This window comes from Sebastes fasciatus, chromosome 12, assembly GCF_043250625.1.
Source record: "Sebastes fasciatus isolate fSebFas1 chromosome 12, fSebFas1.pri, whole genome shotgun sequence".
In the NCBI taxonomy this organism is placed as follows: Eukaryota; Metazoa; Chordata; class Actinopteri; order Perciformes; family Sebastidae; genus Sebastes; species Sebastes fasciatus.
The window spans coordinates 14,300,704-14,433,755 of NC_133806.1; the positions used below are offsets into that span (position 1 = coordinate 14,300,704).

The 133,052-nt window shown below is 39.6% G+C and overlaps 9 protein-coding genes across 14 annotated transcripts; 6 read left to right on the forward strand and 3 right to left on the reverse strand.

Moving 5' to 3' along the window:
* Nucleotides 1–1,679: 1,679 nt before the first annotated feature.
* chd4b (chromodomain helicase DNA binding protein 4b) lies at nucleotides 1,680–29,692 on the forward strand. Of its 4 annotated transcripts, XM_074653298.1 has the most exons (41): nucleotides 1,680–1,937; nucleotides 2,212–2,447; nucleotides 4,330–4,457; nucleotides 6,316–6,570; nucleotides 6,675–6,790; nucleotides 6,902–7,001; nucleotides 7,110–7,326; nucleotides 7,452–7,573; nucleotides 8,047–8,170; nucleotides 8,929–9,101; nucleotides 9,637–9,882; nucleotides 10,092–10,295; nucleotides 10,936–11,147; nucleotides 11,869–12,000; nucleotides 12,680–12,779; nucleotides 13,021–13,212; nucleotides 14,417–14,617; nucleotides 14,950–15,087; nucleotides 15,274–15,395; nucleotides 15,491–15,664; nucleotides 16,566–16,707; nucleotides 16,812–17,061; nucleotides 17,164–17,288; nucleotides 17,384–17,476; nucleotides 17,579–17,720; nucleotides 19,695–19,864; nucleotides 20,065–20,251; nucleotides 20,826–20,912; nucleotides 22,671–22,762; nucleotides 22,882–23,015; nucleotides 23,490–23,634; nucleotides 23,743–23,899; nucleotides 24,659–24,744; nucleotides 24,859–25,025; nucleotides 25,056–25,150; nucleotides 25,230–25,286; nucleotides 25,511–25,681; nucleotides 25,850–25,958; nucleotides 26,855–26,987; nucleotides 27,098–27,293; nucleotides 28,454–29,692. In XM_074653298.1, the coding sequence occupies exons 2-41, from the start codon at nucleotides 2,384–2,386 to the stop codon at nucleotides 28,654–28,656; spliced, it is 5,961 nt and encodes a 1,986-aa protein (XP_074509399.1). In that variant the 5' UTR covers nucleotides 1,680–1,937; nucleotides 2,212–2,383; the 3' UTR covers nucleotides 28,657–29,692. The 4 variants fall into 4 exon arrangements, with proteins under 4 accessions (XP_074509399.1, XP_074509396.1, XP_074509397.1 ...); XM_074653295.1 differs by having other exon boundaries at nucleotides 24,859–25,150; XM_074653296.1 differs by having other exon boundaries at nucleotides 24,662–24,744; nucleotides 24,859–25,150.
* Nucleotides 29,693–34,849: 5,157 nt separating this feature from the next.
* ptpn6 (protein tyrosine phosphatase non-receptor type 6) lies at nucleotides 34,850–54,145 on the forward strand. Of its 3 annotated transcripts, none has more exons than XM_074653325.1 (16): nucleotides 34,850–35,362; nucleotides 35,737–35,762; nucleotides 37,423–37,545; nucleotides 39,320–39,514; nucleotides 44,107–44,290; nucleotides 45,316–45,432; nucleotides 45,658–45,798; nucleotides 47,552–47,648; nucleotides 47,763–47,842; nucleotides 47,981–48,127; nucleotides 48,459–48,590; nucleotides 48,717–48,871; nucleotides 51,230–51,297; nucleotides 51,422–51,573; nucleotides 51,912–51,984; nucleotides 53,860–54,145. In XM_074653325.1, the coding sequence occupies exons 2-15, from the start codon at nucleotides 35,755–35,757 to the stop codon at nucleotides 51,978–51,980; spliced, it is 1,668 nt and encodes a 555-aa protein (XP_074509426.1). In that variant the 5' UTR covers nucleotides 34,850–35,362; nucleotides 35,737–35,754; the 3' UTR covers nucleotides 51,981–51,984; nucleotides 53,860–54,145. The 3 variants fall into 3 exon arrangements, with proteins under 3 accessions (XP_074509426.1, XP_074509424.1, XP_074509425.1); XM_074653323.1 differs by having other exon boundaries at nucleotides 51,912–51,976; nucleotides 53,853–54,145; XM_074653324.1 differs by having other exon boundaries at nucleotides 34,909–35,362; nucleotides 35,740–35,762; nucleotides 51,912–51,976; nucleotides 53,853–54,145.
* Nucleotides 54,146–56,782: 2,637 nt separating this feature from the next.
* On the forward strand, nucleotides 56,783–61,059 carry rbp5 (retinol binding protein 1a, cellular). Its single transcript, XM_074653364.1, has 4 exons — nucleotides 56,783–57,225; nucleotides 57,808–57,992; nucleotides 58,441–58,542; nucleotides 60,708–61,059. The coding sequence occupies exons 1-4, from the start codon at nucleotides 57,150–57,152 to the stop codon at nucleotides 60,759–60,761; spliced, it is 417 nt and encodes a 138-aa protein (XP_074509465.1). The 5' UTR covers nucleotides 56,783–57,149; the 3' UTR covers nucleotides 60,762–61,059.
* A 547-nt stretch (nucleotides 61,060–61,606) lies between these two features.
* LOC141778854 (tumor necrosis factor receptor superfamily member 5) lies at nucleotides 61,607–75,207 on the reverse strand. Its single transcript, XM_074653360.1, has 9 exons — nucleotides 74,619–75,207; nucleotides 74,314–74,439; nucleotides 72,512–72,658; nucleotides 72,302–72,395; nucleotides 71,474–71,550; nucleotides 67,423–67,533; nucleotides 65,413–65,463; nucleotides 64,305–64,448; nucleotides 61,607–62,654 (listed from the first exon to the last, which is right to left on the reverse strand). The coding sequence occupies exons 1-9, from the start codon at nucleotides 74,716–74,718 to the stop codon at nucleotides 62,473–62,475; spliced, it is 1,032 nt and encodes a 343-aa protein (XP_074509461.1). The 5' UTR covers nucleotides 74,719–75,207; the 3' UTR covers nucleotides 61,607–62,472.
* Nucleotides 75,208–75,353: 146 nt separating this feature from the next.
* On the forward strand, nucleotides 75,354–103,741 carry LOC141779841 (uncharacterized). The gene is made up of 32 exons (XM_074654871.1): nucleotides 75,354–75,510; nucleotides 75,807–76,005; nucleotides 76,112–76,292; nucleotides 77,114–77,239; nucleotides 77,487–77,680; nucleotides 79,404–79,554; nucleotides 79,666–79,781; nucleotides 79,875–79,956; nucleotides 80,057–80,191; nucleotides 80,304–80,378; nucleotides 80,461–81,269; nucleotides 83,240–83,373; nucleotides 83,734–83,947; nucleotides 85,847–86,030; nucleotides 86,109–86,249; nucleotides 87,873–88,078; nucleotides 88,198–88,345; nucleotides 88,524–88,642; nucleotides 88,747–88,825; nucleotides 88,961–89,095; nucleotides 90,213–90,287; nucleotides 90,402–90,607; nucleotides 90,698–90,912; nucleotides 91,638–92,001; nucleotides 98,595–98,722; nucleotides 99,035–99,245; nucleotides 100,746–100,923; nucleotides 102,181–102,315; nucleotides 102,423–102,494; nucleotides 102,588–102,793; nucleotides 102,885–103,090; nucleotides 103,330–103,741. The coding sequence occupies exons 1-32, from the start codon at nucleotides 75,431–75,433 to the stop codon at nucleotides 103,640–103,642; spliced, it is 5,817 nt and encodes a 1,938-aa protein (XP_074510972.1). The 5' UTR covers nucleotides 75,354–75,430; the 3' UTR covers nucleotides 103,643–103,741.
* c1s.2 (complement component 1, s subcomponent .2) lies at nucleotides 92,001–98,255 on the forward strand. The gene is made up of 8 exons (XM_074653346.1): nucleotides 92,001–92,634; nucleotides 92,916–93,126; nucleotides 94,466–94,643; nucleotides 95,957–96,091; nucleotides 96,199–96,270; nucleotides 96,364–96,569; nucleotides 96,659–96,873; nucleotides 97,716–98,255. The coding sequence occupies exons 1-8, from the start codon at nucleotides 92,609–92,611 to the stop codon at nucleotides 98,080–98,082; spliced, it is 1,410 nt and encodes a 469-aa protein (XP_074509447.1). The 5' UTR covers nucleotides 92,001–92,608; the 3' UTR covers nucleotides 98,083–98,255.
* Nucleotides 103,742–105,263: 1,522 nt separating the features above from the next.
* On the forward strand, nucleotides 105,264–111,491 carry tapbpl (TAP binding protein like). The gene is made up of 8 exons (XM_074653353.1): nucleotides 105,264–105,631; nucleotides 107,043–107,255; nucleotides 107,343–107,612; nucleotides 107,720–107,920; nucleotides 109,159–109,326; nucleotides 109,404–109,504; nucleotides 110,048–110,273; nucleotides 111,272–111,491. Exons 1-8 carry the CDS (start codon nucleotides 105,580–105,582, stop codon nucleotides 111,337–111,339), a joined length of 1,299 nt encoding a protein of 432 aa, XP_074509454.1. The 5' UTR covers nucleotides 105,264–105,579; the 3' UTR covers nucleotides 111,340–111,491.
* A 1,162-nt stretch (nucleotides 111,492–112,653) lies between these two features.
* On the reverse strand, nucleotides 112,654–118,139 carry vamp1b (vesicle associated membrane protein 1b). Its single transcript, XM_074653365.1, has 5 exons — nucleotides 117,378–118,139; nucleotides 116,131–116,269; nucleotides 115,664–115,822; nucleotides 115,168–115,219; nucleotides 112,654–113,950 (listed from the first exon to the last, which is right to left on the reverse strand). Coding segments are annotated over exons 1-5 (369 nt in total). The 5' UTR covers nucleotides 117,380–118,139; the 3' UTR covers nucleotides 112,654–113,933.
* A 4,020-nt stretch (nucleotides 118,140–122,159) lies between these two features.
* Nucleotides 122,160–124,954, reverse strand: mrpl51 (mitochondrial ribosomal protein L51). The gene is made up of 4 exons (XM_074653299.1): nucleotides 124,777–124,954; nucleotides 124,499–124,594; nucleotides 122,901–123,008; nucleotides 122,160–122,601 (listed from the first exon to the last, which is right to left on the reverse strand). The coding sequence occupies exons 2-4, from the start codon at nucleotides 124,587–124,589 to the stop codon at nucleotides 122,405–122,407; spliced, it is 396 nt and encodes a 131-aa protein (XP_074509400.1). The 5' UTR covers nucleotides 124,590–124,594; nucleotides 124,777–124,954; the 3' UTR covers nucleotides 122,160–122,404.
* Nucleotides 124,955–133,052: the final 8,098 nt, after the last annotated feature.

Sequence of the window (133,052 nt, forward strand, 5' to 3'; positions counted from 1 at the left end):
TGTGTGTTTTATGAATGAATTTCCTCACCTTTGACCTGCATCCCACCACAGCACACCAAGATACAGGTATGGTGGGTGCTTTTACTTTGAAATAGTCATGTGAACAAAACAGACCCAGCTGAGCCAAAAATTACCATTTAGCGGGCAGTTTTATTTATTGTTTTTAAAATATTTTACAAAGTAAGCAGCATAAAACTACAATGTGCTGACACTTTTTTCTTTTGTGCAGCATAATTGCCATCTGTAGTTGATGTGATGTGCCTTGAAAGTCACATTTTGGCAATTCTAGTACCATTACAAAAAAAAAACTTTCACAGTCATATACATTATAGCTACTGATTTGATGTGAAATCTTTTTTACTGCATTAAATACTGAACTTGAAGGCAACATTTGTGTGTTTTATGAATGAATCTCCTCACCTTTGACCTGCATCTCCCACCATGTGCAGGAAATAGCATCTCTAATGCTACAGGAATCGGTGCTACTATGAACCAGAAATGATCAAAATGAATGCAGTTTATGTATAAAATGTTGAGTTTTCACGCTCCATGAATGCATTTCTGGCCTTCAGAGAGCAAAACACAAACCTACAAGTCAAAAGGTATTAGCTAACAAGTTACTGATCACATCCCTGTTCAATTTTGAAGAAATGATATCTGATATGAAAGCTCTTATTCTTTTTTAAAAACTAAGAAACCTATTTAAAATGTAGGAAACCTGATTAAAATACAAATACACAGTATAGCTACTGATTTGATGTGAACTCAAATCGTATTTACTGCATTGCAAACTGAACTTGACGGCAACATTTTGTGTGTTTTATGAATGAATTTCCTCACCTTTGACCTGCATCCCACCACAGCACACCAGGTATGGTGGGTGCTTTTACTTTTACACTTGCCTCTTACTCTTATGGACTTGCACACCTGTTGGCCTATGTTGCACTGTAGAAGGACTTGATCATACATAGACAGTCAGATCACAGTCGTCCTGGTCAACGAGACGGCTGTGATGCAGTCTAGCTGTAATAACAACAACAACACTATATGACAGGAGGCCTCTCAGCCTGCAGTAGCATCATCAAAGTATCTGACACACATCCAGCTCTGTTACACCACCAGGCTCAGCAGCAGTAGGCCTGTTTGACCTGCACACAGCGACTGTATGCATTACTGTATACCTGTGTTTGCATCACAGGGAACTAAAAGTGACTTCTTGGCGTGCGCTGCTCACTCCCCAGGTGGATGCTCAGTGAGTATTATTATGGTCTGTCACCAGTGGACTTGAGCTCCCCTTGGAGACCATGTGACTGTGTTTTTTTTTTTTCCTCTTGTCTTTTTTAGGAGTTGTATATTATGGGATGTATGCTGCTGCTGACTGCTGACTGCTGCTGCTGGGAGTATTATGGTCTGTCGAGGAGTGTAAGGGAGGGGGGGTGTCGCCATGACAACGGGGTTGCTAAGGGGGCTGGGACTACTAGTGGAAAGAGGAAGGAGAAGTGTGCGTGCAATGAGAGCGTGCATGTCTAGCTGTGTATGTGTGTGTGTGCGTGCGTGCATGGTGGTGGTGGTGGTGGAGGAGGGGGTGGGGGCAGCAGGCTGGAGAGTATTATGGTCTGTCCGTTTCCGAGGTAACTATGCAGAGTCCTGTGTGAGTGTGGGAGGGGGGGGGGATTATTATGGGATGTCTGCCCCCTTTGTGTGTTTGTGTGAGGATGTTAGCTAAGCTGAGCCTGTAAGAGGTTGGAGAGAGAGAGAAGCAACGTGTTCTGGGTCATTGGAGGATCTTCTTTCTTTTCTTTTATTATTATGACCATTTGATTTAATGAATGAGCTCTAAATGACAACAACAACAACATCAACAACAGGCTGACTTGTATTTGTTCTTGCACAGAGAAAGAGAGAGAGAGCACACCTCGACCCGGGACTATACTACAGTAAGTTTGTGCACATAGGGTTGCAATGCATGAACTTTTCTTTAATATATTGTTTTAACTCGACAGTGCATGCTTTAAATAATAATGCATGCAACTTCACGTGTGTGTGTATATATATACCTGCAAAATGCAACAATGTCAAAGCTATTATTCAACTTCTGTGCATCAATTTAGATCACATGTAATTAATAGAGGAAATGAGGAAAGGATATAGCTACATCAGCCAATGCCAATGCATATTTATATATTTATTTATTTATATATTTCTTTGCAGCCCCCTCCCTCCCTGTCTTCCTGTGGACACCCCCGGTCGGTCCATTCTCTCCCACAGTCCCACGTCATTCTGCCTCCTCCCTGGCCGACCAGAGGAGCACACAACACCAAGGTTTAGGAGGATTAATCCGACCAGCAACCAGCAAAGACAGTAAATTATAAACGCTGCAGTAATGTCGGGCAGCGAGGATGAGAGGGAAGACTTCGGAGCTCCAGACGAGCCCTCACTTCTTCACGGTGAGCTCTTCTTTATATTATTCTTATTATGATTCCTCTTGAAGGAGGTCCATCTCTCTGAGCTAACGCTAGCCTAGCCAGTCCGTCTCTCGACATGATATATACGACTAGTTAGATAACTAAGTCAAGGAAGTGTTTGTTGTTTCATGTTTTATGTTATTAACCTCCGTTAGTTCGCTGTCTGTCTTCAAGAGTGTGAACTGTCAAAGTTTGTTGTGCAGCAGCGAGAGAAACAGACAAGTTTCAACCTGTTCTGTTGTGGCATTCACTGTGTGTGTGCGTGCACGGTTTGCAAAGTCGTGCCAGTGCGCGCGTCCGTCTGCCCTCCTATTAATATCAATTCAATTTGCTTTATTGATCATGACTGTCAGGTGACTGTCAGGTGACTGTCAGGTGAACAATAATGCATAGCGTCAATTCAATAATAAATTAAAAAAATAACAAAATAAAAACAAAAACATATATATACATATATATACAATTAATTAAGCAAATATATATATATATATATATATATATATATATATATATATATCTCCCATGTGCAATTGCATATCAATTCAATTCAATTGACTTTATTGATCATGACTGTCAGGTGACTGTCAGGTGAACAATAATGCCAAATATTACAATATTACAAAATTAAATTTAAAAAAAATAAATAAATAAAACAAAAACATATATGTACATATATATACAATTCATTAAGCAAATTACAATATATAGATATTTATTCAAGAATACAGGTTTTAATCAGGCATTTAAAAAGGCAACTTCTTTTCCCATGTGCAATTGCATATCAATTCAATTCAATTTGCGTCAGGTGACTGTCATCAGGTGAACAATAATGCCACAGCGTCAATTCTATAATAAATAAAAACAAATTAAAAAAAGAACAAATTAAAAACAAAAACATATATATACATATATACAATTCATTAAGCAAATTACAATATATAGATATTTATTTATTTATTTTAAATCAAGAATACAGGTTTTAATCAGGCATTTAAAAAGCCAACTTCTTTTCCCATGTGCAATTGCATATCAATTCAATTCAATTTGCTTTATTGATCATGACTGTCATCAGGTGAACAATATTGCCAAAGCGTCAATCTAATAATAAATAAAAAAATAACAAAAGAACAAAATAAAACTAAAACATATATATATATACATATATACGATTCTTTAAGCAAATTACAATATATATATATATTTATTTATTTTTAAATCAAGAATACAGGTTTTAATCAGGCATTTAAAAAGGCAACTTATTTTCTGATATGCAATTGCATTGCAAATTTGCATTGGCATACATGTATTTTTTTTTTTTTACCTTTTATTTTAAACACAAACAAACATACAAACCACAATACAATCATACAATACCGTTACAAGACTGGTCCATACAAGAGAAAGAATAATAATAATAAATACATTTTAAAAAAAAGTTAAAGCATAAATAAAATTGAGGCACTGCACTTATATAGAAGAAAGTATGATGAAATGAAATGATGAATGAAGTCAAGAATTGTGTATGTGGATCGGATTCACGCCCACTGTCCCCTATTCAAATATTTGTTATTATACAGTTATTATCAATTGAAGTCCAGATTATATTGAACTCCCAGAGACATCTATTATGTGTTGTTGTGGTTGTCTCATAGGCTGTGACATGCACTGACAAATCCTGCAGCTTATATGGCGATGACACTATTTTCTCCAAGTAGATGTTGTATTTTATTTTGGTCAGAGAGGGAATCAAAATCTTGGAGTTTCTCTCTCTCTATCTTTCTCTGTCTCTCTGTGGCCTGCAGCATGAGCTCCTGTCCGCTTGTCTCCTCTCTCTCACTAATGACAGCATGTGTCACCCCTGCAGGTGAGGACGAGCCGGAGGATGCTGTTGTGTCCGACTTGGAGGAGGTACCCAAGGCGAAGAAGAAGAAGAAAGCCAAGAAGAGCAGCCGAGAGAGCAGGAGCAGCAAGAGGCAGAGACCCGTCAGAGAGGTTAGTTAGTCTGACAAACTTTGGTAAAAAGACCTGGTAAACAATTCTGTCAAACCACCACGTGGGGTCACATCTGGGGGTGCACACTCAACAAGGGACCCCTGTGAGGCTCTAGACCCTCAGACACTGGCACGGTTTGTGTTGGTTCAGGGGGCTCACTGAACCCCCCTAGAAATGCATCTATATTTTTTATAATAACGCAGAGCTAATCATTTATTGTAATGATAAATAATATTGACCTTGTTGTGTCTTATTATTGACAGAATAAGAAACCAACAGGACAAGAAGATAGATCTTTATTTATAGCCTGATAAAGTCGAACACTCTGTCCACACACTTTCTGTAACGCCATGTAAACAAACCATGTACCTATCAGCTGTGCGGTCAAGATTAGAGACTAGAGACGTAACCAGGATTGGAAATTAGCACCAGCCACCAGCCAAATGCTGGTAAAATATGCAAGTGGCTGCTAGAGTTGCTTCACTCACCAGCCTAAACAAACCAATGGTAATCTATTGAGTGGCAGGTGGACAAAAAAAAGTTAAATTCCAACACTGGACGTAACCACTTAAAAGATGGGTGAGTAGAACTTGCTATCTTCTGACGTCTGTGTTTTTTAAACAGAAACAGTTTTTGACTGTGATATTTACTCAAAATGACAATACAGCCAACAGTAACCTAAGTAAACATTCAGGCGATCTCCCTCCAGCCTGCTGCCACCTTATTAAGGTGTTTGTAGTGAAATGAGGAAGTATCGTATCAGATAATGACAGGAATAGCGACAGGAATTAATAGAAACGGGGCGTCAGACAAAAGTTCAGCTCAAAATGTTGCGCTATGCAGCGCGTCGTCGCTCGTGGCCAGTTAGGACATTCAAGTAGAAAACAATGCAATCAAACTGATTTTGTCACTATGCTGGCGTCACATTCAGTTTGGAGGGTGTAATGTGTAGGCTACACACATCCCACATTAGACCTCTCTGCGTTGTACACATTACATTCCTTCTAGATTCAAACTTCGCCTATGCTCTCAGATCTACTTGGACATGAACAAAAACACCCCAAAGTGATGGAGTTTTTGCAGGCAAATAGTAAATAATACAAGTCTGTCATGTGCTCCAGAGTTTTGTTTACAGCAGAGAGTGAAGCGAATCAGCTGTGAAAAAGATGCATTAATCATCATTTCTGTGGATAGATGTTGTAAATAGGGCTGTCGACGTTAACGCTATGAGTGATGAACCATGTTCTGGGGATGCAAAAACAAACCGTTCAATGACTGTACAAACCGAACCGTGCGCTTGTTGAACCGTTGCACCATTATTAAATACAAGCCTGTTCATTATTTGATGGCATAGAAGAGGCAATTATCTGAACATAAGCCTACTTGACCATTAAGTAGCCTTATTTCATGTATAAAATCAGTGTTCATATAATATAGAAATACGATTCATTTCTATAATGTAGAAATAACACACTTGTCATTCATTACTATCTATCAGTCAATCAATCAATCTATTTATATATTTTTGAGTTCTAACACATTGGTAATGTTTATGTTTTTCCCTAATGTGTAAAACAAACCGAAACTGTGACCCAAAAACCGTAATACAAACCGAACCGTGGGCTTGTTGAACATGTAATGACCGTGTAGCTCCATGGATGATGGCAGAGCTGTGTGACTTTCCATGCAGACTTCCACTTCCAAACAGAGCCGTAATTATCACAAGAAATCAAATAAAAATTATGACACTTTAATTTCTAGTTTATAAAATGTAGGAAGATATATAAAACATATATAAGCAGTAAGCACCAGTGTCTTTGTGTAATTTTAAAGTTAAAAGCATCTCTACATTTTGCAGGAGTTGCCAGTCAACTCCCCAGAGCGCCTGATAGGAGTAGAAGCAGCAGAGAGAGATGCAGAAGAGGGAGGCGTGCGGTCAGCGAGTGAAGGGAGTGATTATGCCCCTGGGAAGAAGAAGAAGAAACGCTCCAGCACTGCCAAAGATAAGAAGAAAGGAGGTGCGGCAGCAGAGAAAGGAGGCTCATCCAGCTCAAAGAGCAAACGTAAAGACCCAGAACCAGAAGACGATGAGGATGACGACGATGATTGCCAGGTAAAGATTCACTCAGACTGCAGAGTGGATAGTTAATTCCTTCAGGGCTAACACGACCTAACCTCCCCTGGCTGTTCTTTTCAACCCCTCTCCTCCCGCCTCAGCCTAAAAGCTCCACCCAGCTGCTGGAGGCCTGGGGCATGAAGGACATCGACCACGTCTTTACTCAAGAAGACTACAGCTCCCTCACCAACTACAAGGCCTTCAGCCAGTTTGTCAGGTGAGGAGTAGATATTATTGTTTGCTTCTACCTCATGATTGAAGGACCTATGTGTGTATAAATAAATATAATAAATAATCACTATATTTATTGAATATTTTCTGTCCTTAGGCCTTTAATTGCAGCAAAGAACCCCAAAATTGCAGTGTCCAAGATGATGACTTTAATGATGGCTAAGTGGAGAGAATTCAGCACCAACAACCCTCTTAAGGTATTGTAATCCTCAACAAGGTTGTAATGAATCATATGTTGCTGTCCGCTGGTGTGTTTGACATTAGAGAGCAGAGTTCCTCACTCTGTGCCGTGTCCTCTCCTGTAGGGTTGCGCCACTGCCAATGCAGCCCTTGCAGCTGCCAATGTGGCTGCAGCTGTGGAGAACATGGTGGTGGCGGGGACAGACGGAGGGCCAGAGACCGGCGCCGCCGCTTCACCTGCAACCCCTCCTGCTCCTGCTCCTGCCCCCGCTCCGGCACCTGCTGCACCCCCAGCAGTCCCGGCACCTCCGCTCCGCAAGGCCAAGACCAAAGAGGGCAAAGGTAAAGTGGGATACATATGGAGCATGATAGTTAAGCTTAAAATGATAAAGGTGGTTTGTTATTTATGAACTCTGTAAATAAAAGAACTACCTCCTGATTAAACTTTAATCTCTGTGTCCTCCCAGGTCCCAACGCTCGCAAGAAGTCCAAGCCCACGCCTAAGCCTCAGCCCAAGCCCAAGCCTAAGAAGGTGGCTCCACTCAAGATCAAACTAGGGGGCCTCAACAGCAAGAGGAAACGCTCCTCTGTAAGACCCCTTCTTTGACACCTAATTTTTCTGTTTTACAGTACAGTCTAGGGCTGCGAATAATGATTGTTTTCATTGTTGATTATTTTCTTGATTAATCGATTAGTTGTTTGGTTTGTAAAATGTCAGAAAATGGTGAAAAATATTGAACAGCTTTTCCCAAAGATGACGTCCTCAAATGTTTTTTGTCCACAACTCAAAGATATTCAGTTTACTGTCATAGAGGCGTAAAGAAACCAGAAAATATTCACATTTAAGAAGCTGGAATCAGAGAATTGACTTTTTTTCTTAGAAAATTACTCAAACCGATGAGTAGTTGACAACTAATTGATTGATTAATCGTTGCAGATCTAGTACAGTCTTTACGTTTGAGAATTAGATGATCATTAAGTCAGAATTTTGACAAAGTACTATAATGTAACCAGTTATTTCTCTCATTCCCAATGTCCTCTCTCTCACTGTTTCTCTATCAGAGTGATGAAGAGGAACCCGAGGTTGACAGTGACTTTGACGATGGCAGTTTCTCTGTGTCGGACGGCTCCAACCGCAGCAATCGTCCTAAGAAGAAACCCAAGAGTGCGAAGAAAAAGAAGAAAGGTTGGCATGGAAATATTATTTAAATAAGAAGTCGGTCCTGCTATCTGCATCAGTGCTGGACAGAGATTTAAGAACGTACAGCAGCTTAAGAGGCCGTTCACATGTTGCGTCTAAAAACACGTGGAAAACGCCAGCCGTTTTATTTTACAAGTTGCTTGGGAGGTAGTGCTCCTCTCGCGCCTGCCGTTACTAAGCAACCAAAACCTGCGTGCTGCGATGACGACGATGATGTTGCGGTATTTTAGCAGCAAAAGCGTCACTGACTAAACTAAACAAAGTCAAAACAAAGTTAAATGTATTTCCAGCACCGTAAATCCCTCACAGTAGCTTCACTGCTCAATTTCTCTGTGTCAGTTTGGCTCACCTTTTAACCGGATATTATGACGTCCTCGGACGGAAAGGGTGAAGCAAGTAAAATAGACAGATCATACAGCTTAAAAAAAAAAATATATATATTAATTTGTCCCCTATATACAGTATGTACCGTAGACTGATATTTACGTGCGTTCCTGCACTCCAAAAGTTTAACTATTTTTATCTCGGGGAAAAATAGGTGCTTTGGAATGCTGCCGTGTCACGACGGCGTTGCTACCACGTTTGTCTGCATTGACAACAATGGATTTGAGGGCGCAAAAAACGTTGCATGTGAACGGCCACTATGAGGTTTTGCTCAAATTCAAGGCCAAAATGTACTCCTTATGTATCCTTGTCACTGTATCAGTTGTTTCCCACTAATTTCTGTGGGTGTCCTCTCTCAGTAGAGACGGAGGAAGGCGATGGCTACGAGACAGACCACCAGGACTACTGCGAGGTGTGCCAGCAGGGAGGAGAGATCATTTTGTGTGACACCTGTCCCAGAGCGTATCACATGGTCTGTCTGGACCCCGACATGGAGAAGGCCCCTGAGGGCAAGTGGAGCTGCCCGCACTGTGTGAGTACCTCTCAGTGCTGTGCAGAGGAGACCATTAGGTCCCAGGTTAGAGAAGATTACTGGAGTATGAACCAGCAGAGCCAGAATTACACCTGTCTGTAAAGTATTGTTGTGTGGAAGTGTATAGCTGGAAAGTTGCCCTGACAGGAGGGTTGGTTGTTGGGAAATGGACTTTGTTAATGGTGATTTAAAAATCTTTTTGTGTTCTCCATTTCTCTTTGTCCTCTGCTGCCCCCCCCAACCCTTTTGCTCATGTTCCCATCTATCTTCTCCTATTCCCCCCCCCCCCTCCCACCATCCCCCATTTCCTCTTCTTGTCCCTCCCCTCCCTCCCTCCAATATGGCTCCACACGCAAACGTGCACACGCACATGCACGCAATGCACACACACCCCACCCCCGGCGCTCTTGAAAAATCACCCCACACCCCTCCCTTTTTTCCTTTCACTCCGTTCCGCATACCTTCCCTGCCTGTCTGCCACCCTCCTCCCCCTCACACTCACACCACCTCCCTCCGTCTGTAACTCTGCCACCAGGAGAAGGAGGGGATCCAGTGGGAGGCCAGGGATGAGCTCTCTGAGGCCGAAGTGGAGGATGAAGAAGACAGGAGGGACGAAGGGGTGGAGGAGGAAGACGACCACCACATTGAGTTCTGCCGGGTGTGCAAGGACGGCGGGGAGCTGCTTTGCTGTGACACCTGCCCCTCCTCCTACCACATCCACTGCCTCAACCCTCCTCTCCCTGAAATCCCCAATGGAGAGTGGATCTGCCCCCGCTGCAAGGTGAGCGCCGTGCGCTGGCGCTTGTGAGTCTGCGCGTGCGTGTGCTCACGTGGGCATGCATGCAGATGCAGATTCCATCTTGTGCACGCCTACAGTATTTCAGATAAAGCTTTTATTTTGCTGATTTCTAAGTCCTAAAAATACACCATTTCTATTATTGTTCATACCCAATCCTGAATTATTTCCTTCCATTTCCTACTTTCTAACAGTGTCCACATATGAAGGGCAAAGTCCAGAGGGTTATAACATGGCGATGGGGGGAGCCGCCAGCCCCCACGCCTGTCCCTCGACCTGCTGACCTCCCTGCTGATGCTACTGATCCCCCGCCATTGGCTGGCCGCAGGGAGAGGGAGTTCTTTGTCAAATGGTGCAACATGTCCTACTGGCACTGCTCCTGGGTGCTGGAGCTGCAGGTAGCACACACTCTCTGAAACTGAAACTGTATCCACATGGAGTTGTTGAGAGTTTGTATTTACTACTGTCAAAGTTAACGTGATAATAACGAGTTAACGCAAATTGGTTTTAACGCCACTAATTTCTTTAACGCATTAACGCAACATGTGATTTTTAGGTTGTAGCGGGCTCTAAAGCTAGAGAGAAGATACTGGTATCATATGAAACTAAGGAATCCATTGGTACCAGCCATGTCATACTAGCTTGAAGGGAAGGAGGCAAAATAAAGCTCAAAACTTGCACCAACTTTTGGCAAGGAAAAACTGTCTTTTCCATTTTTAAAGGGGTCCCTTGACCTCTGACCTCAGGATATGTGAATGAAAATGTATATATGGATATGGATATATTCATACATTTGCATAAAGCAGCATAGTAACCCTCTCCCATGTTGATAAGAGTAATAAATACTTCATAAATCTCCCTTTAAGGTACATTTTGAACAGATAAAAAATGTGCGATTCATTTGTGATTAATCATGGACAATCATGCGATTAATCGTGATTAACTATTTTAATCGATTGACAGCTCTAGTATTTACGAGCGCACAAGACACACAAACCCAATGGTCCCTTTCTCTGCCTCCCTGTCGCTCTTCCCCAGCTGGAGCTGAACTGCCAGGTGATGTTCCGTAACTACCAGAGGAAAACTGACATGGATGAACCGCCGCCGGTGGATTTTGGAGGCGAGGGTGACGAAAACAAAAGCACCAAGAGGAAGAACAAGGATCCTCTCTTTGTCCACATGGAGGAGGAGTTTTACCGCTATGGAGTCAAGATGGAGTGGCTGATGATCCACCGCGTCGTCAACCACAGGTAGGACACATATGATCTCATATGAAATACACAGTTCACCTATAAAAAGAAGCACTCAGTAAATTTAGTTTGAAGGTGTGGAGCCATCAGACTGAATTGGTATTTATCATAAAATTGGTATTTATCATAAAATTGCTGTTTTAACAGATGGTTATTTTATGTCCATTATTGTAGTTACTGATTTTATGTTTTATTCCTAATAAGAAACTGAAATAGTATAAAATGCAAAAAGCATAGAATTGCAATATATTTTAACTCCCCATAAGAACGATTATTAAGAATATCGTGTTGACAAAAGCAATTCATTGTATGAAGACAAAAAGTAATTCTGTATTTATTGATTTTTAGGGATACAAAATTAACAGAAAGTACATGAACAAAATTGACAACACATGAACACCGAGACCTTTCAAGCATGAAAATGACAATAAAAGTAATAATAAAAGTAATAATAAAAAAAAAAAAAAAAAAAAAAAAATTAACAGTAATAATAATATGAAGAGGGAGAAAAATAATCTTCTAATGCCTATTTACACAAAATCAGGTCTAAAGTTTGAGACATACACTTTTCATTTTGTCCTTCTGGGTTCTCAAGTTAAAAGTAATTCTACTTATTCTACTTATATCTATACTACACAGTCGTACACACCTGGAGAGTAAACACAGTAATAGTGCTCAACCGTAACTCCATCTTTCTTTGTGTTGTTTTTTTTCATGTTAGTGTTGATAAAAAGAACAACGTGCATTACCTGATCAAATGGAGAGATCTGCCCTATGACCAGTCAACCTGGGAGAGCGAAGACATGGACATCCCGGAGTTTGACACCTACAAACAGACATACTGGAATCACAGGTATGCAGAGATTTACAAAATGTTGGATAATTCAATAAACAGAAATGCATTTCAATTTGAATCATGTTAACACCACTTTGTTTTGCCCTGATATTCCGGATGCTTTGTAATCAGATGTTGCTTTAGCTTGCCTGGCTTCATAGCTTTTTTTCTCTAGTACCTGACGACACATGACGCATTTTGGTCCCCCGTCGCTGTTCTCAATAAAACCAAACACAATATAACTGTAGTCATATTTTCTCAATTTAGCTAGTTTGGCCTTAGCGTCACTTGACGACGTGGACTGACTCAAATATTTCTCCATTTCTCCACCACTGAGCTAAGCTGAGCAGCAGCAGGAACGCTGCGTCGCGTCCTGAGTGAAGTGACTGATTCATGACAGATTGACATTATGTGTCGCAATCATATTTCTATTGGCCCCAAGCTAATGTGGGTGGGAGTAATGGACGCAATATATTTGTTTTTATTTGTTTATTGGCACAAACGGTCCCCATCTGTAGATCTGTACTTTTTAATGATACAGCACAATTTTATAACTTATTGCCAATTATTTTGTGGACTCCCTGGTAGAGCACCACGGACCCATTGGGTGTCCCCGGACCCCACTTTGAGAATCTCTGATCTACATGAATGCAGTTGAAAATATGTTTTTATCTCACAAAGTGTCATTTTCTTTTAGAGAGCTGGTGATGGGTGACGAGGGCAGGCCCGTTAAGAAGCTGAAGAAGACGGTCAAAATCAAGAAGGCAGAGCGTCCACCTGCTAATCCAGTTGTTGATGTAAGTATTATGAAACTCTGGAGCAAAGAAAACAAACTTAACACAGCCTTGGTTATGATGAAACTGATCCTGCAATATGTAGTTTTTTCAATGGAGTAATGAATTATTAATTAAAAAATGAAGCATCGCTGTCGAGTGTATCCGCTGGCAGAAGGGGTATCTTTAAAAGTATCTATCTCTAAAAGTATCTTGAATCAGGACAGATGTGGAATTGATATTCTTCTTGGTTTCTTCTTTCCAGCCCACCATCAAGTTTGATCGGCAGCCCGACTACCTGGACAGCACAGGAGGCACTCTGCATCCCTACCAGCTGGAGGGGCTGAACTGGCTGAGGTTTTCTTGGGCTCAGGCCACAGACACAATCCTGGCTGATGAGATGGGGTTAGGAAAGACTGTACAGACTGCTGTCTTCCTCTACTCATTGTACAAGGAGGTAAGAACAGCATATGCATTTTAAGCGTTTTTATGTTATCCTGTCCTGATGCTAGGGATGTCACGATACCAGAAATTTAGTATTTGATTCCACGATTCTCGATATCCAATTCGATATCACAACAAAAAACAACACCTTTTTTTATTTGTGTTCAGTTTTTGATTGTGGGTTGTGTATGTTTATATTAAATATAATTTATAAAATAAAGAAAATCCCATGTACTTCAACGCACACTCCTTTATTGCCGTTTGCATACCGTATGCAGCATACTGATTTTTGCAGATTTATTATTAATCTCTGATGATAAGCCTAATACGAAGCCCCGCTAGACCCCTAGGAGAAATTTTTTATTAACTCGTTCCCTCGAGTTTGTAACTCGTTCCCCGGATTTCCAATCATTCCTGACAGTCCACGCATTGCTAATGTACGGAGCCCCCTTAGATGATGTACTTCGGTAAAGCTGGAAAGATATGGACAGATTCGAACTTCCTGGATCGATAACTCATAACCGAAACGTTGTTCCCTGATCCCTGATATTATTTTGTCCAGTCTGCCCTCCCCTGTCAGTCAATGTTGGTGGGTAGGGTTTCAGACATGTGACAAACAGTAAATCTGTCCAATAAAGGGGATGAGTTCAAAGTAAGGAACTCCATCCTAAAGGCAGGGCAAGACAAATACCATTGTTTACATATCTTGTTGTTTATCAGATAAACTGCGGCTGTGGCCAGCACCTTGTGTGAGTGTGTGAATGAGAAGCGAATTGTAAAATGCTTTGGATAGAAGTGCTTTATTAATGCAGCCATGTAATAAGTAAGGGATAATATACAGCAAGCCGGTCATTGTTGTGAAAGAAACCCCGACAGGGCGATGCTGCACCCCGATGCGAAGCGGAGGCGTCTCTCATCGCCCTGAAGGGGATTCTTTCACAACAATGACCCGCTAGCTGTACATTATCCCGCTTATTACACGGCAACTTACTTAAGAAACCAATAATTTGACACAAAAACGGTCCTCCAGAGTCTGTCATCAGAGCTGCGCCCATAGCAACGATCTGCTATACATAGCAACGGTCTGTTATAGAGAAATTACAGACCGTAGAACGCCGTGATTAACCAATCAGAATTGAGTATTCAACACAGCCGTGTAATAATAAATCTATAACTTCTCTTTACATGTTAATGTTGATTTTGTCTTCCGGGTACAGGGTCACTCCAAAGGTCCCTTCCTGGTTAGTGCTCCGCTGTCCACCATCATTAACTGGGAGAGAGAGTTTGAGCTGTGGGCCCCTGACATGTACGTGGTGACCTATATAGGGGACAAAGACAGCAGGGCTGTCACCAGAGAGAACGAGTTCTCCTTTGAGGGAAACGCCATCCGAGGCGGGAAAAAAGCATCCAAGATGAAGGTAAAGAAGAAGTAGAAAAAAGAGCAACAGTGATGATATCAAATAAAAATGTTAAAGATCTTCGATATGAATATTGATGAAGGAGTGGAGTCAGTTTGAATTGGTGCCCTGCATACTAGCACTTGCTGTCCTGTATAGTATTAAAAGTCACACTGGTAGGAATTTACATTACAAAAATATGAATGCTGCCAAATTATACAAAAGTTCAACCACCAGTTTTAGTTTGTGGCACCGTACTACCAGTGGAAACAATTGCATGCAGCCCTAAAAATTGTGTTTAAACTAATGTCCCCCCCTCTCTCTCTCTCTCGCTCTCTCTCTGTGCTTTACAGAAAGACTCAACAGTCAAGTTCCACGTCCTGCTGACGTCCTATGAGTTGATCACCATTGACCAGGCCGTACTGGGCTCCATTGAATGGGCCTGTCTGGTTGTGGACGAGGCTCACAGGCTCAAAAACAACCAGTCCAAGGTAATAACATAGAGCATTTTGTAGAAGTGTTTGTTTTTCCTGTGTTTAAGATGTAATTCTGATTATCAGAAAAAATTACAGTACCTGCAACACTGCTGTGCTGCACATGATAATGCTAACTACTGTATGTTTTTAAGTTCACTGTCCAAAATATAATGTTTTTTGTTTCTCCCTGCCTGTTGTCAGTTCTTCCGTATATTGAACAACTATCCGCTGCAACACAAGCTGCTGCTAACAGGCACTCCTCTCCAGAACAACCTGGAGGAGCTCTTCCACCTGCTGAACTTCCTGACGCCAATGAGATTCAAGTCAGTAGCCCCACATGTGGCCACATTGTAAGTACAATGAGGACACCCACCCACAATATATTTATGTTTTTTTTTTCTGCCTTATTTCCCTGCAGCAACCTGGAAGGCTTCCTGGAGGAGTTTGCAGATATTGCCAAAGAGGACCAGATCAAGAAGCTCCACGACATGCTGGGACCACACATGCTCAGGAGGCTGAAGGCTGATGTTTTCAAACACATGCCTTCAAAGACTGAGCTCATTGTTAGAGTGGAGCTGAGCCCCATGCAGAAGTACGTTAAGAGAAGATGTGTAGCAATATATTTGAACAGTTAAAGTATACACTAGGGATGTCACGAGAACCTATACTTCGGTATACTTCGGTACACTTCTGATACTTCGATGCCAGAATTCTGAAAACGTGAAGGTACTCGTTTTTCTACAGTACCGCAGCTCCCATCAGTGGCTTGAGATTAACGGTGTCCCGTCGTCCTGGGGACGATAGAAAATGTGTTTGGGACCAAGTAAACTCACTGGGTCGACTCGCCCAGGGGACACACCCTATTCTTTCCCTGATATTGCTACATTGCGAACAACAACTCTGTGTTGAAATCAGTAAGCCGAGAGCTGGTTAACGTTAGCTCCATGCAGGACCGTGCTGCTTACTGGCTGCTAATGTTAACAAGCTCTCGTCCTGCCGATTTCAACACGGGAGGTGCCATTGATTTACGTTACGATGCGTTCAGGCTCTATTCAGTAAAAAAAATATATATTTGGCGAAGGTAAATTCTAACGTTATCATGATGTGTTCAAATGTAATCTTGTAAAATGTAGTTTTTTAGTGAGAAACGTTTATAAATCCAGTTGTTTGAAGGCGATGTTTTCACAGCAATATAAAAGAGATAATAGAGAGATTCAGTATGCAAACAGTAATAAAGGAGTGTATGTTGAAGTAGGCTACATGGGATTTATGGTTTTACTTTAGTTTTTTACGGTGGTATCAAATTGGTATCGAGAATCGTGGAATTTGGCTGGTATTGGTATCGATTTCTAAATTTCTGGTGTTGTGACACCCATGAAAATTAAACCAGTCGATTTCTGGATAGTGTAGGGTATAAAGTCTGAATTCTGAAATATGTGTATATTATATTTTCCTTTGTCTAATCTCTGAAGTCTCTTTTCTCATTATTAAAGGAAATACTACAAGTTCATCCTAACACGTAACTTTGAGGCCCTGAACACTCGTGGAGGAGGAAACCAGGTGTCTCTGCTCAACGTGGTGATGGACCTGAAAAAGTGCTGCAACCACCCCTACCTCTTTCCAACAGCCGCCATGGTACGACAATTATATGGGAACAAACTGTTTCTTCTGGAGGTGAACTATGTATTGAAACACGTTTAATGCAGTCAGTTTATTCAGATTTCTTCCTCTGATTGCAGGAGGCACCAAAACTTCCAAACGGCATGTATGAGGGCAACGCGCTGACAAAGTCTTCAGGAAAATTGACGCTGCTCCAGAAGATGATGAGGAAGCTGAAGGACGGAGGCCACAGGGTTCTGGTCTTCTCCCAGATGACTAAAATGCTGGACCTGCTGGAGGACTTCCTGGAGAACGAGGGATACAAATATGAGAGAATTGATGGAGGAGTCACCGGCAGCTTGAGACAGGAGGCCATCGACCGCTTTAATGGTACGTGCACTGTTTGTATTGCCTAAAAACAGCTGCTCTGGTACATCAGGGTTCTAATTTTCTTTCTCTCTATGCTTCTTCTTCTGTTGTTCGTCCCAACAGCGCCCGGTGCTCCCCAGTTTGCTTTCCTCCTCTCCACCAGAGCTGGTGGTTTGGGCATTAATCTTGCCTCTGCTGACACCGTCGTCATCTACGACTCAGACTGGAACCCCCACAATGACATCCAGGTATGCAGACTCAGAGTGTAACCTCACATCCATGTTTGTTTGTTTGTTTGGATGAGAGGTGATTATGCTGTTTGTTTCCTGCGTGTGCTTCGTAGGCGTTCAGCAGAGCTCACCGTATTGGCCAGAACAGGAAAGTGATGATTTATCGCTTCGTCACCAAGGCCTCTGTGGAGGAGAGGATCACGCAGGTCTGTGAAAAGGAACACTACAAGAAATTACATCAACTATGTCAGGATACTGTTATCAGCTGCTCACCGCTTGTTTGTCCTCCACCTTCCTCCCTCCACCAGGTGGCAAAGAAGAAGATGATGCTCACTCATCTGGTGGTGCGACCAGGTCTCGGCTCCAAGACGGGCTCCATGTCCAAGCAGGAGCTCGATGATATCCTCAAGTTTGGAACGGAAGAGTTGTTTAAATATGAACTCGGAATGGGTGAGTCGACTTTAACCCACTGACAGATTTAAGATCCAATATGAATTCTTTCAATTATTTGCTTTTATGTTTATCTGTGTTTTACTTTTTTACAATTAACATGGAAATTAAGCAATTTCATCATTGGACAACTTCAAATTTACAATGTTATCATTATTAATAAAAAAATAAATATATATATATATTTATTATTTAATTTGTTTCAATTAATGTTTTGAATTCTTACATTTTTTTGGTTAATAATTACCAATGCATATCTTTAAAACCAATACAAATTAATTGTATCACCAAAAAAACCTTCAAATTTGCAATCTTAAATTGAGTCAACATTACTCAAGCATTAAAAGGGTAGCTAGATACTATCAGAGTGTTTTGAGAACAAAGAGGTGGTACAACTCGTTTGTCCCGAGAACATCAGAGGTCTGTCGTGGATCAGATTAAGAGAAATTGTAATTATTATTGGCTATATTAAGCTAAATCAAATTTTGAGCCTTTGCTCATTTAACATCATTCTCATCCTCCTACACCATCTGTCACATCAGTCGTTATATATTATCCATAACTTGCAGCAGGATGGCATGTTAGAAGATAAGAAGCAGGTGCAGTGAGAAACTCTTGATTTAAAATGAAGGAAGTTGCAATCTTTGTGAGAAAAATTAACAATATTTTGTGGTGTTTGCTTGTTTTTGTTGCACACTGTTTTGTCAGTGGATGGCTACTCAGCTGTTTGAAGCATTTAACTTAAATTGGATAAGTTTTACTAACTTTTGTGAACTGCACTGCACATTATTATGTTGTGTTTGGGAGATAAGCAGGATAATAACGGTCTGCCCACCAAGTCTGTAGTTTTTGTATGAGTTTTTTAATCCAACATCCGATAAAAAAACAGAAACCTTGCACACGATGCGTTTTATTATTCTCTTTGTTGCGAAAAATTGCAGTACAAGACAAATCTGAATTAATTACGTGGGTGCAATGGATAGCACTATTCCCAGACGGGGCTAATTAATGAATGACACGAGCAAGAAGCTATCGTTTCGCTGCCTAGAGCTCAATCTCTACTGTTTAATCTTTCCTACATCTTTTGTTTTGTTTACCGTCCCCGATCCAAGCTGTTCTGCAGTCACCTGCCACAATCTATCTTTACATTTCTGTATTCTTTTATTTCTTTATCATAAAGTGATTTGTGCTGTGAGACAAAGTGAATGTTAGTCATGCACCGAACATTTTTCACTGCGCCTTTTGGCACTGCAATAATAAATTTTAAGCGTTTTGTCAGTTCCCATAGGCCTACACTTGGGAGATAACCATACCAGACATTTAGTAGTCGATACCAATATATATATAACCAAAATATATACGTTTACATATTACGTTGTTATAAGAGTAGCGTAATGTAATGTGTGCGTTGCGAGTGAGTGGTCAAGTGACGGAGAGAGAGATGTGCTACAAGTTGCCTGGTGTTATTGAATGTACAGTAGTGTTTCACACACACTCACACTTTTTTCCCTCCCGACTTGTGAAATGAAAAAAAAATTAAAATATTTAGTTGCACTCAACAGATTTTTGGTCGCATATGGTCACACTCTGGAGCCCTGTGTCATTTTGGATGTTGATGTTTGCACGGACGAACTCTGACTTTTGACGGATCCGAAAATTTAACCTGTTTCAAAAACTTAAATGACGGCCCAAAGCTTCGTAGTTGGTGTGTAAACGACATTGACAAAACGTGAGGTCTTATTTATTTTTAAACGTGTGTCAATTAAGGACGAAAAATACGGACTTGCAAAGTCTTTAACACTGTTTTGGATAAGGAGTTGGGGATAGAGTCTTAAAATGGGGAGAGACTTTTCTCTTTCTGAAGTTGACAGATCACTCCACCACTGGGATGCCAGTCTGATCTGACAGATGTTACAGGGAGTAAATTAAGTTTTCTTTCCTTCCTTTTTTTTATTTGACTCATCCTACTTTCAGGGGACAACAAGGAGGATGACAGCAGTGTGATCCACTACGATGACCACGCTATTGACCGTTTGCTGGACAGGAACCAGGATGCCACAGACGACACTGAGCTCCAGAGCATGAACGAATACCTCAGCTCCTTTAAAGTGGCCCAGTATGTGGTCAAAGACGAAGACGATGAGGTATGACTGCGTCTACAAAATGTGTGTGTGTATGAATTTTTAACTTAATTGAGTTGCTTCAACTGTTTGACAGCTACGTTGGGGATGCCTGTAGTTGGAATAGTATAAAAATGTCCTAAAATTATAGGTCCTAAATCCACAGGCGTTATGAGCATTCCTAATATATATCATATTAACGACTCTTTGCTTTCTGCGAAAAGGAGGAGGTGGAAAGAGAGGTGATCAAGCAGGAGGAAAGTGTTGATCCTGACTACTGGGAGAAGCTGCTCCGTCACCACTACGAGCAGCAGCAGGAAGATCTCGCTCGAAATTTAGGCAAAGGCAAAAGAACTCGAAAGCCAGTCAACTACAATGACGGCTCCCAGGAGGACCGAGGAATAAGACAAGGTACAGAACAACATCTAATGCAACCTCTTCTTGTTTGTGCAGTTCTGTTGGTGGTGTTTGTGTGGTGTTGTCGGTCCAGTGAGTGCATGGCATGACGTTTTATGTTATTAGTATTATTAGATTGGTAGAAATGTGTTAGTTGTGTGTGCATTTAGAAATTGCTAGTTTCTTTCTTCTCAAACCGAGCATGTTTAAAACAATTGATATGAGACAGTCTCATAAAGGATCATTACAAAGTCCGCCTAATATCTGAAACACAGTGTGTAATGTTTAAAGAGCTGTTTACACTGCTCAGTGCAGTTTTTCAGCTGCAGTCTCTCCCTTTAGTCCGCTTGATACAGACTTATTTGAGCAAAGAGAATTCAGGGTCACAAGGACAGCAGCAGCAGACCTGTGAATACCCATGAAAATATATTTACTAAATAATGTATTTATAGAAACTGAAAAGCAGCAGCTCCCCCTCCTGGATAAAAGCCTGGTTGACAGTAACTAGATGGAGCTTCAGCTCTACGAGGAGTTTGGATGTCTCTTCTTTATTTTCTCCCTTCAACATTTCTGTCTGTGCTCCCTTTAGATTGGCAGGAGGATCAGTCCGACAACCAGTCTGATTACTCGGTGGCCTCGGAGGAGGGCGACGAGGACTTTGACGAACGGGCTGAAGGTAAGGCTCAATGGTTTGATCGCTGCTGTTAAGAGAAGAGGTATGGTGTGTGTGTATGCGGTGTTTTTTCTTTGGTGGCCACCGCTCTATTTATGTGAAGGTATAGATGTTCCATTCAAGTTGTTTGAGGTTAGTCTTTAAGATGTACTTGAGATTAAAGCCCCCCTTCAGGCAGAGTTACTTCCTGTTTTTTTGTTTTTTTCTCAAACGGAGAATGGGGGTGTGGTCAATAGCCAGACATAATTCATTACCATAGCAACCAGATTGCATCGTTTTTCAACCCAGTTTAGATGAAACTACTACAGTGGCTTGGAAAACACAATAGCTAGGTGGCACTGAAGTTGATGAATTTACCGTTTATCAGACCACAAATGAGACAAGAATTAACACAACACATCGATTCTCTCTCACTCGCACTCTTCTTTACCGTCTCCTCCTGGCGAGGCGGCCGTCTGGCTGCTGCTGCACCACGCACGCCGGCCACAGCGCACCGCAGGACGGATAGACATGTTGCTGAGGTCCGCCGTTTGAATGCAGTTGCGGGATGTTGTGGAGGTGCACCGACCACTCTTGCCTCAGCTCCCAGCACCGACACCGCACCGGGCTGCACTGTGGTCCCTTTATTTCTCTAACGGGACTTTTCTCTTGTTTACGAGGCAAACCTCCAAAACGTCCAGAAAATGCATTTCAATTGTGATCCGTCCTGCGGTGCGCTGTGGCCGGACACAACACCGACATGCAGCATCGGCTGCTTTCCGTTAATTTATCTCCAGCAGGAGGAGACGGTAAAGAAGAGAGCGCCAAGAAGCAGCTTCTACTATAGTCATACGTCATCAAACCGGTTAACAGTGTGGTTAATCACCATCGTCAGGAAACGACTCAAACAAATGAAATATCATAGAAATGCCAAACTACACTGGAGGGGGGGCTTTAAGATTTGGTCCCAGCAATGCTTGAGAGGGATGTAGACCTTCCTGTTCGAGCCCCAGTTCTTTCCCCCCACTAACATCCTTCAAACCACCTCTACATATGTTTATTCAGATTCAGATGACAGCTATGATATCCTCATTGACAACCTCTACAACAACTCACAAAACGCCACTTGCAGCTGCATCATCTGCTTTGAGCGTAGAAAGGAAAGAAGAAACAGAAACGAAAGGGAAGAAAAGAGAAGGAAAAGAGCAAAGAAAGGGAAAGAACATTAGAATCAACGGTTTCTCGGCCAGCTGAACCGTCTACCTGCACTTTAATGAGATTTTTGGTGTTGATATTAACTGTTTATTAAGGTTTGTTTGAAAAAGGCACTTTCAGTATTGTTTCAGATGAAATTGTTCCCTTGTATGTATACAATTTCTATAAGTTGATATGTTATTTTGGCATTTTTTGAGTGCACAAAGATGTCCGTGTTTTGTATCGATTGTTTTATTTAATTATGGCTCTGTTACTTCAGTTGCATTAAATGAAGTATACCACCACATCACTGCTTTCAGTAGCAAATTATCTGAAAGCTTTACGCTTCAAGAAGAAGCGTTTAATGTAATAGTGCCGAGAGATTGTGAGGAGGGAGAGCTTCAGCAGGATCAGAGTGAGCCATGATGAGCCGTAAGTGGAACATCTTTAGGACGTTAAGGACACACATGATGATGCTTGAAAATCAGTTTGATTTTTCACTTTTCATTTTCATGGCCTCAGTGAAACACTACTGACTGGAATGTGCACTGAATCTCAGATGGACTAACTCTGTTCATGTAATTTTAGCGAATGCCCGCAGACCGAACCGCAAAGGGTTGAGGAACGATCGGGACAAACCTTTGCCGCCGCTGCTGGCCAGAGTGGGCGGGAACATCGAGGTGAGTTCCTGAAGATGAAAAATCAGCACAAAAAGAAGAGAAACAATGATAAAGTGACTTCCTAACAATTTTTTTGTTTTTAAGTTTGTAAACATCTTGACCTCTTTATTACTTTTCAGGTTTTGGGCTTCAATGCACGGCAGAGGAAGGCGTTCCTAAACGCAGTGATGCGTTATGGGATGCCGCCCCAGGATGCTTTCACCAACCAGTGGCTGGTCAGGGACCTCCGAGGGAAGTCTGAGAAAGAATTCAAGTGAGTCTCAATGAACTGTTTTTCTGCTTGTCCCAATATAGGCAGCAGCGCTGGATGTCAAACCTCAGTGCTTTTTTTGGTGTTGACCAAAATGTGTCTGTAACGAAAACTATCGTATGAACTGATTAGAGTTTGGTGGTCAAAGGTCACTGTGACCTCACAAAACACATTTTTGGCCATAACTCAAGAATTACTCAAGTACTGAAAGTACATAAAATGGCTGCAGCTCGCTGAGCTCGGAGCAAGCGCCGCAGCTTTCCATAGACATTGCATGGCAGCTCGCCAATGCTTGGTTACAGCTTACTTGGCTGGGCTGTCATGAATCCAAGTATTTTATATGTATCGTTTTGTTTGATTTATATTTTCTTTGTGCATTTCTGTGAAATGTGCGATATCTCAGAGATTTTGACATTTTCCAAATGTATAATTACCGTGACATCCGTCCAACTTCTTCTTCTTCACGCATGTTTGCAGGGCCTACGTGTCTCTGTTCATGCGTCACCTTTGTGAGCCGGGGGCTGATGGAGCTGAGACCTTTGCAGACGGCGTCCCACGTGAGGGTCTGTCAAGGCAACACGTGCTCACCCGTATTGGTGTGATGTCACTTATAAGGAAAAAGGTATGGTTCACCTGTTAGAAAAGAAATGCTGCAAAATATGTTTAGATAATTAAAGTATTTAATGACTGATTGAGTGATGGGCTGACTGATTGACGTTTTGGTTAACAGGTGCAGGAGTTTGAGCATGTGAACGGTCAGTGGTCGATGCCCTGGATGGCAGAGCTGGAGGAGAACAAAAGGGCTGCAGCTTTGGCTGCAGGTGAAGACCCAAAGACTCCTTCTACTGGGACCCCTGCAGACACACAGCCCAACACTCCTGTCCCAGGTACACACACACACACTTCATACTCCGTACTGGATTAATATGTGAACGTTTAATATCCCACGTGATTTCTTAGAATATAGAAATGATCACTGCGGACAGGTTATTTCATTTCAGCTTCACGATGCTTAATACTGTAGTTAGACTGTTATTTCTTTTGCAATAAGAACCATCATAGACACATACACTATATGTTGTAACACTGTCATTATGGGGATCCTTTGACAAATGACATGCATTTCCATTTCCTTTCAGCCCTAACCTCAGCACCACATGCTTTACCTCAACTTTTACCCCATACTCACAAGTCAGTCTCTGAATTCTTTGCTCAACTAGAGTCTAAAGACAAGCTCCCTGGTTTTGTTGCTAAAACTGTGTGGAAACAATTATGGAGTTCAAAAACAATAATTTGCATAGCAAAACCAATACAAAGTCTTTAAGATGGCCCTTCATGTTGGGGGTGGTGACATGCAGAAGTTGTGTGCTTTCAGACACTTTGTTGTCTCACTGAAAGATATGTTATAATTTAGTCTTTGTGCAAATACCAGTATCTCTTGACTATCAGCTCATTCCCTGACACCCTCTTGTGGATACAACCAGAAAAACATGGAACAAGTAATAACTGTCCATAAGACACTTGTTTTTAAAACTTATTCAGCTATTAAGCTTAAATTTTTTTGTTATTGACAGCTATAACAGAGACAGAATAAAATGCACTCTTTGCGAACACGTCGTTGACCTGTGTGTTGTGTTTCTTGTCAGAAGATTTGTCTAAATCAGAGGACAAGGAAGACATGAAGAAGGACGGCGAGGATGGCAAAGGGGCCAAGAAGGCAGATGATCCAGAGGTAAATTTTGCTTTTATATCCACATCATCCATTTTTGTTTAAGTTCTGAGCCTCAACATTATACTTGAATTTGCAGATTTTATTCTAATTTGAAACTGGCTTCCTCTCTCCTAGATTATTGAAATCCCAGATGAGTCTGAAAAATCCCCCGTGCTCGAAAAGAAAGAAGAGGAGGTAGACTCCACTGCAGAGAAGGAGACAGGGAATGGAGATGAAGTCAAGGAGAAGGAGGTGGATGACACGAGCAAGGAGAAAGAAGAGAAGGACAAGACGTCGGAGACGGAGAAGGAGAAGGAGAAGGAGAAGGAGAAGGAGAAGGAGAAGGAGAAGGAGAAGGAGACACCTGCTGAGGTCAAGGCTGAAGGTTCGGAGGGCAAGACCGAACCAGAGGAGGACAAGTCTAAAGGTGAGGCAGCTGTTTTCCATTGTATCTTGTTTCCTTATTTCCTTTTTCTGTCATTCTAACAGTGCTTCTCTTGTTTCAGCTGAGGAGGGAAAAGATGAGAAGATGGACACCAGTTCGCCAACAGAGGAGAAGAAAGGTACAGGTCAACAAACACACACACTGAACGTAAATTTCATTCTTCACTTTGTAAAATGTGTAAAAACGTTTGACTCAGATGGAGATCCTCAATACATTTATGAGGTAAAGCTAAATATAAATTTCAACAATGCCATTGGTATCATAATTTAATTTCACCCATGTCTCATGTGTTGAGTTTTAAACTGCGTTTCTTGCTGATGTGTTTCGGTTGTTTTCTCGCAGAGCAAAAAGAGGAAAAGGATGCAGTGAAAACAGACGAGTCTGGCAAACTGCAGAACGGAGAGAACACCAAAGAAGGAGCAACAGCTGCGCCGGTGGTTAACGTCAGTGAAGAGAAGAAAAAAGCCACCAAGCAGAGGTTCATGTTCAACATCGCTGATGGAGGATTCACAGGTGGACACACACACACACACACACACACACACACACACACACACACACACACACACACACACACACACACGCACACACACGCACACACAGACACACACTTTTTTCTCTTTCCTCTTTTTTTTTTTCACTTTAGTTTCTGTCTTTTGACCTCTCTGCCCTCCTCTCCAGAGCTTCACTCTCTGTGGCAGAATGAAGAGCGTGCGGCCACCGTCACCAAGAAGACCTTTGAGATATGGCACCGTCGCCATGACTACTGGCTGCTGGCTGGAATCATACAGTATCCTTTCAAATGAACAATTTCCTGTTAAATTCTCATGTGTGATTGCTGTCTTCTCGTCACATTAGAGCTGAAATTATTAGTTGACTAATCAATTAGTTGATCCACAGAAAATGAATCTGCAGCTGTTTTGAAAATCTGGTTCTGACTTCTCAAATATGAATATTTTCTGGTTTTCTTAGGGTGCTTTCACATTTAGTCTACTTTAATCAAACTCTGGTGCGGTTCAACCCCTGGTGCAGTCCGTTTGGGCGGTTATGAACGCAGTAATCATGCTCTGGTGCGGACCAAAACAACCGGTCCTAGACCGCTTGCGAGAGGTGGTCTCGGACCGTTTCCAAGCGAACCAAAACGCAGGCTGCCTGTGCAGGCATTTGTTGAGATGGACACAAAATATGAACAAAAACTAACATTCATAAAGTCATTCACGATAAACTGGAGGAGAAGGGATTCGTGCGCAGTCGATCAGTGCTGAGTCAAAATGAAAAATACTACGACAGCATCTAAGTGTGATTCCCTGAATAGAAGTGGCAGCTCTCCAAATTAAAAATATAAATTAACTGTTTTGTACAGGCCCCTCAGCAAAAATGATTTATTGATTTTTTTTTATTATTATTATTTTTGGTCTGCTTTAATTTGCTCTGTGAAACCGAACCAGACTAAATAGAAAACGAACCAAAAGTATAAATTTCACTCTGATTCGTACTAGCCAAACGGACTATGGCTCGTGAAAGTGCCTTTAGTCTACTATAATAGAAAGTTTAATATCTTTGGGTTTTCTTACTGCTGGCTAGACAAAACAAGCAAATTGACGGGGTCATCTTGGGCTTTGGTCGCTTTTGGCTCGTCCCTCACAAGACAATAATGTTGTTACACTTGACCTCAGCGTCTCTCAGACACGGCTACGCCCGGTGGCAGGATGTGCAGAACGATGTGAGGTTTGCCATCCTCAACGAGCCCTTCAAAGGGGAGATGAGCAGAGGCAACTTCCTGGAGATCAAGAACAAGTTTCTGGCCCGCAGGTTCAAGGTGAACTGAGCACGCTCACTGGTATCACGTTTCCCCTGTGTGTGTGTGTGTCTGTCTGTCTGTTTTTCTATATCTCACTGGGCATGTTGTCTTTTTTGTTTCCTGTATAGTTATTGGAGCAGGCGTTGGTGATCGAGGAGCAGTTGCGCAGGGCAGCCTATTTGAACATGACGGAGGACCCGGCCCACCCCTCCATGGCCCTCAACACTCGCTTCAGTGAGGTGGAGTGTCTCGCCGAGTCCCACCAGCACCTCAGCAAGGAGTCCATGTCTGGAAACAAGCCTGCCAATGCAGTTCTGCATAAAGGTAAAACATATGGAAGATCAAAAGAGATATAAAAGGTATAGCTAGGGTTCTCGTGCACCTGGAAAATAAGTATATTGCACAGGCACAACTGCCTTGCAACTCACCAAAACAAACTCACAGATTCATAAAGTCACATTTAGTAGGCTGCACATTATCTACAAGGAGAAGCTGAACATCTGTAGCGAGCGCTAAATAATTGAGCGTTTACAAAAGGTCATCCTATGTTCAGATCTTGGCAGGAGAATTGTTTAAAATATTCTGCACTGCAATCTCACAATAATTTTGCTTTAGCTTGCATCACAACAGACTATTGTTTATTCCTGTGGGAAGCTTCTGAATAGGAGGAGCTTGTGTTCGTGTGTGACAGAGAACAAAGTGTTGGTTGTTGTTGTGATAGCATCAGTAGTAGGGAAAAGGGAGCTATTATGTAAACACAGTTATTTATATGTATATAATTATAGTTGCTAACGTAACCAGAAACAAACATCATGTGCAGCACTGTGTGAGGCTTCATTGTTTAAACAAGGGTTTCATTACCTCTTCGGGAAATAACCAGTACAACGAGCCAGTAGTCCACCTTTGAGGTTGTAGAGATGATCGCCTGCACAACACAAGGGGTTTAGTTTTCGGGCTGCAACTAACTTTTTACATCATCGATTAATCTGCTGATTATTTTCTCAATTAATGGTTTAGTTATTTAACCTATAAAATGCCCATCATATTATCCCAAAGTCTAAAGTGACGTCTTCAAATGTTCAGTTTTGTCCGAGCAACAAAACGGAAAAAAGCAGCAAATCCTCACTTTTGAGAAGCCGAAGCCACCAACTGCTTTTTGCTTGAAAAAATATGATTATTAAATTATTAAAATAATACAAGCAGTAGAGGAGGAGAGATAGTGCTTAGCTGTAGTGAGTGTAAAAACAATGAGAGGCCAATGACAGTCATTGACAGCCTGTTAGCCACGTTAGCTCTCGCAGTTCATATTTCCCGCCTGCTTTATTCAGTACATTTTGCCAGCCGAAATCCAGTCTGACTGCATCTTAACACTAAAATATGGTGATTTTGAACATTTGATGCAAAACTGACTAATAAACATCAACAGTCCTTCATTTGGATTGTCACGGTGGCGATCATAGCTCATTTACGTGTCGTATTTCCAGTTCTCAAACAGCTCGAGGAACTGCTGAGCGACATGAAGGCTGACGTCACACGTCTCCCGGCAACCATCGCCAGGATACCCCCCGTCGCCGTGCGGCTGCAAATGTCCGAGAGGAACATCCTCAGCCGACTGGCCAGCCGGGCCCCCGAGGTTACCGCTCAGAACCAGTCACAGACCTCACAGCAGATGCAGGTGCCGCGCTGACCAATCACCATTTTACTCTCACTGACTGAGGCTAATCGCCCTCACCTCACCGCCATGTAGCAGACGTCCTCCCCCTCAACCACCATGTACAGCACAGTCAGGTTAGTCCTCCTCGTTCTGCACCCACAACCCATCTCCGGACTCAGAAGAGCATCAGCTTAGCTGCTGGACTTTGATTTGAGAAGACTGCAGATGTAGGATGGGAGCGAATGGAAACAAGTCTTTCTCCTCCACTGGGATTCAGATTTAACTCCTGTAACCTGAGCACTGTCGTTGTGACTGAACTGCGGGGCAGCTCCCACTGACCTGTCCTGTTCTGTCCTTTACAGCAGGGTCAAACATGTGTATGTAACTATAAGTAACATGAAGAAGATAGACTGGAGAAAAAGCAGCATGCTCGGAGTATACTGGTGCTTTGTAGTCATTTTTGGATTATTGAAGATTTCAAGGGATTTTATTGTGTTCATTTTCACCTTTAGAAAATTGTGAAACTTTTTTTTTTTTAAAGTCATTAAACTCTAGTCCTCACTTGTATGTGTGTGTGTAGAGAGAGAGTATGTGTTTCCTGTATGTGTGTGTATAAAACAGGGCATATTAATGTGCACCTCTACTGCAGAGTCCCCCTCCCGCCCCCCCTGCCGACGCTGAGAGACTGTCACTGTCACTTTTCTATCAGTCACTCAGATCGGTTACCTCTTCTTGCGTCCTTACCCTCCATCCCAAACCTCCACCCCTCTCGTCAGGTGACCAGATCCAGGATCAGCTCTCTGTGCTCATACCCCCCAACCAGCACCTCGACATTCCTAAACTGCGCCACAGATTTGCTCCCTGGAAACTCTCCCGTGTTTTTTCCCGAAATACGGACATGCAATAGCTCCACAGCTTTTAGGTGATGGTTTGGAGAACGATTAATTTAATTTCTTACTGTATATTGTTATGTTGTTTTACATTATTGAATATAATTATTATGGTTACCACCTTGTTGTTTTTATCATTGCTGTTTGTTTTTATGAACTACAATAAAAAGTCAACAGTTTTTAAAGGTTTTTGTCATTTTTAAGGAATTCTGATGAATGTATTTTTAGCCACATTAGCAGCAAGGCTCTGCAAGGGGACGGCAATATCAGCCTGTTGGTACTCCACTTTGATCCAGACTGAATATCTCAACAAATATTGGATCGATTGTCATGAAATTTGGTGCAGACCGCTAGAGGATGAATCCTACTGACTTTGATGATCCTCTGACTTTTCCTCTAGTGCCACCATGAGGTGATGTCATAAACATTATTGGATGGATTGCCATTAGTTTTGGTGCACACGTTCATGTTCCCCTCAGGATGAATTGTAATCACTTTGGTGATAAAGTAACTTTTTATCTAGTGCCATCAGGTCAAAATCTCAATTTGTTCAACACTTTTATTTAATATTTAATAATAATTGAATAAATAACTGCAAAAAACTAACTACAATCCCATCATTCTCAGCTGTACTTTGTGTTTGGTGCAAATTAGCAAATGTTAGCATGTCACATTGTCATGATGACCGTGTTAGCATGCTGACATAAGCATTTAGCTCAAAGCACCACTGTGCCTAAGAACAGCCTCACAGAGCCGCTAGCAGGGCTGCAGACTTCACTCTTAAGTAGTAAAGTGTATTAGGTGCCATACAGTCTAATTTACCTGCTGCATGAAGCTTTACTCTGAAAGATCCTGTCGTGCAATGCATTATGGGTGAAATAGGACATTTCACACAAGAGGAAAAATGGTGGCTGCAACACCAACAAGGACAGGACATCTGGAAAATAATGTTCAGAAACAAGTCAAGAATATGGTACAAAAATCCCAAATCGTTATGGATAAACAGTTGAAATAGTTAACTAAAAGTAATGGAGCTTAAAGTGCACCTATGCTGTTTTTAGCCATTTTCTCTTGTCATGGCATGCTGTATGTTTGTCATACTGTACTGTATCTGTGCTGTTTGTGTCGCTTGTGTGGACTGTGTCTATATACTCTTGCTACTGCCTCTTGGCCAGGTCATCATTGTAAATGAGAATTGGTTCTCAATTGATTTTACCTGGTTAAATAAAGGTCAAATAAAATAAAGTAATGGATAATAGTTGAAATAGTTAACTAAAAGTAATGGAGCTAAAAGTAATGGATAACAATTGAAATAGTTAACTCGGTGCCTGGTTAGCTCAGTTGGTAGAGCGGGCGCCCATGTAGGTGGCCTGGGTTCGAATCCGGCCTGTGGCCCTTTCCGCATCCACTCTCTCTCTCCCCCCTTTCCAAGACTATCCACTGTCCTGTCAATAAAGAAATGCTAAAAAATGTCGTCGTCCCCCCCCCCAAAAAAAGAAATAGTTAACTAAAGTAATGAAGCTTAAAGTAATGAATAATAGTTGAAATAGTGAACTAAGTGACCTAACAGATTGTTGCCTTAACACCAAAGCTTTCACCTCAGGCTTTTAGAGTTGGCAAATCTTCCCAACTCAAATGATGTCAGTCTTAATATTTATGCAACAGTCAGTCTTAATTAGACTAATATAACAGTCTAAGGCCAGTCTAAGGCTAGTCTTAAAGCCTTAAGTTCATGCAACTATTCCCAGTTTAGGAAAGTATAACTGTTCAAACAAAACAAATGATGAGCGTAAAGATCATGACATACTTTGCATGCAAACCTCGAGAGATGAGCTGGAATTTACATGGAGGCAAATGTTGATTTGCAGGAGAGATGGAAAAGCAGGAGGGCCTTGGTCGTGAGAGGAAGAGCAGGGGAACAAGGGGACAGGAACAGGCACATTTTCTCCTGTAGATAGTTGGGTAATTAAGAAAATTGGAGTAAATTACAGGGCGGGAGGATTGGCTGGGCTGGTAATGACGCCTGATATCTTATCGTGAGAGAGAGTTGGAGGCTAAACCCGAGCACGGCTGGGTACAAGTGAACACAGAGAGTAAGTAACCTGTAACCTGGACTGTCCATGTAACACGACTCTCTCTGTGAGTTTTACTGTGTTTGGAAGGAGAGACACACTGAACATCATCATAGACAACAAAACAAAGGAGAGACTTGATTCAACCCATCACTTCCTGTTGCAGAAGAGCCCAGACTGACAGTGAGTCCGTACTGCAAGAGACCCTACGATGCCTTTTACGTGAGTGTCTTGTATTTTTTTTTTCTGTATTTGCTAATAAGGTAAAAACTTCCTGTGAAATGTATTTCAGTTGGACTTACTTTGCACTTACTTAAGTGAAGAAGCTTTTGCTCATGTGTCCCTTGATTGTCTATTGGTATGTGCGTTTTGATAAAGTACAGATATATATCTATCTTTATACAGTATATCTATAGAGGCAGGTTAAATATTTCCAGATGTTTTCTATCATCAAAATAAAATCAAGTCTATAAGGAGTGGGTGATATGAATACAATTTTCATTCACAGTATTTTATATTATGATATTGCTATATATCATTAAACATTACAATTTCTGGGGGGGAAAATAAACAAAATGGGAATGTTCAAATCCAATAATGCCATAAAACAGTCCATAAAACAGTCCTCTGCATTGACTGCAACATTGCTCACAATGGCTTAATACACCCAGAAATCAGTGTTGTACTGTAGTACTTGAGATCGGTTTTGGTCTCCACGCCAGTCTCAAGACCGCTTTCTGAAGGTCTCGGTCTTGTCTCGGAATCAACTGCATTTTTACTCAGTCTCAGACAAAGACTCAGGATTTTACCGGTCAAGACCACAACTGCAGGGATATCACTAAACTGCCTGTGCATTGTCTGATTTATTTGTTACGTATGTGATTACTCATAGAAAAAAAGGAAAATTCACCTCTGCAATGCCTTTTGATTGTTTTATCACAATATTTCTCATGGTACACATAAACACACACACACACACACACACACACACACACACACACACACACACACACACGTATAGTATAGTGGTTTGCATGTTCCACATTTTATCGTGTGTCATGCAGTGTGGGACTCGCACTGGTCTGGTCTGGTCTTGGTCTGGTCTGGTCTTGTCTTGACTTGGTCTCAACCCCTCAAGGTCTTGGTCTCGATACACTCTTTTCTTGGTCATGACTTTTTACTTTTATGACGGTTTAGGTGGTTTTGACTACAACACTGCCAGAAATATGTAAGCCAGCTGTACATTGTCCCGCTTATTGCATGGTTACCTACTTAAGAAATCAATAATTTGACACAAAAACAATCTGCCAGAGTCGAAGATTATAACTGTGTTCATAGCAACGGTGTATTATACATAGCAACGGTCTGCTATAAAGAAATAACAGACTGTAGAACGCCGTGATTGACCAATCAGAATCAAGTATTCAACAAAGCCGTGTAAAATGAAAGGGATAACTACCATGGTGGAAAGATTTCTGATGGTAGACAAATTCTAATTGTCTCACGGTTATATTGCTGAACCTTAAACATGCCAAACTGTGCTCAAAACAACATTTAGGAGAAGAGCAACCCAGGTGCCAGAAAATAGTGAAAAATGGCTCTCACAATTTCCGAGAGTCCAAGTGTTGTCCTCAAATTGCTGATATTTAATTTAGATAGATATAAAAACGGAGAGAAGCAGCAAATCCTCACATTCAAGAAGCAGGAAGCCGTGAACATGAGGATTAATTGACTCATTTTTGTCAGCAGTATTAATATTATTTTAATATTTTCGAAGTTTAGACCATGAAGTGGACGTAGTCACCGTGACATCACCCATTGGTTGGTGGACTGCCAATTTGAAGCCTTGAGTTCTTCTTTGCCATCTTGTTTTTTTGCAACCAGAAGTGACATAAGAGGGTGGAGCTAAGTACAAGCAAATGCTGAATAAGACATTTTTAGGCGACCAGAAAAGGTTATAATGAACTTTCATGAACTGAAAACACAGTGTGAAAGGGTTAAAGTTGTAAGACGAAACGAGGGATACCTTTATGGTCTATTTTACTCTAAATGGGACCATAATTTGTGGTTAGCACTGCCGCGTCACAACAAGTGGTTTGAGGGTTCAAACCAGGCTTAGGGCCCTTTTGTGTGGAGTTTGCATGTTCTCCCCAGGTTAGCGTGGGTTATCTTCGGGTTCTCCAGCTTCCTCCCACAGTCCCGAGACATGCAGATTAGGTTATTAGTGGACTCTACATCATTTACAGTTAATTCCTCTCAACAAACACAATTTGAATCATTGCATAAAACAGTCTGATATGTTGCGACACTCAAAAAAAGCCAAATCTACGAAACATCTTTGATGTCACTCTGAGGCTGTGTGTGTGTGTGTGTGTGTGTCGTTTGCCACATTGCTAAGTTCGTCCTGCAGTCTGAGAAATGACGCTTCTGTCGTGTCAGAAAGGGAACAGAAGAAAAGCAGTTTCAACTGTTGAACATGTGAATCTGTGAGCAGGATAATGCAAACTGCAATAGCTTGGCGTTAACCACGGCAAACGACACCTGCAGTGCTGTGTGTGTGTGTGTGTGTGTGTGTGTGTGTGTGTGTGTGTGTATGTGATGGGGTGGAGCTACAGTACTCTCTATATATTGCAGGTTCTCTTAGGTTTTTGCTTTTTGCTCAAACACAGTGTTGTTGTGAGCTTTACGTGTTTTTGTTCTGCTTTTTCTTGCATATTTGCACCAACACTGAAAATAACATAGTTTACTGTCTAATGAGGAAATTGGGAAAAGATTTGACATTTTGTAGTTTCCATAAATTCATATACGCCCTTTCAAACCTCTTGTAGGTCAATATGATTTGCAAGTGAAATGTTGATTGTCCGTGTTTGTTCCACAGGTTGTAAAATGTTAGTTCATGTGTTTTGTGGCATTATGTTAAACAAACCTCCCTTAATGGTTCAGTGGATTTGTGTTGCATTATGGGTAAACTAGTATCTCTTGCAAGCCTCTACATGCTTCTTGTGATATCAAAGGGTTTTCAGATTTTCTGCTTCATGCCACTCGGTAGTTTTGGAGTTAATGCCTCAATAGTCTGATAATGAAACGGGTTCACAGTTGCAAATGGTTTACCAGCTGAGAGCAGCTCATACACACATATAGAGGGGGGAAGGTTGAACAGCAAATAAGGAAGTGTTCTGTCACTTTGACCTTTATGTGTTACACACACAAACACACTCTCATACACCTGGAAGTAAAGAACAAACAGACAACAGTGGTAGCAGACAGGTGGGCAGGCAGAGGGGAAACGCTTTGCAAATGTCTGACTGAGAGACAAAGAGTGGGCTTTTTCACAAGGCACAACAAGCTCAAACTTCATATTTTGTGGATTCATTTTACTCCTGTAACAAAGGTGGAATTACTGGACAGGCACTCGTTGATGATTCACCAATGAGATGATATGGAACAGTTTGTCATTTTCGCGTTCTTCATGGAGTGATGGAGCGTTGGAGAGCAAGTTTCCAGAGTTTAAACCTACTTTGCTGTTAAATATGATGAGTTTTTGTTTTGGTCGTCTATAAAAACCCCCCTAAAAAAATGCGTCTCTATCTGTTGGAGGAATTCCAGCCTGTCAGCTATTTTGGTTCCTGTCTTGCTTTCACTATTTTGTGAAAGGAGATGTAAAAAGGAAGGAAGGGGAGAGCGAGAGAGAGAACGACATAGAGAGGAGGGGAGAGAGACGTATACAGTCCGGGCGTCTCGGCAAGCGTCAGTTGTTTTCAGAGGTCGCTGAGAAGAGTAAGTGTTTACCTGCTTTCCTATTGGGATGGAGACGGGTTGGATAGGGAGAGGATTGGGTGGAGGGAAGCGTAGAAGGGGAGGAGGAGGAGGAGAGTCCGGGTAGTTTGAGGGTTGTTTTGTGAATGTGGTGCGATGCAGAGAGATAGAGTTGATAGTTTTGATCTTAGTTTCAAGTGTCAGAGAGTGTAAGCATGTGAAAGAGCAAACGTGGGTTATCTTCTGTTTAGTGTGCTGCTGTAAAGTGAGGAAGTATTGAGGAACTGGGTGTTTCTTTATAGAATTAGAGATACACTTTGCTGCTGCTTGTGAGTCTGCACATGTGCAGGTACAAGTGACTCTCATTCAATCACTCTCCTTCTCTTTGGTTCCAGAAGAAGCGAAGAGACAACATGGTTCGGTGAGTCAAACCCCCCGCTGGACAACATAATGCTCCGTTAGTCGACTCTGGTTGTGTCTCTGTGTTTTGTGCAAGGCGTGATGACAACTTCTCTGTTTCCATTCCTCCTTCTCTTTCTTTCCCCAGCTGTCGACTTGTCCTGCTGCTCTGTTCCTCTATCATGTGATTTGTGATGCGTTCAGTGTCTGTTTGCGTAAAAAGAAATGTGTCATAAAGGATGTTTTAGTTCAGTAGTTGAGTAAGAAACACTTTTGCGTATCCTCAACATTCAAGCCCTTTAAAGGTTCTTCACAAGGTTCCCCTTTAACCTCGAGTTGATGGGTCTTTCCTTCTGTGACTGTGTTGTTCACATCTTCTCTATTAACCCATTTGTTGTATTAAATCTCTCTTTTGGCGACCCAAAGCTGGAGGGGAAGCGCAAACACAATCTAATTGTGCACACACACTTAAAAGTTGTATTCAGTGACGTTTCAAGCTTTATATTTTACGTAATAACACTGAAATTGTGTCGAAAATTTTTAAATGATTTAACAACTAAGCTTGAAAGCAGCAGTCTAAGTTTCAGGAAAGAAAGAAATATTAAAAAAATTGAACATTTTGCTGATATTTTTTGTATTTGTGGCTCCTTCGAAAGTCGAACCAGACTTTCAAAAACAGGTCTTTAGGGTTTTTTCCTGTGTTAGCTAAGAGGCCGTGAGCCGATCTTGACCACAACAGACTTTTTCCACCCTCAGCGGGCTCCAGGAAATAGTAGATATTTGGTCTAAACTGATGCAATCATGTTACATTGAGTAACTGAAGTCCACGGTGTTGCTGAAAGGGCTTTCAAGCCGGAGCGTTACTGGATTTTTTGGGTGATATTAGTAGATGTACAGTATGTTATTGTGGTATTCTTTTCTGAAATGCATGTCTTAATTGGGCCAGTTGTAAAGGTGCTGATAATGGTGGTAATATATTGGTTAATTAAAAGATTGAAAGTGAATTACATAAAGTTTCTTCCGGTCTATGTAGTCAGAGCTGTGTTTGCTACAGAATGAGGACAATAAAGAAATCACTATAGTTTTTATAATGAGAAATAAAGACTGTAAAACTGGACTGGGAATGAAACAATTTGTTTCAATCAATCAGCTATGTTATCAATTAATAGTTTAATATAAAAAATGTAAAAAAAAATGAATGACAAACGCTCATCACAAGTTACCAGTCACCATGGTGATGTGATAATTCATAGCTTTTCAATGAAATCTGGAAAAAGGAAAGGAAATCTTTACGTTTACAAGACTTTAACCAGCAGATAATTGGTAAAATTATAAGAATTGTAGAAGAATAACGGGTTAATCATTTTATAACTAGACAAGACTGTGCTGAGACCGGCCTCTCCTGCAGTGGAGATTTATGAATAAATTACTAGTACTATTAGATTTCTATAAAAAGACTGAATTTGTTTGTACATTTATTTTATATTTTGTCTATAAAATAACTTTGTACTCATTGTGTTCCAGTACACTCTGAGGAAATAATACTGGGTGTGTATGTGTGTGTGTGTATAAAGGTGTATGTGTTTATATTTATCAGATATAGGTCTTATTTCTGTGTGTACTGGGTGCAGTTATATAATAATGAGTGTATTTTTACGTTGTGTACGTGTGTGTTGATGCAGGTGGTTCCACAGAGACATCTCAGGCCTGCAGGCCGAGGAAGCGCTGAAGAGTCGAGGCATTCATGGCAGCTTTTTGGCTCGACCCAGCAAGAAAAACGTAGGAGATTTCTCCCTGTCTGTCAGGTAATACAGTCTGCAAATACACCCCACTTTTCAATTTATCCACATGAGGAGAAAGAAATCATACTTTCCTTTCCTCTAAAATTGTGCTGTAAGCTCTCCCACGTGGCTCTTCCACTTAACAAACCTTAAAGAACATAAAAAACAAGGAATTGTGTTAATATAGAAGCTGATAGCTTGCCGCAGCACATGTATGTTTCAGCTCAGGAGACACTGGACTCCTACATTTATAGCTTTTGTATTTTGTTCCTAAATTCATCTGCCGCCTTTAAACTTCACTGTTAATTACAAAACTATGAAGTGCAGGACATGCGAATATTCTTACTCCGTGTAGACGGAAATCAAACTTTCCACTGCACTTTGTGGTTTCCATATTTATAAAGATGTCAGTACAGATAAATGTTGATGCTTTTTTATTTATCCAGCTTTAGTTTAGTTGGTTGTTATTCACAATGTGAAAGACTCAAGTGGAATTAAAATGCTTACAAATAAATAAAATATTTTGCACCAATTCAATGGGCATTACTTAAAAAAAATACTGAAAATAGACTTATAACAGAATAAAGATAAGGCTCATTACTAAAAAATAACACCACATCAAATCAGTCGCGTCAAATACAGTTAAATGCGATAAATGAAATAACTTGGTACACAGTGAGTCGCTCTAAATCAACATCCTGAGACCTTTGCTCATTTGATTTGACTGATGACACGTTTTCATGTTTGTTCAGGAGGTTTAATTGATACTAGTTATATATTGATCACAGTTCTGCAGTCTGTAGTTCAAACAGGTACAAGATTAAATCTGTAAATGTGCTGCGTCTGTACTGATGCAGTTATGTTAAATGGAGTGACTTGAGTCTTTTGAGCCAGAGATAGTTGGGTTGTAAGTAGGTTAGATGTACAGTATATTGTGATCATTGCTTTTCCTGTGTTAATATTTCTATTTAGGGCTTTAGGGCTTTGGTAACTCTTGAATATACTATATATATAATATACAATACTTGAATGTATGAGATCAGTAAGTTACCGATCACAGTGCAGCATTCTGTCGTTGTAAGAAGTAAAAGTTGTAAATTAAATTGCAGATTTTCTGAATAATTGACCCCAATAGTGAAAACACTCACCCTCCCTGCCCACCATTTTTGTAAATAATGGGCAATATGGCCAAAATCTTCTATCACAATGTATATAAATAATAATATATCACGATATAGCATGTTTTCTGGTAATTCAGTAAATAAATTGCCTATATTAAATAACCACATGGTAAAGCCATTTCTGTATACTCCTGTGTGAATTAAATACTTGACAAATGAAACCTATATTATTTTCTCACTTTAAGACCTGGAGTGCCAAATGAACATAACAGTTTTAAGTGTAATTATAGGGGGAAAATAAATAAATATAGGCCTATAGCCCATATCACAACAGAAACAATATAGAAACATTTATATGATTTATATCGTCATCGTTTTTCTGCTTTCAGGCTTTTTCCTTCTGGCGTCTCAGAGACAAACGCATCAGGTGGACTGGAACCTTTAGACTGCATGAATGTGACGTGTATGTCATGCTGACATTGGCTTTGATATTTCTCCAAATCGAGTTTTTCCCAAAACTACATACATTAAAACTCAGATTCCTGGCCTAAATAATTAGAGAAAACTGCAGTCTTTGCATAATGATAGACAACACAGATACTGAGATAGAGATGCTCTCTTTACTGTCATCAGAAAGTTTTTTGTTTCGGCGTGACCTGACTGTTTTATCTCCTCAGGGTGGGCGAGCTGGTGACCCACATTCGGATCCAAAACACAGGAGACTACTACGACCTGTATGGCGGGGAGAAGTTTGCCACCCTGTCAGAGCTGGTGGAGTACTACACGGCTGAGAACGGCATCCTGCAGGACAAAGACGGCACCGTCATCGATCTCAAATACCCCCTCAACTGCTCCGACCCCACCACAGAGAGGTCTGTGCACTCTTACTCTTCACTGTTGAACCCCCTCTCGGTTAATGTGGCCCACACTCTCCGGCTTCTCTGAGCTGCCTCCACCTACACTCTCGTGTTAAGCGTAATAGGGTTTGGTTCGGTGGTTAAGTCAACTGTAGTCAACTATGACGAGCATTATTTCCTCTAACAGTTGTTTATTTGCTGGGGATAATAAGTGTCATTTGTAGGTTTGATATTCCATGGGGTTTACATATTTTCCTCTTGGGCGAAGGTGTTTTACTCAAAGCCTTTGAAGCTTTTGAATAATACATTTCGATGTACTAGCATCTTTGTCAGAATGTGAGTCAGTGAAAATAACACCCACACTCCAGACAAAAAGAGCCCACATCTGTCGAGACTTCATTCCTACATCTGCCTCGCTGCTGCAGCTAATGGATTATATAGATGATTAGGGTCGACGTTATCAGAGGTGGGAAGTTTTGCTCCGCTGCATTACAAATGGAAATATTTGTATAATTCAAGTTTTTTTTTAATTGAAGATCCTCTCTAACCATGTTTAGAGACATATACATATACTCTGTATTGAATGATAATTAGTGTTTAATTACCTTTAAATTACATCTTCTCCTTTTCCCTCATTGACAAATCCAAAATCTCTGAATATGCAAATGTTCAAAAGGTCAAACATCCAAGTGAAGAAACTAAGCTTTTTTGAGTGGAGAGGGGCTTTAACTTTTAAAGACTATAATGCAACAAACACATAAAAAAGAACACATAACAGAACAATCACATAAAACTAGAAAATACTGATAAAGTTAGACCAACTAATAAACAGAAACAAATTAAATGCAACATGAATATGACAGAAATGGAGCAGCACATTTTCAATGAAAAATAGGAGGAATTAGGGCCGGGCGATATGGACAAATCAAATATCACAATATTTTTGACAAATACCTCAATATCGATATTACTACGATGTTGTAAAGCTGAGTATTGGAGCTTTTACAGCATTTTTACACAATGAGATTTTTGATAAATAATCATCAATAATGTGGATATAATGACTAAGTGGGTAAAAGCAAATAATGGAACAGCTGGAGCAGTCTGGTAAGTTCAGAAAATCAAATCAACATATTGCCCAAACCTCAATGATTTAAAGGCTTTGTCTGACTCATCTAATGCCGGAGAACAATTCATGAAGTGACAGCAAACCTGCTAATGCAATCTATTCTATTATAATTTATTCTGTTCTAACTCATATTTGGTTATAACCGGTGATCAGAGAGACCGGTTTCATTTTAAGCATCGATGGGGAGATTGGTTGGAAATGGTTTATGAAACCACTTGCCAAAACTTTAGGTTAGAAAAGAGCATCTCCACATTAAATAAAGTACCTGCCTCATTTTTACACTTGCAGCAGTCCTATGAGTCCCATTTTTCCTCAGAGGGGAATCGATTAAATGAAATGCATTTTCTGAATCTGTCGGCTGTAGTTACTGGTTGCTTTGCAGATTAAGATTTTACATTCAATGTTAGATAAACTGATGAAAAATATCCTTTTGTTGGAAGACTTTTATATCTCTATTATATTAAACTTTACAGGAACAGCCATGACACTGTTTAAAGAGTTTTAGAAAACTGTTTCAACAGTGTAGATGATCATTTTATACATCAAATGTTCTGGATTCATTACAATTCCCAGAAGTGAGTATAAACAGCTTTTAAGATAAAACAAGATAATAATTTATTAGTCGCACAGTGGGAAAAATAGCAGTATTACAGCAGCAAAGGGGACAGTGCAAACACCAAGAGACATCAGTAAAAAACAAAAGAAGATGTAATGAATAAGTAAACAGTAAAAAAGCAAAATATATAAAAATATATGATAGTAAAATATAGTAGTAGACAGACTGAATAAATTTTTACTCAACATGCGCATAGAGTTACTGACAAGGTACATTAACTATTCTTCACAATCTACTTATTAATTAAGACTTTAATTTGACCTAAAAGTATGCTTTTGAATACAGGACTTGTACTTGCAACGGTGCATATTCCTGTTGTGTCATTGCTACTTTATTAACTGTTATTTTTATATTTCATTAGCTGTGACTTGCAAACATCTCTGTTTGCTAAATATAGCTTCTAGATGATTTTACAGATATTTTCTAACGTCTGTGTTTGCATGCAGAGCCGACCACATCAAAGACTCCTCCAGGCTGCTTCCGTAAATAAGATAAAATGTCTTTTTACTGTTTGTCAGATGCTCGTAAAAAAAAAAATATTAGTGTTTTTTCTTCTGCACGTTGCACATTTGATTTCCATGTCTTTTTCTGCTGAAGGTGGAGTTTGATTATTGATGGAGTTTTTGTCCCAGAAACATTGCGCAACTGTTGGCTGCTTAATGTAGGTTAATGTCCAACTAGTAGAAACTCATAGTGTTGCACTCCTTTTATGAGTCAAGGAGGACACTACTTTCTATCTGGTGTGTGTGTGTGTGTGTGTGTGTGTGTGTGCATGTGTGTGTGACTGTGTACTTCACCCGAGCTGGAAGCGCTACCCTCTGGCCCCCCTCGTCCTTCTCTCTCTGTCAGTTGTCTAACTTCCCTTTTGTTGCTGCGGTTGGAAACTTTAAGTTTTGACACTTTTGAAAGCAATGGCCAGACCCTACGTGTCTTCCTCTATTGCACACTCCATCATGTTGTTGCTCACTCGCTGTCTTCCTCATCTCACCCAATCTCTCACTCTCATCTCGAAGCACGATTACACACCTCAGTAGGTTACCGTTCATGTTTGATTCCATGTATCTGGCGGCTTATCTCTTCTCAGAAAAGAGGATAAATATGGTCAAGCATTAATCACGATTATAGGTGGAACAAACATGGCTGACATGATTGCATGTTAGTCTGGCATGTGCATGGTTCAATTGTTTGTTAAACTGCTCTTTAGCTTCTGCAAAACTGCACGGACTCTGCTTTTTTTTTTGCTGCAGGTGCTTCATGCAATCTGCTGTAATTGAAAAACAGCAGGTGTAGGTTTAATTTCTATAAAAGCATACACTGTGATTTGACAAGTAAGTAAATCAAAAGACATAAATCATTAAAAGCATGTGCAAAAAGGCATAAAGAGAGCACCGGGGGAGGGGTGGAGTGTGTACGAGGTGGTGGTGGTGCAGGCTATAAATACTTTGTCCTCTTCAGCCACGAAATCTGTCATCAGAAATTTTCCGACCGCAAAGCAGGAAGTTTAGAAGAAGAAATCGAGAACAGTGCCTAAAATTAAGTCACAACCCAAAACAGCAGACGGTGCCTTCACAAATTCACACATACTCCACAAATACACACACACACACACACGCACACACACACACACACACACACATACAGAGTTTGGTAGTGGACATAAATATGACCTGCCCGTAACAGCAACAGCTGTACATGCTGTTTTTAACTAAACACCCAATGCACCTGATTCTGTTGCGGCTTTCTATTTCTGCTCACTGTATAGTGAGCGCAACAGTTTAGTGCACCACATCAGTGAGCGTCTGACAACCGCTTTAGCCTTGAATAGAATTATACATGTAATTCACAGTCGCAGCGCTAACGGTGCTCTGCTCACATACAGTAAGTAGGAGGCAGTTATAAAAAAAGAGGATGTTTTGTTTATGTTTTTTTAGTTGCTGTGTGCAAAATGTCAACGTTAAATTCATCATCTCATGAAATGCATTTAAAGAGGACCTAGTATGCTTTTGTGCTTTCTCCTTTAGTGTGTTATATCGTTTATTTGTGCATGTAAAAGGTCTGCAGAGTCCACGCCAAAGGGAGTTACTCTCCCCCACAGGAACACTGCTCCTGAACTGCCTGAAACACCTTGCTTGAAGTCCCGCCTTTTCTTCCGTAACGTGTCGATGTCACCAAGTAATACATTTGCATAATACCCGCCTAGCGGCTAGTTTGGCATGTCCTCAAACAAAGCTAGTTAGAGCAGAGCTGGAGCGGAGTCAAAGAGTTTGACCAATCACAAAAACAGAGCGTTTCAGACAGAGGGTGACAAGAGGTGCTGCAGCACAGCCGGTATGAGAAAAATAAAGTATTTTTTTAACATTAAAGCATGTAAACATGTTCTAGTAGAAACCCAAAATACAAGTATGCACATGAAAATGAGCATAAAAGATCCTCTTTAACCGTCACTATCTGCACGAGACGGAAGATGTCTTTTTGCAGGTCGCAGCTGAACCAGTAGAAATACCAATACTACATTTCAGTAAAAGTCTTGAGTTCAAAATGTTACTTAAGTAAAAGTTCAAAAGTTTATCAGCAAAATGTAATTAAAGATTAGACTATAGATTAGTAGTATTGTATTGCATCATATCATGTAATCTCATCATTTAAAAAGTATCTATAAGTGTCAAGTAAATGTAGTGGAGTAAAAAGTACAATATTTACATCTGAGATGTAGTGAAGTAGAAGTAGAAAATAGCATAATGTATGTCCAAATTGAACTTGAGTAAATGTACTTTGTTACATTTCATCCCTGCCACAAACAAACCTGAATATCTTTATAAATGTGTGTACACAATGTGAACCGTCAGTGCCTTTGTGTCTCAGGTGGTACCACGGTCACCTGTCTGGGCCCAATGCTGAGAAGCTGCTCTGTACGCGAGACGAGCCGGGGACCTTCCTGGTCAGAGAATCGCTGTCCAAACCTGGAGACTTTGTTCTGTCGGTTCTGACGGACGAGAGGGGCAAAACTGGAGGAAAGAGGGTCTCCCACATCAAGATTATGTGTCAGGTGGGCTTTCGTCCTAGTGTGTGTGTGTGTGTGTGTTCGTTTCAGTGCTTGACCGTGTGTGTGTGGCATCCAAGATAATGGGTGCATGAAACTGGTTTTTGGTCAGTCTCGTGCTTTGAATACACAGACTTAGGAGTCCCTGAAACAGATTCACATCATGTAAAGATACTGAGGGGTATTCCCACAGTTGTGTAGTGCACTTTGAAATAAGTCTCATTTCCCCCTATGTTAGGCAATAAAAAACTGTTGCTCATATTTCCACTCTGCTATTGTTCATAAATGCCAGGCACAGTTTTACTTCAGATGTTGAGAAAAGACTGTAACCTGGTGTTTATTTATACACTCACTGTAAACAGCTGCTAGTGATGTTCACACAGCAACGGTTCACACCGCCGTCCGTCCTCTCAGACTCATTTTCATAGATTGTGTCTTTCCGTCATCATCAGGGCTTTTGCATTTTATTTTTAGCGGCGGTTCACCTCATATAGAAAACATCATTCAGCCTCATTTAAATGGAAGCCGCTGTTTTTGTGCTCCGCTGGGGCGCAAAAGATTAATGTGAGATTAGTGGAAGGGTCACAAAGGCCTTTTCATGAGCACGTGGCAAAGATTAGGTCAGTTTCCTGACTGACGCCTAAAGAGTCTGTTAACTGCTGCTGGTGCCAGTGAATACATCAGTGTACATGCATTCATTCATTCAAGGAAATTAATTTTATGGCCAGTAAAATTGTGTCACTTATTTGATTAATGTGTTGAAAAGCAGTGAATCTTTGTCACAAAAAGAGCTATTATATTCTTTTTTTTTAATTATTCTATTAATTTCATTTTGATTAAAGAACATGTACAAATGATTGTGCTAATACACTTGTTTATCCTCTTTTATAAAAGTACTATTGTTTTCATTTTGAGCATGATTGCTTCTCTTTTGAAACTTTATTCTTTATTTTTACACCAGACAATTCAGCAGAACCTTTCGGTGTTTAGCCAGACTGATATGTTGTATATGTTTCTGTGTGTGTATTCAGAATTACAGGTATACAGTGGGAGGTTCAGACATGTTCGACACACTGACAGACCTGGTGGAGAACTACAAACGCAAAGGCATCGAGGAGATCTCTGGGAACTGGGTGCATCTCAAACAGGTGAACTGGGCTGTTTTATCTTTGTACCACAAATTCAACAAAGTGGACGTCGGTGAGCTGTGAAAAAACAGAAACAGAGTTGTGGGAATTATTTTTAAAGATGAGCAGCACAGCCCACATATAGGAAATATTACTCACGATGTGTATCGCGTTCATTGGCTTGTCTTTTTCTTTCATCTCTATTATAAGATTTTTCCTCTCTCTCTCTCTTTCTGTCCTCTGCAGCCATATTACTCCACCAGAGTGAATGCAGCAGATATCGACAACAGAGTGAAACAGCTGGATCAGACCACAGGGCAGCAGCAGGAGGGCAAGGGCGAGGGCGAGGGAGAGAAGAGCAAGGCCGGCTTCTGGGAAGAGTTTGATGTAAGATTTGACCTGACCTCAGTTATGTTCACAGTAACTGTTACCGTGATGCTTTTATCTGTGGTTTAAGAACCACAGGGTTGTCCTAAAGTGGGAAGAAGTAAATTATACAACAGACGTCTTATTTCAAATTGACTTAATCTGAAGACTTGCTTCCTGACTGTGGGCCGAACTAGAGGGATTATACTACCATCTTGTGGCGGTGGAGTACACTAACTACTCTATGTCCAAATGCCATATTTGATAATAACTCACAGCAGGATTTGAGTATGTAGTGCACTGAAAGAGTGACCATATTAATTTTACTTACAATATCCACCAACACTAAAATCCCACTTGACTTCTGAGTGAAAGGAAATGGAAAAGCAACTTTAAAAGGTTAATTTAACTCAAATAAATTGCAGGTGGTGGTGACTAGGGCTGCAACTGATGATTATTTCCTCAATCGTTTGGGTTCACAATGTCCCAGAGCCCATGGTGACATCTTCAAATAGCTAATTTTATCCTACAATTTGTCCAAAATCCAAAGATATTCAGCTACGGATATAAAACACATGAGAGAAAAGCAACAAATCCTCACAATCAGGAAGCCGGAACTGCATTTTTGCTTTAAAAAATGACTTGAACGAGTAATTGATTATTGAAACAGCTGTCGTTTAATTTTCTGTCCATCAACTAACCGATTAATTGACTAATTGTCTCACCTCTCGTGGGGGACACAGCTCCAGTTTCTTTGTATTGGTAGTTGCAAAGTCACCGTTTGACTTATTTTAATGGAACACTGTAAAATATGTTACTTACTTGTATACTAACAGCTAGGGATATCCTCGACCAAAGAAATTCTTCATCGACTGATGGCTTGCCAACATTAAAAAAAAATCAAATTTCAACAGATGATGAAAATGTGAGAGACCCCAAACATAACGACATGTTATCTTCAATTTAACAGTTTTGTTTCTATAGTGTGGTGAGCAACGGAAACGGAAATCTCACAAAATCACTCGCAAACGTGACTATAGTGTAAACAAACATGGCGGATGATTCGTGGGAAGAATTAGTGATGTTAGTTTTTGCACTACTTTGTACTGAAAATTCACAAAGATAAAAAGGAAAAAATATGGATGAAGTCAAGGAGACATAAATAAAATAAACACTTGTGTTGTTGTCAGTTGGTCCTCCATTCCTGAGGTCTATCTTACTACTACTTTATGCTTCGCGTTTTGCATTAACCCCACGTTCTTTCACACGTGACTGGGTCATCAGCTGTCCTCTGGGTTCCCCACCCGCAACCAGATATCCGACCACAAATATTGAACATTTTTTAATATTTGAAATCGGTGCGGCCAGGACAGACTTCCAAGCCGATCGGGGGATGTAAAAAACACTCTTAACATACCTCACACCACAAGAATATCTGGAAGGATAATCGGGGCTTTGCTGACCATCGTCGGGAGGAGGGAATCGGGCCCAAAATCGGCTAGATTCTCACCTAGTGTGCGCCCGGCATAACACTCATACGATTTCGTTGACTAATCGATTAGTTGATTTAATCGTCAGATCTGTAAAACTGAGAAAATTTTAGTTGACCAAAACAACCCATAAGTTGACTAATCAACTTAGAGGGGGCAGCCCTACTCACATCAAAAACTGTACGCTGTCATAATTAGTATATAACACATACTGTTTAATATTAATGTGTAGTATGAATTTGGGACACAGAAAGTATCTCACAGTCGTCTCTCTCTCCCAACAGGCTCTTCAAAAGCTTCAGGCAAAGGTGAAAAAGAGCAGAGAGGAGGGCCAGAGGCTTGAAAATAAGAGCAAAAACAGATACAAGAATATCCTTCCCTGTGAGTTTTTAATCCTCTCAGTATCATTATTTAATTTTTAATGAACCAAGTCTTATGACACATTTTGACAGTACTGACATTAACCACATGTTCTTGTCCACTTGTCCTCACAAGTCGATGACACCAGGGTCATCCTGCAGGACACTGATCCTGATGTTGTGGGTTCAGATTACATCAACGGCAACTACGTCAGAGTAAGTCTCCAAAGTCTCTGGCCTCGTAGTAACACAAAATGACAAATACACAACATAGAAAACTGTCAGATATTCTCTTTTCATTAGTCTTTAAGGTTAATGTTTGTTTATTGAGAAGCATTCACTTTGTGTTTGTAGAACAACCTGTGGGAGTCTGGAGATCAGAAAGTTTACATCGCCTGCCAGGGGTGCTTAGCAACAACTATCAACGATTTCTGGCAGATGGTTTGGCAGGAGAACACGAGGGTGATCGTCATGACAACAAGAGAGGTCGAGAAAGGCCGGGTCAGTATCAAAACAAGAAGCACGAAAGTAGATTTGGACTTTAAGTGTGTTTTTTTTTCCTTTTTGAAATTACTGAAAGCATGAAAAAAGGAATTGAGTTTTGTGAACATATTAAAATACACAAAGCAACATAAATATGACCGATACACTAAAAACGCTATACTTTTAAGTGCGAGAATTTCCAATTCAAAGGTCAAATAAACATTAAAAATATGCAAAATATTCTAAATAATTCGGTAGACAAACCTAAACAAAAAAAAACAAAAGCAGCACAGATTTTTCATGCAGATAAAGTTAGTATTTATTTAATTTATTCTTCATTTTTGTGCAGAATAAATGTGTGCCATACTGGCCCGACCTTCAGACTTCCAAGGAGCTGGGTCCGTACCTGGTGACCAACAATTCAGAGAGGGAAGCTGCTGATTACAAAATCCGAGTTTTGGAGATCGCTCCTGTGGACAAGGTAACCTCCAAACACCAGCCTCTGACCTCACTGCACTCACTCATTGCTGTGTATGTGATATGTTAAAGCGTTTACCAGGACTCTGATTTTATTATTGTGATAATGTTTTTTTTCTCTCTTTCCCAGCCAAAACTTTCTCGTACTATCTGGCACTACCAGTACATGAGCTGGCCTGACCACGGCGTCCCTCAGGAGCCAGGTGGCGTCCTCAGTTTCCTCAGTCAAGTGAACTCTAAACAGGCTGGCTTTCCTGATGCTGGACCCATGGTCATCCACTGCAGGTACGAGACAGCTGGAGAGCCAAAAACATCATTGAACTGAAATACAGTATATTGACTATAGGGCCCTAGAATTGAACGCACCAGCGATAGCAGATGTTTACTGTGCCGTAGCTATTGTTGAGATGTTGTTACTGGGTGCATGAAACCTGCATCAAAGCTAGAAGCAGAATCAAACTGTGGAGGAGTGTGATTCCTTAGAGCTTTGATTGCAATATTAAGACTGCAACTAATGATTCTTTTTAAAAAAAAATAAAGTTCAAGTTGTTTTATATTAAGGCTGCACCTAATGATTACTTAAAAAAAAATTAAGTTAAAGTTTTAATATTAAGACCGCAACTAATGACTATTATTATTATTTCTTTTTTTTAAGTTAAAGTTTTTTATATTAAGACTGCAACTAAGGATTATTTAAAAATAAAATTAAGTTTAAGTTTTTAAATTAAGACTGCAACTAATATTTATATATTTAATTTTTTTTAAGTTCAAGTTTTTATATTAAGACTGCAACTAATATTTATATTTTTAATTTTTTTTCAGTTTGAGTTTTTATATTAAGACTGCAAATAATGATTATTTTTACCAATTCATTTGTCAAAACAAAGATTAATCATTTAGCCTCTGAAATGTCGGAAAAAAGTTGCAAAGTATCACCCCCTTGTGCTCAGATCATGAAAATAATTAATGATTAGGGATATTACGTATTTAAAGAGCATTTTTACTTCACAAAAAAAAAAAAACCTAAACAACGATTTCTATTATAATTTGTTTTAATTCATTTTTTTTTTTTTTTTTAGCTAGAAACATCAGGCGGGCCAAACCGAACCTTATGTCAGGCCAACTTTTGGCCTGCGGGCTCCACTTTGGGCAGCCCTGATCTAAACAATTAATTGATTATCACAATCACTGTCATTTCAATCAACTGATTAATATATATTTTTTGGCACTGTGCAGTACCACCTAATCCAAACAGTTAAAATGATCAGTTTGCGAGACATGGTGATGCATTTGGACATGTGAAGGTTTGCCAGGACTTGACAATGTGTTTCCCAGATGGAGATTTGTCAAAGGGCGGGTCACACCGCGTGTCAGGGAAGTCATAAATCCTCCAACTTTAAATTTGTGAACTACATCTGGAAGACATCTGTGCTGGTTTAATGTTGTGAAAAACGTCACAGCACCAAGTTTACCAAGCTCAGCTTTCATAATTGTAAATTAGGTGATAAAACTTAGAGGTTTAAGATTAAAATGATTATATTTCCAGGATTAAGATTAGTAGTAGCTGAACAAAAGGTTTTGAGTCAACTGACAGTTTATCCTCGTGTAATTCTCCCCGTGTGATGTGATGGATACTGAAGCCGCTTGTGCTTTTTTAAAACTTGTTGTTTAAATGATTATATGACTCATGTGTAAGTATTTTGGTATGTAAGCATGTTCACAAAGCTGCACAGCAGTAATAACATGTCCCATACTTTCCCTTAATACAACTGTTCCCAATACTCCTGACATGTGACCTCCTTAAATCCCATCAGCCTCAGCTGTTCTCTGTGTTTTGTGCTAATTAGCAAATATTAGCATGCTAGAATGCTAAACTAAGATGGTGAACATTACATCTGCTAAACACCAGCTTTAGCATTGCCATGTTAGCATGCTATTGTTAGGATTTAGCCATAGACAACATATAAGAAGTGGACGTAGTCACCGTGATGTCACCCATTGGTTTGTAGACTACGGTTTTGAAGCCTCGAGTTCGTCATTTTGGCCGTCGCTATCTTGGTTATTTGCAACCAGAAGTGACACGAGAGGGTGGAGATAAGTTTAACCGAACACTGAATAAGAAGTTTTCAGGCGACATTTTAATAATAAAATGTTATTATTAACTTTTATGAACTGAAAACACTCTGTGAAAGGGTTAAAGTTGTAAGACGAAAACACGGACAACTCTCAGACTGGACAACGCCGTGGTAGCGATCTGTCAATCACAAGGTAGCCACGCCCTAAAGCATCCCCTGCTTTATGGTCTATTTGACTCTAAATGGGACCTTAATTTACTAAGTGAACATCATGCTGTATTGAAGAAGACTTGAAACTAGCGATTGAGACCATAAACTCATGTTTACAATGTTTACTGAGGTAATAAATCAAGTGAGAAGTAGGATCATTTTCTCATAAACTTCTATACAATCAGACTTCTTTGCAACCAGAGGTTTCCCCCCCCCTGCTGGCTGTTAGAGAGAATGCAAGCCAGCTAGCATGGCTGCAGACTTTTAGTTTTGTTAGTAGAAGTAATGATGATTCAGTCTTGTTTGATTGATGGAAGATATACTGTATTAACCTTGTTTCTTCTTTGAATCCGTGCAGTGCTGGAATTGGTCGAACAGGCACGATTGTGGTGATCGACATGATCCTCGAGACCATTGACACTATGGGTAAAAACTTATTTTTTTAAAGAGATCAGTTCTTAAGTAAAAAAAGAAAAATAAATTATATATACAAAGTTTATTTTCCTTGTTTATACTGCCTCCATCCAATGTTTCATGTCTCACTCTGTAGGTCTGGACGTTGATCTTGACGTCCCGAAATACATCCAGATGGTGCGAGAGCAGCGCTCTGGCATGGTGCAGACAGAGGCCCAGTACAAGTTCATCTATCTGTCTGTATCTGAGTACATACAGACCACCAAGGCCAAGGACTGTGCCTCCATGGTGAGCAACAGGGGCAGAAAATCTGAAGAGAAGACAAAAGGAATTTCTTTTCTTGTGGCCAAAATATAGATGATTACAGGGAAAACGTTTCAGAGAAGAAAACAGATATGTGTGTCAACAGGCCTTTGCACTTTTGGCTGCTGATTTGAACACCACAGCCGACTAGTTCAATGCCAGCAGAATGATATGTTATCACAGAGTGGCTTGTGAAAGATGAACGTTGACCTAGAGACAGAAAACAATCAACCACATAGACAAAAACAGTCGCATGACCTCTCTCCGTGTTTGAGTAATCCTCAAGTCATATCTGAAATGTCTCTGTTTCTCTCTTGCCCCAGGAAACTGAGACAGAGTATGGAAATCTGCAACTCAAACACCCACCAGCGAGCAGGAAGGTCTCAAAGTGAGTGTGTGTGTGTGTGTGTGTGTGTGTGTGTGTGTGTGTGTGTGTGTGAAGTGGATGTCCTTAATACATTCACATCGCTCCTCTAAACCTCACACTGCCGCCCTACTTTCTTTTCAAAAACACTTATGTCAGCAGACAGGCTTATCTTGTAGAGAGGAGTTGCTGGTGGTGGGAGGATGCATTGTAGCTGTAAACTTCACCTCAGTTTCATAGTTTTTTATCCTGGGGACTACATTGCAAAGAATTATTAATTTGAGTCTTAAAATATTGTTTTCCTTATAAAAAAAAGGCACTGTTTGTTGTCTAGTTTTAACTACTAGAATACTGGCAATAAAGACAAGCCACGCAGCTGGAAGATTAACCCTTGCGTAAAATCTGATTAATGTGTGACCTATAGAGCCTTTTCCACAGTGTATTAAAGGCTTATTTCTATGCATCAACATTCATGAGGTGCTTTGCATTGACCATCTATGGCTGAATGTGGGTGTGTAGAAGGCGGGATATGAGGCTGAACCACGTGTGGACATTTCCAAGTTGATTTTATAAAAGGAAATTGCGCACTGGAAGGTGTATGCAAGGTTTTATAAATCAGAATATGTTTTGGCTACGTACATTTCCTCATTTGTACGTACGCAAATTAGTGTGGATTCTATACGCAATATTTTATAAATGGGACGCCTGGTGGCTTTGTTTTTATCGCTTGCATCCAACTGTCCAGGCTAGGTGGGCATCAGCTAGGCAATCTGATTGTCTTCCAGTAAGAGCTATAGTGACACCTCTGGCATAGAGGAGGAAATTAATTATTTCTCTATTGGCATTAAAGCAGTAAACCTCCAGTGAATCAGCGTTGCACTTCAATAAAGATGAATGACTCACAAGAAAGGGATTTTAAAAAAAGACATATCCTGACTTTAAAGCTGTGTTGACACTATGAGCGACACATCAACAGGCTACAAGTCATTGTCAATGGAAGCTGGTGACATGAAGCTACTAACTGACGCCTGACACTCGCTGCGTGACGCGCTACAAATCAAAGTTGAGTTTCAATGCTCCAATGACGCGGTGAAGCGTCAACCAATCATATGTTTTTGTTTCATCTAAAAAATGCCGTTAGCCAGTCCGCAGTGCTTTTAACGACGTAACGTAACGTAACGTAACGTAACGTAACGTAACGTAACGTAACGTAACGTAACGTAACGTAACGTAACGTAACGTAACACAACATAATACAACATAACATAACTATGTCAACGAGCGCTTGAGCTCTCAACAGTGTAGCTGGCCACACTTGGCCAATTTGTTGCCTTCACAGTGTGAACATAGCGTTAGTCTTTAGTATGGCCTCATGTTCCAAAAAATGATGGATCCTACAATTCCCATAATGCATATCAGTTATTTTTCAAACTTTAGAAAGACGGTATACAACTGGTTTCACTCCTCATGACGAGTAAACTTCAGTGAACTTGATGTGTAAAAATGGTGGGATGACCCTTTAACGAACGACAGAAGTAAACAACACGATAGCTATGAGTTTTTTGTGACCTCTGAGCCCGGACAGCACTATGAACTGAGTAATGTTCTAATTAACCAATTAGAGAAGAAATAAAACAGCACACAACACTGAACAATTCAGCCCCGAACACCGTAAACTTTGACCCACTTGGAGCTCTGAATAGTTGGCCGCCAGCTTTGAGTGATTTGATTCATGGTTGGTTGGTCCGTTTAAATCGCTCTCATGCAGCAGCCCCGTTCATTAACCTCTCCAGCGTCACTCCTAACAAAGCTGTGTCGAATCAATGTTAGCTGGTATATAAAAATATACCGGATGAATCTGAAGAAATCCCTACTCAGCTCTTTCTTTTATTATTTACAGAAACAAGGAGGATGTTTACGAGAATCTGTCAAAAGGAAAGAAAGATTCGAAGAAGCCAAAGGCAGACAAGAAAAGTGGCTCCGTGAAGAAAAGATAGAAGAACGTTTTTATCAAAGTATGTCATGTTGTTATATTTATGCAGGCAGTCTTTCGTTAAAGAATTTGTATTTTAGTGGAGACAAAATAAAATGAATGTGTGAAATTAGAGACAAGATAACCAGTTGACATCAGATGTGTCACGTGAATTCTTGGTTGAAGCGTTTGTTGAGAATAAAGTCATTTTGTAATTGTCTTTTTTAAAATGTCATTTATTTGAACAAAGACACAATACAGTAATACTTGTGGGATGCTTCAGTATTTCGGATGGAAGCTACTTTGTTTTATCAGCTCTTTAGCAGTCGGGTTTTAGCAGCAGATGTAAACATTTCATCACTTTAAGTTGGTTAAATGTTTTTTTTTCAGTCCTCTATCTTAATATATTTTATATTTAGATGCAAATGAATGAACAGAAGTGCCTCGAGGGCAGGAGATGAACATAAATGTGTTTATAATTAAGTGTTAAGAGAAGCAAAATGTTTTCAGCTCAACTGTACTTCTGGCAATTTGATGATAACACAGACATATGTTTGATTTTATTCACATTTATGTTCATCTTCTGTTCTCTATGTACTTCTGTTTATGTATGTTTCACCAAAAAATTACTTATTTTAATTTTTACAATCCAAATTTTGCCAATTTATTTTCCCTTTTAGACCAGGAATTGTAATTCACCAATCCTTCCTCTCTCTCTTACCTTAACTACTGTATATGACTGCGTTTCATATGGAAATGTGGACCTTTCTCAAATGTCAACACCACCCAAAGAACGCAGATAAGACCGTTACCAACTCTCAATCACAAATTGATTGACAAGTCTTTTGAACACCAGACAGTCTGATGATGTTAAAGGTTTGATTACATCATTATTTCAGGCAGTGATTTAGTCTTATCAGTGTTTTGTCAACTGTTTTCAAGATCAAGAATGACCTGTGAACCTCGGCTTTTAAGTCCTTAAAGGACCAGTGTGTTACATTTCGAGGGATCTATTGGTGGAAATGGAATATAATATTAATACGTATAGTTTTCTTTCGTGTATAATCACTTGAAAACAAGAATCATTCTGTTTTTGTTACCTTAGAATGAGTCGTTTATATCTAAATACGGAGCCGGTCCTCTTCACGGAGCCGGTTGCCATATTTCTACAGTAGCCCAGAACAGACAAACCAAACACCGGCTCTAGAGAGGGACACTCAAGTTTTCGCGTTGACCACCGTAGATCTCCTACATGCTTTCAGTTGGTTGCAATCTGCAACCTCACCACTAGATGCTGCCAGATTCTACACACTGCACCTTTAAAGTACACATCTTTAAACTCCATCTGCTGCTGGACCTCGTGGTGACATCGTCTCTACTACATCAGTAATGTTTAGGGAAATATGTTAAATCATTAACAAACACAGAAATCATCTAGAAATCAACTTGTCCATTAAACTTTGGAATTGGCTTGTTGTTTATAGAGTCAAAATAAAACAGAATGGACCCTTAACCTACGGTTAATAGTTACAGTTAATATACAGTTCTGGGAAACTGGGTGGTGCAGTATTCATGCATCATGCGTTTTGCTGATGAGGCTTTGAACAGGAGTGTGTGTCCCTAAATCTGAAATAAAGCTTTGCCTCTTGTCTTGAGATAACCCAGCTGTTAAAGGTAACTAAGTGCATTTACTGTAAGTGTCGTACAATTCAGTGTCGAATATTGTGCTTTTTACTCCACAACATTGAACTGATACCTTTAGTTACTTTGTGGATTCAGATTAATAATACAAAATATAATCAACAAATAAATTATGTTATCATGTATTATCATAGGTTAAGACTTTATTGATCCATAAGCTATCTAGCAATATATATAGTGAAAGTAATGTACACAATGATGAACAATTATCGTTCAGTAATATAATATACATTATTCTGAAATGGGTCTGCATAATGAGTACTTTTACTTCTGTACTTTCAGTATATCAGAATGAGAGATACTTTATTGATCCTCGGGGGGAAATTGGGACGTTACAGTTGCTCTTATATTTAAGAAGAAGAAATATAAGAAAAATAGAAATAAAGGAGTGTGTAACATATAAATTCTGTACATAATGATCAAATATATGTATAGTAATACAAATAAATATTATTATTATATATTATTATTATTATTAATATTATTATTATTATTATTATAATTACTACAATATATAACCATGTTGTAAAATAAGTAAATTTAAAAATGCTGAGAAGTGTGAAAATTAATTTTAAATGTATCATTATTATTTTTATTTAATTTTTTTCCCCCCTACAATACAGTATATAACCACACTGTAAATAAGTAAATTTAAAAAAAAAGAAATGCTGAGAAGTGTGACAATTAATTTTAAATGTATTATATTATTTTATTTTATTTTTTCATTACAATACAGTAAATAACCACAGTGTAAATTATTAAATTAAAAAGAAATGCTGAGAAGTGCGAAAATTAATTCTAAATGTATTATAATTATAATTATAATTATAATTATTATTATTATTATTATTATTATTATTATTATTATTATTATGTTTTGATGCTAATACTTTTGCACTCATTTGAATGCAGGACTTTTACTTGTAGAGTATTTCTACACTGTGGTATTGCCACTTTTACTAAAGTAAAACCTCAAAGAATACCTCTTCCACCAGTGAGATGACCCCACTGGGACTGTTAACATACTGGTCAGCTCCCAGTATGAGAACATACACATACACCAGTCTGCAGCAGCATGCATGCTCACCCCTCCCACCCACTCAGCACATGTGTGAGGGATCCGAAGCACCGCCTCTGAACCGGATCCCTCTGAGGAGTATAGAGCATTATTAAGAGAGATGAGTGAACCTCCCCCCTGAATGATGAGGTCCTGCTGAAACACTCTCAGCCTCCGTGAGTCACAGCTGACTAGAAACCATTTCATAAATCCAGTCTCCACCCGAGAGAGAGGAGGTTCACTGAGGAGTAGCGTGCAGGAAAACAAAACCGTGCAACAGACTCATTTTACTCGACCATAAGCCTTGTGCATTGTGCAAAGACCAGTTGCGTAAGTGAAACTGATATCAAACAAGGAGGCAACAGATCCGCTCTGGGATCCGGTCTAGACTCGAGGGAAGAAAAAGAAAGCAAGAAGAAGGAAAGGTTGAGATTTCAGCTCGTCTGGAGTTTTGAAAAGGAAAGAAAATGTCTAAACCTGATTACTCTGGCACGTTTAATATGGTGGAGCAGGATAACATGGAGGCATACCTCGCAGCTTTAGGTAAGACTCTTTCTGTAAAGCATTCACACAGCTGCATGCATTTCATTTTATTAAACCCCTCCTCCTCCTCCATAACATGCATACTTTTGTTGCACTTTTATTTTTTAAACTTGTATGTTGTTTATTTGTTTAGCACAATTTAAGACTATACAACAAAAATGCATGAAGAGGCAAAAAACCCACTGGGTTTATCTGAAGCCTCCACCTAAAGACAAGATTCATATAAAGAAATAATATGACTACATAATAGTGATAACAAACAATTTGACAATATATATATATATATATATATATATAATAACAACAATAACAATACAGTAAATATACAAATATATTTTATTGCTTTGAGTTTTTAATCTTAATCATTGATTTCATAATGTGGAGCATCTTCATCTGCAGCTGCAGTAATGAAATCACCAACTTGTCCTTTCTATGACCCCAGAAACATACACACACACTCAGAGGGGAGTATCCGCTCTGTCTGCACTGTGTGACAAGACAAAGCCCCCTCTTTTAATAAAGCAACAATAAAGTACAGCTCATGTTACATTAATTCTATTATTTACCATCTTTCTCTCTCAGATATTAATTTTGCCCTGAGGAAGATTGTGTGTCTGCTGAAGCCCACCAAAGAGATCACCCATGACCCGGCCACGGGGGCTATGAAGATACGCACTCTCACCACCTTCAAGAACTTCAACATGGACTTCAATATAGGACAGGAGTTCACTGAAGACCTGGGCCCAGTGGACGGGCGTACCTGTCAGGTGTGTTGTTGTTGTTGTTGTTGTTCTGAACATGCACATTGACTTGTTTGGACACGCGTACTACTGATACAGTGATCTGCAGTATCATAACTTGTTATGCAAGTTTGCTTTGTGTGTGTTTAATGTGGAATGTCTGCGGAAAGTCGAGCCACCTACTGCTGTGTTTTTGTTCTGTAACCACCCCCTGCTGCTTTAACCCCGCTTTGAGCCAACAATGAATGATGTGTGTGTGAGAAAGCAGACAAGGAGGATAAAAAAACACTCTAATAGGCTTCAAATCCAGTCAGGAATCAGAATTAGCAGCTTTATGTTACAGTGACAAATAAAAATGAGCAAACGGAAGCAAAAGGGTTTTGAACTCATGGTCACCCTTTTGCACAAAAGACTCAAGTGAGCTACTTTACATACTAATTGCATTCAGTAACACAACATCCCTGTGTTCATGCAGACTACAGTGAGCTGGGAAGGAGACAACCTGCTTTGTGTACAGCGAGGCGAGAAGGACGGACGAGGCTGGACACACTGGCTGGAGGGTAACAAGCTGCATTTGGTAAGGATGGATGGATGGAGGGAAAGGAAGGGAGGAAGAGGGAGGGAGGGAGGATACGGAACAAGGAAAATAAAAAGGCTAAAGGGAAAAGATGCTTAAACTGATATGCTAAATGAGGGAGAACATGCAAATAAGACAGGGTTTGGAAGCACACAAAGTCTTTGTGGGTTCTTTATGCTCAATGACTATATTTAGTAAAAGGAAAAACGCCACAACTAGGCTGTCAATCAATTTAAATATTTAATCGCGATTAATCGCATGATTGTCCATAGTTAATCACAATTAATCGCAAATTAATTGCACATTCTTTATCTGTTCAAAATGTACCTTAAAGGGTGATTTGTCAAGTATTTAATACTCTTATTAACATGGAAGTGGGCAAATATGCTTGCTTTATGCAAATGTATGTATATATTTATTATTGGAAATCAATTAACAACACAAATCAATGACTAATATTGTCCAGAAACCCTCACAGGTACTGCATTTAGCATAAAACATATACTCAAATCATAACATGGCAAACTCAAGCCCAACAGGCAACAGCAGCTGTCAGTGTGTCAGTGTGCTGACTTGACTATAACTTGTCCCAAACTGCATGTAATTATCATAAAGTGGGCATGTCTGTAAAGGGGAGACTCGTGGGTACCCATAGAACCCATTTTCATTGACATATCTGGAGGTCAGAGGTCAAGGGACCCCTTTTGAAAATGGCCATGCTAGTTTTTCCTCACCAAAATTTAGCGTAAGTTTGGAGGGTTATTTAACCTCCTTCCCAACAAGCTGGTATGACATGGTTGGTACCAATGGATTTCTTAGTTTTTTTTTGTTTCACATGATACCAGTATCGTCACTCTAGCTTTAATACTGAGCGTTAAAACCTCCGAAAGATCGATTGTGCTAATGTGTTAAAGAAATTAGTGGCGTTAAAACAATTTTACATTAACGTTATTATTGCGTTAACTTTGACAGACCTAGCCACAACATTTGCTATGATTGGTCAAAAGTCTTGAAATTTGTTATGGACATACTTTGGGCAAATATCTAACAGAACAACTTTAAAATCTTTAGATCACATGAAAAATCTCACTTTTATTAATAGTCAAAGTCAGATTTTTTGAAAAATTAGGAAATCACTAACATTGTGTTCATTACATGTTTTCCATATGAAATAATGTTTTTTACACTGCATATGTGCATATCTTTGATATTATTATTATTATTGTTATGAGTTCATAGATCCCAAATACATGATTGTGCTCCTTGTAGTTTCTGAGATACAGACATTTTCTTATCATACTATAGCTAGTATTTGGGTACATGGGACTTCTGTTTTTTCCTAAAATATAATGGCGTCTGTTGCCCCGTCATGTGCCCAAAGACTAGATATAGTATGAAAAGAAAAAACTAATTTTTCAGCCAAACGGTTTGACCGATTTCTTCACATTTGTGCTTACGCAAGCCCAGAGAACACTAAAAGGAAACGAAAGGAAATTACAACTTTCAGTTGCAGACACAAACGGGTTAAAAGTTTTGAGGAGCTCTGTACATGCCTAAGGGGGGAAGGCAGGACCCTACAAAGGAAGGCAAACACAAAAGAGACAGAAGACTCTTTAATGTCTTACCAAAGTGCTACAATGACTCAGGACCAAGGGAGAGAGTGGAGTGGTTGTTCTCAATAAAGGAGTTTAAGCTTATAGATAATCTGTCAGTGCTGATGACGTTCAGCATTGCTCGCAGGATTTCTAATAACCCTCTTGTTGCAGTTGGGACAAAGCAGTGTGTGTTGTTGATGATGTCTAAACTCGGGAGAGAATTGGGAAAGAAATGCCAGCGAGGATCAGGCTGTAAAATGGAGGATTTTTAAAGGTTACGCAAAGCAGGAGAAGGGAGCAGCGAGAGAATAATGGAGAGTGAGTGAGTGAGGGGGAGCTGGAGGAGGAAGAGGGGAATGGGCTCAATGGAGGTGATAAGTACATGGAGATGGGTTAGAGGTCAAAGGATGAGGGGGGGTGGAGGATCCCAGGTTTGTGTATCACTCATTTAATTCTCCTTTGATGTGCCAAACTGTCTGATTGATTCTCACTATTCATTTACACCTCCCCTTCCCTCCTCTTTCCTCTGCCTCTCCCCCGCCCCCTCGATGGTGTTTTTCCTCTCTGCAGGAGATGAGGGTCGAAGGCGTCGTTGCCAAGCAAGTCTTCAAGAAGGCTGAGTGACGTAACGGCAAAAATGTTTTAGTGAATTTATTCTTAATAGAATATAGTCAAGGACTTGGTACAAGATTTGAATCATGTTTATAGTTTTTTTTTTTAATTATAATCAACATTATTTTTGACATATCACACTAAGACTGAATATCTGTGAAAACACTGATATGTACATGTTACATCTTATCTGATGGTATTAACTGAGAAGAGAGCAGCGGAGCAGAATGACTTGTGTAGACGTTCCCAACATACTTCCTCATATTGCACAATATCTATCTTCATAATGTTATAAACAAATCATACATCTGTTGGGAGTCACTGCTGCATGTTTAATTGATCACATCATTGTGTGTGTGTTTGTGTGTGTGTGTGTGTGGTATTGCTGCTTCATATCTCAAAGTTTTATATAGTTTTATAAATAATGAAATTCAGAGGTCAAAATTTGCATTACAATGTAATTTAAAAGAAGATATTTTTCTGGCTTATACCAATTTTTATGCACAATTCTCGACCTGAATCAATGGCTGGGGTTCGAACAATATACGTTAAATTAGATATAAATAATTTAATTAATTAATTAATTAATTACAAAAAGCTATCATTCACATTAAAGGATAAGCCAGGAAATATTTTACATTTTTCATATTGCCAACAAATCCCATGAAAGGACCAGCGATGGGTAAGTCTGTCTCAACTTCTGAGTTCTCTACCCCCCGTGGCACTCAGCCCCAAGCGCATTTGTTCTTATGAAGGTGTACTTTTTTTTAAAAAACAACAAAAACACTTGGGACTAGTGGTGTTAATCACAAGTTTCACCACAATACAATATTATATTGATTCTTTGGACAACAATATTTGCTGATATCACAAACAATTTTATTTCTGGGCTCTTCCAGACATTTAAATGAAAAACAATCTATTCTTTTTAATAAAAAAATAATAAATAATAAATGGGAAATTCAGAATAAAGGTGTATCTTAAAGATGATGATATGTATCGATACTTTCACTTTGCATCGATGATATTGGATCGTTATATTGATCCAGAACGATTTATCGTTACACCCCTACTTGGGACTAAACAACATTTAATAAAAGGCACAGTAATTTACTGAAACAATAATCACTCAAACAGGAGTAAAGTGAACATTTGTTGGGGGCAATTTCTGCTGCGGATTAATATACATTAACAGTTCATATTCACAGCAGCAGAATAAGCTACACAGTGCTCATGCTCATGGTGATCCAGCAACATGTTATCCAGTACAACAGTGTGGCTCAGTTGTGGGACAACAATGAAGCTGTATGGCACAGACGAATAAGCTACATCAGGCTTTGACTACATGGACATACTTGTTAGAAGGATATACACTCATTGTTGGTTTTGGCCTTTTCATGGGTTTTGTTTAAAATAAGAAAACATATCAACAGATTTATTCTTCAATAGAAACACCACTGAGCTGCACTAGTTTTTTCTGTTGGTTTCATTGTAAATGCATCACAGAAATATCACATCACTTGAGCTGAAATTCTCATTAAAGTCCTGCAGGAGGCAGCAAACCTTCAGCCACCTTCAACTCTTCAGCAAAAGAGAAATCCTACTTTTTTTTTCTTTTTTTTTGTATAAATAGGTCCAGTTTAAGGTTTTAAAACAAGTTGCAGCATCTCCAAGCCGGACAGGGGACTCTGAGCTCCATCAGTATACTGTTAAAACAACTTGATTATGTCCCACACCACTCGTCCTCCTGTGGCTCTGAGTAGGTCCTGCGGAAGTTGGCTGTGCCATATCCGGCACTTCCAGTGATGTGGTTGGATTCAGCAAATGAAACCGACACCTTCAGTGGAGTTATAGGATGACTGCTGTCCACGCTGTCCACACTGTCTTGTGTGACCCCATTATCATCTGAGGAGGATAATAAAATCAATGTTCAGTGTGGCCATCGTTCAAAGTAATGTTACATCAAACATGCTTTGCACTTTATGTGATTTATGGTCTTCTTAATGGCGCTGAAAGCATTTATGAGCATGGAAAACCATTTCAATTCAATATTATTTTTATATAGCGTCAAATCATAACAGAAGTTATGTCGAGATGCTTTTCATATAAAGCAGATCTAGACCGTACTGTATTAGACTAAAGGGAATACATTTTACACTGTAATATCAAAGTGTCTTTGAAACTCTACTGGTGGGATAAACACCATGTCTACCAAAAGATATTCCCCAAATTGGTGTTTGGATGACGGCTTAGAGCGCTGTCTAACACAGGTGTTGAGGTGTGCAACAGTATTCACATGATTTTCATTGTTGAAGTCTCTTATGTTTCTGGACTCTTATTCAGGTTTTTCCCATTAATTTGTCACCAATCTACATTTTCCATCTTAATTCTTCTCAAAAATATGTAAAAAATTGTAACAACGGCAGCAGAAGACTACAAAGATTACTACCATTATATTATATTATATCATATATTATATCACATCATATTATATTACATTATATTATATCATATTATATTATATTATAATATATTATATGATATGATATGATATGATATGATATAATTTAAATGATATATTATAATATATTATATTATATTATATCATTACATTATAATATATTATATCATGTTATATTAAATTATATTATTTTATATTATATGATGTGATATGATATGATATATCATATAATATATTTTATTATATTATAATATATTATATTATACTATATTATATCATATTATATTATATTACATTATATTATATCATATTATACTATATTATATTATATTACATTATATTATATCATATTATATTATACTATATTATATATTACATTATATTATATCATATTATATTATACTATATTATATCATATTATAATATATCATATTATATTTTACTATATTATATCATATTATATTATATTATCTATAAACAACAATGCTCATGCCAAAAACGGAATAAATACAGATTTAACGTCGAGTGGACGTTACAAAATGTCTAACTGCTAACGTTAGCTCGTCAGAGAAGACACGTGTTTTGCTACCTGTGTGTGTTTTGTTCGGAGGTGGATGGTACCTGATCAAGAACAAAGCTTTCTCAGGACCTCAAGCGCGTTTTTTTTCATTTCTGTCTTCTAGTAATTTTATTTTGTGTTTTTTAAGTTTAGTTCATCCCCTTTTTGATTTCAATATTAATATATATTATAATATATTATATATATATATTTATTATTAATTATATATAAAATATATTAATATTTTTTGTATTTTAAAAAAATACAAAAAATCAAATAACCACTCATTTTTTGTATTTTAATATCCGTTTGTGAAAGGAAAATCAAATGACCAAAAGATACACTGACCAATGTCCCTGGTTTGAGTCCGACTGGGGACCTTTGTTGCATGTCATACCATATCTCTCACTTCCTGTCATGTCTCTAGTGTGAATATCTCTTATAAAGGCATGAAGAATGCCAACACAACACGTTTTTATTGACTACTGTAAAGCTTTTTCGTGTCTGCATGCAGCAGTGTTCATGGATTTATCACCTGCTGGGTTAAAGAGTGGTAATTTGCAGCACTCCACGGTGCAGCTCTCTTGGCAGTGACCATTCAGCTCTGTGAACGGTAAAGGCAGATCCAGCCGGGTGACCGGTGCTACTGGAACCATTTCAACCAGAGTAACAGGACCGGCTGTCACACAGAATACATCACAAATAGGGGTAAAAAATAAGATTATTCAGTATCAATGCCACAAGGAATATCTCATATAATCAGCATGATTTATCGATTGTAGTTTATCTTTTGAACATAGTGCTGGTAATTTATATTCACCAGGGATGCACTGATATCGATACTGGATCGGATATCGGCCGATAATGACTCAAACAGTTGGGTCGAGTATCGGTGACAATGGGGCCGATCTATTCAATTCACTTCTAAGTTTATATACTATATGCATTATATACTGTCATTTTAATTCCTGTTTTAAGTTTTGACCAATTTATTTCTATATTAAAACGGGTTGTTAAGGTTTCAGTAGGTAGTTGATAGGTAGTAGATTTTTTACCAAGTTGCTTGTGTATGTACTTATTATTTTAATAATAAATAACAATTAATTAAAGGGACTGTTTGTAACTTTTATAGAGTGATATTGTGGTTTTAGCTGACGTGTGTCGCCTCACTGTTTTGAGCGATGCTCGTTCATGTCTATTTAGAGCGCGCCAGTGTGAGCCCGACGCTGACTTTCGTTGACTTAACGGCCACAGGTGTCACTGTTAACAAGCAATTCTGAAAGTTACAAACAGTCCCTTTAAATGTATATCTATGTATTTATTTATTTGTCACATTTTGTTTTACAAAGTTAAGAAAGCGATGTTTAAGTCAAGCCTGATACAGCTTATTAATTAAACACTGGTATCGGTACTCGTTATCAGACGATACCCAAAGCCCAGGTATCACTATCGGTATCGTGACTGAAAAGTCGGATCGGTGCATCGGTGTATGCTGAACAAATTTGTTTCTAGGAAAAGTTCTTCAATCTTCTTCATTCATACATTAATACGCCTGTAAAATTTGAATATACCACAGCTCCGTGTGACTCAATATGAAAGTGATAATCCTCCTCAAATGTATACTTTGAGTATAAAACACTTACCTCCTGTAGACTTGAAAGGCGGTTGTAAAAAGCTTGTAGTTTCCTTTTTCACTGTGGAAAAAAAAGTCTGATTTGACTCACAGCGTGTACAAATGGTGTCACGTTTATAGGTTGGAAAAAATGATCGACCTTCAATATAAACGTGTTATTGCAGCATGATTCAATTCTCTGCCGTTCACATGCTCAGTATTCGCCATTATATGGCCAAATACACTGCTTTTATGTACTTTTTGTGTAAATGTTGGAATCCATCATGACCATAGTTTATAGTCCCACTTTATGAGGGACTGCACAGCATCTTGATGCCTTGTCCCACGTCCCACATATTGATACTATGTCCCACATTTTGATCGGCTCTAGTTTTCAAAAGTCAAACCACTGCAAGACAGATGCGTTTCTAAAATATGCCTTTTATCCAATGGCTGTGAAGAAAGCAGGGAAGGCCGTCATCGCGTGGGTCAAGTGCAGGTTAACCTGTCTTTGCTACGCTACGGCCAATGGGGAAAAATCACGAGCTATGCAGATTTAGGCAGAATATGATGGAAATAACTACAAAGAAAAGGAAACGCAGCTACAACAAAGACTGTTAAACTACTTATAACTGGGTGAAGCCGGTGGAAGGTGATTCTTAAAGAGTTCTTGCAAAATTAGTTATTTTTCAACCAGAGGGCAAAGCATAGAGACGTTACAAGCTAAGAGGTGGAATAGAAATGTTTATTTTTTTAAGTTAGATAAACATTATATCAAAATTGAAGACTACTTCTTAACATTAGTAACATGTCCCACATTGTCCTACACAAACATACTCTTTGGTTTGTTGGTCACCTTACCCATAGTCAGTGCGTTTATGATAATTGCCCCGCATTATTATCATTATTACGGCCTTGTAGAGGAACCCTGTGTCATGATTTACATGCTGCATGCTCCTAAATGCATTTCGGTCTAACCGAATTACAACAAACGGAACCACAGCAAATTTTTGCCCTTTGGCCCCCTAATGGGTTAATCTTTCACCAAAAGAGTGAGTGATAACTCACTTAAAGATCCCCTCCAGGCATGTTTTAAGACATGAAAATACTAATGTAGAAATTTATAATATAATAAAAATAAGTATTTTATGTCTATTTTTTTCCACAAAAAGGTTCCTAGTTAAATTTTCTTGAAATTACATCTACTCCTCCTCCCTTATTGAAAAAAAATCCATTTTTATTTTTACTGTTTTATTTCAACTACTAGTGGACAATGATTTCTCCCATTGAAAAGCCAATTCTCAGGGTATGTGAACTGGAGGTTTCAGGTTTCCACATCACATTGTGTAATTTGCGTACTGGACTTCCAAACTAGTTGTGAAATCCAACCTTCTCTCAGTTAATTGTATTTCATCTGTAAATTCCAGAATTGACACGTCTTCACTGGAAATACAGTAAATGTCTATGAAATACACCACAACGTCAGCCAAAACAATCAGTTATGTAGCTGTATCACATGCGTAGGACCTGTTTCTCAGTATGAGTTACTGTAGCTGCCTGCGACATGTGCGTCACATTATACCAAATAATTGTGTCAGGCTGCGTCTTCACAGGATGTGGTTTCCCCCATTCAGTTTGTCATGCTCGCTAAGCTTGTCTAACAGCTTGTTAGACAGCGTCTTATTTAACCTTTCTGGGTTATACTGACTCATAAATATTCTGCTTTTGTAGACTTGTAGACCACACTTCTAATTAATATAAAAACAAATTAGGTATATATGTTTTCATTTGACCGTAATCAGATTATTTTAAAATAAATTGACTGTAAAGGAAACAGTGGGAAGTGTGAAAGAGACGAGCCATGACCTTAATCTGCACACTTCAAAGCAAACTGTGTCTCAGAGTTGTGGCTAAGAACGTACGTAGTCAGTGAGTGGGCATGCCTGCACACGGCTTTGCTGCCTCTTTTTAAAGAATGAGAACAAAGGTGTGTGAAAAACAATGATGAAACACACCTACACATGTGACATGTTGTACACACCTGCTTTGTATGACTTGCGTTTTGCCCTCCAGCAGATGAGTCCAAACAGGAGGACGAGTGCGGTCAACACAAGTCCTGACCACAGGCCTGCGGGTAATATCCAGGTACAATCTGATAAACAGAGAAAGGGGATTTTAGAGGGACCTAAATACATTTTAATTAGGTTTATCCTCCTGATTACACAAGTAACTTCTGGTAAATAAAGTGTGAGTGAGTGATTACTGAATACACCTCTTGATTCCTCATTAACAATATTGTAAGGTAATGAATAAAATGACTGACTATAAAAATGACTAAAAAGGCTTTATGAATGGATATTCATTCAATTTCAGTATGTTAACACTCAAGTAGTTTATAACATACTATAATACCCTATAATGTAGTTGTAAACAGAGATTATTTTGTTACTTGCATTTTTTAAGGTCTCATTAATGTAGTTGTCAGCAATTATAACTTCCATGAAGCACCCATAACTGTAATACAAGCAATTAATAAATGCTTGATAACATTGTACGTAGCTATACGATTACACATGTGAACAAATCCTTTCAGTGTGTTATAAAACATTCATTAACTACTTCTACAGATGTACAAATCATTCACAGGTCGGTTTAAAACTGAATTAATATCATCAACATATGATTATGTACAAACATATTTCTAATATCACTATTATTGTGTTCATTAAACCCCAGTTATATAGTTATAGTCAAAAATGACATTAATAAACACTTAAAAACATCCTTATATCTGCTTATAGTGTGTTATGAAGTATAAATGCTTTATATATTACTTCAAAACTAAATAGGTGGGACTAAAATGAAACCTGTGGTTGGAACACATTTTCCTTTTATGTTATGAAAACATCTTGTTTCCAGGTAAAAAGTGTCACAGGTAAAAATTTCCACGTGTTAGATCTGTAGAAGAAGTTAGATCTGTATATGCTTACTTGGTGTGTTTCATTACATATTTGACTGGATTAAACTGAGTAGGCTGAACTGTTTAAATCACTGATCTCACACAAATGAAAACCCTGATGACACATACTAGTATGAAAAAGTTGCAATGTAGAAGGACTCATTTTAATCAACATGTGACGTCTAAAATCTGACTGAGTTCAACTGCTATACTTGTCAGTTCAATACTGTAGCTCATTTCAAAATGTGGTGTAAATGAACACTGGATATCTTCAGCAAATTCCCCTCCGTTCTCACCCCTCTTTACTCCTCAGTGGACTCGTAAACAAAACTCAACTTCTGTCACCTGACTGGGTACTTTGACCTTTGTGACCTTTTGTACTGGCCTGATTCATTGGCTGGGTTTTGTTTTAGTATTTGCTTAAAAGAATAGACAAATAGTGAGAAATGGTGCCTGTGAGCGACTCATGAAAGCATTTTATAGATGTATATATCAACTCTCATAGCAGCTGTGTTCTATTGGTGCCTTCAAATGAAACTTGTGAGATTGTGTTTACAACATGGGAAGTCGTGTACACAATATGTTTGGTGTTCAAGTGGTTAAGTCGTGAGAACATCGCTTCTAAGCAACGTCAATGTTGATGTTACTGTCGGCGTATAGAAGCCACAGAGGTTCACAATTTCGCAAGCTAGCAAGTGGGTAACATAATGCAGTAAATGCTAAGGCATAATGCCAGAGGAAAAAGATGAGGCTGTTGGGAATATCAACATTTTCCTCAGACATATTATAAAGTTACAAAAAAAAACAATATACGACTAAAATTACAATATATTAACTTATTATTCACCGAAAACTTCCATGGCCTCCGGCATTTATGACAACGTCAACAAACACATCACAACTCATGAACTCTGAGCCTTCAGAAATACCACAAGAGGGGGGCGTTCATGTGGACTCTTCTTGTGAACACGGTAAACACGACCCCTTTTGAAGGCACCACATTTCTTTCTGGAAATTCCATTGAAGAAAGTCTAACAGGACCACAACATCATTCATGCCAGCAGCATGGCAGTGTTGTAGGGCTGCAACTAATGATTATTCTCATTATCGATTCATCTCAGATTATTTTCTAGATTAATCGATTAATGGTTTGGTCTACAAAATGTCATAAAATAATGAAAAATGTCCATCCCAGTGTCACAAAGTCCAAGGTTGTTTTGTCAGTCCGAAACCCAAAGATATTAAGTTTAAAATGATGAACAGAGAAAAGCAGGATATCTCCACGTGACACGCTGAAAACAGCATTTTCTGCCATTTTTGCATGAAAAATTACTTTAAGGATTAATTGATATTCAAAATAGTTGGCGATTATTTTTCTGTTGATCAAATAATCTATTAGTCGATTAGGGACATCATATCATGTTTCCCTCAGGGTGAAGTATAATAACTTGGGTGATCCCCTGGCCTGTCATTCAGCGCCACCATCAGACCCTAATTTTTATTTGTGTGATACTTTGGATTATGACCAATTACCTGCAAAATGAATGACGTTCCTATCAGCCTCAGCTGGACTTTGTGTTTAGTGCTAATTGGTGAATGTTAGCATGCTAACATGCTAAACTGAAATGGTGAACATGTTAAACGTTGTACATGCTTAGCATCAGCATGTTAGGATTGTCAGAGCTTGCTGACGTTGGCATCCAGCTCAAAGCACCACTGTGCTTAAGTACAGCCTCACAGAGCTGCTAGCATGACTGTAGACTGCAGGCCACAACCACATGTACTGCAGCTCAGCTCCCTCTTTGCCATCATCTTGAAACAGTCCCCTGAATCTGTCCTGTTTCTCCACAGCACTGCATCCTGTCTTGGCTTCAACCTCCACAAATTCACATCCGTCCAATCCTACATTGCATCCTCTGACTATCTGTGTGGCTGCTTGAGTACCCAGTTTGTGAAGGTATGGCCATAGCACAGTCCCACACGCTTGTCAATATTTAGTATTTTGTCGCTCACGTCCTCCACTCAGACTTGACTCTCAATTCTTTTGACTACTTAGGGACAGCAGAACAAGTTGTGACATATCATCTCCTTTAATGTTGATATGGCGAACTTTTTAGAAAACAAGTGCTAATACCATCCAGCAGTTAGCAACTTTATCATTGGTTTGGAGTTGTGTTTCTGGCCTCCTGATGAATGTAGGTCACATAGTCACTCTCTTTTAGCCCTGTATTTAGTTTTTTTTTCTCTGTTGTGCTGACTCCTGAGGGAAATATCTGGTTCTGTAGCTACTAAATGCTCCACTAAGTCTGTCAGCTAGTTGTAAACTGTTGGTGGTTGTTCCGATACTGATTCCAGTTTCGGAAATGCATCCGATACTTCCCCAAATTCGTTATCGGGTGTCAGCATGAACGCCAGTCTATGCACCAATCCCATACCATAATTTATTAACCTAGAAGAAAATCAACTTGTTTAATCAGAAATCAATTCTTCCTCACTGCTCCAAAACAGTAGCCTTGACTGTGCTGTGGCCCTGGATGTATCATGTATCATGTAAAAACAGTGTGGTGCTAGTGGAGAGTGTAACGGTAGTCGGAGCGAGGACAATATCAGCCATTTGGCAATATTTCACAGAACATCTCTAGTGGTTTTACATCGAAAAAAAACTGCCTGACCATGAGTCACCAGAGTGAACCAAAACAGTGAAGTTGCGGCCAGGCACAAGGTGCTGACTCTTAATATAAAGCTCAGTAGACCCCTTTCACATTGTCACATATTGTTTTCACATTGTCATTTGATACATTTATGTTATAAAAATATTGATTACTGCAGCTTTAATGTTAAGCCTATTCTCTAAAGGTGAAATGACCCTTTACAGACTACACCCCTATCTTCTGTCAGAGACATACTAATTGCCTTAAGAATGATTTTCCTATCTGTACTACTTTTACTTCCTCTCTTGATAACTTGGTCATATGACATAAAGGAACTAAAGGTTAACAGGAACTCACTGAGACACGCAGGATAAGAGCATTCATTGTGCAAGTTTTTTTTTTTTTTTAAAGCTAAAACATTTGAAAATCTGAAGAGATGATACACATGTAAAGACAGCTTGAAAATAAAAATGAAGACCTACGAGATTTGAAGTTGCCACAGATTGCATCAGTTGTTGAGGTTCCTGGAGTTTTCAACTCTCTTCCCAAGTCTTTACATCTGAAAACAACATACAAAGACAATCAAATAAATATCCACATACTGTGCTGTGTTTCTACAACTAGGGTTGCAAAGGGATGGGAAATTTCTGGTAAAATTACAGAGATCTTCCAGGGCTGTCCTTGACAAAAGAAATTCTTAGTCGACTAACACTTGGATGATTTTGTCGACTAATCGATTAGTTGAACACAAAAGCACCACTTTAAATCTTGTGTTTACCAGAGATGTGCTCATTAGTTTCTTGAAAATAAGTCATTCAGCATGAAAAAAGCATAGAAAATGACTAATCGACTAAAGAAATCTTAGTTGACTAAGACGAAAATGGTCAATTAGTTGACTAATCAACTAAGAGGGGGCAGTCCTAAAATTTTCCCAAACAATTTTTTTTTTAAATTTAAATTAATTCCAATATATATTTTAATAGCGAAGTTATTTTGGGGGAAAACACACATAAAATATCACATGGAGGAAGACCATGGAGAGGATATGGAGGCCTGAGAGGAAAAGTCTTTTTAAAAGCTTCAGAAACAGTTCCTACAGTGTCGATGAAATATAGTCACAGAAGACGTGATGTGGACGGCTCGGGTTTGTAGACTCATGATGTCAACCGAAACTAAAACAGTAATTTCTGCTGTGTCTCAATGGATGACTAATGAATGATGCACATCACATTCTATCACGTTACGTACAGTGACAACCTCCTTCGGCTTTGATAATAATAATAACCGTGATAACGGAGACGCAGTCTGACCTGGTTTGTGTTTGACAGGGCGAGTGGAAATCTGTTACGTTGCTGTAAGTCCCGTCTTCACACGGAGCACAGATTATGTCATTCATGCGAGTGGCTGCAAAAAAGAACGAGATTTCTTTTCAGTTGTCAGTTTGTGCTGTATTTTGGTAAGATGTGAATGCTTGCTGGAGTACATGATCATTTATTTAGCATTTTACAATGGAAGCCTACCTTGAACCTTGACCCCTTTACCCACAGGGCAGTGAGTCACTCGCCTGCAGTGGTCACAGTCATCATTGCTACAGTAGTAACCAGTCACACACTCGCACACGGTGTCTTCCTGAGCTGTACAGTCCTTTACTTTATTCTGCTTGTTACCTAAAAGAGTCAAAGAGAGATATAGTCAGTCCTGGAGGAGAGATCCATCTTCTGTTGCTCCTACTGAGGTCTCTCCCATATTGTCTTTTGTGAGTGTAAATATTTGGTCCATGGTAAGGAAAGAGTAGGGGTGGAAGAAGTACTCAGATACAACAATGTAAAAATACTCAGTAACAAGTACAAGTACTGCATTCAGAACTTACTTTAGTAGAAGTATTAGTAGCATCAAAATATACTTAAATTGGCAATGTCGAAGATTATCATTTAAATCAATGTCTGTTAAAGCTTCAGGAGGCAGAATGTTTTTGGCATCATTGGGCACAAACTAGGCAGCGCTGATCTAATATGAATCAATATTCTGTTACTGTAATGCCTATTTCTCTCCTCAAATGTTTTCAGAAACATCTTGTAGTGTACTATTCAGCTGTAAAATTAGAAAGTTTGCTCCGGCTGGTGGGCGGTGCTTGGTATTTCCTCAACTGATCTCAACGTGGCTGCCGGGTCACAAACTTTCTCATTTTACAGCTAAACAGTACACTACAAGATGTTTCTGAAAACATTTGAGGTAAGAAATAAGCATTACAATAACAGAATAGTGTTTCATATTTGATCAGCGCTGCCTAGTTTGACCGTTTGATCAGAGTTTGTAAGTGATTGACAGCTGCTCAGAGACAGCAGGCTCCAGCTCGGCTCTGATTGGTTGTTTTCCTCCGGTCTGTGAAATCTTGCAGATGCCGTTAGGAGCACCGGAGGACACAGAGGGACATGATTTTTTTAGATCACCTGTCTCATGCAGTACTGTCAGAATGTAGTGAGTGTTTTATAAAATAACTTTTTTTAATCATATTTGCTCCATTTCCACCCACTGCTGCTTTAACAGAATTAAACTTGAATAATTAGTTCAGATTCTTCTCTTTTAGTTGTGAAAATACAAAACTTACAGTTAGGGTCACTGAACTTGAGCACAAATTCAATAGACTTAAGCTATTAAGTTTTCTCTAGATCAGTTAGATTTGCTTTCCAGTTACATTCTCATTTGACAGGTTTTACAGCTGTCTGCTGCTGTTTTGTACCAGGGTTTTGAGGCTGCATCCTGTAACTTTGTTACATTAGAAATGTGTGTGGGTTATTACTTTCAAGGTTGTTAAAATCATCTTACTCCACACTGACAGTATCATATTTTCATTTATAGGCTTGTTCTGTGTTCGTCATTGAAACTATATGATGTTCATGACGTCTGGTTTCACTAAATAATACAAAGAAAATGAAACTATGTGATGTTAACATAGAGTGAAATATTTAAATCAAAGATTTTGTTTTTAGCCTGACGTGTCTTTCAAAACATTGGGTTCTCCACTAATATTTAAGATAAAGTTAGAAAATTGTGAACAAAGTTTGGCTACAAAGTTTGGTTATGTAAGGATTGACCCCACTGGAAGGTTAGTGAGGTTTAATTGGTTTAAAATGGAAAAGAGGACGATATTAAAGAAGTGGATTTGTGATGCTGTTCACATGAAGACACAACTGCAAAACATATATCTAAACTCTATAAAAAAGGCAGCAGGGGTGAGAAGAGGAAGGAAATGTGTTTGTGTTTGTAGTATAGAAAAACTGTGTGTACGTGCATATACAGTGCTGTATAATGTGTGACTTACTGGGATTGCAGTTCCTGCAGATCTGACATTTAGTCATGTAATTTTTTGTGGCTGTGTATAATCCACGTCCACATTCGGCACACTCGGTCGCTTTTGTGTTATCACAGTGAGCTTTCAGATACTGGCCTGATAAGAGTTGAGAAAACAGAGATATACAGAAGATGTCAGGCTGTCATGCAAATCCAGTATGTGAGGAATACTGAAAAGCACAGAACAGAAACACAGTAAATACTGTGTCGTGGTTTGCACAGTCCTATAAAGAAGTTTGTCATCCAAAGAGAAAAGAAAGAAGGATGTTGACTGACCTGCAGCACAGTAATCACAGCATCTCCCATTATTAGCGGGGTCCTTATCCTCATTTGGGCAATTAGCCATTTGTTGCCCCTTTAAACCTGCTCCTAACATTTGAAATGACAGCTATTTAATTGATCTCCGCTCAAAGAGCATCACTCAAGGTGCAATCTCTTTTCCCTTTCTCTTTTTCTAACTATCACCACTCTCTTTCTGTCTGAACTGTCTGTGACTACAGATGTGTTTCCCCTCCTCACTCTGCCTTACCCTACTTCTCATGTCTTCTCTAATCCTACACAGTGGAAAACCCCAGTGATCCTAATCTGACGTTTTCCCCTCTGTGTGTCTCTCTCTCTCGGTCTCTTTCTCTCTGTGTGTCTCTCCTCATTTCCTTCCTGTGCTAGCCCTCTCACTGCAAAGTAAGCGGTGTGTGTGTTTCCGTATAGCTACAGGACCAAATGCTGATTTTGGCTCTCTAACTAACTGCACGTAGCCGAGCAGCACAATGAAACATTTCCTCTCTCCGCTACACCCTTTCCTTTCAGTCTTTATCCATTGTTTCTCCTGAACCTTTGCCCCACTGGCGCAGGGATGTTGTTGAGCTAAAACTAACTGCAAAGAGATTTTGTACTAAGAGTCGATCTGACTGAAGGTTCTTGGCTCAGTCTGTCTTCCTGCCTTCCCAATTACCAGCAGTCACTCCCTCGTTACTGCAAACATATTAAAAAACAATCTACAAATAGTTGTATAAAATGCCTACGTTTGCAAAATATGAGTGAGAGAGAGAGGGGGGCAGCAAGAAAGAGCGAGAGATGGAAAGTAAATTATGAACAAAAGGGGAAGGAGAGATGTTGATGTAGTTTTATTTGTGAGGCGATTTGATCGGATCACGATGTTGAGATCAAGGTGGGTTTGAATTTTTGCATTTGAGTACGATAAAACGGATTACCACATCGTAATGATTTGCAATAGACGGGTCGAGGGCTTGTCAGATGGAGGGATGTTAGTGGATTTGTTTATAGCATTGTGATTTAGTATTTTTGTGATTTATGCCTCTTCGTCTCTGGCTCTCTTTCTGGATTTTCTCACATTAAGTAATACCGTTTTCTTTCTTAAGTTTGGGGTCCTTGCTTTTTTTTCTTTTCCTTTACAATGTATCACCCTGTCCCTTGAATTTTCATATCTTCCATACCTTCCCTCAGTCTCCTGCTTCTCCTGCTCTCCCGCTCGGCCTACTCGATGTTGCTGGGCTGGGTGGAGTCTCCAGGGTATCCCACTGGATACTTGCCCCATGCCAGTCTAAACTGGAGCAGGTGTGCCCCCAAAGGTCACACCCTCTCCATCAAGCTCATCCACCTGGACCTGGAGGACAGCCAAGACTGTGAGAATGATGCAGTGAAGGTCAGGGGTCAAGATAAACATCAAATGGTTGTGCTTAAAGAAGTCTAGGTTACTTGCTTATGTCAGTACTTTTATTGTACCCTCTACAACATCATTTATTTCCCAGGTCTTTTCAAATGGAAACCTAATCTCAGTTCTGTGTGGCAAAAGGGAATTTGAGGAGCTTCAGTCGTCTGTAAATCCCTCGCTCCTCTCCTTGCCGGGTGGCTGCCTCTCTCTTACGTTCCACTCCGACTACTCAAACGCAAAGAGGCACACCGGCTTCAGAGGCTTTTATACTGATCAAGGTGAGATGTAGAAAAGAAAAGCAAGTGAGTTGTAAAAGTCCCATCAAAGTCTATTGTATTTGTGCCTATTATATTTTTCCACCTTTCCCAGGGGAGCTCGGTTTGTATGTTCATGTATTTCATCATAGTGAATACATTTGTAATCATGTTGTTAGGAAGGTGATATTTTTAGACAATAATTCACAGTGGTTGCAGTTTATAGCTGTTAATGCTGAATTGGAAACAGTTACATTTTTAGATACTTTTTTATTTCATAAATGGAAAAAAATAGTGTCCAGGGTTATTTTGTCTATGGTGAGTTGTGTCTTATTTTCAGTTTTCACATAAATAACTAAAGCACATGCCTCTTAAGAGTCTTCAGCGTTAAGACTTTCAGTTTCAGTTCAAACTAAGTTGCTGACAGTGACTGATGTCTCCTCTCAATCTTGTCTAACGGCCTCACCTTTGGACAGAGCCAGGCTAGCTGTTTCCCCTTTTGTTTCCAGTCTTTATGCTAAGCAAACCTAACCGGCTGCTGGCTCCAGCTACGTCGTTACCCTAAAGACGTGAGAGTGGTGTAAATCTTCTCATTTCAACTATCTGCAAGAAAGTGAATCAGCTATTTCCCCAAATTTCAAACTATTACTTTAAGAGATGGGTTTTATGCCAAATGGATGTTGTTTAGTATGTTGCTGCATGTGCAGGTCTGATGGTTGATGGGGAAAAAAATAAGTGAATCATCACCACCATCAAAACAACAGATGTCCAGCGAATCCTTTAAAGTGTCTTGTGTGCCATGTGTGCTTTTCTACATCTGACCTTTAATTAATTTGCTCCCTCAGACTTCGACGAATGTGTGGACGACCCAGACAACAAATGCACCCAGTTCTGTCACAACTACATTGGAGGTTACCACTGCTCCTGTCGCCATGGTTACCACCTGGGGGTGGACAAACACACTTGCACGGGTACAAATAATCTCATGAATAGGGGCAGTAAACGGTATACACAATGAAGAGTTAAAGTTAGACAGAGGAAGACAAATCAAGGAAGGTGAATCAAAACTGGAACATGAAGTGAAAATGGGGAAATAGAGGAAGCAGGGAATCCGGGGGGGGGAGGGGAAAGAGGAGAATTGCATGTAAAGGAGGCTTATTGTGTAACATGTATGATTATGTTGATGGTGATGACAGTGAATTCTTATCTTCAACACAGTGAGTTGTGCTAAGGATCTGTCAGGGCTGAACAGAGGTGACCTATCCAGTCCGTCCTGGCCTGCTTCATATGCAGAGAATGCCAACTGTGAGTACACCCTGTCCGTGGAGGCCACCCTGCAGCTGGAGCTGCACTTCTCTGAAGATTTCGATGTTGAGCAAAGCCCTGATGGTCAATGCATAGATGCACTGACGGTAGGTGTTGAGTTAAAATATGTAAATACCAAATTTTTCTAAAACTTCTAACTTTACAGAGCAGGAAACAAAGAGGAAGTTCAGACAAAAGTGTTGTAACCATGGATTTGTTCTATTTTGACCATTTTATAGACTTTCTGTGTCACTTTTTTTTTTTTTGGTCCTTTGCATCTAGTGCCTATAAAAAGTATTCATTGAAAGGTTTTATTGTCTTACAACATTTAATCAAAATATATCAAATGTGCTTTTTTAGATACTGATCTACAGAAAAAATGCTTTAATGTTAAAAGTGAAAACACTCTTTTCAATATGATCTAAACTAATTACAATTATAAAATACAAAATGCCTATTTTTGCACAAGTATTCCCTCTCTTAAAGCGGCAGTAGTCAGGATTGGAGCAAATATGATTAAAAAAAGTTATTTTTATAAAACGGTCACTATATCCTGACAGTAGTGCATGAGACAGGTAGTCTGAAAAAAAATCATTTGCCTCTGTGTCCTCCGGTGCCCCTCATGGCATCTGTAAGATTTCACAGACCGGAGGAAAACATTCAATCAGAGCTGAGCTGGAGCCTGCCGTCTCTGAGCAGCTGTCAATCACTTACAAACTCCGATCAAACGGTCAAACTAGGCAGCGCTGATCAAATATAAATCAATATTCTGTTCCTGTAATGCCTATTTCTCACCTCAAATGTTTTCAGAAACATCTTGTAGTGTACTGTTTAGCTGTAAAATGAGAAAGTTTGTGACCCGGCAGTCATGTTGAGATCAGTTGAGGAAATACTAAGCAGCGCACACCAGCAGGAGCAAACTTTCTCATTTTACAACTAAACCGTACACTACAAGATGTTTCTGAAACCATCTGAGGCAAGAAATAGTCATTACAGTAACAGAATATTAATTCATAATTGATCAGCGCTGCCTAGTTTTACCGTTTGATCGGAGTTTGCGAGTGATTGACAGTTACCTCTGTTGAATGAACAGCCAATAGGAACGCTCTCTCTCTGAAATGACCTGCGATTGGCCAAAGTCTCTCGTCACGGGCTAGATTTTGTAAAGCCTGAAAACAGAGCCATGAGGAGGTGCAGAAGTCTAGTTTTCTCTCAGATCACTTGAATTACAATATGCTGAAAGGTTATTATGGATTTTTTGCCAAATGATGCCAAAAACATTCTGCCTACTGCAGCTTTAATGTCACAAGTGAAAATGTTACAAAGTGATCTAGTTAATTACAAATATAAAATCCTAAATACTTTTTTTGCACAAGTTTCCCCTCCCTTAAGTCAGTATTTAGTAGATGCAACCTTTGCTGCAATCACATCTTTGAGTTTGTGTGGGTAGGTCTTTATCAGCTTTGCACATCTGGACACTGACATTTGTCTCTATTCTGGACTCCGACTGTTGTTTTAAAGCCATTGCCGTGTAGCTTTGGCTTTATGTTTGAGCTCATTGTCTCGCTGGAAAACAGAGAAGTATCCCCACAGCGGGATGCTATGTTTATGATGATGAGCAGGGTTTAGTCTGATGAACAAAAAGCTCAATTTTGGTCTCTTGGTTCTTTCTCTTTGAGGTATCTTTGACTTGTGTATTCTATGTTTGTGGTGAATCATTGTACATGCTGGAAGACACATACACATGCATGTTTCACCAAAGGGAACAGAGCAGAGAGGAAGTCAGGACGCGTACATTGTGAGACGTTACCTATGTTGTTTTGTTCGCAGATTGAGACTCACTCTGGGACTCTGGGTCCATTCTGTGGCCACACGCCTCCCCCATCTCCCTTTCTGACTCACTCACATCATGTCAAAATCCGCTTGACCTCTGATGGCTTCGGCACAAACAAAGGCTTCTCTCTCCACTTCATGACCAGAGGTACTGCAGCCTCCTCACTTGTGACACAATGGGAAAATAATATTTGTTATGAAGTTTGTTGGAAACTGATCACAAATGATCATAATTGTTCTTCTCACATGTTAATTACAGGCAAGGTGTGTCCAGCGGAGGTGACCTCAGACTCCACTGTGACTCCTCAGCAAACAGAATACCGTCCGGGGGAAACAGTGACAGTAACTTGTGACCTTGGCCATGTTCCAAATACTGTGAGTGTACAGAGAACCAGAACTGTTAATAGATTTACATTTCATGTATTTAAGCCACTATTAAGCTAATTAAGTTCTCCTTTTGCAATGTAGCAAGGCACCAAGACCCTGTCATCACAGTATGTGACAGTATGCCAGAATACAGGCGTTTGGACTCCCAATTACAACTGTGAACGTGAGTCTGACTGTGACAGTTTCTTTTGACATTTTCTCTTGAATTTCTTGTTCTTTTTTTTTTTTCTTACTGTCTTTCACAATATTTTTTTCATGTGTAGTTGTGGATTGCGGTGTTCCTGATATCCCAGAAGATGGCATCCTTCAGCTGGTGGACTCAGATAACCCATACCATCAGTATGAAGACCAGATCCAGTTTAACTGCAGCTCAAAGTACTACACACTGGAAGGAGATGGTGATTATAACAAGCTTGAACACATCTATTCTGATTCCTTTAAATTAGCTTTTAAGAATGCTGCTTATTGATCTTTCATTGTTTCACCAATATGCTCTCTTCGATCTTTCAGACACGTACACTTGCAGTGCCAGTGGTGAATGGGTTTCAGGTGGCGGCAAGACAGAGATGCCGAAATGCATTGCAGGTATGACTTTAAATGTATTTGTTATATTTTCTCATGTTAGCCACTTCCGAATCTATGAATGATCTCTTTTTGTGTATTTCAGTGTGCGGGAAGCCTGAAAGCCACCAAGCAAGTTCAGCCAGAATTTTGGGAGGTAAGGATGCAAAGATGGGAGAGATACCGTGGCATCTTTTGATTAAAGAGCCGAGTAGAGGAGGAGCATCCCTGATCAATGACCGATGGGCTGTCACAGCAGCTCATGTGGTGGAAACGGCAGAGGAAACCTCTTTGCGCCTCTATGGTGGACTGATAAATGGAAGAACGATATCAAATAGGTTGTCTGATGTTGTCGTCATGGACAGTGAGAGGATCATCATTCACCCCGGCTACATCAGGGGCATTCCTCTTGTAGATCGCACCGATTTTGACAATGATATTGCTCTTATCAGATTCACTTCCAGGGTGACTTTAGGCCCAAAGCTCCTTCCCGTTTGTCTGCCAGAGGTAAACATGGACATGTTGGAAAACGAGCAGGGCACAGTGTCAGGCTGGGGGATAACAGAATCAAGGACAGGTAGTTTTGTCACGTCTGCCTTGTTAAAATATGCTCATATTGGGGTCTACTCCCTTACAGAGTGTCAGAATACACCTAACAAACCTACAACTACCAAACGCATGACTTTCACTAATAACATGTTCTGTGCTGGAGCAAATGGAAAGGACAGCTGCCAGAAAGACAGTGGAGGCCCGTTTGTTTTGCCTATGTTGGCTGAAGGCAGAGAGCCTTATTATCTGTCCGGCATTGTGTCCTGGGGACCCCCCTGTCGAGAGAGGCAGTACAAGGGTTATTATACCAAGGTGCAGAATTATGTAGACTGGATTAAGGAGACAATAGATACAATAGAAAAGTCTTAGAAAGAGGAAAGATAAGGGAGAAAATACTTCTCCACTAACCATAATAACATAATCAATATGACTGATTCAGATAATGTTTATGGAAATAAAGACTATAATCTTGTAATCAAATGTACCAACATTAATAACAAGTGATGCCATTATGACTTCATACTTCACTTTTGTATTAAAGGAATTTGCAAATCAACTGCAGAGAATGTGTGCTTTAACCAACTTAATAATATACTGTATTTTTGTCTTTTAATCAGATACACACAAAAACATGTTTCCTTCCAGGGGCCAATAATACTTAGTTATTTCATAGTTTATACATTTACCTTTCACACTGCTTTTCAGTGCCGTGTGTTTCTCTGATGAAGCATTTCATCAGATGTGTTCTCACATGTAAAACAATAACTCATGCTGTTGTTCTCTGTTTTTAAATGTAAAACAATTCAGGTGGAAAAGTTATCTTAATTTATTTATGTGGATTACAAACAAGGGCTGTCATCAACCAAAGAAATTCTTAGTCGACTAACACTCACATATGATTTTGTCGACTAATCTACTAGTTGATTTAATCAACAGATCTGTAAAAGTGAGTTTCTCCACAAGGAATCACACAAAAGCACCACTTTAAATCTTGTGTTTACCAGAGATGTGCTCATGAGTTTTTTGGAAATAAGTCATTCGGCATGGAAAAAAGCATAAAATCGACTAAAGAAAACGACCGATTAGTTGACTAAAAGGGGGCAGGCCTACTAAAATCATAAACTCTTTAAAATGTTTACACCAACAGACTGGAAGAGCTGTACACCCATAAACCAAATTACATGTCATTTTTTCTATTTTTTATTTATTATTATATTTATATTTATGTTTGTTTTTCTTTGACCAGATGGTAATGAGGAGGCAGGACCATGATTTTTAGCCCTCTATGTAATAAACCACAGGGACACGGTCTCAATTTGATGTTGTTTTGTAGGCAAAAAGTACAATGTACTCAAATTACTCCTATGCTATACTAAGCAGCATACAGCTGTCTCAATCAGCTGCTTCACTCAATGTTTTGATACCCAAATGTTTCACCATCACCAACATGCCTGCCGCTGAAGTCAAAGGCATTGTTTCTGTTTGCGGATGCTGAAAAAAAAGTCCAATAGCCCCCTCTAGTGATAGAATGAGGTTTATGGGTAAATGAGCCAGAGTTTGAAATAGAGGACATGAGAGCTGAAATCAAAAATCAAGCTGGTCTTTTTCTAAAGTTATTTTCAATAGAGAACCTCATTTGAGGTTTCTAGTTCACAAGATCGTCCTATTTCTCTATTTTTTTTATTTTTTATTTTTTTAAACAGAGTTTATTTCTGAATTTTGTTAATACAACTCTGACAATCCACTGCACAAACATGCTTGGACTGATAGATATACCCAGCCATACACCCCTGACCCATGACAATACCTAGAGGCCCCTTCAAAAGAACAAGTGTACAAAAATAAATATAAATAAATAAATACACACAAATATACAAATAAAATAAAATAGTCATAGTAAAAAAAATAAAAATAAAAATAAATAAATAAATAAAATAAAAATAAAATAAATAAACATAAATAATGATAAATTGTTAGAGGTCTAGGACAGTACACCCTATCATCTAGGGCACTAACATGCATAAAACAAGCACAGGAGTTAAGCCGAAGAGTTGAACACAAAGAGAAATCTGGGGTCCTTCGAATGTTTCGTTTGAAATTTTCGTGGTCAAATATATATATATATATATATATATATATATATAACACATGAGAACGTGTTGATATATATATATATATATATATGCACACACACACACCAAACTTTATTCAGCACTTTATTTCTCTATTTTTGAGGAATTATTTCCAGCATCGATCCTGTTTCAAAGTCAAGAGCTCATTTGATTTTGCCAAGACAAACAAGGCTTATTCCTGGCATTAACGCAGTGAGTTGCTAAATACTGGAAACGACAGACTTTGTGACATTAATGTTTCACTTGTATGTGAGACGTTTGCTCCTACAGCAGCGGATCAGTTCACTCACGGATATAGCATTTAATCCAGAGATGGGGTGGACTTCCTTTATCGTCTTGTAAGTTTGGATGAACTTTAAAACCAATTCATGTGTTGGACTTTAATTGTTTTTGCCACGAATTTCTAGCTTGATTCCAAAATTCACTGTGAATTCCTGCTATTATTGTGGAGCTGCTTGTTATATAATTGTGTGTTATCTTCTATACAACCAATATTACAGATGAGCAGTGTGTTTTATATCCGTCTCTCAGTATGCCTCCATATATAAAGCCTTGTTAATATCATAAGGTTGCAACAGCTGTGTTGATTGTGTGACTGTGTTTGTTCTTTTTCTGTTTGCATTAACTTTGGACCAGCAGCTCAGATGACCGCAAACTGATAAACAGATCGAACTCTCTCTGTCCTTGCACCTCTCCAGGTTTCTGTGTGTGTCAGTGTCTGAGTGCTGGCGGCTGCCCGACCCAGAGCCTCTGATGCATGGGGCTGTCCAGTCCCCCCAGTATCCCGAGCCTTACTCTCCCAACCTGCAGGAGCAGTGGGACCTCAGTGTGCCCGAGGGCTACCAGATCCGACTCACCTTCACACACCTGGACATTGAAGCTTCTGCAGGCTGCTATTACGACGTCCTCACAGTCAGAGCCATATTTCAACACATATGAAATCCCAAACAAAAGACCAGTGTTGTGGTGTTTGAGTTCTGAACTAACGTGTGACTCGAGTTTTGACAACCTGACTCAGGCTTGAATATTGACGACTTTATCTAGAACACTTTTTCTACCGACTACGTACGCAAATCTCCACGTTTCGCAGTTATTGCCTAAGTGCTTTCGTGTATCTCAGTGTAACTAACTGCATGATTGGTATTGCAAAAGACCCTTTCTCCTTGCAGTGGTCTCTCTTTGGGAGTAATCTCACAAGGAGGGAGCCCCATGTTAGTTTTTTAGAGGTTTGTCTTGCTTGGCCACCAGTGGCTCACATGGGGGTTCCCCTCCAAGTCTCAGCAACACAATCATACCTCTTCTTGGGCAAAATAGCTAATTTCCTATTTGGTGCTGTCATATAGGTAATTAGACCATTTCTTTCCCATTTGGCCCTCGCTGGGGTCAAATCTCCCCCCCCCACCCCCAATCCCCCTTTACCCAAAACCGATGTAAATGTGTATACTAGAACAGTTTACCACATTAGTTCAACTCAAATGCCACTTGGAGGCAGTGCAACCAAACGCAACATTGCCAAATTAGTTGTGCTTCTGGCAACCAAGCCCCTTCTCATAGGCAGTATGTGACGAGTTGGAATGAGAACGTGTTGCGCCACCAGATACTTAGTAGTCCAATATTAACTCTACATTCCACTGTTTTGGTCTCCACCGACTCCTGATGGAAGTATCTGCCTCTTTAGCTAGTAAAGTTCATTAGTCGCTAACTGCCTTTCATTTGGTGCTGGGTCCGTATAGCGTACAGTGAGCTACCAGAGCTGCTGCTGCTGAAACATATGTTGATCCGAGCAGTGAGAATGAACCGAAATGGTAAACCAAAACAATGAGCTGAAAGATGCTAAAAAAACTCCATGGAGCTGAGCGGGGGATAATTCTATGTGGGTTTGTCAATACGAGCGACCCCTTTCATGCACATATTAATTTCAGCCATTGTTAATATAAAAATATTGATTATTGCAGCTTTAAAGCTGCAGTGGGTAGAAATGGAGCAAACATAAATAAAAAAAGCATTTTTTTATAAACTGGTCACTATATCCTGAAAGTAGTACACGAGACAGGTAATGTGAATACAAATCAGATTCCTCTTTGTCCTCTGGTGTCCTCCGGTGTCCTCCGGTGCTCCTGATGGCATCTGCAGGATTTCACAGACAGGAGGTAAACAACCAGTCAAAGCCGATCTGAAGTCTGCCGTCTATGAGAGCCGGCTGTCAATCACTCGCGAACTCTGATCAAACGGTCAAACTAGGCAGCACTGATCAAATATGAATCAATATTCTGTTACTATAAGGCCTATTTCTTGCCTCAAATGTTTTCAGAAACATCTTGTAGTGTACTGTTTAGCTGTAAAATGAGAACGTTTGTGACCCGGCAGCCATGTTGAGATCAGTTGAGGAAATACCAAGCACCGCCCACCAGCCAGAGCACAGCCAATAGGAACGCTCTCTCTGAAATTACCTGTGATTGGTCAAAGTCTTCCGTCCCGGGCTAGATTTTATAAAGCCTGAAAACAGAGCCATGAGGAGGAGCAGAAGTCTAGTTTTCTCTCAGAACACTTGAATTACACTATGCTGAAAGGTTTTATATGGAGTTTTTGCCCAACGATGCCAAAAAATTGTTGCCTACTGAAGCTTTGAATAGGCCTTGAGACTCAGACTTGGACTCAAACTCAAAGATAGATGACTCAGGATGCGACTCTGACTCCAGGTTTGGTGACTCAACTGCAACACTGCAATAAATTCGGCTGCTGATAAGCATGGTGCATTACGCAACTTTCCCTCATCATGATGAAGATTTTATCCCTTCTGTGATTCTTCAGGTTCTCTATGATGCAAAGATCCTGGGGAAGTTTTGTGGCCATGAGAACTCGGCTGATGGGCATCACCCAGGCAACGAGCCCATCCTGTCTCCAGGCAACAGACTCACCCTCACATTCCAGACAGACGGCAACAACCCAGAGCGCCACCAGAATGTGGGCTTCTCTGCTCAGTACCAGGCAATAGGTACTGTAGCACTTATCCATCCTCTGTCACTTCTTCCACTACTGAACCGCCTCCCACTAACTTAACTCTCATTATCAGACATGGATGAGTGTTCTGCACCAGAACCTGAAGACGGCTCAGGTCCACTCTGCTCTCAGATCTGCCTCAACACCCTTGGCTCATACCTCTGCTCCTGTCACCACGGCTACGAGCTTCGCCCAGATCAGCGCAGCTGTGTTTGTGAGTGTTGTACGGATACACACTTGTTATGTCTGTATGTATTACAGGTGTGAATCAGGGGGGATCGATGCTCAGTAAAACTGTTGTATCTCAATTTTCAACTGCTTTGACCCAAGCCAACGTCTATTTCAGTCAGAGATACTTGTGTCAAGGAAGTGAGCATTTATGACAAATGGTTGTACAATTAGATTTGGCAGAAAAGGCTTTGCTCTCATAGAATCTGAGCAGCAATAAAGAGTCAGCTAGAACCAATCCATGCTTAACAAACACTTTCATGAACATTAGATCTTAGTAAATGCCAATAGCAATAACAATGCCAAAATCCTAACAGCAATCGACATGTACAACCCAAGCGGCAACCACTGGTGCTGAAAAACCTGAGCCAACATGGAAGTGACAAAAACTGCAGTTCTTCAAATGGCCACTTGATGTTGACTCCAAAAGGGAGTCAATCCCCACAGACCCCCATTTTAAAATGCCCAACTTTACAGCAGAAATAAACATATTTACAGCCCAGTAGAAAAAAATGGTTTTGGTCTTTATAGCTAATTTCCCCTTTCATGACAGCTGTACAGGGGCTGAATTTTTATACAACTATTCCATTTAAATTATATTAAGGCTTAAAGTTAGGCATAATTGAGGGTGTGGCCGCTTTGAGTGGCAGGTGGGTGCCGTATCAGGTCAGTAGCTGCTAGCTGTCTGCTCTGCTGCGTCACCGGGACCAACTCAGCTCCACCGACAATCCATCTTTGCCCATTTTTGAATTAGCGATGAGCTAGGCTGTGTCGTCACTGCCAAGATGGTGCCGGCCGGAGCCACGGAGACTACGTCCATATTTTACACAGTCTGTGGTACACCCGTATGAATATGATTGGATGTTACTAGTTAGCTGGTAGCTAAGCAGTTGACGAATGAGCCACTGATGGTGAAGCATGAATGAAGCAGCAGATTGAATTTAAAGCAGCAGTGGGTAGAAACGGAGCAAATATGATTTAAAAAAAGTTATTTTTATAAAACGGTCACTATATCTTGACAGTAGTGCATGAGACAGGTAATCTGAAAACAATCATGTGTCTCTGTGTCCTCCGGTGCTCCTAATGGCATCTGCAAGATTTCACAGACCGGAGGAAAACAACCAATCAGAGCAGAGCTGGAGCCTGCCGTCTCTGAGCAGCTGTCAATCACTCGCAAACTCCCATCAAACAGTCAAATTAGGCAGCGCTGATCAAATATGAATTAATATTCTGTTACTGTAATGCCTATTTCTCACCTCAAATGTTTTCAGAAACATCTTGTAGTGTACTGTTTAGCTGTAAAATGAGAAAGTTTGTGACCCGGCAGCCATGTTGAGAGAAGTTGAGGAAATACCAAGCACCGCCCACCAGCCAGAGCACAGCCAATAGGAACTCTCTCTCTGAACTGACCTGTGATTGGCCAAAGTCCGTCACGGGCTAAATTTTTTAAAGCCTGAAAACAGATCCATGAGGAGGTGCAGAAGTCTGGTTTTCTCTCAGAACACTTGAATTACAATATGCTGAAAGGTTATTATGGAATTTTTGCCCAATGATGCCAAAAATATTCTGCCTACTGCAGCTTTAACCTGTTCCTTTACCGATTTCCCAGTGTCCTGCGGCGGCGGTATATTTGATGAGCCAGAGGGACATCTGTTCAGTCCAGGATACCCTAACCCTCCACCGCATGCTGTGTCCTGTCAGTACATTATTTCTGTAGAATCTGGATTCACTGTCGCTCTTAACTTCACTGACAACTTCCACATCGATAGCGCGGACACTGAGCAAGGTCCAATCTGTCTCCATCACTGGTTACAGGTAATGGCAAGCAGCTTTCACGGACTATATATTTTTATGTGAATAAATGGAATTAAACGGTATCACTAAAAAGCTATGTTAAACAATAAATGAGCTGTGTACCAATCCTCTCTTAAAAGGTGACCATCGCAGACAACGAGCCCATGAAGCTGTGTGGTGGAAAGAGTCCAGGTCTAATAGTCACAAACTCCAACACTGTCAGACTGGACTACCACACTGACGATGAAGGCCTGAGCAACGGCTGGAGCCTGGACTACAGCACATACAGTGAGGGAGAGAGGAATGAAATGAAGCCGATGAGCAATTAAACTGCAATTGATTGAGTGTCAAAACATTTTGGTACTCGGTGAAATATATATTTTTTCACCATCCTGTTTGATTGCAACTAACAGTTGGGTAACTATGCAGTTGATGTCACATGTCTGCTTGTCCATGGTGTTTCCAGGAGTGAAGTGTCCATTTCCTGGTAATGTGGCTAAAGGCAGGGTCACTCCTATCTTGACCGAATATCTCTACAGAGACTACATCTTTGCGCGCTGTGACCAAGGATACAAGCTGATGATGGTTAGATGAACCTTCACTGTTTTTTTCTTACAACGTCTAATAGAGGGAACATCTGTATTTGTCATTGGCTGATGTGTCATCAGTTCCTCTCTTTACTCTGTCAGGACGGTCAGGAGGTCGAGGGCTTCTCTACCATGTGCCAAAGCAATGGACAGTGGCACCTCCCTCTGCCAGAATGCCACAGTATGTTTCCTTTAAGCTCAGACATAACAGCCATTCTGAAATTCATGGAAAATGTATTGTGATTCAATCACATTCTTGATCATTTCCTGTGTCACTGGCAAAATATTAATAAGTTCTTGTTTTGTTCTTCTGCAGTAATTGATTGTGGAGAACCTGACCCTTTGCTGAATGGAGGCGTGACCTTCATGTCTGGCTTTCAGAATCAGTACCGTTCTGTTGTTCAGTATCACTGTAATGAACCATTTTACTCTCTCCTTGGTGGTATAAATGGTGAGATATTAACATATAATGTTCTATGATGTACAGTTTTAGATTTTTCCTTCCATTCCCACCAGCCTTTGGTTTCCATTAGCACAATGGTTCCCAACCTGAGGTCCGGGCCCCCCTTAGCGGGGCGCCACAGATCACTGGGGGTGCGCCAGGACTTGTGTGCTCTGAGGTTGTCAAACTTAGATTTGCACAGGTATAACTAAAAACATAATAACACACTTACTAGATAATTGTACAAAAGTCTGTATATGAAACTATTCAAAAATATTTATTTTTTTGCTACTTAGTAGGCCACATGGTGTTTGAACCCGGTATTTGTGCACAGTTGCAGATAAAGATCCAGCTACGATAATATTGTTAGTCTTGTACTATTTGAAGAATTACAATAACATTTCCAATAACCCCAGAGCATTGTAAAGTCCAAAAGTCCAAATTTATTGAAAAAAGGTTTAATCATTTCCAAAATTCACAACATGTTTTTGTCTAATGAAATATTCTGCTTCAATCCATATTTGTTGGCGGTTAGCCTTTCAAAAACAACGTCTTCACTGCGGTCAAAAACCTCTTTGCTCTCCCACTTGCTGCACACAAAGGGAGGCCTGCACCTGTATTAACGGGGCGGGCTAGCAGCAATCTAACAGCACCATAAATTACATTTATTTAACCACAATAACAAAAAAATATTTTGGCTCTAATATTATTACATTAAATTAAGTCATTACAAAGAAAAGATCATCACTTTATTTATGTTGATGAAACAGATGAGTTCTATCATTAAAGAAAGTTTATTTAATAAATAAAGATAAACTCATTTAATACACTGAATCAACTTATTCCAATTGAGGATTTTGTTCGAGAATTTGTAATTGTTATAAGGGTGATAACGTCCAAAAATATTGGTGGGGGGCTCAGCTTTTCTTAGATACAAGTAGAGGGGGGTTTTAAGGAAAATAGGTTGGGAACCACTGCTAATGCTGTTTAAAGTAGCGAGATTTTAGAGTGCTATCGATTTTCAATAATGCAGATATGAATGGAAACCAATGGAAGCCTGAAAATACATTTCATACAAAATATATTTAAATCAAAATATATTTTAATCAAACTCCCTGCTCTGCAGTTGTCTTCACCTGTGAGGCCGACAGAAAGTGGAGATCCGATAACGACATCATTTTCAGACCAACATGCATACCAGGTATTGCTTTTCATTACAATAATAAAATCCTGTAAAACCTAGATCTTAAACGGAACACAAAGTCTGTACTTGTGTGAAACTTTATAAAAACATATACATCTGTATCTCATCCAGTTTGTGGCCAGCCCACACAACTCATCTCCACCTATCAGAGGATCATTGGAGGCAGTGACGCTCCAGACGATACCATCCCCTGGCAAGTGATGCTGAGTATAGATGGAAGCAGAGGAGGAGGCATGGTGATTGGAGACCGCTGGATAATGACTGCAGCTCATAACGTAATGCATGATGGAAATCTAGTACCAAACGAGACTGTACGGGTAAGTGTGCTACTATAATGTTATCTCTGTGCCAATTGCCGCCATGATTTTGAATCAACATTAATTTCTTTCTATGCTGTTGATTTGCAGATTTACATGGGGCTTACTAATGTTAATGCCTTGATGAACTCTCCTACGTATGCTGCCTCGATCCACACTCACCCTTTATACAACAACCCCAACCACGTTGACTTCAACCATGACATTGCCTTGATCAAAATACAAGACCCAATCACATTCAACTCATCTGTTATGCCAATATGTTTGCCAGCAGAGGGCGCCACATACGTCACTGGCACGATGGGGTAAATAAACAACTGCTGGGTTTCATTTCATAATGCTATGTAATCCATTTCATGTTATTACCAGCCGCGATGCTGGTATTGTTTTCACCTTGTGAGTCTGTGTGTGAGGCAAAATGTGGTCCTGGAGACACCTACTGTAGTGGGAACTACCTCAGATGCCGTTTTTAATACTTTGCCAGGAGTTTATATTTCTGTCAGTCTGTGGACAGATATTGTCACCATGATAGTGTCGCATCCGTACAAGATGCAGTACGAAACTTAACAGGCGTGTAATTGAGAGGATGGGTGTGGTCCGAGCAAGGGCACTGGAAGTAGTGGGATAGGAAGTTGGGAAGGGGCCATTGCCCCTCTTTACGCCCCTGGTCCGATTTGGCGTCTATGATGTATCACATGATGTATCTGGATGTAGATGGTGTCTAGTTTTATTTTATTTTTTCCACTTTAAGTTTTGGAAACACTTACTTTAGTGAGAAATACCACAGAAGCGTTTTTTTAGACCTTTGCCAGGTGTTTATATTTTTGTAGACAGATTTTGTGACCGTAAGTGTCGAAAAGTGCAAGATGCAGTCATGAAAGTTGACTAGTGTGTAGTTCAGATCAAAATGAAGAAAGAAAATATGTGTGGTCCGAGCAAGGGTGTGATCCCATTGTAAGATGGTCTCTAGATTTACATTACTTTTTTCTGAATTCACCATGAGTGTCTTGTCTTCTACATTTTTTTTCAGACTGGTGTCAGGCTTTGGCATAACAGAAACTGACAAGCGACGGATTTTAACAAATAAGATGAAGTATGTGCAAGTCCCTGTGGTGGAGCAGCTGGCATGCAGTGATTCAATCACTGAGTTGAAGAAGAAAAGGGACTATGTGCCAGTGTTGACAAATAACATGTTTTGTGCTGGAGTCCCTGAAGGGGGGAAGGACTCCTGCCAAGGTGACAGTGGAGGCCCCTACGCCCTGAGAGACGATGGACGGTTCTGGGCTGCTGGGATTGTCAGCTGGGGGTTTGACTGCGGACAGCGGGGAACATATGGAGTCTATACCAGAGTCATCAACTACGTAGACTGGATCAACAAGACTATGCAGGAGAACTGAATTTGACAGTAATTCAATACAATGTGATGTAAAGGTGTTGACGAAACCAAACATCTACAATAAAATAAGAAAAGAGAAATAATTTTGCTCGAAATATACTCTTTCTGCATTGTCACAAAAAAGCTATGAAGTGAGATAATCTTCCAGTTGACAATAAAATCATCAAATACAAATTTCTACCTATTATTTTGAACCATTACAAAACTTCCTAAAACTATTGAACGAATATCATACTGATTGTAAAGTCACCGCATTGTATTAAAATCTCTCAAAAGATTAGTCACAGATCTTTTCTCTGGTTAAGATAACTGGATTAATTTCCACTTCAGCTCCTTCTTACCAGCTTGGTATTTGTCGGTCAATGTATTTTACAGAAACTCTAATCCTTCTTCTAGTTTGGTTAGTCAGAGTTATTGAGTCATATTGGCCCTGTTTTTCTCCACTTTGTACCTGCAATTATTTTTTGCCAAGACAAACAAATCCTGAAGGTTAAATCCCATTGCAAAATACTACAAATCACAGCTTGAGTGACATTAATGGTCCATTTGAGCACAAGACATTTCACCTAAAGCTGCAGTCTCACAGAGATAAACGTATTGCAGACATGGGATGGACCTACTGTGTTATATGGTAAGCTTGCTCAAATTCTTTCACCTTCATGTTGCATGATTTATTGAATTTTCTTTTTCGTGAATTTCTATCTTGATAATAAAACTGGAACTATACTATAGCACTGTCTATGAGCACATTTGTCTATACTATATATATATATATATATATATATATACTGTATATAAACGGTATAGAAGCAGTACCATGTAGTTGCAAAAGTTAAACATATGTGTGTTGTTATTTTTCTTTTAGCATAAACTTTGGATTAGTAAAATCTTTCTGTTTACCCACAATTTCAGGTTTCTGTGCTTGTCAGCGAGTGAGTGCTTGCTGCTGCCCAATGAGCCAGAAATATCTGGAGAGATCCAGTCCCCTCAGTATCCCCTGCCTTACCTTCCCAACCAGCTGAGGATGTGGACCTTCGGGTCTCCCGAGGGCTACCAGATGCAGCTGTCCATAACACACCTGGATATTAAAGCTTCTCCGGGCTGCAATCAAGACTCTTTGATGGTCAGGACCATATTGAAACCTAATATTATACAATAGTCTAAACAATAGATCAGTGTTTTCTAAGTCTAATATTTATTACTTCACTTTGACTTGAGCATCTGTCTGGCCATCCTAACTGGTGTACAGTAAACCTGATGGTAGAGTATGGCACAAAAAGGGCGAGTCCATTATTTTCGTTATTTTGAGGTTTTTATATAATTTTGTAGCTTCCCAGTGGTGTTCCTTATATATTCAAAAACGAACATTCAAATTTTGGTTAAGTATTTCAGCCCGTTCTCATTCCCAGGGCGACGCTTTGTCACCGCCGTCGGTGCCACACAAGGCAGCCTATAGCGCCGGAATGCAAATCACCTGGCTTTTCTACTACTAATTACTATTTTATGAATGAAGTCTGGTGGCTTTGAACACGGCTTCAGTTCTTAGTCAGAAAGGGCTATCTGATGGCATTGTAAAGCTGTGAACATATTCTGAATTTTTTAGGTGGCTAATATACCTTTTTCTGCAGCTTCCGTCCACAGAAGCGTTACCTCGCCATCAGACAGGGGAACTGAAGCCGTTATATAGCTTTCTTCAAAGCCACCAGACTCTTCACAAAAATGACAATTTTACTTCACAGAACATGAGTATACAGTATATACAACCTCACTTCAAAAAATCTGAAGTAACCCTTTCAGTTATTTCCAAACTTAGCACAGCTAACTTTGATGCCGCTAGCCCGCTAGCCGTCACTGCTTTTTGCTAAGTGTGCATTTCCATTTGAAAAAAAACAAACGGAAAATTTAACTAAAATCAAAGTGACTGGACCAATATAATATACATCCATGGTTTGAACTTGTTGAGGACTTGATGTTTGGTGCCTAAAATGGGCTGTTCGAGTGTATTACATCCTGTCCTCATGCACAAATGTTTTGCAATTCAGTGTTCTGCTTAAAGCAAGACTATGCTACTTTTGAAAGAATACATTTTACAAATGAAAAGTTTAAATCTTAAGCAATAAAACGCACCATTGCTCAATTCAATACACTGAGGAGCTTTGGTGCTACAGCCTTACTTGGTCTGGGATGACCAGTAGCTTATGGTGGCTAATGTTAGCAAACTTTAGGTAAATATTGCTGTATAACGCACATCACTGAGTAACTTCACTGTATGACTCTTCTTCACTTGTGCTATTGTCACATTAGTTAAACATTTTAACGAAAAGCCAAACAATAGCTTAGCATTTGGCCTCATCGTCATTTGCAGCCACAAAAGTTGCATCTTGCTTGAACTGACCTAGATGGAACTGTGTTTGTTAGGGAGTGACTCGTCATATAGTTTTACAATATCTTACACTTTTCAGGTTCTCTATAAAGAAAAGGTCCTGGGGAAGTTTTGTGGCCAGGAAAATTCCACTGATCATCCCGGCACAGAGACGATCTTTTCTCCAGGCAACGAAGTGACTCTCATATTCAGAGCAAGTGACTCCTCTCCACAGCTCCAACAGCACATTGGCTTCTCTGCTACCTACAAGGCTATAGGTACATCTTTTCTGGTCACTGCCCTCTTCTCTACAATGCATTATGTCCCCTAACCTTCAAGAGAAATTCCACTTTAAAACATGAATAACATGGTGCCTTTCCAGGCATTTTGGTCAGTATGATTGATATCAGCAAACATATACGTATAACAACATTACCCTTACGAAAAAGTAGTAGACTTCAATTTACTGTTATGAAGTAAACTTAAGTTAAGTTCAAGTATACTTTATGTAGTAAGTATACTAATATCAATGTACAAGTAAAAGTATATTTGTAAGTCTACTACTTCAATCTTGGGACTAAATTGGCCCACTTTTTATTTTATAAAAGTATACTTTTAAGTGTACTTTAAGTGTAAAAATAGTAATCTTTGAGTGCACAACTAGTTTACATCTAAGTTATATTTTGTAAAGCATGCTATACTATGAAGTGAACTATACTAGAAGTGAATTTATAGGTATACTGTTATAGTATACTAGTTACGTATTTGTAGCTCACGTTTTAGTTTATGAAAGTACACTTTAAAGTATATTCTCAGTAAACTACTAGTTTAATAGTTTTAACTGCAAGTATACTTAAAAAAATTGTTTTTCTCGCATGTCTCCACAGTAAACGGAGAATACAAAGACGTAGAAAGCCAAATATACTTATACTTTTCTCTGTACTTGTCAGTAAAAACCAAGTATACTTATACTTTTCTCTGTACTTGTCAGTATAAACCAAGTATACTTAGACTTTTCTGTATACTTCTCAGTATAAACCAAGTATACTTAGACTTTTCTGTATACTTTTCAGTATAAGCCAAGTATACTTAAGTATAATTTTGTCAGGTATATCTCTGATAACTACATAAAAAGAAAACTGAAAGCATACTCTCTTATTTTAAGTCTAAAAGAAGTATACTAATGGCACACTTGAATAAACATCTTTTTGGTAAGGGTATCTCTTTAAACTGGAAATAATCAAAGAATCAATCAGTGAATTCACCATGACTTCTGTCATCGTCCTCTAGGATGTGATCAATCATTAAGCAGCTCCAAAATGTGTCTCTCTCTATTGATGAAATTATAACAGTCTTGATTGTGTGTTGATCTGCGGGACTTCTTCAAATTCTACAACTGTAGATATGTGCGTAATGTTTTGTTATCATGTCCTTTCCAGCGGTGAAATGTCCATTTCTGGGGAATGTGGGCTAAATGCATTGTGACTCCTGTCTATCTGAATATTTCTACATCTGTGTGACCTGTGACCAAGGATACAAGCTGATGATCTCTGGCAACATATTAATATGTCCTTGTTTTGTTCTTCTGCAGTAATTGATTGTGGAGAACCTGAACCTTTGCTGAACGGAGGCGTGACCTTCCTGTCTGACTTTCAGAATCGTTACGGTTCTGTTGTTCAGTATCACTGTAATGAACCATTTTACTCTCTCCCTGGAGGCGCAAATGGTGAGATATTTATATATCATTACAAAAATAGCATTAATAAAAATTAGCATTTTTAATATAGCTTTACTAAAAATAAATGCCACCATCTTGTCCCCTCTGGTCTTCAGTTAGTTTCACCTGTGAAGCAGACAGGAAGTGGAGATCCAACCACAGTGATGTCATTCCAACATGTTTACCTGGTAATGAAAGCCTGTGATACCTAATCTAAAACACTTTCATTCAAACATGAAGTCTGTGTCTGTGTGAGCTTAAGTTATGTCTATCTCATCCAGTTTGTGGCAAGCCCACAAAACTTATCTCCACCTATGAGAGGATCATGGGAGGCAGTGACGCTCCAGACGATACCATCCCCTGGCAAGTGATGCTGAGTATAGATGGAGGCAGAGGAGGAGGCATGGTGATTGGAGACCGCTGGATAATGACTACAGCTACTAACGTAATGCATGATGGAAATCCAGTATCAAACGAGACTGTACGGGTAAGTGCGCTACTATAATGTTATCTCTGTGCCAATTGCCGCCATGATTTTGGATCAACATTAATTTTTGCGGATTTGTTGATTTGCAGGTTTACATGGGGCATACTAATCTTAATGCCTTGATGAACTCTCCTGTGTATGCTGCCTCGATCCACCCTCACCCTGAATACAACAACCCCAACCACGTTGACTACAACCATGACATTGCCTTGATCAAAATACAAGACCCAATCACATTCAACTCATCTGTTATGCCAATATGTTTGCCAGCAGAGGGCGCCACATACTTCACTGGCACGATGGGGTAAATAAACAACTGCTGGGTTTCATTTCATAATGCTATGTAATCCATTTTATGTTATTACCAGCCATGACGCTCGTATTGTTTTCACCTTGTGAGTCTGTGTGTGAGTCGTCATGGCAAAATGTGGTCCTTGAGACACCTACTGTAGTGGGAACTACCTCAGATGCCGTTTTTAATACTTTGCCAGGAGTTTATATTTCTGTCAGTCTGTGGACAGATATTGTCACCATGATAGTGTCGCATCCGTACAAGATGCAGTACGAAACTTAACAGGCGTGTAATTGAGAGGATGGGTGTGGTCCGAGCAAGGGCACTGGAAGTAGTGGGATAGGAATTTGGGACGCCTTTACGCCCCTGGTCCGATTTGGTGTCTATGATGTATCACATGATGTATCTGGATGTAGATGGTCTCTAGTTTTATTTATATTCTCCACTTTAAGTTTTGGAGACACCTACTGTAGTGGGAAATACAACAGAAGTGTTTTTTAGACCTTTGCCAGGTCTGTGGACAGATTTTGTGACCGTGATAGTGCAAAGATGCAGTCATGAAAATTTACCAGTGTGTAGTTGAGATCAAAATGAAGAAAGAAAATGTGTGTGGTCCGAGCAAGGGCGCCGTAAACAGGGGGGGTAGGAAGTGGAAGAACTTTTCGCCCCTGACCCGATTTGGCATCACGGCTGGTGTGATCCCATTGTAAGATGGTCTCTAGTTTTACATTGTATTTAAATCTTTGTTTTATTTTTTTCCCTTGTTGTAAATCTTGTCCAGCTTCTAGACAGGAGACTGATTTGCTTTTTTCTGAATTCACCATGAGTGTCTTGTCTTCTACATTTCTTTTCAGACTGGTGTCAGGCTTTGGCATAACAGAAACTGACAAGCGACGGATTTTAACAAATAAGATGAAGTATGTGCAAGTCCCTGTGGTGGAGCAGCTGGCATGCAGTGATTCAATCACTGAGTTGAAGAAGAAAAGGGACTATGTGCCAGTGTTGACAAATAACATGTTTTGTGCTGGAGTCCCTGAAGGGGGGAAGGACTCCTGCCAAGGTGACAGTGGAGGCCCCTACGCCCTGAGAGACGATGGACGGTTCTGGGCTGCTGGGATTGTCAGCTGGGGGTTTGACTGCGGACAGCGGGGAACATATGGAGTCTATACCAGAGTCACCAACTACATAGACTGGATCAACAAGACTATGCAGGAGAACTGAATTTTACAGTAATTCAATACAATGTGATGTAAAGATGTTGACGAAACCAAACATCTACAATAAAATAAGAAAAGAGAAATCATTTTGCTCGAAATATACTTTTTCTGCATTGTCACAAAAATGCTATGAAGTGAGATAATCTTCCAGTTGACAATAAAATCATCAAATACAAATTTCTACCTATTATTTGAACCATTACAAAACTTCCTAAAACTATTGAATGAATATAATACTGATTGTAAAGTCACCGCATTGTATTAAAATCTCTCAAAAGATAAGTCACAGATCTTTTCTCTGGTAAAGATAACTGGATTAGTTTCCACTTCAGCTTACCAAAACCTTCTATCTTAACAACTTGGTATTTGTCGGTCAATGTATTGTACAGAAGCTCTAATCATTCTTCTAGTTTGGTTAGTCAGAGTTATTGAGTCATATTGGCCCTGTTTTTCTCCACTTTGTACCTGCAATTATTTTTGCCAAGACAAACAAATCCTGAAGGTTAAATCCCATTGCAAAATACTACAAATCACAGCCTGTGTGACAGTAATGGTCCATTTGAGCACAAGACATTTCGCCTAAAACTGCAGTCTCACAGAGATAAACGTATTGCAGACATGGGATGGACCTACTGTGTTATATGGTAATCTTGCTCAAATTCTTTCACCTTCATGTTGCATGTTTTAGTGAATTTTCTTTTTCATGAATTTCTATCTTGATAACAAACTGGAACTACACTACAGCACTGTCTATGAGCACATTTTTATATACTATATATATATGTATATATATACTGTATATATATATACATATATATATAGTGTATATATATACTGTATATAAACCGAAGCAGTACCATGTAGTTGCAAAAGTTAAACATGTTTGTGTTATTGTTCTTTTTCTTTTAGCATAAACTTTGGATTAGTAAAATCTTTCTGTTTACCCACAATTTCAGGTTTCTGTGCTTGTCAGCGAGTGAGTGCTTGCTGCTGCCCAATGAGCCAGAAATATCTGGAGAGATCCAGTCCCCTCAGTATCCCCTGCCTTACCATCCCAACCAGCAGGGGAGGTGGGTCTTCGGGTCTCCCGAGGGCTACCAGATGCAGCTGTCCATAACACACCTGGATATTAAAGCTTCTCCGGGCTGCAATCAAGACTCTTTGACGGTCAGGACCATATTTAAACCTAATATTATACAATAGTCTAAACAATAGATCAGTGTTTTCTAAGTCTAATATTTATAACTTCACTTTGACTTGAGCATCTGTCTGGCCATCCTAACTGGTGTACAGTAAACCTGATGGTAGAGTATGGCACAAAAAAGGCGAATCCATTATTTTCATTATTTTGAGGTACTTATATCATTCTGTAGCTTCCCAGTGGTTTTCCTTATATATTCAAAAACGAACATTCAGATTTTGGTTAAAGTATACCTTTTTCTGCAGCTTCCGACCACAGACGGTACTTACCTCGCCGCCAGACAGGGGAACTGCTTAAAGCAAGACTGCAACTTTTGAAGGAATATTTATCATTTACAAATGAAAAGTTTAAATCTTAAAGGGACTGTTTGTAAGAATCAGAAATGCTTGTTAACAGCGACACCTGTGGCCGTTAAGTCAACGAAAGTCAGCGTCGGGCTCGCGCTTGCTCGCTCTAAATAGACTTGAACGAGCATCGCTCAACACAGTGAGGCGACACACGTCAGCTATAACCACAATATCACTCTATATTTCACCTGCTTGGCAGTAATGTTAGCTGACCAGACGGAGGTCTCTCCATGAATCACTGCTGATCCTAGTGTTGGCTTTTCCTGCTTCAGCCTCCCGACCGCGGCCGGAGGGAGACACCGGCACCCGGTTGGAGACGATAACGTTTCTCGCTGCGGAGCCCCGTCACTTCACAAGACACAGAAAACCTCTGTTGGTCTGGAGGAGCTGCAGCAGTTATTTCTGCATCAACGTCCATTGTACATTTACTAGATATTCTCAGAGCTATGAAGTCTTCTGCAGTGTGTAGTGTGCCCGCATGCACGTGAGGTGGAGCGAGCTCAGTGAAGGCAAGCAGGCAGAGGAGCAGAGTACAGCAGAGACTCCGGCCCTGGAGACCAAAGCTATGGTCAGCGGCCAACACTGTTTTGCAAGACGGGCTTCACTAGATATAACTTTGCGGTTTTGTTTTTTTCCGTGTAGTTTGTGTTGGAGTCTGAGTCTGAACAGCGTAGCCACACGCGAACGCGCATATGCGACCGCGCATGGGACACCGACCCGGGTGATTTATACATGTAAGAAGTTACAAACAGTCCCTTTAAGCAATAAAACACACCATTGCTCAATTCAATACACTGAGGAGTTTTGGTGCTACAGCCTTACTTGGTCTGGGATGACCAGTAGCTTATGGTGGCTAATGTTAGCTAATGTTAGCAAACTTTAGGTAAATATTGCTGTATAACGCACATCACTGAGTAACTTCACTGTATGACTCTTCTTCACTTGTGCTCCTGTCACATTAGTTAAACATTTTAACAAAAGCCAAACAATAGCTTAGCATTTGGCCTCATCGTCACTTGCAGCCACAAAAGTTGCATCTTGCTTGAACTGACCTAGATGGAACTGTGTTTGTTAGGGAGTGACTCGTCATATAGTTTTACAATATCTTACACTTTTCAGGTTCTCTATAAAGAAAAGGTCCTGGGGAAGTTTTGTGGCCAGGAAAATTCCACTGATCATCCCGGCACAGAGACGATCTTTTCTCCAGGCAACGAAGTGACTCTCATATTCAGAACAAGTGACTCCTCTCCACAGCTCCAACAGCACATTGGCTTCTCTGCTACCTACAAGGCTATAGGTACAGCTTTTCTGGTCACTGCCCTCTTCTCTACAATGCATTATGTCACCTAACCTTCAAGAGAAATTCCACTTTCCAGGCATTTTGGTCAGTATGATTGATATCAGCAAACATATACGTATAACAACATTACCCTTACGAAAAAGTAGTAGACTTCAATTTACTGTTATGAAGTAAACTTAAGTTAAGTTCAAGTATACTTTATGTAGTAAGTATACTAATATCAATGTACAAGTAAAAGTATATTTGTAAGTCTACTACTTCAATCTTGGTACTAAATTGGCCCACCTTTTAGTTTATAAAAGTATACTTTTAAGTGTACTTTAAGTGTAAAAATAGTAATCTTTGAGTGCACAACTAGTTTACATCTAAGTTGTATTTTGTAAAGCATGCTATACTATGAAGTGAACTATACTAGAAGTGAATTTATAGGTATACTGTTATAATATACTAGTTATGTAATTGTAGCTCACGTTTTAGTTTTAAAGTATACTCTCAGTAAACTACTAGTTTAATAGTTTTTACTTCAAGTATACTTGTAAGTTTTCTTTAACTTATAGTACTTAGCCAATGATTTATGTATTACATAAAGAGATTTGCTCCTTTTTCTATTTGACTTGATGTTTTGTGATGAGATAAAAAAAATATAAATATATTTTCTCGCATGTCTCCACGGTGAACGGAGAATACAAAGACGTAGAAAGCCAAATATACTTAGACTTTTTTCTGTACTTGTCAGTAAAAACCAAGTATACTTAAGTATAATTTTGTCAGGTATATCTCTGATAACTACATAAAAAGAAAACTGAAAGCATACTCTCTTATTTTAAGTCTAAAGGAAGTATACTAATGGCACACTTGAATAAAAATCTTTTTGGTAAGGGTATCTCTTTAATCTGGAAATAATCAAAGAATCAATCAGTGAATTCACCATGACTTCTGTCATCGTCCTCTAGGATGTGATCAATCATTAAGCAGCTCCAAGATTTATCTCTCTCTATTGATGAAATTATAACAGTCTTGATTGTGTGTTGATCTGCGAGACTTCTTCAAATTCTACAACTGTAGATATGTGCTTAATGTTTTGTTATCATGTCCTTTCCAGCGGTGAAATGTCCATTTCTGGGGAATGTGGGCTAAATGCATTGTGACTCCTGTCTATCTGAATATTTCTACATCTGTGTGACCTGTGATCAAGGATACAAGCTGATGATCTCTGGCAACATATTAATATGTCCTTGTTTTGTTCTTCTGCAGTAATTGATTGTGGAGAACCTGAACCTTTGCTGAATGGAGGCGTGACCTTCCTGTCTGACTTTCAGAATCGGTACGGTTCTGTTGTTCAGTATCACTGTAATGAACCATTTTACTCTCTCCCTGGGGGCGCAAATGGTGAGATATTTATATATCATTACAAAAATATCATTAATAAAAATTAGCATTTTTAATATAGCTTAACTAAAAATAAATGCCACCATCTTGTTCCCTCTGGTCTTCAGTTAGTTTCACCTGTGAAGCAGACAGGAAGTGGAGATCCAACCACAGTGATGTCATTCCAACATGTTTACCTGGTATTGAAAGCCTGTGATACCTAATCTAAGACACTTTAATTCAAACATGAAGTCTGTGTCTGTGTGAGCTTAAGTTATGTCTATCTCATCCAGTTTGTGGCCAGCCCACAAAACTCATCTCTACCTATCAGAGGATCATTGGAGGCAGTGACGCTCCAGACGATACCATCCCCTGGCATGTGCTAGTGAAAGTACATCATCAAGGCGGAGGAGGCATGGTGATTGGAGACCGCTGGATAATGAGTGCAGCTCATGTCCTAACACTGGGAGATAAACCAGCATCAAACGAGACTGTACGGGTAAGTGTGCGACTATAAGTGTTATCTTTCTGCCCATTTCCTCCATGTTTTTGAATTAACATTTATTTACCTCTATGCTGTTGATTTGCAGATTTACATGGGACATACTGATGTTGATACCCTGATGGGCTCTCCTGTGTTTGCTGCCTCGGTCCACACTCACCCTCAATACGACTACACCAACTTCAACAATGACATTGCCTTGGTCAAACTTCAACACCCAATCACATTCAACTCATCCGTCATGCCCATATGTTTGCCAGCAGAGGGTGCCACATACGTCACTGGCGCGATGGGGTAAAGAAACAACTGAGAGTTCTCATTTCATAATACTGTATAATCTATCTTATATGACATTATATATTTTATCCATTTTAGTTTTGTGAAATCAGTCATTTTACCTTGCATTGAAATCTTTTTTGCTTTTTTCCCTCGTTGTGCCAAATTGTGAATCTTGTCCAGCTTCTGTGCGGAAGACTATGATTAACTTTTTTCTATTGAGTTCACCATAACTGTCTCTTCTACATTTTTTTCAGACTGACGTCAGGCTTTGGCAGTTTACAAACCAAGCTGCGGTACGTGGAAATCCCTGTGGTGGATCAGCAGACATGCAGTAGTAGTGGATCACTTGTGACAGGTAACATGTTTTGTGCTGGAGTCCCTGAAGGGGGGAAGGACGCCTGCGGTGGTGACGGTGGAGGCCCCTACGCCCTGAGAGACGATGGACAGTTCTGGGCTGCTGGGATTGTCAGCTGGGGGACTGGCTGTGGAGAGCCAGGAAAATATGGGTTCTATACCAGAGTCGCCAACTACATTGACTGGATCAACAAGACTATGCAGGAAAACTGAATTTACTATATTTCATCACTAAGTTAATAAAACTTGTGTACTGAACAAAACCAGAAACCAAATAAATATAGCTAAATAAAAACAAATGAGGAAGAATAACTTGGCTCATAATATTTATTTTATGTTTTATTTATTTTATGTTTATTTACATAAACAGCAGACATGGAGCAACATTATCATTCATTCGGAGCCGTGTTTGTGTCCATATGATGAATGTAAGTCCAGTATTTACTCTTTTTCTAACTCTGGTTTGGTCTCCAGCCAATCCTGAGGTAAATATCTCAGGAGCCTACTGTTCTTTACAATATTTCTGGATAGTCACACAACATACATAGGGGAAACCAGGGTTACTTTAATTGCAACATAAATGTTACATAACACACACATCACCACCTTATAGTGAAGAGTTCAAGCTAGCTAGCAAGCTAATATTGCTATCTATAACGTTATTATCATAACAAAGTCAAACATTGTTTTTTTTTTACTGTTGGTTAGCTATAATGTCATACATAGTCAGATTTTCGTGTGTGTATACAACAGTATTTTTCCGGGAATGTTACCACAGACACCCATTTCATAATACTGCAGATGTGTACATATTGCAGTAGGGAATGGGAATGTGACGTCACCGACAGCAATTCGGCCATTTTTGAAGGATAAAGGGTGAAAGTGCCTTTTGCTGGCTGTTTATCGCAAGTGTCAAAAGGTAACAAAACACTGCATTAGTATTCCACTAGCATAACATTAGCTAACTTATCTTTGTCCGGATGATGTGTAGTTTGCATTTGGCTTGTAGATTTGAAGGTCATATACCTACCCGTTTGTAAATTGGACATTGGCATCCAAAGATTTACATATTTTGAACTGCTGACAGGTGTTCACTAACGGCAAAACACATCAGTGACCGTAATGGGTGGCAAGCTGTTAAGGTCCTCCTAATTCGTAAGGATCGATATCATGAACTAACTTGAATATTATAATTTATCGCCCCTTTGCCTCTGTCAGTTGTCTTTCACATGTACGTTAAACATTTCTGATGATGAACCGGAGGAAAACAACCAGTCAGAGCCGAGCTGGGCAGCTGTCAATCACTTACAAACTCTGATCAAACAGTCAAACTGGGTAGCGCTGCTACTGTAATGACTATTTCTCTCCTCAAATGTTTCCAGAAACATCTTGTAGTGTACTGTTTAACTGTAAAATGAGAAAAGTTTGTGACCCGGCAGCCATGTTGAGATCACTTGAGGAAATACCAAGCACCGCCCACCAGCCGGAGCACAGCCAATAGGAACGCTCTCGCTCTCTGAAATGACCTGTGATTGGCCAAAGTCTCCCGTCATGGGCTAGATTTTTTAAAGCCTGAAAACAGAGCCATGAGGAGGAGCAGAAGTCTAGTTATCTCTCAGAACACTTGAATTACAATATGCTGAAAGGTTATTATGGAATTTTTTGCCCAATGATGCCAAAAAAACTCTGCCTACTGCAGCTTTAAAAGACATTTATTTTATGAAAATCTTCGAGATTGACACTTTAAAACTTAAAAACCATCTTGTTTCCATAGTCACCCATGATGACCTGCTCTGTGCTGCTCTCTCATTGGAGGATCCTGTCTGCTCAGGTTCACGCTCTCTCTCCTTCACTGCGCATGCGCCCGACAGCGAGACAGCTCCTGCACTACCTCAAGAGTTTACTATCAAATTATTGTAAAGCCTGTTAACTGCTGTACAGCTATTGTACATTATGGATATAGGATGAAGGAAAGGCTGTAAAATACTCGGACTGTAGAGATGCAATGAGCTGTTGTTAGCTGTTGAAATCAAAAGTGAAAGTGCTTTTGTGCTTTTGCAGCACGTTGTTTCACTTTTATCTTGTCGTTGCAGCATATCAACGTTAGCTTTTAAACTTTAATTCTTATAAAAGCACGGAAACGAGACGCCATGGTGATGATTGAAGTGCTTTTGTTTGGATACTTCCTGACGTGCGTTTGTGGTAAGAACAGTATAATCGTGTTCATGTTGATGCAGCTCTGAATGATGTTGGATATAAACGCAGTAAAAATAAATTGACCTTCAGATTGTGGAGCTCAGTGGTAGGCTACACTTTTTAGAGAAGTATTCACAATGTCTTATAGAGCTTATTTCGTCTGTGTGAATTCCTGGGACACTTCCTGGAAAGAACCGTGTAATTATTGGTAAAATACAGTGTTCATTTTGTACACTTCCTGGTATTAATTGAATCAAATGAACTGCTGATGTAGTCTAACCTATATTTTAGGCTATACAGTCTATGCTCTAAGTACATAATTTGTCTAAATGTATGTTAACAGTTATATATATATGAAGAAAAACGTTTTCAGTAAATTAATGAATATTTAATAAGATTTAAATGGAGCAGTTTGTTAAAGTCTCAGGTAATCAACAATTTCTTTTAGGTTTAACACAACTAAACAAACTAAAATTAAAAATAATAATAATTTTAAAAAAAATAATCCGATTTTTTTCTTAAAGGGACTGTTTATAAGAATCAGAAATGCTTGTTAAAGGGACTATTTGTAACTTTCAGAATTGCTTGTTAACAGCGACACCTGTGGCCGTAAGGTCAACGAAAGTCAGCGTCGGGCTCGCGCTTGTGCTCGCTCTACATATACCTGAACGAGCATCGCTCAAAACAGTGAGGCGACACACATCAGCTAAAACCACAATATCACTTTATATTTCATCTGCTTGGCAGTAATGTTAGCTGACCAGACGGAGGTCTCTCCATGAATCAATGCTGATCCTAGTGTTGGCTTTTCCTGCTTCAGCCTCCGGGGCTGAAGCAGGAAATGAGGGTCGGTGCCGGGGCTGAAGCAGGAAGAGAAATATTATGGTCTTCCGACTGCGCCCGCAGGGAGACACCAGCACCCGGTCGGAGACGATAACGTTTCTGGCTGCGGAGCCCCGTCACTTCACAAGACACGGGACACCTCTGTTGGTCTGGAGGAGCTGCAGCATTTATTTCTGCACAAACGTCCACTGTACATTTACTAGATATACTCAGAGCTAAACTAACTCTTCTGCAGTGTGTAGTGTGCGCGCATGCACGTGTAGAGGTGGAGCGAGACAACGAGAATACGCGCGGTGTGTGAGTGAAGGCAAGCAGGCAGAGGAGCAGAGACTCCGGCCACACGTGAGCGCGCATATTTTTGCAAGACGGGCTTCACTAGATACAACTTTGCGGTTTTAGTGCTTCCGGGTAGTTTGTGTTGGAGTCTGAGTCTGAGCAGCGTAGCCACATGCGAGCGCGCATGGGACACCGACCTGAATTGATTCATACGTGTAAGAAGTTACAAACAGTCCCTTTTGATAGTAGTCTTTTCTTTATCTTAGATTTTTTTTTAAACCTTGCCTTTGTTTCTCAGCTGACAGGGTTGCAGATGTGGTACTTGACTGCACGCTGGTGGAGGAGGGAGTTGGACTTGGTGGAATGGGAGGTGGCACACAATTCACACGGACTCCAGCCACTCTTGTCTTAAGAGACGTCGCAGTGGCTCCTGACGAATCACTCGAAACACTCACTCCGTTTTTGCCGCCTTCGATCCCTGACCCAGATGCCATCCTGTTAGAAGCCACAGGTTCGCCCTGCCTTCTCTACATAGAAAGTTTGGTTTAATATAAGCACTACCATGTGTTGAACATCTTCTATCATCCCTCTGTGGCAGTGTCGTCACCTGAGATCCCTGATGCACATGTGTTGCTCCACGCCGACTGCAATGAGCAGGAGGTGACGTGCGAAATAAGCCGTTACTCACCTTATGGATCCCAAGAAAGTTCAGAACCAGCTTATTTCATGGTTTCTATTAATGTGGAGGGAGTTGAGTTCAGCACTGCGTTGATTCTGCAGACTTTGGCGGTGGAGAAGGACCAGTCAACCCTCATACAAAACAAACTGGGCCTGCCTCTTGGCCAGTCGGGAACTCTTCTGACGGAGGGTGAGATCCTGAGTTTAATATCCCGTTTAATCTTTTCATTGTATCGTTCATATTATCGTTCTCACTAATTTTTTCCTCTGCTGTTGTGTTTGCTTTCTGTCCCTCAGTGATATTCTTGGTGTTTTCCCACATAAAGTCTGTATCTGCCCATCTGAGAAGCGATGTTCTCCTCAACTGTGGCTTCAAGCAGCAGGAGATACCTTTAGCGCAGGAAGTGGCCGTTGAATGGCGACTGCAACACAAGGGGAAAGGGGGGAAAGTGCTTGAAATGAAGACGAGGCTGGATGAGGCAGAAGGGAGCACAGTGGGTGAGTGCTGTTTGAACAGGTGTGCCCTCTTCTGCCAAGTGGCTGTTTTGACATTAAACCAAAATAAACTTTAACTCTACATATTTGGGGTCAGGCTGTTCTCATACAACATTTGTCGCTATACCTACGAAAAGTAATGCGCTGTAATTGTTATATATTTGTATGAAACAAACAACGAACACCGCATACAGTAGGTAGGAGGTCGGGGTGGATGGGTGTGTCAAAAAACGACAGACTTTCACCCAGGAGGGTGTTTATACCCCGTGTGAAAGAGACATCAGCGTTGATTTATTTGTCACGTAATGTAACTTCCGTACTTAAGTTAAATCATTTCCAAAGTTATTTGAACCCAAACCATCAAACTAAGTAGATTTGTTGCCTCAAGTAGGGATGTGACGGTGAGGACATTTTCCCACCGGTTAATAAACTCGTGACAACACCGGTGTTACCGCTTACACCGGACATTCTACAAGAAAAGATGAAAAAGTTTCCACCCGACGCCGCTCCGCCACGCACACTGGCTGTGCCCGCTCCATCTTCCGTACGGCAATTGCCTCATTAACGTTATGGTTCCCTTATAGTGTTGGGTTTAAATCTGAAATATTGACAAATCAAGCGCTTTTGCTTTTCGCTTCTTCACCAAATCCTCCGCCATCGTCTGTCAACTCTCTCTGGTCCTGTGTGTGAAATCTGACTCCTGCTACTCTGTGCTGAGATTCCGTACGGAGCAGACACTTTCATTTTCAGATTGTAATGTCCGTCATCCGATTATGTATTGATAACATGCCGCTGATACGCCAAAATTAACTAAATGGGTTTTATTTATTTTTTCATACGGTATCATATGAACTGTTGTATGAGGATACGTTGTTGGGGTATATAGACATGTTAACCATTGGTCTAACACGAAGTTAATGCAGCAGAATAAGTAAAAAAACATTTAAAATTGTTTAATTTCAAATGTTTTACATAAATTATCATGATATTACATCATGAAATTAGCTGTCAAACCACAAAACCTACTACATGGATGAGGTAACTGAGACAAATACAGACATACAGTTTAACATGAATACTATTTATTTGATTTTAATATGTTTGTAATTAGGATTTCTATTCTCATCGGTTTCTGTCAAGAAATTCCTGTCTTAGTATGGTCAAAAGCTCCAGAACAAGCAAGTAAGAGGATCTTGAGATGAGATTGTTTTGTAAATTTCTGTTTAATTTTCTGTCGTCAGTTCATGCAGAAAGGAAGGGATCAAGCGTGGATGTCTCCCAGGTTGTTGGTGAAGGTAACGCCTCTGTGACTCTGACCAAACTGAAGGCTTCGGATGAGGGGACGTACATCTGTACCGTCAGTGTTGGCCTTTTCCACGCCCAGCAGGTCATTCAACTCCATGTTACTCGTAAGTTTCACGCTAATCTCCCAATTCAGAAAAATCCACTGAATGTCTTTCAATTCAACTGTTTCTCTTTGTTTCAGAACAACCTGATGTTTCGCTCTCAGAGGAGAGGTTGGTTTTGACAGCATCGCCCCAGACGCTGAGCTGCCACTGCACTAAATACTACCCACTGGATGTTCAGGTCTGTAACTAGCGTGATCTTAGATGTAGCTGTTAACCAGCACATGTTCGATGTCACTGGTTCCCAACTTGGGGGCCCCGACCCCCACTAGGGGCCGCCAAAGTTTCACAGGGGGTCGTGAGGCCTTCTTGATTTTAAGGAGTGTAAGAAAACTTTTTTTTTAATATGCAGTTGGCTTAAATCTCAGGATTTCATTAATTTCTGCAAAAAAAACATAATGAAATTGTTGTTTTTAAAGTTTGGATTATTATTAGGGCACGGTGAAGACCTGAACACAAGCTATATCCACAGAGCCTTCCCTCTCTGCTAAACAACATCGTCCTGCATTAGAAAGGTTCACAGTTAAAACAACCAAAGAGCTTATAGAACAGTGGCCGAGCGTCAGGGAGAAGAAAACACTGAATTTTTCAAAAAAGAAACCTATTAAGTATGTATGATTGTTAGAATTAAAAGATATATATGTATAAAAGGTGCTATACTAATACATTTGTATTGATTGATTGATTCACAGGTCATAATTGTCTGCTTTCTTCTTCCTTTCAGATGGAGTGGTTGTCCCTCTCTCCTACAGACACAGAGCCCACAGTGCTTCCACATCAAGGCTCTCTGTCCAGCCATCGACAGCATGGTGACGGGTCTTATTCTCTGTCATCTCACCTCACTGTGCCCTCCAGTGTCGCCCCTGGGACTAAAATCACCTGCAGGGTGTCTCACCCAGCCCTGGATGCTCCTCTCTCCGTCACTCTGGTGGTAGAAAGTCCAGAACCAGGTATTAATGTGTAACTGTGATGTTGTTTATCTTTATATTTTTAAAGGGACATTTTGGGAAACATGACATTTGACATTTGGGAACCATGCTCTGTTGCTGAACAAACAGAGCAATAAAAAAAAAGTTTATTTTGAATATGAAACCCTTGAAATTGTTGATTTGCGTTACATACTGTGCACTGTATCTTGTGCTTAATGTCAACCCTGTATAAAAATCCTTAAATGTAGCTTGTGACCGCTCTGGTTATGTCAAACCCTGCACTAAGAATCTTGGTATTTTATTTGACCTCGATTTTAAATTTGATAAACAAATAAATGCTGTTGTTAAGTCATCTTTTTACCATTTTAGAGTTTTAAGCAAGGTCAAGCACATTTTTTCTTTTAGAGATTTCGAGACAATAATTCATGCTTTTATTTCTTCTCGCTTGGATTATTGCAACGCACTATATTTCTGAGTCAGTCAGACGACTATGGAACGCCTTCAGCTGGTGCAAAATGCGGCCACACGTTTGTTAACAAAATCAAGAAAATCGTGCCACATTACTCCGATTGGTTACCAGTGAAATTTAGAGTTGACCACAAGATTTTACTTTTCGCTTGTAAAGCTTTGAACAGGTTAGCTCCAGAGTATGTCAGTGACCTTTTACATCCCCGCTGTCCTCCGAGAACACTGAGGTCATCAGATAAACTGCTGCTTTCCATCCCTGATAGTGGTTTGTGGCCGGGACACGTTGTGGAATCGCCTCCCTGTACATGTTTGATCAACCGGTGCCATCGAATGATTCAAATCCAGGCTAAAAACCCACTTATATTCTCTGGCTTTGGGTGTGTGTTAGATATGTCAAAATGTGATTTTGTCCTTGTGTCATTTGTCAATTTCTGCCTTTTTCCTTTTTACGGCCCTTTGGTCAACCGCGGATTGTTTTTAAACAATGCTATATAAATCAACTGACTTGTCTTGTCTTGACTTCACTGTTCTCTGTGTCTTTCACTCTACAGGTTCCTATTGGGTGGTTCTGGGCTTCCTGATCATCACTGTGCTCTTCTTCTACCAGGTCATGAGCTAAGATCGTAGGATATATTAATTATTAATCACGACTTTAAACTGAGCCCAGAGAGACTGCGTTTGTGTCATTTTTGAGTTTGTAAATTATTAGTGATTTCATGAGAAGCCATCACCGGTTCTTTTAACTCCTCTAGGCTTCTACTGAACTGAAAATGCAATTTTGGAGAAAAAAATGTATTTTATTATTTAGCTGTATAATTAATTTGCTTTACAAATTTGCCTGCAACAAAACCTTAAATTAAACTATACTTTTCAGCAAAAAAACATTTTTTTGTCGCACATGAATTACCCACAGAAGTTCTGGATGTGAAGAGGTTATACTTTATCTTTTGGAGAGGCTTTTTCTGTTGCACTATTTTCATTTGGTACTCTTCTTTTAAATGTAGCCTCTGTTTTTATGGCTTGTTTTTGTGTGTGATATTGCTACTATTATTCATTTTGTAATTTACTTTTCTTGTATTAAATCTGGAAACTGAAACTCTCGTAGACAAATAAAAAATCTGTGTATTGTAATAAGAAAGCTGACATCACTTGAAGTGGAGAAGATTTCGGAAAAACATTTTCTAACAAGGTCTAAATTGGCTCAATATGTTGAGAGAATATAACAAAGGTCAGCACTCAGTTCAGTTGATGATTTATTTATTGGCATCAGCAAAAGTGGTAAGCATGCATTTGTTTTCGCAAATCCAGTTGCATCATCTTACTGCATTTTCAGGTTGTAAATCACAAAACATGTTCTCATATCTCATGTGGTAATTACCTAACAATATTGCTGCACAATATCATCAGATAATTATAACTAACTGCTACAATTATGCATCTTAATTTGATCAACTCTCAAAATCAATGCGAAGAGAGGAATCTTAGCTTTTCTTTTCCATCCAACAACCCCCCCAAAAACCTGAAAGAATTCATAAGCACATTTTCAGGAGCATAATCTGACATGTGTGCACTATTTGTTCTATCCATACAATACTACATGATTTTAACAGTTCACTATAGTAGCAGTTGTTTGCCGTCTCTGAATATAATTTTTCTCTCAAAAGCAAATGAAATTAATCAAATTTGGCAAACTCTTGAGCATCATTGCATTGCATAAGCAGTAATTATCAGATCAGAAAGACATTATACACAGGTCGTTTAAAACCACTAACAAAAGAAAATGTACAATCGGCAGTTAGATTCAGAAATGGCAGATACACAGATCACACAAATAGGCAAAACTATGGACACGGTTTGCCATGCAAGTTAGAAACAAACTCATTTTGCATTTACTGCAGGCGAGTCTGTTTTTATGTGAGTGACGGGGGGGGGACGGGGGACGGGGGACGGGACGGGACGGGACGGGACGGCCGGGTGGCTCTGGGTTTCTAAATCATGTCCTTTCTCTTTCAACTTAAACAACAATTTAACAACCGCTTTGTCTGCACAACTTCCAAAATAAGTTGTACCTGTTTTGTTGGTTTTGTTTTAATTTAATGTGACTCTACACATTCATCTGTCTATGGCTGTGACTCTGTCCAAGTCAGAGTTAGGATTCCTTCCTCTGGGTCGGTTCATGTGTACAGTAGATTGTCTGTTAGTGGCTGCTTGTCAGTTTGTCTTGCTGTGCATATCACTGTACCACTAAGCAGAACTACTACCTGTACTATGCTTCTACCTGTGGTGCAAAAACCAAGCACCAAGCATAGTTATACTTTATACTTTATCAATAATTGCTTATCAGTCCAAGAGTTTGTCTCATTTATACAATGCTTTCTACTTTTCCCTGAATCTCTTCTTCCTTTCCCTATACTCTCACACAGTCTCTTTCCCCTTTTTCAAATGTCTTTCTCTCATTGTCGTTACTGAACGTTGCAGAAAGTTAGGCAGGAAAGGAAAAAAGTTACTAATAAAAGCCTATCAGCTAAACTCGGGGGGAAAAAAAGCTATTGGCTACAATGCTTTGGATCACAATTACACACACACACACACATACAACAAAAATGATCCTAATATTAATCTAACGTGACCTTGTGTTAGTAATTAGCAATGACGGTAGCAGTTGTGAGAGAAGGAGTGTGTTAGTTAGGCATGTCAGTATCAACTTACAAATGTAGGACTCTCAAAAAAGGTAATATGAAGAAGCTTTGGCGTATCCGGGGTAGAAAGGACTGCAAACTCTCCCTGCACACATTCACCATCTGTACGTTGTACATTTCCCCCCGTAGCTCCGTTCAGAGGTTCTCCGTGTGTTCCCGTGTCACAAGAATTTGTACTCTCTCCCTCCTTCCCTTCCTCTCTTCCTCTTTCACTCCGCCTGCTGCGTCCTTCAATAATACATGAGGTGCAGACACAGGAGAGAAGTGAGTGAGACTTAACGCCAAAACAGTGGAAGAAAGCAACAAGGAGGGAGGGAGAGGGGGACAGAGAGAGCGGAGACACCTATAAACACTACTGTCATGTAATAAGTGCAAGATGGTTTAATGGAAGACTGTGTGAAGAGAGGAAGGAGAGGACGGGTAAAAGGGGAGGAGTGGCGCTTGGGTATCTTTTTTTTTTTCTCTTTCCTCTCATATTCTCAAGTCCATATCCATCTGTATTGATGGGCTGAGCTCAGTAGAAGAAGTACACTGCAGATGAAGGAGAGAGGGAGAGGAAGCCATTAGTCTAATGGATCTGGCAATACACCACTTCAGACAAAACAAGAAGACAACAGTCAGCTGAGCTCTTCTTCTTATACAGGTTTGTTTTTACTGGTAAAATTTGCATTATAACCATTATTTACTGTAATTGGACGTCATGAACAATTGACGGATCAGAGCAGACGTAAGCAGGCCAGACATGGGCTTATTAGGGCATGAATACAAATGTGTTGGTTCTGTCTCTCTGTATATTAATTTTCTGTAAAATTAATAGCACTAGTACATCAACTATACTGACAGACTGAAAAACAGGATCCTTTTCTTCATATATCTGTTCCTCTGCTGCTGAGAGAAAAACACTTAAAGGAACAGTGTGTAACATTTCGGGGATCCACAGTATTCGCGGAAATGAAATCTAATATTCATAACTACATTTTCATTAGTGTATAATCACCTGAAACTAAGATTTGTTGTGTTTTCGTTAGCTTAGAATGAGTCCTTCATATCTATATAGGGAGCGGGTCCTCTTCACGGAGGCCACCATGTAGCTCCGTCATGTTTCTACAGTAGCCCAGAACGGAGAGACCAAACACTGGCTCTAGAGAGAGCCTTTCACGTTTTTACGTTACTTGAAGGTTTACCATAAGTCTCTGACGCGTTTGGAAAGGGAGGAGTGAGCAGAGAGGTATTCAATTGGTTGCAATCTGCAACCTCACCTCTAGATGTCACTAAATCCTACACACTGTGTCTTTAATAATAATCATCTGCTTTTTAGCCTTTAAAGCCTTTAAATCATTCTGTTAACTATAGACCTATCAATAATGTAGAGCTGCAACAATTAATCGATTAGTTATCAACTATTAAATTAATCACCAACTATTTTGATAATCGATTGATCGGTTTGAGTAATTTTTTTAAGTAAAAATTCTCTGATCCCAGCTTCTTAAATGAGAATATCTTCTGGTTTCTTTACTCCTCTATGACAGTAAACTGAATATCTTTTAGTTGTGGATAAAACAAGACATTTGAGGATGTCGTCTTGGGCTTTGGGAAACACCGATCGACATTTTTCACCATTTTCTGACATTTTATAGACCAAACAACGAATCGATTAATGGAGAAAATAATCGACAGATTAATCAACAATGAAAATAATCGTTAGTTGCGGCCCGACAATATTGTATTAGTATCAAGATGCTACTTACAGAATATTATTCCAACCACAATGACTCCAATGATACCCATCATGATCATCATCTGAAAGGAGAAAACAATAACATTTACTATAATGGGAACTGTAACTGTGTGGAGTTCAAGGCCTGCAAACAGAAAAGATACAACAAAACGAAACATTTAACACACTTTAGTATTTATTTATTAATTTATAGAGTCTGTAGTGAAAACTCTACAATAACAGACCTATTTTCCCCAAAGCATCTGCTCAGTCTTCCATAGCATCTCATTAACAGATTAATGTGTGGAGAGCAGGATCCCCACGACACACACTGTGTGTTCGCCTCAGCGCACCTCAGCATGAACAGATGTTAAATGCTTTAAAATAAAAAAGCTGAGGGTCCTATTCACATTATATCTCTTTGCACCACATACAAATCCGCATGTTGTCAATTCAGACTCTGATTGCATTGTGTGTTTCTTTCAGTAACAACAATCTGTTTAATGGAGCCACACTTAAGTGCCCACCTTGCAGTTCTTCCACCAGTACTTGTTCTTTAGCTTAGCTGCGCAGCTTTCAAACTGGGAGGCTCCGGCTTGGAGAGCGTCCGCTCTGTCATCCAGCTCTGAAAGCTTCTGGTCCCTTTCCAAAACCTTGTCTACATTCACCCGCATGATATCCACCACCTAGGCCACGCAGCGGCGAGGATGAGACAGCATTTGGCAGCGGTGGAGGGGAGAGACAAAGAGGATGACAAGTGTGGTTAAAAGAAAGGAAGCGAAATATCACAAATGAGAGTCAAATAAGTAGTCGCAATCCACCAGAGACCTTTCCAGTGAACATAAGAGCAACAACAACAAAGCATTTTTACATGCTTGTTTGTCTCTGGTCCAGTATAGCACTGTGCATATACAGTAAGTTCTTTAATTTTGACGCATTGCATGTAAAAATCAAACTCTGGCCCAGAGTCCTAGTCTGGCCTGGTCCAGCTCACCTCCTCGACTTGGGCCTGTGTCTGCTGTAGCCTTCGGTTGCTGGAGGTGTTGGGTGGTCCACCGCCTGGGGCTCCATCTGGACCAGGGGCTCCTGGAGCACCGGGTGCTCCTCCTTGGGCGGCAGCATCTGGGGCTGACCTGAGGAGGAGCACGAGGAGGAGGAGGAGGAAAGGGGACCATTTGGTATTACTGATGCATTAGAGAGCACTTCATTTTAATCTAATATGAAAAAGACTAATAAAAAAAAGGATGCTACTTTGCCAGTTATGGAGGAGGGGTAAATCCACCACATGGCAAAAAAGGAGAAAACTGCATATTATGCATGGGAGACTGGGCATGTAGGGGGAGGAATGCAGAAAATAGGATGTGAAGGGTTAGGGATTTGAAAGATGCAGTGGGATGAAAGTAAAATATAGGCCGCAGATGGGAAGCAAGAAACAGAAAGTCCTGGCTGGGATAGAGAAAAAGAGGAGTTGTTGTGATGGATTACAGAGAGTTGAGTGGGACGGAGAAGAAAAAGGGTAAAAACTGGAGGGTGATTTGCAGAAAAGGGGAAAGGGTTAATCCAGCAGGGGGAAGAAGAGGTTTTAAAACTGAGCAGACACAAGCTGATGGACAGTTTAAATCACTAACACTGCAGGACAAAAAAAAGCAGATAAGGAACAAGAGTGTCTTATGAACCATCACTAATTTGACCTCAATCTCTGACCCACAACATGCTGTGTTAACAATTTTTTTTTTTTTTTTAAATCTGTGGTGTAAAATTATCTTTAAAAAAACTAAATTTTTTCTTCTTTCTGTTTGTTTTTTTTCTTTTCTTTTTCTGTAGCTACTTGCCAATTTTGTATTGATTAGTACATGAACATTTGTGATTATATTCTTTTACTCTAATGGTAATCTATCAATTTGTAACCCCACCCTATATAATTAAACTTAAATACCAATAAAAGAATTGATTACAAAAAAAAACTCAATTCAATTCCACCTATAAGGCTTTATAAACAGTGGGACAGCAGTCAACCCCATGAATACATAATTTAGTGATGGTGTGACAGAAAATTTCACTTGCGTCAGCTAAAACAGATCAAGCTGAAAGAAATCAGTTCAGTTTCCAACCAACCCACCATGGAAAAAAACATACAATACCGGTTTCAATATATACAGGCTCATTTGATCCAGAACAGTTATTGAAGAGATATTGCTATTGCGTAAAGAGCGCAGCAGAAAAGACCGCATTAATACTCACATCTTCTCTGCAGCTGTTTGAACTGACTCACAGGCAGCAGGAGGAGGAAGAGGAGGATGAAGAGGAGGGTGAGGAGGTGGAGAGGGAGGGTCTCAAGTACAACACGAGAAAAAAACAGTAAGATCACAGAAAGAAAAAAAAAACAAGACAAAAAATGCCTAGGAAGTGGTCCAAACCAAAGGCCAAATATTCAATTAGTAAAGTGCGTAAAGGGTCTTTGCGCAGTGGAGGAGAATCTCCTAGCGATGCATTTATACAGAGAGTCGTCTGCAAAAGTACCGCAATACACCGAGATATACACTGTATGAACGGACCGGGTGATAATTCACTGTGAGTCTGCACTGGAGAAGAGGAAGGATGAGAAAAGTACTTCTAGATTATAATCCATCCAAAGAGAAATCCACGGATGTTTTATTATATTCCTGCGTGCAGCTGCAGCTCCTCCGAGTGAGTCTCCCCCTGGATGCTGAGGACGGAGATGCAGCACTGATTGGCTGGTTGTTTGAGTTGCTCTCTTCTAAAAAGCTCACTGGCACAAATGCCGTGCAAAATTAAGAGATGGAAAAAAATTCAAAAAAAAAGTCCAGTCATGAGAAATGTCTGTCTTTTTTGATTTCTGTCGCCCCCCCACCTAACTGTCGGATGTGAGTCTTGTGGTGAAGTGCGGTAAAGTGCTGTGGCTCTGTGCTGCAATAATGCGTCTCTCCTCCTCCTCCTGCTTCACTTGGATCGTAACGACAGTGCGGTACCCCCCTCCCCCTCCTCTCCTCTCTCTCTCCTCTCTCTCTCTCTCTCTCTCTTTCCCCTTCCTCACACTTTGCAGTACTGCAGCTCTCTGTGTCGGATAGGGCGGCAGGACGACACTGCGGTACACTGGAGATGCTTTCATGGAGCAGTGGCGTGTCCACAGCTCTCTGACTGGGGGGCCCATGTGGGGCACCAACTCATGCAGGGGTCACATGAAGTACACTTTGGAATAGCATTCATTTACCATTTCTGTCTCCACCACTCTTTTAATTACTAACATTACAGTATCTTACAGTTTTTGTTCTTTTTACATTACACAATTTAAAATAAAAAGAATAAAAAAGATAAATGGACCTACCGATAAAAACACAACACAGAGGGTGATCATACAAATGTAATGTAAAGCTTCCATACCTTATTCTTTAAATCCTCAAGAAGAAATTGTACCTCCAAAAGTAGGCTGTCAAAGTAAACATGATAATGAATAACACGTTAATGCGAATTAGTTTTAACGCCACTCATTTCTTTAAAGAGACTGTTTGTAACTTTTTACACGTATAAATCAATCCGGGTCGGTGTCCCATGCGCGCTCACATGTGGCTACGCTGTTCAGACTCAGACTCCAACACAAACTGCACAGAAGCACCAAAATCGCAAAGTTATATCTAGTGAAGCCCGTCTTGCAAAACAGTGTTGGTCGCGGTCGGAGGACGCAGGGGAGACCGTAGCTTTGGTCTCCAGGGCCGGAGTCTCTGCTCTTCTGCCTGCCTGCTTGCCTTCACTCACAGCTCACTCCACCTCACGTGCATGCGCACACACTACACACTGCAGAAGAGTTGGGGAGCATTTTGGAAACATTTTCTTGGGCGCTACCCACATAATCAGCTGTGCTGCTCATCCCACAAATGCATGATCCTGAAAAGTTGGACATCATTTTGAAGGTAAATAAACAGGCTTTCCAACGATGTAAAATACAATGCCAATTAGCATTCTAACAAAAGAGAAATAATCAACCAAACACAAGTTTCCGAAAAAAAATTTCCCAGTTTATATAACTAGCTAACTACGTAAGTTAATAACCCACTAAGTAAATTAAGTACATTTTCATCATCGATTAATTTGTTGATTGTTTGATAAATTTTTTTGTCAATAAAATGTCAGAGTAGTGAAAACAATTTAAAATTTCACAGCTTGTCTTCAAACTGCTTCTTTTGTTAAACCAAAAGTCCAAACCCCAAATATATTAAATTAACTACGAGAGGAAAATCACCAAATGTCAGTATTTTGCCTAATGACTTAAACTAGTAATCAGCTATAAAAAAATATTTCCAGTTCCAATTTCCTGTCACTTGATTAATCGTTTCAGCACCAACTTCCAGGTGGACAGAATCACAAATTCACTGTGGTCAGTGAGGAAACACTGACGTCACAGGCTGTTGTTGTCTGACCTGGATATAAAACTTTATGAGCAAGGGAAGGAAGAGTAGCAGGAAACAGGTTGATTATCTCCCTCACAATGAAAATTTGACATTTCTGAAAGGTGGTACATGCAGCATGTAGAAAATTCTCCTTCCTGCCCAGTTCTAGGGGGGCGGGACTTAACCTCGACCTCTGAACTGATAAGAAGCCTTAATGGGCCGTGCTCAGTGTCGCCAGATTGGGCTGGTTTCTGCCCAATTGGGCTACTTTTTATTAAGTCGGGCAGTGAAAAACAGCGTTGGGCTGGCAGATGAAATTTGAGCTGATGTTGTCAACATGTGGCAGGGTTTTGAAAATATTGTGAAAGCAATATTATTAACAAGCTTTTATGGTCAAAAACACAGATACTAAATTCAGTAAACTTTATTGTGTCCACTCACTCATATTATTGACTCATTTAATTTGAGAAATATTTGACTGACATGAGTTGTATTCAGTCGTCGTTAGGGATAAAGGAGGATGTACTTACATTGGTGTCATCATCTTTGACATTGGCATGGGTATTTCTGTATTTGGTTGTCGGGCTGCACTCTCTGTGGGTTGCTTATAGCCTATTTATCTAACATTTTATCATTGGTTATTTGCTGCAAGTATGAAGCTTTGTATTATGATTTGTTTTCTATTGCATGTGTTGTGGTTTAATGTTGGTTTCTGGCATGGTTATGTTTTGGGCTGGTTTTTATTGAATTGGTCGGGTTTTGAGATGTGATTGAGCTGGAAACTGTCAATCTGATCTGGCAACACTGGCCCTGTTCAGTCTCTCCCTTTGTTTGCTGCAGCATGTTGGTCTGCATGTGAAATCCTCTACCTTCTCCAGTTGACTGTGCACCAGATGTATTATTTGAGTAAGTGATGGATGTTTGTTATGTTATGGCTGTTTCTTTAATCAATAGTGAATGAGCTGAGCTCTGGTCCTCGTGCTTTACCTGGTGTACCAATACAGCAGCTTCTTAAATAACACAACTCAAACTTGAGTTTCATTCACAGCATCTCCTCCAATCTAAAGATGTCACGGTAACTACTGTATATGAGGTCTGTTTTAACTTTAAATTATTGTGTTGCTAAAAGAAAAATGAAAGAAGAACATTTTGGAGAAATAATCCAAACAACTTGAATATTAAATGTAATCTTTTCTATTCTGTTCACTCTGTCCCTATTGAATGGTCAGATTTGTAATCTTGTTTAGTTTTTTGATTGTATAGTTACTGATTTGAATCAGCAAATTTAGACTTTTATTTAGGGAAAGTTCTTTTAAGTCTGTAAGAAAAAACCTGTTTATTATTCAAAGTAAGGTAAAGGAAATATTTGATTGTATTAACATTTGCATGGAACAATTTCAATAGATACCCAGCTCTATAGAGAAGGAGAATGAGGGAGATTCTTAATGTAGTCCACGGGATTACATATAATGCATGCATATAAATCATATTATTTTCTGCCAGTTTAACTGACAGGAAACTTGGTGTTGACTCAGCTGTTTCTCCCGATTCCCTCTTCCTCCTGTTCAACATTTCCTTTTGCAATTGCTCGTTTAATTCCTAGTTGAGCCGATAACCACTATCTCTTTTTACATTTTGAGTCTCAACTCTCATATTTAAGAGAAGTGAGAGGAGTGAAGTCTCGGGAAAAGTCCCAGGACAAAAGGGCCGTTGGAGGAATGAAAATTACTAAAATGTGTCCATCTTCAAGGAAAGAAAAACATCAGATATACTATATGGCCAAAAGTAGATGGACACCCTTGTCTACATACGTTTGTGTAGTATGGATGTGGGGCTGTTTTTAATCTTTTGGGGAGGTTTCATTTAAAGAAAATCTTAATGCTACAGCGTACAATGACATTTTAGACCGGTGTCCCAACATTTTTGATTTGTGATCTTTTAAATCAAAGCATTTTATCACAGGTTGCATGTCTATGAGTTATAACTATTCAGTCTTTCACAGTAAAAATGCAAAGTTTAGAAATAAGTCAAATATGTAGCAGGTGCAAGAATTTTTCTTCCTCCTCCTATCTGTTTTTATCTTCTCAAGACCGGTCAGATTTATCTTTGGAGAAGACTCTTCAACATGACAATAGGTCCGAAAAGCAATGGCTTCCATAGTTCTGTATCAAAGAACCTGACTGGTCGGTACAGAGCTCTGACCTCAACCACGATACAACACCTTTGGGATGAACGCCAGCTGCTTGCCAGGCCTCATCACCCAACATCAGAGCCTGACCTCACTGATGCTCTTGTGACTGAATGGGAGCAAATCCCTGCAGCCAGGTTCTAAAACTTTGTGGAAGGTCTTGCTGGGAGAGGGAAGGCTCTTATAGCAGCATGCGGAAAATTGTCTCACTGACTTCAGAGTAAACTCACCATTTATTAATTCATTTAATGGTTCCTTTCATCCTGAGCTCCATGCTGACCTTTGAACTCTGTGGGTTGGAGCATATTCTTCAACACTCAGGCGAGACCATCATGGCATTTGTCAACAAGTAGGGAACAGCTTGTCGCTGTCTGGTAGTAAAGTAGGTTTATGTTGTTTAGAAGGAATAAAACAAGCCGTCTTTTCCAGTCCACTTTTAGGTTTTTATATTATGTATTTTGTCTTTGTCAGGAAAATTAGTAGTTAATAGGACCAAAAACAATCAATAAACAGAAGTACAGGAAGTATGCTGCTCTGAAACACAAATCTTCTCTTTATATGAATCATAACTTAGAAACAACATACAACATTAGACAGCATGAAATCACACAGCTAGACTCCCATCAGTCCGTATTGGCTGGTCAGATGTATTTGCCAGTATGGTTTGTTCAACGTTAGCGGAGTTTGCCAGTGCGGTTGTAGCGTCTGTAGAGGAATTTGATCCTCTTCTCCAAGTTGTGTTTGTCCAGAGTCATCATTCGGTCTCCCACCATCTTCTTCTTTCTAACTAGACGCTGCAGTTCGTTGCCTTTGAAAGCCTTCAGCCAGCAGGGAGCCACGATGAGGTCTTTGGGATGAGCTTTAAAGTCCCCTGCAGACACAAAGTAAGGAGATCAGAAACCTCAGCGAGAATGAAATGTAGTAAGACTGTACGCACACTCACTGATGCTCAATCCAGCCTTTTTCAGGAAAATTAAGTCTAGTAACTGAAATCATGACACATGACTTTGGTACTGTGGTTCTCCGACAATAACAAGAAAACTTAATCACACACATCTGAATCCATCGATGCATAGTGCATCCTAACAGTTTGATTACGTGCTGAGACTGTCAACTAAACCAACAAATTCCACAGTCTCAGACGGGCTTCAACTGGTCGGGGACACTTACCTAAGATGCCTATGTTATCATAAACTCCATACATGCTCCTCTTCTCAGTCCACCTGTCCACCTTCTTTAGCTGAGGGATGGCATGCATCCTGATCTGACAGCACGTACCTGAAGAAAGCACATTATTTCACGTCAGCATTCAGTAGCTTACCTTTTGTGAATATACATTTAGTTCTGTTACAATTACTAAATGAAATTTATTAGTTATTATAATATTTTTTTTTTAAATGGATCAATCATTTTAGTCATTTATCAAGCAAAAATGCTAAATATTCTTCTCAAATATGAGGTTTTGCTGTTTGTTTGTTTTTTAATCACAGAAAACTGGAAATATTTGGCCATTAGACTGTTATTCAGATAAAACAATCAATTTGAGAACATCCCCGTGGGGCTCAGGGAATCACCGTGGGCATTTTAATCTATCAATTGTTTATTTGACAAAAAAAAAAATCAACAGATTAAATGATAATGTTTATTTGCAGACCTAACTAACTCATTAAAAGGTACTAAATTCGATATTCAGAGCATATCTATTGTCTCCACGCCGGTTCACAGTGGACGCAGAAGCGGCGAGATTTTCAGAGAAGTGCTGCCTGCTTCAGCGATAGTTTCGTGGTCTGGTTTATTTTCTCTTCGTGTGTTGAGCGAGTCTGGAAAACACACTGATAATCTACTATAAACAATATAAATGATTCTAACTTATCATATAAAGAGAAGATTTCTGTGTTTCAGAGCAGCATGCTTCCTGTACTTCCGTTTATTGATTGTTTTTCAGTGTTGATCATGCACCTCTGCTGCTATATTAATATATTAATGCCCTGAGAACATATTTACAAGGAAGCAAATTTAAGAAAATTGGCCTTGGGTGATTTATTAGTTTACTCTCCTCTACACCTGCAAACGGGGTTCTAATTTTGTAATGTGTAATTGTACTAGGAATCGACCGAGTATCGGCCTGGCTGATATTATTGGCCGATATTCAGCATTTTGCCGATTATCGGTATCGGCATTTTTCTAACCGATAAAATGAATTAATTCATAATTGCGTTACTTTGGCTCTGATCAGCCTCTAAAGTCTTTACACTTTATAAAACTTCAGAGAGATATTGTTTATTTATTCATTAAAACTTTCAGTTAACGTTATAAGAAGCTGGGAGCTCCCTGCACTTTTTGTTGTAAGATAATGTTGAAAAGTTCTCTTTTAATTAACATATGCTTTAATGCATTTCAATTAAGTTTTGTGTTATTCCCATTTTTGACACCAAGATTTTTATTTTTACTGTAAATGTATATCGGTTCAAAATATCGGTTATCGGTCTCCTTGATTACTAATAATCGGTATCGGTCATGAAAAAAACATATCGGTCGATCCCTAAATTGTACTAGTTTGTGATCCCTGTGTGAGGTCTGATTCTTGATATGCTGTAAGACCTAGGGGGCAATTATCATTTAAGTGTCATCAAAATAACTGACAAAGGCACACACTGTTAACAAAAAAGTACATACTAGTAATACTGTTTCTTCAGTACAGACACAGAGACACACAACACACATGAAGCTCCAGTATGATCAGTATGATCAGCATCATGACTCCTCACCAGTAGAGACGGTCCTGGCTGTGTGCAGCAGAGTCCCAGCAGACTGACAGAGGGAAGCTCCAGCTCTCAGTAATCCTCCCAGCACAGACATGTCCTCTACAACAACACAATAACTGTCAGCTTCACATGAGAGGTGTTGAGTTTACTCAGGTCAAGCGGCTATTGTACGAGTAGTATCTAATGTTTATCTATCAAACAGTGTTACAGCTCTCCATGTTATCTTCACTTTGACCCTTAACTAGCTTTAGCTTCATTAAACACAGCACTATCAACATTACCAGTCTCCACGTGCAGCTGCGATCTGGTGCCGCTTAAATCTGTCGTTATTATGACAGCGAAGCATAAACTGTGCGGATATATATAAGACTATTAAATGAATGTTATTGAGGCTTTAACTCAACGTGCTCCTACAGGACGCCTCCATCTTACTCATCTACAGCCCACAATGCATAGCGCCGGTACAGTACTGTCTTCTTCCTTGGTGTTTATTGGAGGTTGGCAAACCAGCTTAGAGGTGCATTACCGCCACCTACTGGACTACTGGAGTGTGGAGCAGGAGACTGACAGGAATATAAATAAATAAAAAATAAATAAAATAAATAAATAATTATTATTATAATTATGATTATTATAATTATAATTACGATTATGATTATGATTATAATAAGAAGAATAACAGTGATAATAATAATTATTATTTTATTTATTTTATTTATTTTATTTATTATTATAATTATTATTATTATTATTATTATTATAATTATTGTTTATTTATTTTTTATTTATTGTATTTATTTTATTATTAATACTAATTATAATACTAATTATTACTATTATTATGTTTTAATTCTTTTTTATTTATTTTATTTATTTTATTATTATTCATTTATTTTTATTTTATATTGTTTATTTATTTTATTTTTTTTATTATTTTTATTTTTATTATTATTAATTATAATAAAATAATAACAATACTACTAATAATTAAATTCTCTCCATTATTCCTGTTGCCCTTAAGTAATTAATTAGAAGATTGTGTACTTTCTTAGATTTCTTTCCTAGCAGATTCCCCATTGTAATATTTCCATCATCTACTCCTGATAGCAATTCCCTTCTTTCTTTGTCATATCTGTTGCACTCTATAAGAACATGCTCGACAGATTCAGGGTTTATTACAGTGCTGCATAGTTCCCTTATTGTCGTTAGAGCAGCGCAACAACAATCGTTTTGACAGTTTTTGCACCTGTTTTTCATCCAGCAGAGGGAGATATCGGTACAGGAGGACAACATCCATTGACTGAACATGGATTTTTTTGTTCGGTAGATTTTGGAGGAAAAAATAACACAAAAGTATTTTTTATATTTGAGTTGAAGTCTTTTTGTGAGGGATCTCTATACTTGAAATGTAGTATATACATATATATATAGCTGACAAGGAATAACACACACACATATAGAGCTGGAAAAGATCAGCTGCTGACAGGGTAAAACTCCTCTGCAGCTCTGATACATTTCAGCTTATTATGAACATGATTTACAGATGGATTATATATAACATAAAGAAAATGTCTCTTTTGCAATTATGACTCTTCATTTCAGTGATCCAGTAAATTTTTTTTATTTTATTCATGAGGATTACATCTGACAGATTATAGTCCACTCAATCCTTTTTACATGCTGAAATTCCTTTAAAGGACCATTACAACCCATAAAATACAGTTGTCACCTGCCAAAATCTGATTGCAGCTCCTACCTTGTAAGGAGTTTTTTTCTGTCTCAGAAGGGTTTGATTTCATTCATGAGGATTATATCTCTCTAATGCCGTTAATACTCGAAGCAGAGTTATCAATGCCACTATAGTATGACTTTTTATCGATGCATATGACTTTTTTATTTTTTTCGACATACTATACTATGACATCTTTAAAAAATATATTTCGACATACAGTACAGTTTTTTTACTATGACTTTTTAAATAAAAAATTCAACATAATATACTATGACTTTTTTCGACATACTATACTATGACTTTTTGTTATTTTTTTCGACATACTATGCTTTATTGTTTTTTTGACATATTATACTTTGACTTTTAAATTTGTTTTAGACATGCTATAATATGATTTTTTTTTACGTACTATACTCTGATATTTTTTTTCTGACATATTATACTATGACTTTTTTTCAACATACATGACTATGACTGTTTTTTATTTCGTTCAACATACTATACTATGACTTTTTCGACATCACTATACTACAACATTTTAAAAAACATTTTGACAGACTATACTATGACTTTTTTTTTACATACTATATTATGACTTTTTTTATTTTGCGACATGCTATACTATATCTTGTTATTGACATACTATATTATGACTTTTTAATTTTTTTGACATACTATACTATGACTTTTTTCAACATATCTTACTATGACTTTTTTTATTTTCTTCGACATACTATACTTTGACTTTTTTATTTTTCGACATACTATACTATACTATGACTTTTTAAAAATGTTTTCGAAATACTATATTATGACTTTTTTTGTCGACATATTATAATATTACTTTTTATTTTTTGCGACATGCTATATTATATCTTTTTATCGACATACATGACTATGACTTTTTTATTTTTATATTATTTATTTTTTTCTATACTATGAATTGTTTTTTTGACATACTATACTGTGGCTTTTTCCCAACATACAGTACTGTACTATGACTTTTTGTTACTAAAAATTTGACATAATATACTATGACGTTTTTCGACATACTATACTATGACTTTTTTTCAACATAATATATTAAGACTTTTTTATTTTATTCAACATACTATACTATAGCTTTTTTTGACAAAATATACTATGACTTTTTGAAAACATTTCAACATACTATACCAGTGGTCTCAAACTCAATTTACCTGGGGGCCGCTGGAGGCAGAGTCTGGGTGAGGCTGGGCCGCATCAGGTATTCCACAAAAAAAGCTTTGTTAAAAAAAACAACAATCTTCTCAAACGTCATTATTAACAGTTCTTTAACTTGAATGGGTTCTTCTGAACATGAACTGTCCTGAACATTAATGGAACATTGAAGAACATGAACGGTTCTTCTGAACATGGCCTCTATTGCGTCTCCCACTTTTCCTGAAATTGTCTGTGCTCGTCACCAACCTTTCTCTTCACTGCAGGCTTTGAAAAAGACATGATTGGGGCTGTGTGACAAGATATATATTCATTCCACTTGGTGTCACTCCGCAATAAAGTTGTGCCTGCTGTGTTTGTGTTGCTCTGCAATTACACCACCAAACCGCTAGTTGGCGGCGGCGTCTCTATGAGTTTCCTTCTTCTTCTTGTACTACAAACAGAAACTGAGCGGAGTTGGAGCTAATAACTGTTGAACCACAGAACTTTTACTGACATTACTGCAACGCCGAAAAGAGAAAATATATCTGAGTGGATTTGTGTGAACAAACATTGAAAAGATGGAGGCAGAGAGAAGTAGAACTTTCTGTGGTTGTCCGGGGTCCTGGCCGCTCAGCATCGCTGAGAGACTGGACCAATCACAGCTGTTGCGGTCTGCGTCGCCGCGACGTGTAGTTACATTTCTGGAGAGGTGCACGTCAGGCTACGGCGTCGATTCAACGCAGAAGTATAAATCAAGCTTTAATCGAGTTTATGCGATGTTACACGGGCGCCGCCATAGTTGTTGTGAAATGTTTCTCTGCTTGCATCAAGCCCGGCCGATTGCCCGCCCCCGGGAGCCATATACCCCGCTGTGATTGGTAGGTTCGTTCAGCTCGGGCTCGCGCAACAAAGGGACCTTCCACGGCAAACTGCCATTCACATAAAACTCGCGGGCCGAGGGCGCCTGGTTAGCTCAGTTGGTAGAGCGGGCGCCCATGTAACAAGACTTGGTCCTGACCGCGGCGGCCCGGGTTCGAATCCGGCCTGTGGCCCTTTCCGCATCCACTCTCTCTCTCCCCCCTTTCCAAGACTCTATCCACTGTCCTGTCAATAAAAATGAAAAAATGCCCCCAAAAAAAAATTTATAAAAAAAAAAAAAATTTTCGGGCCGCACTAACATTAAACTTTCATATCAAGGTGGGGGCCACAAAATATCGTCTTGCGGGCCGCAATTGGCCCGCGGGCCGCGAGTTTGAGACCCCTGTACTATACTATGACTTTTTAAAAAAACTTTCGACAGACTTTACGATTACTTTTTTTTCAAAATAGTATACTATGACTTTTTAAAAAAATGTTCAACATAATATACTATGATTTTTTTTAAAAACTTTTGACATACTATACTACTACTTTTTAAAAAATATTTTGACAAACTATACTGTTATTTTTTTTATTTTTTCGACATTACTTTTTTTCACTTTTTTCAACATACTATATGACTTTCTAAATTTTTTTATATACTATACTATGACTTTTTTCCGACATACTATATCATAGTTTTTTTTTCGACATACTATACTATACTATAACAAAACAGGACAAAACAGGACTTTTTTGTCCTGTTTTGTTGACATAACATATAATGACTTGTGAAATAGCTCACTGAGGTAGATGTCTGGTTGGATTACTGGAGGTTGTGAGTTTGATCCTTATGTGACACACTGAGTTTTGAGGGCTGACTTCAAATGAAGAAGTCAAATAGAAAAACAGACATTACATCAGTGTATCTGGTCAGATAGCTTAGTGTGGTAGATAGCTCTTTGGAGTACTGGAGGTGGTGGGTTTGATCCTTATGTGACACAGTCTGTTTTCAGGTCTAACTTCTAATGACGAAGTCAAATATACGAAGACACCAGTCCAAAGTGCGTGTGGCATTGGTGGCTTGGCTGTTTTTGCATAATCCCCCAGTCATATCTCTCCGAAACCCTGGGAGGAGACGCTCATCTCACTCCACTGTTGGGCACTGGGCATCGATGTGAGGGTGGGGATCGAACCCTACTCTGCTGCAGCCAGAACCGGGAACTTAACAGTCAAGCCACCAATGCCACACGCACTTGGCATAGTTCTCTTCGCATATTTGACTTCGTCATTAGAAGTTAGACATTGAAAACAGACTGTGTCACATAAGGAGCGAACCCACAACCTCCAGTATTCCAACCAGCTATCTACCACACTGAGCTATCTGACAAGATACACTGATGTAATGTCTGTTTTTCTATTTGACTTCTTCATTTGAAGTCAGCCCTCAAAACTAAGTGTGTCACATAAGGATCAAACCCAAAACCTCCAGTAATCCAACCAGACATCTACCACCGTGAGCTATTTCACAAGTCATCATATGGCATGTCAGCAAAAGAGTACAAAAAAGTCAAAGTATATTATGTTGACAAAAGGGAAAAAAGTCATAGTATATGTCGAAAAAAAGTCATTTTACACTTTTTTCATCAAACTATACTATCACTTTTTATCCTGAAATTTTTCTACATACTATACTAACGTTTTTTATGAAATTTTTCGATATACTATACTATGAATTTTTTTGACATACTAAACTGTGACTTTTTTCTATTTTGTGATATGCTATACTATAGCTTTTTTACGACATACTATACTATGACTTTTTTATGACTCTTTTTGACATACTATTCTATGCCTTTTTATAGTATATTGTATCATACGTAAAGGATAATGTACAGCGAGCCGGTCATTGTTGTGAAAGAAACCCCAACAGGCCGAGGTCTCTCATCGCCCTGAAGGGGATTCTTTCACAATAATGACCCGCTAGCTGTACATTATCGCACTTATTACACGGCTGCTTACTTAAGAAATCAATATTTTGCCAGAGTTCGACATCAGAACCGCGCCCATAGAAAGGGTCTGCTATAAAGAAATTGCAGACCGCAGAACGCCGTGATTGACCAATCGGAAAAGAGTATTCAACACAGCAGTGTAATTATACACTGTAAAACCTGTTGTTGTTGTAAGTTGATCTTACTTACTTAAAAATCTAGGGAACTGATTGCCTTGAAAAAAGGCACTTATGTTTAATTAATATCTACTTGTTAATTTAATTTACATTTTGTTGTGTTTACTTAATTTTGTGAGGTTGTTCCAACTAAAAAATGGCAAGTGTAGTTGCATATGCCTAGAGAGGTGGCACCCCTAACCACAAGGGGGAGCTAGTGTCAATAGAGGAAGGGAAGGTTCGCTGCTGGAGACTGGAGACCGGAAGTGGGTGGAGGGTGCGGTGCACCACATGGTGCGCCATCCATGAGGGTGCGAGGTAGAGTTCTTTATTGTATAAAATAAATTGTCAAAGTGCGTGAGCCGAGGCCATCAGGGTGGGTGCCATCACGGCAGAAGAAGGCTGGACGTTTCCAGAAAACTGTCAATGAAAACTAAGTTGCAGGCTGTAGCTATACAGGTTAATTGCAGCCAGGTGTGGAAGCTCAGAGTGCGGCTAACGACTCGCGCTGCCGTGGAGTGGGGGGATGGGACCGGAGATTAAAACCTGTATGCCGTGGACCGTGAGGGAGTCAAGGCGTTTGTTGAAGTCACGTTTGAGTGTTTCAGAGGTCAGAGGTCACCCATGAGTGGATGGAGACGTGTGGACAGAGGCGGGCAGGAGCTCACCGTGGCGCTGGTGAAAAGTTGGGTATGGCCTTTGTGCGGGAGGAGTGCCCAGGTATGGCTGCTGGGGGGATCCGAGGCGACAGTGGGCCTCTGCAGACCAGAGGAGGGAAGTTGTGCATGTCGAGGATCAGCAGCAGGACAGTGAGCAGTGGCCCCAGACTGTGGAGGAGAGGCAGCTTCAACAGGCCCGACAGCAGGACAGGGAGCAGTGGCATCGGGCTCACGGGTCAGGGACCAAAGGTCATGGTGTCCAGGAGTTTTTGGTACAGCGTGGAGATTCTTCCTTCAACATGTGTGATGTTTATGGACCAGACGGGTGCAGCTGACCCAGCCGGATGGGGAGGTGAATGAGCCATGGATTGTAGATAGATGGGATGGCTGGGGAGCAGAAACAAAAAGGAGGCAAGTACATGGCTAAAAGTGCAAAATTATTAAGTGATCAGTCGTGGAGGGCAGCAGCTGCAGAGAGGAGCTCCAACAAATAATATCTCACTTTTAATCAGTGAGATCAGCTGTTAAACACTTAGCTGAAATGAAAACATGAAAACCTGCAGACACCCAGGCTGTTGTTTACTGTCTCTCTCTTCATATATTACGTGCACACACGCACACACAGACTGATACTTTCAGTCTTACTGTTGTTAAGAGCTGAGTGGAATATTTTGTCATTTTCAAAGAAACAAGCGCAGCAAAACTGCTCATTGGCTTAATTTCATTATTACTAAGGCATCAGTGAGGTTGGAAATTTAAAACAGACAAAACATTATTAAACATTAGATTCCATTCAACTTTGACACAGCCACACCGAAATAGCCTGTGCAGAGAAGAGTTGCTCTCTTACTGTAAATTGTGCAGTGTGTCTGCAACTTTAATTTAAAATAGATTATGCTGCAAGAAAAATGCAGTAAAAAATAAAAGTTAAAAGATTAGGAGGCAGTTTTTTTCACCACGTCATAATTTTCACCACAATTCAGAAAGAAAGATTTATCATGCTCTTAGTTTTTGCATCACAGATACAATCATGTTTCCGGCTTCAGCTTCACAGCGCTGAACAAAATGCTGACTTAACACAATTTTAAAAAATTCTCAGCAGAGCAGCTTTTTTTTTTATCTGTGCTCTGCTTCCTCTGCCAGTAAAACACAGTGGAACATTATAATATTCATCACCTACACATACGTGATATAATCAAACCAGTTATTATAATTAAACCACAGCACTGTTTACAATAAGTCAGAAGTCTAGATGATCTCATTAAAACTTAATGCTGATTCAAATTAGAAAATAAAAACTGTGTCTGTGACAAGAGCAGATAATGAGAGCTCGACACAGGAACAAACTACTCATCTTCTGAATTTCTGCAGAAGCATCTAATTTGACTATTTTCCAACTCATCTTATTAACATAATCATCTGCATTCCCTCAAGCTCAAAGCTCAACTGTTTCCACGTGAGGGGCATTTTCTTTCACAGTACCTTAACCTCATATTCAGATACAGTGGAGATGATGAAACATCAGCTGTAGGAAAGACCACCTCATAAAGAGTGACGCACACGTGCCCCCAAGACTGAGGTTCACAGATAGTTTGAACTGAAGCCACAGCAACAAGAAATGTGACACTGATTGAAATTTATTGTGCGTGAGGAGGAAGTCCTGGGTGGATTAGATTAAAAGACTTACAATATCACTCACCCAGCAGTCACAAGGCTGTTAGCAGGGAAAATGTTTCTAGATGACGAAAAACACCCCTGTGGTTTCACCCACATGTTCTCAGGTGTATCCGTCCCTCCATGTGTCTATCTAGCTATGCTTTTTACATACACTAGGTTTTCCAAATCTTTTTTATCACAGTTTTTATCTAGTTTCTACAAATTTATTTTGTGAAAAATGCTAAATTACCTGAAAAAATGAGCTGTAATATATCAGATAAATGGCAAGCTCTTACATTCTAG

What these genes read in the sequence shown, in the direction of transcription:
- c1s.2 (XM_074653346.1), top strand. Translation starts at nt 92,609, where the DNA reads ATGGGATGGACCTACTGTGTTATATG. An exon ending in GCAATCAAGACTCTTTGATG is followed by an intron (nt 93,127 to 94,465) that starts GTCAGGACCATA and finishes TACACTTTTCAG; the next exon opens with GTTCTCTATAAAGAAAAGGT. An exon ending in TCTCCCTGGAGGCGCAAATG is followed by an intron (nt 96,092 to 96,198) that starts GTGAGATATTTA and finishes TCTGGTCTTCAG; the next exon opens with TTAGTTTCACCTGTGAAGCA.
- mrpl51 (XM_074653299.1), bottom strand. Translation starts at nt 124,589, where the DNA reads ATGTCTGTGCTGGGAGGATTACTGAGAGCTGGAGCTTCCCTCTGTCAG. An exon ending in AGCCAGGACCGTCTCTACTG is followed by an intron (nt 123,009 to 124,498) that starts GTGAGGAGTCAT and finishes TGCTTTCTTCAG; the next exon opens with GTACGTGCTGTCAGATCAGG. An exon ending in TGATAACATAGGCATCTTAG is followed by an intron (nt 122,602 to 122,900) that starts GTAAGTGTCCCC and finishes TTGTGTCTGCAG; the next exon opens with GGGACTTTAAAGCTCATCCC.
- tapbpl (XM_074653353.1), top strand. Translation starts at nt 105,580, where the DNA reads ATGGTGATGATTGAAGTGCTTTTGTTTGGATACTTCCTGACGTGCGTT. An exon ending in CATCCTGTTAGAAGCCACAG is followed by an intron (nt 107,256 to 107,342) that starts GTTCGCCCTGCC and finishes CCTCTGTGGCAG; the next exon opens with TGTCGTCACCTGAGATCCCT. An exon ending in GGCAGAAGGGAGCACAGTGG is followed by an intron (nt 107,921 to 109,158) that starts GTGAGTGCTGTT and finishes TTCTGTCGTCAG; the next exon opens with TTCATGCAGAAAGGAAGGGA.
- rbp5 (XM_074653364.1), top strand. Translation starts at nt 57,150, where the DNA reads ATGTCTAAACCTGATTACTCTGGCACGTTTAATATGGTGGAGCAGGAT. An exon ending in GGCATACCTCGCAGCTTTAG is followed by an intron (nt 57,226 to 57,807) that starts GTAAGACTCTTT and finishes TTTCTCTCTCAG; the next exon opens with ATATTAATTTTGCCCTGAGG. An exon ending in TGGACGGGCGTACCTGTCAG is followed by an intron (nt 57,993 to 58,440) that starts GTGTGTTGTTGT and finishes GTGTTCATGCAG; the next exon opens with ACTACAGTGAGCTGGGAAGG.
- LOC141778854 (XM_074653360.1), bottom strand. Translation starts at nt 74,718, where the DNA reads ATGTTAGGAGCAGGTTTAAAGGGGCAACAAATGGCTAATTGCCCAAAT. An exon ending in CTGTGGCAACTTCAAATCTC is followed by an intron (nt 67,534 to 71,473) that starts GTAGGTCTTCAT and finishes TCTGTTTATCAG; the next exon opens with ATTGTACCTGGATATTACCC. An exon ending in ACGCAAGTCATACAAAGCAG is followed by an intron (nt 65,464 to 67,422) that starts GTGTGTACAACA and finishes TTTTTTCCACAG; the next exon opens with TGAAAAAGGAAACTACAAGC.
- ptpn6 (XM_074653323.1), top strand. An exon ending in GATTTCTCCCTGTCTGTCAG is followed by an intron (nt 37,546 to 39,319) that starts GTAATACAGTCT and finishes TTATCTCCTCAG; the next exon opens with GGTGGGCGAGCTGGTGACCC. An exon ending in CCCATGGTCATCCACTGCAG is followed by an intron (nt 48,872 to 51,229) that starts GTACGAGACAGC and finishes GAATCCGTGCAG; the next exon opens with TGCTGGAATTGGTCGAACAG.
- vamp1b (XM_074653365.1), bottom strand. An exon ending in CACAGGCCCAAGTCGAGGAG is followed by an intron (nt 115,823 to 116,130) that starts GTGAGCTGGACC and finishes TGCGTGGCCTAG; the next exon opens with GTGGTGGATATCATGCGGGT. An exon ending in ACTGGTGGAAGAACTGCAAG is followed by an intron (nt 115,220 to 115,663) that starts GTGGGCACTTAA and finishes TTCTCCTTTCAG; the next exon opens with ATGATGATCATGATGGGTAT.
- LOC141779841 (XM_074654871.1), top strand. Translation starts at nt 75,431, where the DNA reads ATGAACAAAAGGGGAAGGAGAGATGTTGATGTAGTTTTATTTGTGAGG. An exon ending in TGCTCAGTACCAGGCAATAG is followed by an intron (nt 86,031 to 86,108) that starts GTACTGTAGCAC and finishes TCTCATTATCAG; the next exon opens with ACATGGATGAGTGTTCTGCA. An exon ending in TCTCCTTGGTGGTATAAATG is followed by an intron (nt 89,096 to 90,212) that starts GTGAGATATTAA and finishes CCTGCTCTGCAG; the next exon opens with TTGTCTTCACCTGTGAGGCC.
- chd4b (XM_074653295.1), top strand. Translation starts at nt 2,384, where the DNA reads ATGTCGGGCAGCGAGGATGAGAGGGAAGACTTCGGAGCTCCAGACGAG. An exon ending in TAAATATGAACTCGGAATGG is followed by an intron (nt 17,721 to 19,694) that starts GTGAGTCGACTT and finishes TCCTACTTTCAG; the next exon opens with GGGACAACAAGGAGGATGAC. An exon ending in CAATGCAGTTCTGCATAAAG is followed by an intron (nt 27,294 to 28,453) that starts GTAAAACATATG and finishes TCGTATTTCCAG; the next exon opens with TTCTCAAACAGCTCGAGGAA.